General features: G+C 48.3%; 1 protein-coding gene and 1 pseudogene across 1 annotated transcript; both read left to right on the top strand.

The window, feature by feature from the left end:
* The first annotated feature begins 35,057 nt into the window (after window positions 1-35,057).
* Window positions 35,058-130,720, top strand: UBE2L6 (ubiquitin conjugating enzyme E2 L6). Its single transcript, XM_086953370.1, has 4 exons — window positions 35,058-35,292; window positions 75,484-75,579; window positions 111,513-111,699; window positions 128,503-130,720. Exons 1-4 carry the CDS (start codon window positions 35,266-35,268, stop codon window positions 128,655-128,657), a joined length of 465 nt encoding a protein of 154 aa, XP_086809496.1. The 5' UTR covers window positions 35,058-35,265; the 3' UTR covers window positions 128,658-130,720.
* Window positions 58,102-59,176, top strand: LOC147736616 (uncharacterized; annotated as a pseudogene).
* Window positions 130,721-130,970: the final 250 nt, after the last annotated feature.

The raw sequence follows: 130,970 nt of genomic DNA, 5'->3' as shown, positions 1-130,970 counted from the left end.
TTTTTCTGTGACCCAAATGCAGAGAAAGCGGTCAAATATCTGCTTTCTGGTGCAATGTTTTGACAAAAGAAACCATTAGGAATGTCTAATGTCGTTTTATATTTTTTCCTAACTATATTATTCATTAGGGCTGCACTATGCGAGTTTTGTACTGCAAAAGTTTTGCAACATGTATTAAGGTGTCTGTAGTCCAAAACTAGACGATATGAATCGTCTGGCTTGGAGACAGGAAACAGAGGATTGTTCATTTGAGAGGTGCATGTTTCAATCACCCCCTGGTACTCAAGTTGATCTAAGATCTCCCTGACTTGTTTTTTAGCTTCTTGCTTAATGGGATACTGCCGTTGGGCAGTTGGTTCACTTTTTAATTGGATTTTGTGAGGAGGTGAATCCTCATCCCATCCTACATGATTTTTATATAATGCAGGTGCCTGGGCCACTGCCCATTTCCTTGCATATGTGTATTTTTTGTGAATCGGAATGTGATTCGAGAAGGCAGGCATAATCACTTCTTCGCCACGAGGGCACTCCCTGACAAACTCTGGGGGCCAATCTTTTTCAGCTAACAGAATATCATAGCCTTTTGAGAGCTTATCCCAAAATAGACCCTTAATTTTCCTAGTCTTATCACCCTTCATACGCAATGTTATTTCGTATATTTTATGGGGCTCGCTAAGTCTGGCGTCGGCAGTTTCAACTTGAATGTATTCATTCGTGTCCACTGTCTCCAGATGACTCATCAAGTTCTTGCGCGCTATACTGATTTCTGCTGCACTGTCCAACATTGTCAATGCCCACTCCCCGTTTTTCAACTGTGTCCTCAGTATTCTCGGCATGGTTGATTACTCTAATACTGGCTACCTTCTTTTTCTGAAATTGAGATTTCTTATTTTGAGCAGGTTCCTTGTCTTTGGACTTGGTGTGCTCTCCTGGGTCTGACCGTCCTCTTCTTTCCGAATTCTGTGGAAGAGATCGAGAGGGACGTGTATCAATACTTTGATATCTATCAAGTTTTTTTCAGATTATCCCTATTTCTAAGGTTATATCTTTTCTCAGAGGGCTCCCTCTGGGGAGACTGGCGTTCTCGAGTCGGAGTTCTTTCCCTCCGTCGAGGAGACCTTCCTCTGGACTGGAAAACTTTTTCCTTGGGAGTGGATTGTTTATTTCCATCCCAGCTCTTTTTAGGAGTATTTGAATTATTTTTAATAAATAATTTTTCAGGATTTTCGAGCAGTTGGGGCTTTACCGGTTTCCCACCCAAGCTGTCTCTACCTAATTCTTCATAGCACTTTTCTATGATTTTTGCAAGCTCAACAGGATCTTTTATATCTGTTTCCTTCAACTTCTGGCGGATCGCCATAGATGCTGCTTCTCCCTTTATGTTGGCTAATAATGTAGCCGAGACCTGCTTGAAGTCTTTCAGTAATTTCATACCTAGATTTAAAGCGGGCTCTGGACCGAATTCATTTTGAATCTGTTTTAGCACTTCTGGTATTACCGCCATAGACGGAACACCGTGTGTTTTTGTGTAAATGGAAGCAAAGACTGTACCCCAAGTGTCACAGTCCTCCACGTGTGGTGCGATTCCCATAGGAAGGCAGATGGTCAAGATTCTGTGTTTCTCAATAGGGGTAGTATCAGGAAATACTGCCTCTATTTGAGTGATTTTCTGTGCTAACCAGAAAGGAATTTGTTCCCGTTTTACGGGTGTTTTACCAAGACATGACTGTGTGTTCTGTGGTGTGATTTTATTAGTGTTCCCCTGATGAGGGGTCAGCTGTGGTGTATTAACAGCTGGTTGGACTGTTGCAGTCCGCATTACATATTGGACTAATTGCCTATGTATTTTTATTAATGTGTTTAGCTGTACTAACAGCTCTTCTCTGGACATTTATACAATGTCAGGATGTGGTGTGTAGCTGGCTAGAACCGGCCACGTTGCTCCTGGTCTACCTAGTGGACCGAGCCTGGTTATGTGATCAGTATGTTTTAGGGCGCCATTAAACCAGAGCAGGTGCTCTTGAAATTTAAGTGGAATTTCAATCTCCTCGAAAGGAGCGTACTCTTCCGGAGGTTTCTCTATTTTGTAATAGTGAAACTCTTTTGTTCTAGCGTTTACCGCTGGAAAGTTTATCCATGAATAGAATACCTCTGTCTGCAGATACTCGTGAGCCTCTATCACGAAAATTACTGTACCACCTTGAGGTGTCAGTCCGTTTTCTATAAGTTTTAAAGTTATAGATCTTCTTAAGTGGACCGGGATGATAATAGCATCCGGGTCTGTGTGTTCGGGACCCTGCTGAGTCGCATCTACTGCGGCCCCAGGGGTTCTGTTTTCTGGCATTGTAAAAATGCGAGGTTTGCAGAGTAGGTCTCCAAGGAGACAAAGATTAGGTGCACAATATTTTGGAACACTGTATCCTTCAACGTTGAATAAACCAGAGCTTTACATAGGAATCTCTTCCTACTGAGTTCGGGCGGATTTTAACCTTTCACCCACTCCAGACGTCTATTGGAGTATTTACGGGAGAAAGTGGTTTGTGAAATATGCACGACTGAGTTACTCTAACTCTCTTGCGTTAGTTTATCGCCTTACCAAACGTTAGGGCGCCATGTAGTGTAGTTCCTAGTTTCCCTCTAGGCCCTGCGCATTGGAATAACATAAACAGTAGTATTGACGTGGAACTGCGGATATTCCAGGCCTCCACTGACTATGCTAAACTTAATTGGGTTGTGTTACCAACTAGCTCAGAGGTCACTGGAAACTTTCTTCTCTGCATAGGAAGTGATCAGCTTCCTTGGCACAGACAAGAAGGGATTCAGCTTTCCAACAACCGTGCAACATGACAACTTTGCTCCTCAGATCAAGAGTCAATCTCTAGGGTCGTGTGAAACAATAGACATGTATTTCACTCAGTCAGTCTAGTGCAGTTTACTTTCACGAGATGTAGAGAATAGAGAGACGGGCGTTTGTCAATAAAGGGTTAACATTTATTGAACAGTCTTTCTTCTCGTACAAGAGAAATGTATTGCCACAATTGCAATAATTGTTATTATAAAAAGTACGTACAGTAAGATAAGGATTGAGAAATAGAACTGTAAAAGCATTGATATGGTTTCTTAGCCATACAATGGTTTAAAAGTAATAAAACATATATACAGTCATATATACATTAGGCTAACATACTCAACTGGTGCTTCTAACTAAGCCTACCCCAGTGTGCCTGACCTAAGCCTAACACGTGGAAGGGGAGTAAGTAATTAGCTTTAAGTTAAGTTGGTTTTGCCAAGGTTTGTTTCAAGAATTCTCGTCTAAGGGTTTAGTCAACACCATACCTCTGAATAGAATGATGGAGGATTGGTATCTCCTTCAGGGGTCACTCTCGATATCCCAGTCACCCGCGAGGGTAGACCGGAAACGCCGGAGCTGGATTTCTCTGCACGAGAAAGGCAGCGGGTCTCTTCAGCGTGTCGAGGAAGGAGGGGGGACAGCGTCCGCCGGCAGCTGGAATCTGCTGGATGTCTTCGCAGGGGGACGGCTGTTCAGCTCCTAAGCGTACTGCACCATAGTTCGCGCTTTAGCAGCGATAATGGTATCAGCAGCTTCACCACCACAGGGACAGCAGGCTGCAGCGACAGAGTGCTAGCTTCACCAACACGGGGTCTTGCAGGCAGCTGGCATCAGCAACAGTAGCTCGCATTGCTTAAGGCAACGTTGGTAATATTTATACCTGACAGGTGCCGGGTTTGACGCAAGTTTGCTGGACATAAGACGTCAATTAAAGATGTCACTCGGAAGTGATAGTTATCAGTTGCTCATTAGAGTTCCATTACTAATCAAAACACAGCAAGCGGGGATTTCCAGGTTTGCTGAGTTTTTATCTTGTTGCAGAACTCGGAGTGCTAATCTAGGAATATCAGATAGTGACTTCTGCTATGTCATTGCACTAATTGGTCGCAAAGGAAGTGGCAGAGAGCTATGCTGGAATGTGACTCTGTTCGTGTGAGGCCAGAGATGACTTTTCTGAAAATCGCACTTGAACGGTTATGCCAATATAGGGAATAAATGGATTTATAGCCGAATAGGGGCATAAGGTCACAGTATCGATCAGGAACCTAGATAAACACGCGACATGACTAGATCCCCAATCTTTGGAATCCAGACAGCCCTTGCTGGGACAGGTGGTTTATCTTCAGTGGCTTCTGGCTGTTGCTTTAACTTTATGTTGCTTAGGGCTCTTCTTGTTTCATTTAAGTCCTGTAAAACAGCCAAACGGTCTTTGATATCAAAGCATTTTTTTTTACCACTGAAGTTTGACTATCTAAATCCTGAATATGCATTCTAGTACCGAACAATAGCTCCTACGGGCTGAAACCTTTTAGAGAATTTCTTGGCAGGTTATTAAGACTACGTTGGACACTTGTTAAATGTTGGACCCACCCATCACCCAAACCTAATACCCTCGCCGTTATAGATTGCTTTATGTCCCGGTTTTTTCTTTCCACAATCCCATTTCCCTCAGGATGGAAGGGACAAGAGTACCGCAATGCAATGCCCATGCTGGTCATGGCCTCCTTATAAGATCGAGAGCTAAAAGCAGGACCCTGGTCAGAATGCAGCATGCCAATTGCGTATGTGCCGATAAAGACTCGCAAATCTTTTATAACAGTTCTGGCGTCCGCCGAGCTCTGGGGTCTGTATTTTGAAGTGAATCTAGTCTTAAAAAGAAATTAATGGGACGCTGGATTTTACGTATAGTTAGCCTTATGCTAACTACAAGAAGGGCCATGGCAATACTCCGGTCGGTTCGCTACTGCGATCTCTGTTGCAGTTTGGACAGCTCTTTGCAAATTTGTAATGTTGCACGTTCATCCCCGGCCACCAGTATTCTGATTGTAATTCTTTCTGAGATTCCTTGATCTGTTTGTGCCTCGGACCTTCACCCATGTGCGCGTCTGCTATTAATAAGACTCTCCTGTTCGTGTTTGGAATTACTCTATCCCCCACTCCAGGCATTCGAGCAAAAGGAACGGAGTTTGCGTCAATTATGTATGTATAATTGAGTGGATAGTTCACGGGTAGTGCTGCACAGTCGCCTTTTGAAGACGTTTTTACTGTCAGCATAGTTTCCCCGTCTATGTATTTTTCTGAGCGCTTTTTTGTGGCTACCGAAGCCGGTTGAGCTGCTTCCGCTGTGGCTGTTTTAGCCAATGAATTCCCTGCAACGTGAACGCCATCATGTTGATGACTCAGTGTATGTATCACATGAGTCTTTCGTAGTTCTTTCTGCAAAAGAACTACCTGTTCCCAAAGCTTCTTATGCTTTATTGTGGCACCTGTGTCATCTTTGTAATAGTTTTGATCCCAGTTCTGCAAGTCATTATTGTAAGATTTGACGCAAAAATGCGAATCGCACACTATTAGTGTCGGGAATTCACGATCGGCATTTTCAAGCGCCATCTTTAAAGATCTAATTTCAGCTCGCAGAGCCGAACAGTTTCTCAGTGATTCAGTTTTTGTTATTTTTGGTCTGAATTTACCACAGAGCCAGCGACCTTTAACAATCGCGCATGCTGCATTGTAGGATTTATAATCCACATCGTAGTGTTGTGCAAATCTGTCCAGATAGATTACACAAGAGTACTGTTGGAGAGGCAGAATTTCGATTGGCAAAGGATATTCTTCTTCATATTTTAGATCTTTCAGTTTTTTCATGTTCGGGTCAAAATAGTATTTCACGTCTTCTGCAGCAAGAGCATTTTCCCACTGTATCCATTTTGGATCTAATGCCACCATTTTTAGATAGATTAACTGGGCTTAATAACGCCTCAAAGGCTGATCCTGCTGTATAAACAGTTATTCTTTTGCCTTGGGCTTGGGCTCTTTCTTTTGCTACAGCAGTTTGAACCGCATTTACAATATTTTCTGTAAGACTGAATGGTTTTTCAGCTTGTGTGTATAAATGTGATTTGTAAGCTATTGGTACCGTTTCTCCCTCATTAGAGGTCAGGTACGTGAATTCGCAACTTCCTGGGATGACTCGGATTACAAGGTTGCGTGTATTGTCACGAGTTTCTAATTTTGTTTTAGCTAACATGTCTGTTTGCAATGATCTCAAAATTTCTGTGTGTTTTTGAGTCCAATTGATTGGTTTAAAATCAGGTTTTATTAATTCATAGAGAGGTTTAACCCTCTCTGCATAATTTAGAATGTAAGTTCTTCCGAAATTCAGGAAACCTAGTATTGATTGTAAGTTCTTCAGCGTTTTTGGTGCTTGGAGTACAGCGCACTTCTCTAAGAAGTTGTCTGCTAGGCTTTTGCCTTCACTTGATAATTCATATCCTAAAAACAGGACAGTTAGATGGGCAATTCGTGACTTTTTAAAGTTGAATTTGTAACCCTCTGCTGCGAACCCAAGTATTATGGTGTTCACTCTTTTCAAGTGAGTATCCAGGTCATCATCTGTGAGATAGATGTCATCGACATAAGATAATGCCTCATCATCATATATTTGTAGTAACTCTGTTACCCTTGGTGAGAATAATCCTGGGCTATTCTTAAATCCCTGTGGGAGTCAACAGAAATTTTTCTGTGACCCCATTATTGAGAAAGCGGTCAAATACCTGCTTTCAGGTGCAATGTTTTGACAAAAGAATCCATTAGAGATGTCTAATGTTGTTTTGTATTTTTTGCGCACAATGTTATTCATTAGTGCCGAACTGTGTGAGTTTTGTACTGCAAATGTCTTGCAACATGAGTTAAAGTGTCTATAGTCCAAAACTAGACGATATGAATCGTCTGGTTTGGAGACAGGAAACAAAGGATTGTTCATTTGAGAGGTGCATGTTTCAATCACCCCTTGGTATTCAAGTTGATCTAAGATCTCCCTGACTTGTTTTTTAGCTTCTTGCTTAATTGGGTACTGCCTTTGTGCAGTGGGTTGACATTTTAACTGGATTTTGTGAGGTGGAGAGTCCTCATCCCATCCTACATGATTTTTATATAATGCAGGTGCTTGGGCTACTGCCCATTTTCTTGCATATGTGTATTTTCTATGAATTGGAATATGATTTGAGAAGGCAGGCATAATCATTTCTTCGCCATGAGGGCACTCCCTGACAAACTCTGGTGGCCAGTCTTTCTCAGCTAGAAGGGTGTCATAGCCTTTTGAAAGGTTGTCCCAAAACAGACCCCTTACTTTCCTAGTCTTATCTCCCTCTATACGCAATGTTATTTTGTATATTTTATGAGGTTTGCTAACTCTGGTATCTGCAGTTTCCACCTGAATGTATTCATTCGTGTCCACTGTCTCCAGATGATTCATCAGGATCTTGCGAGCTATTGTCACTTCTGCTGCGCTGTCTAGCATTGTCTGCGCCCACTCTCCGTTTTTCAGCTGTGTCCTCAGTATCCTCGGCATGTTTGATTATTTTAATACTGGCTACCTTCTTTCTCTGAAATTGTAATTTTTTACTTTGAGCAGGTTCCTTGTCTTTGGACTTGACGTGCTCTTCCCTGTGTTCTGACCGTCCTCTTCTTTCCGATTTCTGCGAGGAAGTCTGAAAAGATCGAGAAGGACGTGTATCAATATCTTGATATCTGTCAGGTTTTTTCAAATTATCCCTATTTCTAAGGTTGCATCTTTTCTCAGAGGGCTCCCTCTGGGGAGACTTTTGTCCTTGATCCGGAGATCTTTCTCTCCACCGAGGAGACGTTCCTCTGGACTGGAATCTTTTTTCTTTGGGAGTGGATTGTTTATTTCCATCCCAGTTCTTTTTTTTGAGTGTTTAGATTATTTGTAATAAATATCTTTTCAGGATTTTCAGTTAGTTGGGGTTTTACCGGTTTCCCACCCAAACCATCTCTACCTAGTTCTTTATAGGATTTTTCTATGATTCTGGCAAGTTTAATTGGTTGGTCTGCTATATCTGTTTCTTTCAATTTCTGTAGATTAGTTATATTCCCTATTGCCAATTGAACTAACTCTCTATATGCCTTTGTTAAATCTTTTATTTTAACTTAGAGTTCTTTGCTTGATAGGACCTGGGAGAGGCTATGAGAGTGGAAGAGACACTGGAGGTTTGGGGGGTGAGACCTGGCAGAGGCCATGAGAGTGGAAGAGACACTGGTGGTAGGAAGATAAGACCTGGGAGAGGACATGAGAGTGGAAGAGACACTGGTGGTGGAAGGATAGGACCTTGGAGAGGCTATGAGAGTGGAAGAGACACTGGTGGTGGAGGGATAGGACCTGGTAGAGGCCATGAGAAAGGAAGAGACACTGGTGGTAGGGAGGCTGGGACAAAAGAAAGACTAAGAGAGTGGAAGAAACTGGGAGTAACTGAGGCGGTCGGGAGGGTGGGAGTGGTCGCCATGTTTTGGGATGCTACATTTACAAAAGCTCTGTCCGTTCATTAACCCGTGCCTGTTACTTTGGAATCACATTTTGACTTACCTGAATATCCTATTTCCCCCCAGTTCACGTCTTGGGGGGCGGAGCTTCTTCTTCTGTAACTGCTGCCAAGGTTCATGCTTACCGCCTATTCCTTCCTGGACTACCGCCTGCATATAGTATATTCAGGGCCGCTGGAATTATGCGGCAGGAGAGGGCCAAATTATGCGTCAGGGTTGAGTAAATTATGTGGAAAGAAACGGCAAATTATGCAGCAAAATGCTGGTCATTTTGTAACAGTATTACCTCATTATGTTGTAATTTCTACACTTAGTAACACTGCCTGGGCATTGGTTGCAGCTCATTAGTACCAGTTTAACATTCTAATATAGCAATAAACATCAGAAACATGACCAGTCCAGCTTTGCAAATGGCCTTCCTCTGAGCAGCAACACGTGTCACTTTTTTTAGTATCGTTTGAAGCATTTGTGCTAGAAGCAATTTTTTTGATAAAATCTGCAGAGTATAGGATTCAGATTTGTATTACTTTACATTATTTCTTTCTCTTCTTCGGTATGTACCCATATGCATACCTTTGCTCGCATCCAGTAGGAAGAAGGTCTGAAGAGCATCGAAGATGTATATTCTTTTTCGTGAATCCCATTCCCCTTTCCCCTGAAGACTGATTCTATCTGGAGTGCAATCTGTGTCCACGCTGTTGTGTTTGGGTGGTGTTTGGGTCTGGCCTCTCTCTTTGCATCTCACTCCTACAGGATCACACACCTCAGCAGGTTGGTGCTCAGTTGTTACAGAATGACAGCTCATGTATACTATCCTGGCGAGCGAGAGCAAATCTTAGAACCCATCTTTAGTTGAAGAAATCAGTTTATTGGTAGCCTTACAGACTGATACCAGGGATTTACGTCAGTCTGTACAACTGTCTAATGCAGAAACACATCAACTTTCACAAAGGTTAGATGGATTACAGAATCCTCTCAGTGGTAGCAGTGTTCACCTAAGTGAAAAACAATCCATGGTCGGAGAAGCTAGACCAAACTTTACATTGAAACCGCCTACCTTTGTTCACACTCTTACACCTATAACATCAGAAGAAAGTGAGGGTGCCGGTGGGAGTGGGAGTTCAACCCCAGTAGTTCACGTAGGCACTCCTCACAGTCTCTTTAGCACCTCCAGAACACTTCTTCAGGGAGTCAGCTAAGTTAGCTACCGGAGTAAACCTCCTTATTTTCTAGACAATCAGTCCGGGGTTGCTTCTATACTCCCCTATCTGAGGGGCACCACTGCTCCATGGTCCATTCCATTAGTTGCAAGAGATGACCCCCTTTCCTATAATTATACAAAATGAATTGAAGAGAGGAAGAATCTCTTTGATAAACATATGTTTATGCAATCTGTAGATACAGAGTTGTTGAATCTAAAACAAGGCGTAAGGCCGTCATCAATTAGCTAACCACTTTTAATCAAGCAGGGGCGGCCTTAGGCATGTGCAAGCTGTGCACCTGCACAGGGCCACCAAACCCCAGGGGCCACCACTCCGATATATGTCCTTAATATAATAATCCTCTGAGGAGGGATACATATTTGTGTGGTGGCCCCTGGCAGGGATTTGGCGGCCTCCGGCTCTGTTCCAATTCCAAACACCCTGACTCCCCCTCTTCAGTGGCCTCCACACCTGCGTTCCTCCGGGGGCCTCCTACCTGTTCCTCCGGCGGCCCCCTATCTATGCTCCCTGCCCAGGGCCACCATGAGCCTAGAGCCGCCCCTGAATTAAGTGTTCATTGAATCTGGGTGGCCAGAAGAAACAAGAGCCTCGCTTTTTTAACAGGGTTAGGGGATGAATTGACTTATTGGGCCAAGTAGTCAGTGTTGGTGGTCGAATTGGATCACCGTTTATTGGAAAGAAAAAAAGATTGCGGTAGAACTGATCAGAGGAGAGCGCTCATTAGGGAAAAGAGATCCAAACCTAAAGTGGTGGAGGAAAGTGAACCTATCCAAAATGGGGCATTCCTGGGCCACGCCATAAGGAAGCGTGGGAGAGACATTGGGATCAAAAGCTCTGTGTCTAGTGTGGGAGGGCGGTCATGTTTTACAAGGCTGTAGTGACAAACCGAAAGTGAAACAAAAGATAGCCTCTGCCAACAATGAGGAAGAGAGAAATGCTGTAGCCCAGTAGTTACTGAGACCCAACGTGTAGGTGATCAGGGCTTAAGGGTCTTCAAAGAACTTGCCAATTATACGCTTGAGGACACTATATGTCATCTTCGTATACCTGTGCAACTAGAGTGGGTACCTTATAAAAATATCTCCATAGATACATTAATAGATGATGGGGCGACTAGAAACTGTATGGACCTTCTTTTACTAAATAATTAGCACCCCTATTTTTGAAAGGGCAAAGTGCAAACGATGCATGATATTGACTACGACAATTTTTCAAGAACACCAGGAACAACTGAGATGTGATTTCTGCACCCCAATTTCAAGCAATACTTGGAATCTCTTGGTTATACCAACATAATCCTGCTATAGATTGGACTTCAAGCATTTAACATTTTTGTCTCCCTGTTATCAGAAACATTGTTTTCAGGGGAAGAGGGGTGGCGCCGTGGCCAGGCGACTGACGCTGGAAAATGGGGGCCACGGTTCAATCCCCGGCGGCAGGTCAGCCCAGCACCGTGTGACTCTGAGCAATAGCTTGCTTAATCTTCCCGACGGTCCCCAGCACGGGAATGCCTCCGGGTGCGCTTTACAAATACTGGATTTACATTTACATTTTACAAGAACTTAGGGCCCGATTTATTTGTTGGTGATTATTTTAATTGCAGGCAGACCATAGGTTTAGCAACAGCAGTGACTACTCAATCACCGCCATAGCCAAATCTCTCCGACAGCCCGACGGAGTAAGGACCATTGGAGGGTAACTCTCAAACCTCTTCCGTCTCAAGCACTCTGCGACTCCCTCAACTGTTTCTTTATAGAAAAAATTATTAAAATCAAAAATAGCATCTCCTCCACTCCCCCAGCTACACCATTAACTGAGGTTGCACCCCCTGTCAACCCTCATTCTTTGACTCAGTTCCCCCCGATATCAGAAGAAGTCTTCATCAGTCTGCTTAATAAAGTCTCCTCTGGCTCCCCCACAGACTGCTGCCCCCCCGCAATTCTCCGGGCTGCCTTTTCAGCCTGCCCCACCCCTCCACTGGCCCTCCTGAACAACTCCCTTCTGCTCGGTGAGGTTCCCAGTCAGTTTAAGAACGCGGAAGTAGTACCCATCCTGAAGAAACCCAGCGCTGACCCTACGATCATGGCCAACTTCCGTCCCATTTCCCTCCTTCCCTACCTTAGTAAGGTACTTGAGTCATATGTCACCAGCATCCTCAGTTCCTTTGTTGAGGACTCCAACTTCCTGGACTCCCAACAGGCTGGGTTTAGACCAGCCCATTCAACTGAGGCCGTCATTCTCTCTGTTATGGAGGAACTCCGCAGAGGTGCTGACTCTAACGCCAGCCAAGCCTTAATCCTCCTGGACTTGTCGGCAGCCTTTGACACGGTCGACCACTCCATCTTGGTTGACCGTGTCAAGGAGGCTGGTATTGGAGGGACGGCCCTTGATTGGGTTTGTTCCTTTTTGACGAACCGCCACCAATCTGTTCGAATTTCCCAATTCTCGGCGGACAGGATGAAACTCACCTGCGGAGTCCCGCAGGGCTCGTCTTTGTCTCCACTCCTTTTTAATTTATACCTTACCCCCCTGATCCGCTCTCTCCGGGGCAGGAATGTCACTGCATTTAATTATGCAGATGACATTTAGCTCATCTTCAACCTTGACTCGCAGGAAGCGGCCCAGGATTTCCAGTCCACCCTTTGCCATATCAGCGACTGGATGGGCGCTCACCACCTTAAGCTTAACCCCGACAAGACGGAGCTCGTTCTTGTCGGAGGCCCAGCCAATCCATGGAACTCCACCTTCTGGCCCCTCTCCCTTGGCCCCCCTCCTAGTCCCGCTGAAAAAGTAAAAAGCCTAGGGGTCTACATCTCACAAGATCTTTCTATGAATCATCAGATCAGCGCTACAGTATCCTCCTGCTTCCACCAGCTCAGAAAAATCCGGAAAATAGCTCACTTCCTGACCACTGAAGCTCTCACCCTGGCGCTGTTGGCGCTAGTCATCTCTCGGATCGACTACGCCAACGCCCTATACGCAGGCATTCCACAATATCAAATAAAGAGACTTCAGTTAATCCAGAATCAGGCCGCCCGTCTTATCCATCGTCAGCCAAAACATCACCACGTTCGTCCCCTCCTCAAAGCCCTTCAATGGCTTCCTGTGTCGGAGCGCTGTAAGTTCAAACTTGGCTGCCTAACCCATAAATCCCTGGCCGGTATCGGCCCCTCTTTCATCTCCTCTCTTCTTCATCCGTACGCCCCCCCCAGATACCTCCGTTCCTCCCATCACGCCCTCCTCCAGACACCTAGGTACAGGCGTAAAAAGCACGGAGGTCTTAGATTCTCCTTCTTGGCCCCCTCACTCTGGAACTCCCTACCTTTAGACCTCAGACTCTCCTCTTCCTATCCTCACTTTCGCTCTCTCCTAAAAACTCACCTTTTCTGCGGTGTCTATACATAAAGTTCTTCTCTCTTCCCTCTTTGCCTCCTCCTGGGTTGGTGATCAGCGCCAAGAAACCGTCCGGTGAACGCAGCGCAATACAAATCCTTTTTACATTACATTACATTACAATTGGCATCCAATCAGGAAGGTTGGCCATGTAGACATTTTTTTACTGCCTGTCACCGCCAGCAAACCCTGGAGGTGAGGGGCAGTAAAAAACAGACAGCGGGCCCGATTCACAGAAGGAACTGAAGACTCAATCCTAAACTTACTACTTTTGGCATTCACAGAAGTTAGGATTTTGTCTTAAGTCTGTCTTAAGTTTGTCTTAAAGTAGTAAGTTCATCCTGTGAATACCAAAATAGTAGTAAATTTAGGATTGTGTCTTAAGTTCATTCCGTGAATCGGACCCAATGTTCTCTCCGTCATGGGAGAGGACTTCCATGGTGGGGCGAAGCTTTACTTTTTTAGTTCCAAAATGAAAAATCCAATTTCGGGATCTGTGTTGTGAAAATTATAAAAGAAAACTGTTTGGTGCAGGGTTGCATCAAACAGTGAGATACATGTAAATTAGACAGCACCACCATGTGGCAGACTGCCATAGGTGGTGGTGCTGACAATTGAGTATGGGTGCCAAGCATCCGAAGCCACAGGCTCAAATTAAGCCCTGGTTAGGCCTACATCTGCAGGAGCATAGGTACTTGCAAGCATTCTCCCAGGGGCCAAAATGTTTAGCCTGTGGTGTGACCGAGGGCCAGATTGATGCCAGTGGGGTTGCAGTCTGGAGGGATTGGGGGTTAGGTGGGCGTAGGGAAAGCGAAGCAAGTACATTTAGTGACTAAATTGCAAATGTGAAAGCAGAAAACCTGAGATCAATCCTGGCTTCCCCATCAGACCAAATTGTGTGACTCTAGGCAACTGTTTATTTCCCTATTCACTACTTTTTCTTCATTGTTACAAAAAAGAGGACCTCGAAATACATGGCTTTAGGATGTGCACTCTATGAAACCTCTTCTTGGGTTTGATTTAATAAAATATCATGTTGTCCGTGTATAGCGGCAACCCAGGACCCCCAAAGGGTGCACATAGCAAGCGACTTGCATCTTAATTCACTGTTGGCATTGCTGTCAGGGCGGGGGAGCATGAATGTTTCTATGCTAGTTTTTGAAAACTATCACTTTTACAAAAATATTACTCAATGAACAGATATAATCCGATGTTACTTGGGTGAAACGCTTTTCCATGTTCATGAAATACCCTTCTTTTAAGCCTTTTACACGTTTGTTGCAAGAGGTCTTTAAAAACAAGCATTTGCGATGCAATAGAATGAGCATTTACGCAAGACCTTTTGCATTGCAAACGGGACTGTGGGCGGGAAGGCAGGGGTGCGAGAAGGCACGGAAAAAATTGTGCTCTAAATACCACGCCTGTACAGTGTAACACTTGAAGTAAAGGGGCCAATAGCCATGGAAAAGTACAAATGACGACATGGCATAATAAGGCGGGCTGACAAGCCTCATAATCAATCAGAAGACAGAATTTACGAAGGACAAACACAGAAACCAATGAAAAATATGGGCGGAGAGTGAGAGCAGCTTGTCTCCCATACTCTACTACTGCATGCCTCGCAGAGCAAGCAGCGCATGCGGGCTGCCGCTAAAGCATGACCTAATGAGTGTGTTCTTAAAGTTAAGTGGTGCAGAACACCCAAGTTTCACTTTGTTTATCTTCCGTTAACTTGTAAATAAATGCTTGCCATTTTATTCGATTTTTTCTGACGGCAGTGCCCTCTCCAGTAAATAAGCTGCCCGGTGCTGCCGTTCACCAGGGTCAGGAGGGCAGTACTCCGAGTATCACTGTTTTAGAGTCTAGGACCCTAGTTTAGAGAGGGGCGCCATGGAATGCACCCCCAAAATGCTCTCAGCCACTCACAGTCACCTATCCCAAATACCCACCTTCTGTCCCTTCCAGCAGGCCGCTCTGGTGGGATGTAGCACGGCCACACACACCTAGACATGCAACCCCTGACACATACCAAAGCACTGACTGTAGGTTCAGCCCAGGTATAAGTCGCCCAGTGTCCCCCACCTGGCTGCTTGGGTAGCCCCGAGCCGTTTTCTGAGCCCCCACCGGCCCCCCAGCCGAGGCACGGGGGCAGCATGCATCACTCTCTCCATGCACCCCAGACGTTTACTTCAGCACTGTAAGTGTTAACTTCCCATATCTCGTGTAAGTTCATTAAAACGTCGTTTCACAATGCATTCTGGTACTTGTAGTCTTGCTATTTTTATTACAAACAGAAAACTACAGGTGGTGGAAGTTTGAGAAGGAAGAGGACTAGCGATCTCAGCACTGCACCTTTTCTTGATAAAGTGCTTGTGATAAAGTGTCACGAGAGGCTGGTAAACGTGGCACAGAGGCGCCCTGCATCTGGAGACGTCACACAGATGCCTCTGGACTTGGCAGCTCTACAGGGGCCTCTGCTGCCTGTGTGAGCAGACTGAGAAACCGAAAGTAGATGTAGGAAGGCCTCTGGGTCACTGCCCCTCTGCTGCCCTCCTGCCCACCTCTGGGTTTCCCCCTCTGTTGCAACACCAGCCGGGCCCCGCCCCGCCCTCCCACCTTCAGAGGGCCCGAGAGGAATGCACAGAGCCTTGGCACAGCCAGATGTTTACCAGAGACAAGCAAACATCCTCAGAGCCTGTCTCCAGGCCTCAGAGTCCATCCAGCGCGAGAGAACAGGGCATGAGAGCCAGGAGTGCTGTGAGCGTGGAAAGGCGAGGCAGGCCCTGTATTATAGAAAATTCTATTCTCCATGACTATGAAAGTGCCTTCCCAGTGTGATCTTGTGGTTTGAGAGTCTGCCATTTTTTGCAGTATTATCCTTGTACCTGTGTTTAGTACTTTTTGTAACTTGCACACGCCACTTTTCTCCTGTAACACACTGGTTGCTACCTCTTACACTTTGTTTGCTTTAGATACTTGCACAAGAGCCACTACTGCCTACGTAACGTTTGTCCTTGTGTTTGAGTGTCCTCCATTTATTGCAGTATTTTACCTTTACTTGTACTTTATACGCATTTGTAACCTGCACACATGTCACTTTTTCCTCCTGCAATGCACCATTTGCTACCGCGTGTATTTTGTCACTTTTACCTCATGTAACTTAGCGTTTGCTTTTGTAATTTGTTCACTTGTAATGTTCTCATGTATCAGTTCTGTTCCTATTGTGAAGCGCTCCGACACCTTCGGGTAAAGTCTGCGCTATATAAAAACGCATAAATAAAATAAAATAAATCAAATCAACTCTTTGGGGCATATTATCAAGGGCTGAATCGGCCCTTTAGCGGCACTTTTTGCCACTAAAGCGGCAATATTTTCATCGCACTATTAACAAGCTGTCGCTAACACCTGTTAGCGACAGTTTACTGGCAATAGCACCCGTTTTTTTGCCTCTTTGCATGTCAGCGATATTTATCGCTTATGACATGCAACGTAGGCGTTCCCCACTAAGAGTAAAGGGAAACAGTCGCAAACACAACTTCCAACTATTAACAATTCCCGCAAAGTGATAAAAAAAAGTCTCGCTAACCGAGATTATCGCTTGATTTTAACGCCTAATAAAAACTTGACTTAGCCATCTTGTCAATGTGGGGGTGGATTGTTAGGTTAAGTACACACTTGCCTATTAGCAAGATTTTCATTAGCGCAGTTAACCCTTTCGCTGCGGCAGCAATTCTGCCGCAGCGCTGGGAGGTGGGGGGCCGCGTGGCGCTCCCAAGCTGGTGACGGAACCGCTTCGTCACGATCCTCGGGTGGGCTGTGATTGTGACGGAGCGGGTCCGTCACGGCCCCGCCCGCTCAATAGAACGCTCAGCGCAGGTGCGAAATCACTGACGCGCAGGCGTTCCGAGTGGGCCGTGACGGAACCGCTCCGTCACCAGCACAGCCCACCCGAGGCTCGTGACGGAGCGGTTCCGTCTCCAGCGTGGGAGGGGTTAATTTAGCGCTGGTATTCTCACGCTATTTCTGGTTTTCGCCGCAATCACTGGATTTTTTATCGCCTTAGAGATAAGCGTTGCTAATAACGCGCTATCTCAGCGATGAAATCCAGTGATAGACGGCAATTAAAAAAATGCTGCAAACCTGGGTTAGCGATAATTATCGCCTCTTCTTGCTAATATTCCCCTTAGACACTTGCAGAAAAGCTTATTTACTTTCCTATGGAACTCTAAAATGGGGAAGGTAAAAAGAACCATTGTGTTTAGACACCCAGGAAATGTGGGCATAAGTATGCCAAATTTATACTTGTGTTTTTTTACGTCATATTTTTGCCTTCGCTTAAATGCAGTTCTTGAGGGAAGAAACTTTGCAGCCAATTTTGAGGCATATTAACAAGCGGCAGCGATCATTATCGCTGGCCGCGTTTAGCAAGAAAATAGTTATCACCGGCTATCGCAGAAAATTATCGCCATGCTAGCGCTGTATTAACAATGCATAGCGCAATGGCGATAATGTCCCAGCGATTGCATTGTTTTCCATGGAACATTGCTGGTTTTCCAGCGATGTTCCATGGAAAACGGCAATAACCTTGCTGATACGACCCTGTGGTCGTATCAGCATAATCCACCCCCAATGATAAGTATAGCTAAGTCTGCATTTTAGCAGACGTTAGTTTTTGGTGAAAACAGCGGTTTTCTCCAAAAACTAACGTCTGCTAAAATGCGTGGGCAGCCTTGTAAATATCGTGATGTGCACATCAGCGATATTTACAAGGTTGTACTGCCCAGTGACGCCCACTTTGCATCTCATTAGAGATGCAAAGGGAGGCGTCTGGTAAAAGGGTGCTAACATGCACTGATGCATGTTATCACCCTCTTGTAAATAGGGCAATATTTTTATCTCTGCTTTTTTGGCTTTAACCCCTTCAACGCTCATGACAAGGTCAGCTCATCATGGGCGTAACCTGCGCTACGCGGATGACGAGCTGACCTTGTCACGTAACGCGGGATTTTTAAAAGCGCAGAGGGAAAACCGCTAGCGCGCATGCGGTTAAAAGACAAAAAAGCAGAGATATGGCCCTTGTAAATATGCCCCTTTGTTTGTTATGGTGCTATGGATATCTTCTACCAATTTAAGATCTTGCAAAGGGATAATACATTCCAGTGGCCTTCTTTCCAAATAAACTTTACGCATGTTTACACCCTTTTCTGAAGATGCTGGAACGCCTAGACATTGACAGAGACTGCTTCAAAGTGAGATCCCTGCTCAAAAAAGAACTTGGGGCATATTAGCAATGCTTTGCAATAACTATCGCAAAGTGCGCTTAGCGCTAATTTTTTTAACACCGGCGATTGCAGGTTTTTATCGCGGAGATATCGCAGAGATATCGCGTTATTAGCAACGCGTATCTCCAAGGCGATAACAATGCCTGCGGTAGCGGGGTAATCGCTGTTTTGCATGGAACATCGCTGGTTTTCCAGCCATGTTCCCTGCAAAACAGCGGTAACCTTGCTGATACGACCCTGAGGTCGTATCTGCATAATCCACCCCCCATTGTTAGGGATAGCTAAGTCAGGATTTTTGCAGACATTAGATTTTAGCAAAAACCGCAGTTTTTGCCGAAATCTAACGTCTGCTAAAATCCTGTCGGCTGCCTTGTATATATTGCGATGTGAACATTAGCAATATTTTACAAGGTAGTCCATTGGGGTACGCCCAATCACGCCCACTTTGCATCTCATTGGAGCTGCAAAGGGAGGCGCTGGGAAAAAGGGTGCTAGCATGTGATTATGCATGTTAGCACCCTCTTGTAAATAGGGCTATAGTGAGTCTCACTCACTGCTGCAGCCCTGCTCCTCCTGCAGTGAGTCTCACTCACTGCTTCACCCCTGCTCCTCCTGCAGTGAGTCTCACTGGAGGTGGCACAGGCTGCAGCCCTGCTCCTCCTGTAGTGATTCTCTCTAACTGCTCCAACTCTGCTCCTCCTGTAGTGAGTCTCACTCACTGATGAAGACCAGCTCCTCCTGCAGTGAGTCTCACTCACTGCTCCTGCCCTGCTCCTCCTGTAGTGAGTCTCACTCACTGCTCCAGCTCTGCTCCTCCTGTAGTGAGTCTCACTCACTGGTGAAGCCCTGCTCCTACTGTAGTGAGTCTCACTCACTGCTGCAGCCCTGCTCCTCCTATAGTGAGACTCACTGCAGGTGGCACAGGCTGCAGCCCCGCTCCTCCTGTAGTGAGTCTCACACACTGCAGATGGCACAGGTCGCTGCCCTGCTCCTCCTATGGTGAGTTTCACTCACTGCAGGTAACACATGTAGCAGCCCTGCTCCTCCTATGGTGAGTCGAACTCACTGCTGAAGCCCTGCTCCTCCTGTAGTGGGTCTAACTCACTGCGGATGGCACAAGCTGCAGCCCTGCTCCTCCTGTAGTGAGTCTCAGTCACTGCTCCAGCCCTGCTTCTTCTGGAGTGAGTCTCACTCACGTCTGCAGCCCTGCTCCTCCTAGGGTGAGTCTCAATCACTACCGCAGCCCTGCTCCTCCTATAGTGAGTCTCACTCACTGCTCCAGACCTGCTCCTCCTTGAGTGAGTGTCACTCACTGCTCCAGCCCCGCTCCTCCTTGAGTGAGTCTCACTCACTGCTGCAGCCCTGCTCCTCCTCCTGTAGTGAGTCTCACTCACTGCTGCAGCCCTGCTCCTCCTGTAGTGAGTCTCACTCACTGCTCCAGCCCTGCTCCTCCTGTAGCGAGTCTCACTCACTGCTCCAGCCGTCTCCTCCTGCAGTGAGTGTCACTCACTGGCGCAGCCCTGCTCCTCCTATGGTGAATCTCACTCACTGCGAGTGGCACAGGCCGCAGCCCTGCTCCTCCAATAGTGAGTCTCACTCACTGCTGCAGCCCTGCTCCTCCTGTAGTGAGTCTCACTCACTGCTGCAGCCCTGCTCCTCCTATAGTGAGTCTCAATCCCTGCTGCAGCCCTGCTCCTCCTGTAGTGAGTCTCACTCACTACGGATGGCACAGGCCGCAGCCCTGCTTCTCGTATTGTGCGTCTCACTCACTGAGGATGGCACAGGCTGCACCCCTGCTTCTCCTATAGTGAGTCTCACTCACTGCGGTGACACAGGCTGCAGCCCTGCTCGTCCTGTAGTGAGTCTCACTCACTGCGGATGGCACAGGCCGCAGACCTGCTTCTCCTATAGTGAGTCTCACTCACTGCGGATGGCACAGGCTGCAGCCCCGCTGCTCCTATGGTGAGTCTCACTCACTGCACCAGCCCTGCTCATCCTATAGTGAGAGTGAGACTCACTCTCTGCTCCAGCCCTGCTCCTTCTATAGTGAGTTTCACTCACTGCCGAAGCCCTGCTCCTCCTGTAGTGAGTCTCACTCACTGCTTCAGCCGTCTCCTCCTGCAGTGAGTATCACACACTGCTGCAGCCCTGCTCCTCCTGCGGTGATTCTCACTCACTGCTGCAGCCCTGCTCCTCCTGGAGTGAGTCTCACTCACTACTCAAGCTGTCTCCTCCTGCAGTGAGTCTCACACAATGCTGCAGCCCTGCTCCTCCTGCAGTGAATCTCGCTCACTGATGCAGCCCTGCTCCTCCTATGGTGAGTCTCACTCACTGCGGATGGCACAGGCTGCAGTCCTGCTCCTCTTGTAATGAGTCTCACTCACTGCTGCAGCCCTACTCCTCCTGTAGTGAGTCTCACTCACTTCTGCAGCCCTGCTCCTCCTGTAGTGAGTCTCACTCACTACTAAAGACCTGCTCCTCCTGTAGTGAGTCTAACTCACTGCCGATGGCACAGGCTACAGCCCTGCTCCTCCTGTAGTGAGTCTCAGTCACTGCTGCAGCCCTGCTCCTCCTATAGTGAGACTCACTGCAGGTGGCACAGGCTGCAGCCCCGCTCCTCCTGTAGTGAGTCTCACACACTGCGGATGGCACAGGCCACAGCCCTGCTCCTCCTGTAGTGAATCCCACTCACTGCTGCAGCTCTGCTCCTCCTATAGTGAGTCTCACTCATTGCTCCAGCTCTGCTCCTCCTGTAGTGAGTCTCACTCACTGATGCAGCCCTGCTCCTCCTATGGTGAGTCTCACTCACTGTGGATGGCACAGGCTGCAGCCCTGCTCCGCCTGTAGTGAGTCTCACTCACTGCTCCAGCCCTGCTCCTCCTGTAGTGAGTCTCACTCACTGCTGCAGCTCTGCTCCTCCTGTAGTGAGTCTCACTCACTGCTGCAGCTCTGCTCCTCCTTTAGTGAGTCTCACTCACTGCTGCAGCTATGCTCCTCCTTTAGTGAGCCTCACTCACTGCTGCAGCTCTGCTCCTCCTGTAGTGAGTCTCACTCACTGCTGCAGCTCTGCTCCTCCTGTAGTGAGTCTCACTCACTGCTGCAGCTCTGCTCCTCCTTTAGTGAGTCTCACTCACTGCTGCAGCTCTGCACCTCCTGTAGTGAGTCTCATTCACTGCGGATGGCACAGGTCAAGTCAAGTCAAGTCATAACATTTATATAGCGCACTACATACCCAGAGGGTTTCAAGGCGCTTAGGAAGGGGAGTAGTATTATTTGTCAAATATCCACGTTTTAAGCTGCTTTCTGAACGCTAGGTGATTTTGGGTGAGGCGAAGGTAAGCGGGGAGTGAGTTCCATGTTTTTGCAGCCAGGTAAGAGAAGGATCTGCCTCCCATGGTGGTCTTGTTGATGCGAGGTACAGTGGCGAAGGCTTGGCTGGAAGAGCGAAGTTGGCGATGGGGGGTGTAAAAGGACAGTCGAGAGTTGAGGCACTCTGGTCCGATGTCGTAGAGTGATTTGTGTGCGTGGGTAAGCAGTCGGAAAGTAATCCTCTTATTGACGGGTAGCCAGTGGAGGTCTTTAAGGTGACCAGAGATGTGTTCGTTGCGTGGGATGTCTAATATGAGCCTGGCTGAGGCGTTTTGGATTCGTTGTAGTTTCTTCTGGAGTTTTGCGGCAGTACCTGCGTAGAGGGTGTTTCCGTAGTCCAGTCGGCTCGTGACCAGAGCGTGGGTGACTGTTTTCCTTGTTTCGGCGGGGATCCAGCGAAATGTTTTTCTGAGCATGCGAAGAATGTTAAAGCATGAAGAGGATACGGCGCTGACTTGTCTGTTCATTGAGAGTGAAGAGTCCAGGATGACGCCTAGGTTCCGTGCGTGGTCTGTCGGGATGGGTGCTTTTCCGAGGGCTTCCGGCCACCAAGAGTCGTCCCATGCAGAGGGGGATTTACCTAGGATGAGGACTTCTGTTTTGTCTGAGTTCAGTTTCAGACGGCTTTGTTTCATCCATTCGGCGACTTCTTTCATTCCCTCGTGTAGGTTAGTTTTGGCGGTGCTGGGGTCCTTGGTGAGAGATAGGATCAGTTGAGTGTCATCCGCGTAAGAGATGATGTTGAGGTTGTGTTGGCGGGCGATGGCCGCGAGGGGGCTCATGTATACGTTGAAGAGGGTGGGGCTGAGTGAGGATCCTTGTGGTACGCCGCAGATGATTTCTGAAGGCTCGGACTTGAATGGTGGGAGGCGGACTCTCTGCGTTCTTCCGGTGAGGAACGAGGTGATCCATTCCAGTGCCTTTCCTTGGATTCCGATGTTACTGAGGCGTTGTAAAAGGGTGCTGTGGCAGACTGTGTCGAAGGCTGCAGAGAGGTCGAGGAGGATGAGGGCGACTGTGTCTCCATTGTCCAGTAGAGTTCGAATGTCGTCTGTTGCTGCGATGAGGGCGGTCTCAGTGCTGTGTTTGGCTCGGAAGCCGGACTGTGAGGAGTCGAGTGATTTGTTGGCTTCGAGGAAGGCGGCTAGCTGGTTGTTGACAGCTTTCTCGATGACTTTGGCCGGGAATGGAAGAAGCGAGATGGGGCGGTAGTTTTTGAGTTCGGTGGGGTCTGCTGTTGGTTTTTTCAGAAGGGCGGTGAGTTCAGCGTGTTTCCAGCTTTCCGGGAAGGTGGCGGAGTTGAAGGAGCAGTTGATGACGTCTCGGAGGTGCGGAGCTATGACGGAGTCTGCTTTGTTGAAGATGTGGTGAGGGCATGGGTCTGTGGGGGATCCAGAGTGGATGGAGTTCATCAGGCGGATGGTGTCCTCAGTGGAGATTGGGTTCCAGGCGTTAAGGGTGTTAATGGGGGGAAGATGGTCAGCTGATGGTAGGGTGGGTTGGCTTCCGGGTTGGTTGTCAAAGCTGTTGTGGATGTCAGCAATCTTGTTGTGGAAAAAAGAGGCTAGGGAATCGCAGAGGGTTTGAGAGGGGGTGATGTCGTTGGAGTTGGCCGAGGGGTTGGAGAATTCCTTGACGATGTTGAGAAGTTCCTTGCTGTTGTGGGCGTTGTTGTCAAGTCGATCTTTGAATGCTGTTTTCTTGGCTTTTCGGATCAGTTGGTGGTGAGTACGGATGGCGCTTTTGAAGGCGTCCTTGTTGCTGGTGGATGGGTCTTTTTTCCAGGCCTTTTCAAGGGAGCGGCAGAGTTTCTTGGACTTCTTGAGGTCGTCGTTGAACCATGAGGCCTTCTTGATGCTAAGTTTGTGTTGACGTTTTTTCAGTGGTGCTAAGTTGTCGGCAGTGTTGGATAACCACAGGGTGAGGTTGGAGGCGGCTTCGTTGGCGTTAGAAGAGAGGGCTGGGGAGGTTTGAAGGAGCGATGTGGAGATCTGTTCTGTGGTGATTTTGTTCCAGTTTCTTTGTAGAGTTGGTTGGAGGTGGATGATGGGTTTCGGCTTGTTGTAGGTGAAGTGAACGCAGCTGTGGTCGGTCCAGAGGAGATCCGTAGTGTGGCTGAAGGAGACATGGTTGCTGGAGGTGAAGATGGGGTCGAGAGTGTGACCTGCGATGTGGGTGGGGGAAGTGACCAGTTGTTTAAGTCCGAGGTTGGCGAGGTTGTCCAAGAGGGTGGCCCTGCTCCTCCTATGGTGAGTCTCACTCAGTGTGGGTGGCACAGGTCGCAGCCCTGCTCCTCCTCTCCTCCTCCTTTAGTGAGTCTCACTCACTGCTGCAGCTATGCTCCTCCTTTAGTGAGCCTCACTCACTGCTGCAGCTCTGCTCCTCCTGTAGTGAGTCTCACTCACTGCTGCAGCTCTGCTCCGCCTGTAGTGAGTCTCACTCACTGCTCCAGCCCTGCTCCTCCTGTAGTGAGTCTCACTCACTGCTGCAGCTCTGCTCCTCCTGTAGTGAGTCTCACTCACTGCTGCAGCTCTGCTCCTCCTGTAGTGAGTCTCACTCACTGCTGCAGCTCTGCTCCTCCTTTAGTGAGTCTCACTCACTGCTGCAGCTATGCTCCTCCTTTAGTGAGCCTCACTCACTGCTGCAGCTCTGCTCCTCCTGTAGTGAGTCTCACTCACTGCTGCAGCTCTGCTCCTCCTGTAGTGAGTCTCACTCACTGCTGCAGCTCTGCTCCTCCTTTAGTGAGTCTCACTCACTGCTGCAGCTCTGCGCATATATCAATACAAGAATCACAATGGTTCAATAAGTATTGAAAACGCCCCTTTGTGTATTCCTTGTACATTTCTCCGAGAAGGTACAAGAGACTGGGCAAAATGGTTCTAGATCTGTTACCACCATCCCTGGCGGGGGTTGGGAGGTCAGGGTTGTCATGTTCTGTGGTTGCCAAAACCATTTGCTACATGTCTAGGTTCAGGGGGCCATATGGGGACAATGTGAGCTAGCTGGTCTCTAGGACAACATATCATGGGGGATGCTTGGAATCAGTCTGGCACCAGCCCTAAATTTATGTTGCCCAGCAAACTTGCAGTACCTACTGGAAGGTAGAAACTACACGACAAGAGATGCTCGAGTAATCCATAAGGCAACTTGTGCTAGGCAGAGATGGGGTTGACTGAGTAAAAGGATAATAAAGTGCAAAAATTGGAATTAGTAACATGAGTAGTAACAATTCACTCTTTTTAAAGGCAAGGATCCTGCCTATCTTTGAAGGAATATACCCCATAAAAGAGGAAGGAAATGGAAGAGCAATCAAGGCTTTCAACCTGAGCAGAAACTACACAATCCTCAAAATGCCCAGAATATACCTACTTCTGTCCCAAGGAAAGCACATTTTGGGCAGGGTTTCACGTCTCAGGCCCCTCTCTATCTCTCCAAGGCAGGTGAGCACCAGTTTAGTGAGCCCTAGCCAAGTCATGGCTGAGAACCTAGTGAGACTGGCATCCTGCACATGCAAGCGTGAGAGAAAAGGCACTTGGTCAGAGGCACAAGGGCAGATTAACCCGCCTCATTTTATCCTTCTGTCCTCACGCCACCAAACCTCATGCAAGCCCATCTCTTTTCTTAGATCCCAGAGACCATTTGTCTTTCTAGTTGAGGAGGCATCTTCTAGAATTTCCTCCAAGAAACCTCCACTTTAATTATTAGTAGTAAATAAAATTTCACTGTAATAATAGCGACAATATGGTTGGGTGTAAGGCCCTGAGGTGATGTGTGCACCTTATTAGTGTTACTGTGGTGCACAATTGATTTAGGAGGGACACTTTGATGTTTATACCTCATGATTCATGCCAAATGTGTTTATGCTAAGTGCCTCTTGCCAGTAGATACCGGTTGCTTCTATTTTCACTACATGTGTGTTCTAATGGTGATGACAGTGGCCCGATTGGCCCTGTAATGTATATAACCCCTGTAAGGTTATACCTAGTGCCAGGTGGCAGGCACAGTGTACATATGTAATTATGCTCTGATGTGTTTTATGGATAATACAAAGGCTATTTGTATATAACCTTGTGTGGAGTTTCTTTTATGGTGTGACTAGTGTGTTGCTGCTGTATGTGTGTTGCGCAAATGCTTTACACATTGCCTCTGGGATACGGCTGACTTTTCGTGCCAAGCTACCAATGCGGTGAGCAGGGGTTATCTTCAGCGTGTAACTCCCTTGCCCTGACCAGAGTTGTGGTTTCTGCCTGGCTTAGGCGCAAGCCCTAGCCAACCAGGAATCCCATTTCTGACAGTAGTAAATTACATTTCACTGTATTAATAGCGACATTGTGGTGACAGGACACATACCTTTATTTCATTGTTTCCGCTACGTCAGCAGCATAGCACAGAATTGATAGTTCTGATTTTATTGCGCTTTAGCCCACCTCGTCTCTGATCTGTGTATCTTGTGAAAAGCACCTTTTATATGTCTCCATGATTTAAGCTTGCTTCTGAACTCCTCTGCCCGGTCCCTCCAGTCTCCCACTCCATTAACTGTGCTCTCACCTCTAGCCAGGGTCCTTTGATCGGAAACAACAGTAGTCAGTAGGTGACATTCTTTGTCCTAGACAACTCCTAATTCAACTTCTCTGGGCCTGCTGATTAAGCCTGATGAATACTGCAGCTCAAGTCTGAAGTAGGAGAGCAGAGCCTTTGCTGGCCTTGTTGATGCAAGAACGTGGCCAGTGTAGACGCATTTTGGGGGAAACAATGAAAGTACCCCCTACTCCTTTATGGCTGGTTGTAATGTCCCAGGCTAGCCTTGTTGACTCATGGGTACTTGGTCCCATCCTGCTTACTGGTCCCATTGCAAAGATATGACTCATAATTTGTAATTTGTAATTTGTAATTTGTAACTGGGTTTTGTATCGCGCCAACTCACCGACAGGTCTCAAAGCGCTACTGACCAAGTACAGCAACAAGAAACAAGATGAGAGTATAGAAGTGTCTGAAGCTAGTAACCAACTACTGAAATATAAATGCGTCTTTGAAGAGTAAAGTCTTCAGGGACTTCCTAAAGTGGAGAAGGTTGGATTCTGTGCGAAGCGCCTCCGGTAGCTTATTCCAGATGATAGGAGCCTGAACTGAAAAGGATCTGCCTCCTTTTGTTGCCAGCTTAAAGCGTGGGCAGGATAGCAGAAAAGAGCCGGACGATCGCAGGGCGCGCTTAGGTTCATATATTTCAAGCCTATCTTTTATATAGGCTGGCGCCTGTCCGTGGATTGCTTTGTGGCAGATGCACATACTCTTGAATTCGACTCTTTGTACTATAGGCAGCCAATGTAGCCTATAAAGCAAGGGGGAGGCATGAGTCTGCCTCGGCACTCCAAATATCAGACGCGCTGCGTCATTCAGAATAACCTGAAGACGGTTAGTTAAATTTTTTGGGAGGCCAAGGTATAACGCATTGCCGTAGTCAATTCTAGACACTATTGTGGCTGAGACAATGGTTCAAAGCATATTCCTTGAGAGTAGGGGGACGAGCTTACGCAGTTGCCTGATCAAATTGGTACAAGAACCAACTACAGCGGACACTTGGTTAGCCATCGAGAGTTCCTGATCTATTTTCATACCGAGGCTCTTAACACTAGGGCACGGTTTTGGAGTAGGTCCAAGTTCTTGTGGCCAAAACAAATCATTCCAGGGGGAGGTAGAGGTTGAGACTACGAGAACTTCCGTTTTATCTGGATTTATTAGCATTAGAAGTTGAAATTATGCTGTGGAAATATTCAATTACTCCCTACCACTCAAGGCTGGTTGCACTGGGGTATTTGGACCCAGATGGTGCAGTCAGCCCTAACCCCTGGTCCTGTGTGCCGCTCCCCTCGCTGCTTCTGACCAGCTCCACAAGCTGGTCAGAAGCTCCATAACTGCATGAGGAACGTCTCAGCCTAGATGAAGTACAACTGCCTGAAGCTCAATACAGACAAAACTAAAGGTCTGCTCTTCGGTAGACACACTGCCCTCTGGAATGACTTCTGTTGGCCGTTGTAGCTCAGACCCACCCCCACGTCCAAAGACCACACCTACAACCTTGACATCATCCTGGACAGCAAACTCATCATGAAAACACAGGTCAACGCTGTCTCTTCTGCCTGCTTCCATACACCCTGGAAGGTCTGAAAAGTCTCCAAGTGGCGGCCCATCAGCACCATGAAAATGGTGGTGCAGGCCTTCATCCCCAGCCGATCAGATTAGGGCAAAGCACTCTATGTAGGCCCCACCACCAGACTCATGCAATGACTCCAGAAGATCAAGAACGCGTTTGCCAGACTGATGCTCAACCTACCCAAAAGGACTCACATCATCCAGCACCTGAAGGACCTCCACTGGCTCCCAGTCCAGAAGAGATGCCATTTCAAGCTTCTGACCCACGCCTACAAAGCCCTCCACGACCAAGGAGCCGCCTACCTGAACCACCACCTGCTTTTCCACCTACCTACCAGGAATCTCCACTCTGCACATCTCACCCTCGCACAGATACCACGTATCTGCCACTGTGGAAGAGGCTCCTTCTCCCATCTCACCACCAAAGCCTAGAACACCTCCTTCTCCTTCGCTCCCTCCCTGACCCACTTCAGGAAGGGACTGAAGACCTGGCTGTTCGACTGATACCTGCAGCCTGGATGCCTTTTTGAATCTTTATTTCTTTATTTAATGCATTTATATATAGCGCAGACTTTACCCGAAGGTGTCAAAGTGCTGTACAATAGAACCAGTTACGTTACATGAGAGAAATTTTACAAAATAGAACGTTACAAAAATAAACAGGAGAGGTAGGGTAAAACCATAGAAGGTAATAACACAATATCAAACACAGCAAGCAAGGGTGAGGATTGTACAAGAAAATATTACAAATTTACAATGATGAACGGACGTCCTAGAGGGGTATGATGATGAAGGTTTTAGTTCTGAAAGTGTCTTTGGAAGAGAAGAGATTTGAGGTCAGCTTTGAAGATCCGGATAGAGGTGGTGGCACGGAGCACTGGCGGAAGCGAGTTCCAGATTCTCACCGGATTACCTGAGAATGATTGAGCCATCGATCTTTCCCTTGAGGGGGGCTCAAGCAGAAACTTTTCCGCATTCCCAGTAAGGTCTCAAGCCTCCAGACATTTTCAGTTTATTCGCAAGGTAACAAGGGGAGGGAGTGTGCAAGGCTTTGTGGGTGATGCAGGCAGTTTTGTAAATAGATCTTGCCTCGATGGGAAGCCATTGAAGAGAAGGCAGGATATGAGTGATGTGATCACTTCGTTTGGACCATGAAATAAAGCGAGCTGCTGAATGGAGGACGAATTTGAGGGGAGAGAGGTGAGATTTGGGTAGGCCAGTCAGAAGAGAATTGCAGTAATCCAGTATAGAGAGAACTAGCGATTGAACCAATGTTTTAGGTCTTTCTTCTGAAAGAACCGACGAATCCCCCACGGAAGGCGCAGCTGGTAACGTGTGTTCTTAGCAATGGAGTTGATTTGGGAGATTAGGTTGAGTCTTTTGTCAAGTATGACACCTAGGGATGTAGAGCTGTTGACAATGATGGGTTTATTGTTGAGTAAATTCAGCTGATCCATCCAGGATTGAACAGGAGGAGGGCAGAGAGAGGTAGGTAGGAGGAGGAATTCAGTTTTGGAGGGATTGAGAATGAGTTGGTGAACTAACATCCAGTTGTGAATCGAGTTGAGAGTAGAGCTGAGTAGTGAGAGATCGTGTGCGCAAGACACCATTAGGTAGATTTGGGTGTCATCCGCATAGAGATGGTAGTGGATCCCAGATTTACTTAGGAGTTTCCCTAATGGTTCCAGATAGAGATTAAACAAAGTGGGTGAGATTGAAGGATAAGACACGCTATACAAATACGACACGATTGAGTCTCCAGCCTAGCACCATCCTTATAGAGTTTTATTCACAAAAGATGGCACTAGAATGTTAGAAATGGGATCTCTGCCTGGCTAAGGCTTGCGCCAAAGCCAGGCAGAGACCACCAAACTAGTCAGGGCAAGGGAGTTACACGCCAAAAATAACCCCTGCTCACCCCACTTGGTAGCTTGGCACAAGCAGTCAGGCCATGTGTAAATCATTTGAGCACGCACACAGCAACAACATCCCAGGCACACTATAAAAGGAACTCCACACAAGGTTATATCAACAATAGCCTTTGTATTCTCAAAACACATTAGAATAGTAAACACATAATATACATGGTGCCACTTGGCACTGGGTCATATCTACAAGGGGCCAGAACACATCGCCCTTCAGCAGGGAGGCAGCCCCCATAGTGGTCCCTCCTGGGCCCCACCTGCAGCAAGCCCCCCTCCGTCAGGAACACTGAACAGGACTGAACAATTTCATGGGGACACAGCCCCTATATTTATATTACATTTTCCCTTTGTGACACAGCACCGGGCTGGGGGAAAAACCAGATGCAACTGGTTTGGGGGACCTTTGGAGCACTTTGTTGTGCTCAGCTCCTCTCTCCATTGTCAGGTGGGGCTAGGTGCTCAGACGCACCACCGGGGGCGGAGCCAGCATTGTATAGGGAAGGCACAGCCCTATTCAGGTCCCAGGTGCACTCCTCCCTGCCATCTACATGCAGATCTCCCTATTCACCACCGGGCAGACCCATCCTGGCTCCTGGAGCCACCCACATCATCCAGCACCTGTCAATCACAAGCCAGACATGCAATTCACATCAGGCAGGCAGACTCACAGTACACAGAAATGCCAACTTCTAAAAGTGGCATTTCTCCACGGGTCACCATAAATCTGCGCACACCATTGCACAGCACTTATTCTTATGAGTTCGCACATACTAAACTCGCCCCTGCACTCCTCTCTTATCAGGAATTACCATGGACACACATAAGCCCCATGCATTCCTATGGGAGGGTAGACCAATCTCACCACACACACTCAGAAAGCGCACGCACTTTACACTGGGCCACTGTGCTAAAGTGCCCAGAGGCCAAAAATCACTACCACTCTGCCAGAGCTTAAGGCAAAAAGTTCAGGGGTGAACCTGCCAAAAGGGCCAAGTCCAACAGAGGAGGAATTCAGTTTTGGAGGGGTTGGTGAACTAACATCCAGTTGTGAATACAGTTGAGAGTAGAGTTGAGTAGTGAGAGATCGTGTGCGGAAGACACCTTGAGGTAGATTTGAGTGTCATCCGCATAGAGATGGTACTTAGGAGGTTCCCTAATGGTTCCAGAGAGATTAAACAAAGTGAGTGAGATTGAATGATAAGACGCGCTATACAAATACGACCTGATCGAGTCTCCAGCCTAGCACCATCCTTATAGAGTTTTATTCACAAAAGATGGCACTAGCACTGCGTTATTAAGCCTCAGTAACCACAAACTGCATCATCAGACCTCCTTTAGTCGCTGCCGCACAATATAGACTTCAGACTGTAGGCTCCCCCTCTCTATCAGGTCTCTCTCACTATACCTATCTAAACACTCAAGTGTCAACATCCCTGCACTGGACACTTTCTCACAAAGCATTGTTTGATGTGGCAAAGATAGAATGTCATTGTTAAAAAGAAAGCTTTTCAAAGCAGGTGGAGGCAGGCTTGCTTTATACCAAGTATACTGAGGTATTTGACCGGTTTCACAAGAAAAGGGCAGGGGGGTATAGGCTGCCCACAGTTAAGTGGTCATGTAATAGAGGACAATATTTTAATGGGATAATGCTCAAAGTCTGCTGTCTGCCACCGCACTCTACGCGCACGCCTCCACGCCGCAGGGATCCAAGACTAGACTCTGGAATGGACCACCTCCTTCCTCTTCGGCAGAACCCAGAGCGTCCGCCTCCCCCCATTCCGGTCCGAAGCCTCTGAGATCATCTGCGGCGTACCCCAGGGATCCTCCATCAGCCCGACACTGTTCAACATTTACATGGCCCCGCTCGCACACGTCGCCCGACAGCACGACCTCAACATAATCTCCTACACTGATGACACTCAACTGTTCCTCTCCCTCACCAAGGACCCCATCACTGCCAAAGCCAACCTCCACGAACGAATGAAGGCCGTCGCCGACTGGATGAAGACCAGCCATCTGAAGCTGAACTCGGACAAGACGGAGGTCCTCATCCTCGGCTCCAACCCTTCAGCCTGGGATGACTCCTGGTGGCCGACGGCACTGGGAGCAGCCCCGATACCCACCGACCACGCACGCAACCTGGGAATCATCCTCGACTCAATGCTCTCAATGACCAAGCAGGTCAACGCCGTCTCCTCCTCCTGCTTTAACACCCTCTGCATGCTCCACAAGATCTACAGATGGATCCCGACAGATACAAGAAAGACAGTCTCCCAGGCCCTCGTCAGCAGCAGACTCGACTACGGAAATGCTGTCTACGCAGGAGCCCCGACCAAGCTCATCAAATGACTACAACGCATCCAAAATGCCTCAGCATGACTGATCCTTGACGTACCACGTCACGGTCACATCACCCCCCACCTGAGAAACCTGCACTGGCTCCCCGTCAACAAGAGAATATCCTTCAAGCTCGTCACCCAAGCACACAAGGCACTCCACAAGACCGGCCCAGCCTCCCTCAACAGACGGCTCTCCTTCTACATCCCCAACCGCCAGCTATGCTCAGCCGCCCTCTCACTCGCCAACGTCCCGCGCATCCGAAGAACAACCACCGGTGGGAGATCTTTCCCCCACCTCGCCGCCAAGACATGGAACACCCTCGCACTGAGCGTACGACAGACCCAAGACCTGCTGACCTTCAGGAGGATACTTAAGACCTGGCTGTTCGATCAGTAGCGGCCCTTCCCCCAGCGCCTGCCCTTGAGACCCTCGCGGGTATGTAGTGCGCTTTACAAATGACTGATTGATTGAAAGGAAATTGCACAACGATCACCCTACATTGTCAGAGCAGTGTAAACAAGTCAACACTTTTACCAGAATGCAACATCAATCTCCTGAGCAATAGACACATGTCATTTTGACAATTCACGCAGTAGCCTTCTTTAGTATTTCTTCTTTGAGTTTTATTTCAAGTCTTGTATAAATGTCAAGTCAAGTCAAGTCAAGTCAATAAATTTATATAGCGCGCTACATACCCGGAGGGTCTCAAGGCGCTTGAAGAAGGGTGGGGAATTACTTGTCAAATATCCACGTTTTAAGTTGCTTTCTAAATGCTAGGTGGTTCTGAGTAAGGCGAAGGTGAGTGGGAAGTGAGTTCCAGGTTTTAGCTGCCAGGTAGGAGAAGGATCTACCTCCCATGGTGGTTTTGTTGATGCGAGGTACAGTGGCGAGGGCTTGGTTGGAGGATCGTAGCTGGCGGGAGGGGGTGTAGAAGGACAGTCGTGTGTTGAGGCATTCGGGTCCGATTTCGTAGAGTGCTTTGTGTGCGTGGGTTAGGAGCCGGAAAGTAATCCTCTTATTGACGGGGAGCCAGTGGAGGTTTTTCAGGTGACCAGAGATGTGTTCTTTACGCGGGATGTCTAATATGAGCCTGGCTGAAGCGTTCTGGATGCGTTGGAGTTTTTTCTGGAGTTTTGTGGTGGTACCGGCGTAGAGGGTGTTTCCGTAGTCCAGTCGGCTCGTGACCAGAGCGTGGGTGACCGTTTTTCTAGTTTCGGTAGGGATCCAACGAAATGTTTTTTTGAGCATGCGAAGAATGTTGAAGCAAGATGAAGAAACAGCGTTGACTTGTCTGTTCATCGAGAGTGAGGAATCCAGGATGACGCCCAGGTTCCGTGTGTGGTCCGTCGGGATGGGTGCTTTTCCGAGGGCCTCTGCCCACCAAGAGTCATCCCAGGCGGAGGGGGAGGTGCCTAGGATGAGGACTTCTGTTTTGTCTGAGTTCAGTTTCAGACGGCTGTGCTTCATCCAGTCGGCTACTTCTTTCATTCCTTCTTGCAGGTTGGTTTTGGCAGTGTTAGGGTCTCTGGTGAGAGATAGGAACAGTTGAGTGTCATCGGCGTAGGAGATGATGTTGAGGTTGTGTTGGCGTGCGATGGCCGCGAGGGGGCTCATGTATACGTTGAAGAGGGTGGGGCTGAGTGAAGATCCTTGTGGTACGCCGCAGATGACTTCAGTGGCCTCTGACTTGAATGGTGGAAGGCGGACTCTCTGGGTTCTTCCGGTGAGGAACGAGGTGATCCATTCCAGTGCTTTTCCTTGGATTCCGACGTTTTTGAGGCGTTGTAAAAGGGTGCTATGACAGACCGTGTCTAAGGCTGCAGAGAGGTCGAGGAGGATGAGGGCGACTGTGTCTCCATTGTCTAGTAGAGTTCGAATGTCGTCTGTTGCTGCGATGAGGGCGGTTTCAGTGCTGTGCTTGGAAGCCGGATTGTGAGGAATCAAGGGATTTGTTGGTTTCGAGGAATATTGCGAGCTGGTTGTTGACCGCTTTCTCGATGACTTTGGCTGGGAATGGAAGGAGTGAGATAGGGCTGTAGTTTTTGAGTTCGGTGGGGTCAGCTGTGGGTTTCTTCAGGAGGGCGCTGAGTTCGGCGTGTTTCCAGCTTTCCGGGAAGGTTGCGGAGTTGAGGGAGCAGTTGATGACGTCTCGGAGGTGCGGTGCTATAATGGAGTCTGCTTTGTTAAAGATGTGGTGAGGGCATGGGTCTGTGGGGGATCCTGAGTGGATAGAGTTCATCAGACGGATGGTGTCCTCAGTGGAGATTGGCTTCCAGTCATTGAGGATGTTCAAGGGGGGTGGGGGTTCTGCAGGGGGTTGGGTGGGTTGGTTTTCGGGTCGGTTGTCGAAGCTGTTGTGGATGTCTGCAATTTTGTTGTGGAAGAATGAGGCTAGGGAGTCGCAGAGGGCTTGAGAGGGGGCGATGTCGTTGGAGTTGGCTGAGGGGTTGGTAAATTCCTTGACGATGTTGAATAATTCCTTGCTGTTGTGGGCTTAAATTATGGCTTTCTGTGTTGTGTAGAGCTGAGAAGAGTGAACTGATTTATACAAGACTTGAAATAAAACACAAAGAAGAAACACTGAAGAAGACTACTGCGTGAATTGTCAAAATGACATGTGACTATTGCTCAGGAGATTGATGTTGCACTGAGTTATTTAACCGAACAGATACTGGGAGACAGACACCCTCAGGCGCAGGTGTGCGCGTGAACGGCACTTCCGGAGACGCCTCGACGGAAGTCCACAGCGTAACCCTGGCAACCTCAGTCAGAACTTCCGCCGGTCTCCCCAGGAGTAGATTGCTCGTGCTCGGCCGTTTGGTTGGCAACTGCCTTAGCCCTCGGCAGCCGCCCTATTGGGGTCAGGCGTAGCGTCGTTTTGTTTGGTCATTCATTGGTCTGTGATTGGATGGGGAGAGGTTGGATAACATCATCATATGGCAGTGACTTCCGGCCTGACCCCGACATGGCGGGTCGTCGAGACATGCTCATTGCAAGATCATCGTCTCTGTGGAGTTTGTTCCTAGCATCCGTACTGATCGATGAAATCGGCGCTCGGCTGTGCAGTCTAGCCTACTGCTGGAGCCCAATTACAAATACGCGCATGCGCACTCACATTTGATCGACGCCCTCTGTGCTCAGTTGTAGCTCCTTTGGCCGCTGTCATTAGCAAGATGGCGACCAGCCGGCGTCTCATGAAGGTAGGAGCTCCGGGCAGGGGGCTGGCAGGGGCGGCGAGGGGACAGCCCTAGACCGGGCGAGGGTCTGGGAGCGCTGGAGGGTGGGGTGCGGCCGCTCCTGTGCGCGGAGAGGGGCCCGAGCAGGGAGGCGGCTGTGGTTTCACTTTCAGTTCAGAGGGGAACCAGGAAACGAAACTCGGGGACCACCCTAAGCAAGGCAGGGGCCCCTGCCCTACGAGACGTCCTCATGGAGGACCCCTCCAGTCTCTTTGTAAGCTCAACCCCGGGTGCTCTGTTCTCCTAGTGCGAACCCCAGGGCACAAGTTCCAGTGAGGGCCCCCCTGGCTCAGCCTCTTCCATGACTACACCCGAGGTGCTGCGCCCTCACTGCCTCCACCCCAGGATGAGAGCCCCCCCCCACCAATGCCCCCAGTGAGGCTTCCCTCTGGGTCAGCCTCTTCTATGACTACACCCAAGGTGCTGTGCCCTGACAGTCTGCACCCCTGGATGAGACCCCCCCCCCCCCACTAATGCCCTCAGTGAGGCTCCCCCCTGGCTCAGCCTCTTCTATGACTACACCCAAGGTGCTGCTCCCTCACTGTCTGCACCCCAGGATTAGAGCCCCCACCCATGCCCCCAGTGAGGCTCCCCCTGGCTCAGCCTCTTCTATGACTACACCCAAGGTGCTGTGCCCTGACAGTCTGCACCACCCCAGGATGAGCCCCCCCACCAATGCCCCAGTGAGGCTGCTCCTGGCTCAGCCTCTTCTATGACTACACCCGAGGTGCTGCTCCCTCACTGTCTGCACCCCAGGATGAGCCCCCCCACCAATGCCCCAGTGAGGCTCCCTGATGGCTCAGCCTCTTCTATGACTGCACCCGAGGTGCTGTGCCCTCACTGCCTGCACCCCAGGATGAGCCCCCCACCAATGCCCCAGTGAGGCTCCCTGATGGCTTAGCCTCTTCTATGACTGCACCCGAGTTGCTGCGCCCCGACAGTCTGCACCCCTGGATGAGACCCCCCCCCCCACTAATACCCCCCGTGAGGCCCCCTAGCTCAGCCTCTTCTATGGCTACACCCAAGGTGCTGTGGCCTCACTGATTTCCCCTCACAGTCTGCACCCCAGGATGAGAGCTAACCCCCTCCCGCCACAGTGCCCCCCGTAAGACTGCTCCTGGCTCATCCTCTTCTGATTTCAACCCGAGCTTCTGTGCCCTCACTTGCTGCACCACAGGATTAGAGCCACCCGCCACCCCCCCCCCCCACCAACGCCCCCAGTGAGGCTGCTCCTAGGTCAGTCTATTCTATGACTACACCCAAGGTGTTGTCCTCGCAGTCTGCACCCCAGGATGAGATGAACCCCCCCGCCCCCAATGCCCCCAGCGAGGCTCCCTCCTGGCTCAACCTCTTCTATGACTACACCCAAGGTGCTGTGTCTTCACAGTCTGCACCCCAGAATGAGCGCCCCCAATGCCCCAGTGAGGCTGCTCCTGGCACAGCCTCTTCCATGACTACACCCCGAGCTTCTGTGCCCTCACTTGCTGCACCCCAGGATTACAGCCACGCCCCCAGTGAGGCTGCTCCTGGGTCAGTCTGCTCCCTGACTACACCCTGAGGTTCTGTGCCCTCAGTCTGCACCCCAGGATGCACCCCTCCACCAATGCCCCAGTGAGGCTGCTCCTGGCTCAGCCTTTTCCATAACCACACCCAAGGTGCTGTGTCCTTCACCTCTGGGTGAGGCCCCCCCCACCCCACCCCACCAATGCTCCCTGTGAGGCTACCTCCTGGCTCAGCCTCTTCCATGACTGCATCCAAGGTGCTGTCTTCACAGTCTGCATCCCTGGGTAAGAGCTACCCCTCTGCCCCCTTAGTGACTCCTGTGAGGCTCCCCCTGGCTCGGTCTCTTCCATGACTACACCCTGAGGTTCTGTGCCCTCAGTCTTAAACCCCTGGATGAGAGCCCCCCACCAATGCCCCCAGTGAGGCTGCTCCTGGCTCAGCATCTTCTATGACTACACTCGAGGTGCTGCTCCCTCACTGTCTGCACCATAGGATGAGATTCCCATGTGAGGCTCCCTGATGGCTCAGTCTCTTCCATGACTTTACCCTGAGGTTCTGTGCCCTCATTTCCTGCACCACAGGATGAGCCAGCCCCCTTGCCCCCAGCGAGGCTGCTCTTTCTCACTGCCCTGACTGTCTTCCATAACTTAACTAAACCCAAGGTTATGTCCCCTCACAGTCTGAACTGCAGGATGAGTGTCCCCCTACTGCTCCACCGGTGAGGATCTCTTCTTCCATAGCTACACCCCGAGGTTCTGTGCCCTCACAGGATGAGGGGCATTACGCATTCAGTGCGGCTCCATCCTGGGTCAGCTTCTAGGCTGGTATAGCCTGCACCCCAGGGGGAATGACTTCTCCCAATGCCTCCGTGCTCCATCCTCAATTTCTTCCTTGAGTACAACGCCTGGTTCCGTGCCTTCTTATCCTGCACCCCAGGAAAGGAGACCCTATACTCCAACGATGTTCCTCCTGTGTCAGACCCTTCATTTCTCCCATAAGTACAACCCTGGGTTCCGTGTTCTCCTAGCTTAAACCCCAGGATTTAAGCTCCCATGCTGCTTCCTCCTGTCTCAGACCCTCTGTGCGTTCCATAAATACTCTTCCAAATTCACTGCTCTCAAAGCCTGTAATGAATGAGCCGCATGCCCCAACGAGGCTTCGCCTTGGCCCGGACCCCCATCTCTTCTAGAACTAGAGTCCCCATATTCTGTGCCCTCCTTTCCTACACCTTAAGCAATGAACTGTCATATAATTGAGGCTCCCTTCTGGTTCAGACCACTTTTCCATAAGTATACACCCCCAGGTTCTCTGGCCTCATATTCTGGGCCCCAGGGAATGGCCCCATTATCCCAGTACCCTGAGCCCCAAAACAAATTATTCCCAGGCGACAGTGAGGCTTCTTCCTGGCTCGGAACACGCTCTCTTCTAGTACAGCGTCCAGGTTCTGCGCCCTGATAGGTATGCACCACAAGGCGTGAGCCACCATACCCTTCCTCTTGGCTCCTACTTCTTCATAATACAACCCCTAGGTTCTTTGCCCCGATGGGCTGCAGCACAAGGCATGAGCTGCTGTGCCCCAGTGAGGCTTTCTCTTGGACCATACCTCCCACCACTTCATAATACAGCCCCAGGCACATTGGGGCAGATTTACAAGCTCCTTGCGCAACTTTTGCGTCACTTTTAACATGGGGAAAAGTGACGCCAAAGTGGTGCAAGTGGCTTGTAAAACTGCCCCTTTGTATCTTGTTGCTCACCAGTTTAGAGCAAACGTATTGCCACCAACTGAATGTCTGTTAGGTGGCAGTCTTTTCCTTGGCCTGTGGAACATGCCTGAACTCTTCAAAGAAGCCTTACCGATGTCGGGACTATTAGAAGAGCTTGTTTGCTCTTCCTGACTTTTCAACTGAGACATGCACCCTCAGCACCCAGATACCTCTAGGGCTGAGAATGCTGTGCTATACAAATGCTGATTGATTTGCCACTGTATGGCCCAATCTTTTATTTTTGGGATAACTTTATTTTATTGATTTTAAAGCAGGCAAAGTTACAGTAAAAGAAATACACAATTACCCAGACATCTCCCAGCTGGCGCATTCGTTGCTATAAGAGTCTGAACTTAGCTTGCACAGTCGAAACCACTGCAAACGTCTACGTGGGGAGAAAAAGAAATGTCCGGCTGAAGGCCATGAGTCCATATCCTACGATGAAGAGCAATGTGTGAATCTTATTCTTAGCTATACCCGCCTGCAACCACCCCCTAACTTCAACTCTCCCTCCCACCCATCCAGGAACCGGTGTGCTTATGCGCTATGCAAGACCAGTGTTGTTGTGTCCTCTAGGACGAGTCTGCAGGATGCGGGTGACTGTGAGTCTGAGCAAACGGCGTTACTTGGGGCAGGTCACTTCATTGAATGTGTGCACCAACAACGAGAGGCTGGGGCACCAGATAGTGTGAAAAGAGGCCACTGAATTTGTGAGATTACCTTGTATTCGCTCCATGCCAATAATATACCACAGTTTGTGTAGCCACCCTGTATGCGTTGTGCAGGTCCATGCCCCCCAAAGTAATAAAATGTGGTGTACTGCTGCGCCTAGTGCTAGCCCCATTTGTTTCCCTCGTATGGATTTGAGTGGGAAGTTGAGCACGTTCGGCAAACCCAAGAGGGCGTATGCAGGAAAGCGGGCTAGCTCGGTTTCAAAGTAGGTGTTTGTCGTTAAGTACTTCTGACCAGAACCCTGTCACTTCCCTACAGTCCCAGAGTATGTTCGTCAGTGTGCCTACTTCTCCACAACCTCTCCAGCAATTGGAACTGCGGTCTGGGTGGATTTTGTGAAGTCGAGCCGGGGTCAGGTACCAGTAAATGGCTACTTTAACTGCCGCTTCCCTACATTCTTTGTGGTGTGCTTAGCCCTATAGTGGATCTGCTGCCATTCCTTCAGGGAGAGGCTCCGGCCTAGTTCTGCTTCCCAGCGGCGCTGAGCGTTCCTGGGATACAGGTGGGTGCAGCATAATATATAGTTCAGAGATCAACTTGTGGTCAGATTGCTTGGATAAGAGCCACTTCCCCTAAGGCTACGGCCCCAATCTTTTAAAGATCTGCTATTTGCCAAGCTGACTGAAGTATCTGTGTTTAGGGTTCCTCAAGGAACCGGGACAGCTGGCAGTCACTAGACTCACCCAGGAAAGCAGGGCTAGAGACCCAAGTGTAACGAAAAGCATTGTCTGAGTCGTGGAGTTGGTGAGATGTCATAACTGTGGTGCCTGTTCCGTTCCCCGAGGGTTCTGGGGCTTTTGTACTTTTCACACCCCCCGTGTGGGGAGCAGTTCTGTTAGGTGTGGGAGATATACATTATTCAGAAACCCTTTGATCAATCGCTCTAGCCCATATGGATCCCAAGCTATTATGTGACCCTGAAGTCCAGTTTTCAATGGGAAATTGTAAGTGTGCTTGATCATTAAACTTGAAGTCCTGTTTTCAGTTGGAACTGATGAAGCCCTGTGGGCCAGTGGGTGCTATTATCACGAGAAACGTTCAACCATGACCACAAGTTTGAGATACAACCCCGTAAGACATGTACACCTGGGTGTCTTCATAGTAAACGAAGTTCCATAATTATATCGGCTCCGCCTCCTATTTAAAAACGAAACCCCAGCTCGGGCCTTCACTAGTGTTCTGAAATAACAGGGCTGTCTTTTGCCTTCCCTGTTACCACTAATGTGGACATTCTCTGAAGAAACCCTAAATTGCACAATTTACTTTACTGTGTGGACTCTTTATTTGAGTGGTTTTGGGGGTTTAGAGACTATTCTCTTTGTTGTTGTTGTTTTTTGTCTAATATCTTTTATTCTGGAAACTCGGGATGCAATGGTGCAACCCAATGAGCTGTCCAGCCGGGCACCCCGAGATGGAGCCAATGAAACAGAGGTTGACTTTACAGCAAGATTTCTATATTCTGTTATTTTTGTCTGGCACCGTTGCAACATTGATGCGAACATCAGAGAACTTCTGTAGGTCTTGCAGTTAAGGACCCAACAATTCTTATGTTCCTATTGTCGACTGGCGCGCAGCTCTGTGGATAACGTTGACCAATGAGCCATTGTTATAAAAATCTGGCACTGAGTGGGTTGTAGGCCATACAATATTTGGGGTTGTCTCGGCCTCATGGATCTTAACTTCTTTATTTTCTTTTTCATTTTTCCTTTAAATAGGCCTCAATTATAAAAATGTCACCAGACTTTCAGGTGTAGTCACTTGAATAATCTACTCTACCTTACTGTAAAGCACTTCACCTATAAACTGGTCACAAATTGTGATTCTAGACTAATATTTTATTTCAGTTGTCTTTTTCTTCATTATCACATATGAGAGCACCTTCAAACATGTAGGTTCAGCATGTCTGTTGTAATAAAAAAACTCCTTTGATTAACTATGCTAAACGTTTGCTCCACCTATACTATGAGCCTAACCCACATATAGGGTACTCCTAGCCCCCGACTTGCCTCTTAGTTCACTTACAACATTGTCATCAGGGTGGGGTCGGGATGTTTCTCAGTTCATGCTTTAAAGCGCTCACTTTTAATAAACATTTGACTACATCATGATGTGGTACATCATTTACAGGCAGCTCATTTTCCTTTGAAATGGGTACAAACATTCCCACTGCCATACAGTTTTACTGATCCAACTATAAAGCGTAGAAATCGGGTTTCAACAAATATTTATTTTTGCACATCACCAAATAAAGTGTTCTGATTTGTTTTGATCCTCGTAAAACCGTTGTTTTCATCATACTTCAGTTACAAAACATGCTTTTCTAACTGCTTACATATTTTGAAATTTGTACAGTCCATTTGTAAGCTAATTAAATGTTGTTAGAAAAAATCGACATCCTACAGCCTTTATTTCCGCACTTCCTGAACCCCAGCACGATTGTCAGACTGTTCTCTTTACAGAATTCTCGAACTTTCCAGTCAGAGAAACAAAAGTAAACCCCAATCTCCAGGATAAAATAAGCAGCCATTTGTAAGAAGAAATAAGCTAACATTAGACCTGTTTTTGAACTCGCAGCAAATGTGCCAAGATAAAACCAAAACCAAAAGACCTCTTTATTGCACATTCACTTTCAGAATGAACAGAACACTTGTTCTTTGCCAACTCGACCTCGCTTACCAGAACAGTCGGCCCTACAAAGAGCTTGTCCTTATAAAATCTGACTCGCCAGCGTGTCTAGTTTTTTTAAAGCCTGATAAAGGTTAGTCTTTTTTGAAGATACAGAAGTAGAAGTTGCTTGATTCTCTCAGGTGTAGACGATCCAGGCTTGACCAGGTGAAGACATTGGAGGAAGGACAATAGACTGTAAGGGATCGATAATGTGTAGGGCACTGGATTCAGTTAAGCTTGGATCACGGAGGGCACCAGACCTGGTCAGCTGTGGAGGGCGGCCAGACCTGGTCAGCTGTGGAGGGCGGCCAGACCTGGTCAGCTGTGGAGGGCGGCCAGACCTGGTCAGCTGTGGAGGGCGGCCAGACCTGGTCAGCTGTGGAGGGCGGCCAGACCTGGTCAGCTGTGGAGGGCGGCCAGACCTGGTCAGCCGTGAACTGGGGGTGTGGGCATTGGCACAATCAGCTCTGGAGCGGGAAGAGCACCATACTCAGTGAAGCATGGACCACGGTGGGCAACGGACCCAGTCAGCCATGGGCAGGGGTGGGCACCTGACAAAGTCCGCCCTGGAGGGCTGCAGACCTGGTCAGCCGTGGACCGTAGACGGTGGCAGACTCGGACTGGCATAGACTAGAGAGGATGCAAGTTCACATGGAGCCAAGTGACGCTTAATGGATTAGAAACCAAATGTTTAAAGCAAGAGTCCGGGTGTTCTGGTATTCAGAAATGGTCTAAAATGCAGATCTGAGATCGTTTGCAGTGAGCAGTGGAGCGTTATTTGGAGCAGGGTTTAACTTTGAAGTGCAGCTGTGAACGTGTTGGTTCTTTTGTTTCCCCAGAGTTTGCAAAGTGGCTTCTTGTATGTCGGGTTTTACTTGTGGAACCACTGACGCTGTTAGTGATGTGGACGCTTATGTTTCCATTGAAGCATCAAGTTAAGTGAATGACACCCGCGTGGTGTTTGGAGCCTTAGGCTCGGACCCCTTACAATTCTGGTTCCACAGGTTCTTCAGACTGCGCCTTCTCCAGAGTGCAGCCTTTACATATAACGCTGCGGTTTGTGAAGCACTGCAGGCCGAGGGGGAGGGTCTGCCAGCATTAGCAGAAACGGAGTGCAATCCTGTTGGCTATACTAGTCTTTTTGCCAGGTATAATGTTCTCCAGTACAGTAGATGTAGGGAGAAGGACCTCCAACACCGCCCTCCAAGGTTCTGTAGTGGCGAAGGATTGTGCCCTGTTTCAAATCTCCTGGTTGCCTTCATAAGAAACCCCTAGATAATAGGCTGGGTTATAAAATGTGTGCAGTCTGCAGTGTCACCAGTCTGAAATACAACCCTGTGTGTTCCCTGTGGTGCCCCTCGGCCCTATGTCCTCCGGATTCTAGCGTGCCCGGGGGCAGCTCCTCAGCAGTGGTCCAGCCACTTGGCTTGTCCAGAATAGACCAGCATTTGACCAGTCCCATTGACTGAGTCAGAACTCGCTTTATTATAAGATGAAGTCTGCAGGCCTTTGAGGCTGCCCGTTCTGGACTGATTCCGGTAGTATGTTATGAATACCACAGACAGTCCTTTAAAGAAAGTGGAAACACCAGCTTTGGAGTAAATCCACTGGTGGCGGTAAACTAGCCACCAGGAGTAAAAGCATTAACATTGGCAATCCCATTACAGTTGCTGCTGTGCCTGGGTGAAATATCCTGCCCGAAGTGAGGTCTGCCGCTGAGCTGGTCTTCAGAGGGCTGGCACTGATCCTTGGCGCCCATGGCTGCGGCTCTGGTTGTGTCACTTCTTTATGCCCCTGAAATTGAAATGTGTATTTTACGTGGTGCCATTTTTGCCGCCCAGCAGTAAATATTTCCTCAATAGCATTTATCTGTGAAATGCATGGAAATGTCTTGCGATCACTGGAGGTTTAACTCCTGCGCGGATTAACTGCCACTTGTAGTTTTGAGTAGTAAGAGTCACGAGGAGTTTGCATTCCCGCATCATTGTTTAAAGTACATTAATGCTTTGATTTCAAATCACAGATGGGTCTGAAGTCAATGATTTAGCAAGTCCCACCTCTTCTAGTATTTTTGTGTGTTTGAGACAATTTTTTGTCCACATCGTGAAATGCAACAAAGATCAAAACCTAATCAGAGATCCCAAGAGGGCCAGCCTTCCATATCTGAGAATAGGGCCACCCACTTAAAGACTGCACTCGTATCTTTTAGATAAACCACCCTTCTCAGCTAGGACCCCATAGTCTTCAGCACATAGAGAGAAGCATTAGCTTTCAACTGTGAACAATGTTAATACTTAACCAAGTGAACAGCTTTAGGATTCTCTATAGAGTGGAGCGGGGATTGATGAGCTTTCTTCCTCCTGAGCATGTCTGGGTTCAAGTGCTCTTACAGTATACCTCTTCGTTGGTCTTCCCCACCCCACGTGGGACCTGACTGGTACTAGAACTCTTCATGGGGATTCTCTAGCAAGCTCCGAACCACAGCCTCCATCTCTATCTGCGAACCGCCTGCCGGGATCACATCTCAGACCCCTAAATGTCCTCAAGTGACTTCTCTCCAGATTATGTCCAGAGTTTCAACCCTGGTGTTCCTTCCGGTCTCATGGTCCTTGCAGTTTCTGAATTCATAAGGCTTTCCAGGAAGGAGTCCACTATGTAAAGCTTACACGTCTCTAGAGCCTTAGGACGAGACTCAAACTTGGTCGGTACCTTCTCAAAACCCACCATTCTAAGCGTGCTACTCTACAGTCTCCATCTCAGTCGCCATAATTGCTATACTTTCCGTCCTTGTCAAAATATTGGTCTGGCACACAGTTATCTCCAACAAAACTGTGATGTAAGCCGCACACCAGGAGGAGATCACCAGCAAGATATTTATTGTAGTATAGCAGTACATCGGAAAGGTCCCAGCCACTGACCTGGGACGCCTTGTGCCATGCATTCTACCCAAATGTTCAATACACTTAGGATTGGCATAACCTCTTAGTCACAACACCATGCACCCTTAGGATACTACGGAAAGACAATGAAATACATGTGGTAGTGATTCGGCGTACACCTGTGTTAAAGAAAAATATTTTGTATGTAGGACGAGAATCCTCGCCTACCCTCAGGTGGTATACTCCATCATTGGGTCCAAAACCCCGTAACAGGGTCATAGATGGCGCAGAGACACGTCGACCTTTTCTCACTTGGGAAAGTCTCTTTGACCCCCTTTTTATGGTTTTACTCTATCATTTGGAGGCAACAGAATAACACTTCGATTTTGCTTACCAAGAGGTAGTTTTAATTCACTTCCCTCATGGCATTGTGTTTTGTTGAAGTTAGGAGTGGTACTCGCTTGGTCACTTGCTCCCCACAGATCTTTCTGTTGTGGAATGACAGTTACCTCTCCCTGAACCTGTTTTACGAGTATTGTTTCTTGGCAAACACGCTGTATTTACTGTGATTCTAGGAATTGTTTTTTGATTCTCATCAAAGACATGTTCTCTCTCTACCTGAAATGTTAATGTATTTTATTTAGTGATTGATAGACTGCATAATGTGCCCTGAACTTGCCAGAGAAGTCAAGATCTCGCCCATTTGGGTGCATGCTTCCGCCTCCCTCAAATAATGATCACCCAGTTGAAGGTCCTTCTCCTTCTAAACCCAGGTGGTCTCTGGTAAGCTCTCGGTGCTGTCCTCCACACAGACTCGTAAGGATGTAATAATTTCAAGACTTCCCCTCCAAGTGCTTGGACAGAAAAGTACATAAAGTTCATAGACCATGAAAGTGCTTCTATGGTGGGACACACCATTATGCAGGAATCTGCCATATCTCCGAAAGGGTCCGTGTTTAACCTATTGCTTTCATGAAGATGGCTGGGACCAGTCTTCATTGCATCACCCTGTTCCATGTCACTTATACCAAGAGTTAAAATGGGCTGGGAGACCACCCACTGTGATCTGTTGTGGATAAACAGCATCCTAGTATGGAATGACTGCTCTGACCTGTGGGGTGTGTTGGGCTACGTGATAATGCTACTGATGCTGGCCCAGCACGTTAAACTAAATCAATCAATCAGTCATTCATTTATAGAGCGCGACAAACTACCAGTGAGGGTCTTGAGGTGCTTAAGATGTTGCCTGCTGCGTGGTGGTTTGATCATTCAAACAGCCAGGCCTTGAGTTCTTTCCTAAATTGCTGGAGCGACTGTGCAGTCCTTAGGTGAAGAGAAAGGTCGTTCCATTCCTTGGCCACCAGGGGCGAGCCAGATCGTCCACTGCTGTTGGTGCGGTGGATCCGTGGGGTGTCTGTGAGGGAGGGGGTTCGCAGGTGTCTGGTGGGTTGGTGGAAGGTCAGGTGCCTGTTGATGTATATTGGTCCTTTGTTGTGCAGGGCCTTGTAGGCATGGGTCAGAATCTTGAACTGGCATTACTTCTGAATTGGAAGCCAGTGCTTCTTGAGATGGGCTGTGTTGTGCGTCCCTGATTACTTATGTATTCTGTGTGCGTTCTGGACCACAGTGAGTGCCTTCGCTGTTATTGACAGACCATGTCACTTGTAACTATTACTAACCTGGCCCGTGAACTGAAATTCACTGTCTCGCTGGCCGCTTGAAGTTAAACCTGATTACTAGTGTAAATTAGTTTTTAACGATGTCTGGCTGGACAACTTAAAGCATCCGAGCTTTGGTCTTTCGTTTCGGGTTGCTAAAGGCTTCATTGTGGTTTGTTTTGAAGACAATCAAAAGGCAGCATCTTGCTCAACTCCTGGACACTTTCCCTCCTCTGATTGATCGGGCGGGCGGCAGATTAACACTAAGCTCAAGGTAGGAGAGTAGTGCTCGGCCCAACTGACCTCCCCATCTCATCCTATTTGGATCCAGCAATCCATCCTGTGGAGTTGCCCAGAACTGATGTAGACTCTTAGGAGCTGATGTAGACTCTTAGGAGCTGATGTATCTTTGGCTTGAGCCTGCACCTCCCCTACACGGTGATGCAGTAACTGCACTCTTCAACATAGCAGTGACTCTGAATGGAATGGGCTGTTGGCTGATGGAGTTTTATTGTAGTTTGGTATGTCTGCTGAGGGCTAGTAGGTGATATGAGCCTTAGTGTCCTGTACTCTCTGACTAGAGCCGGCCAGGGGTTGATCAGAATATTCATTTCTTGTACTCTTACTACAGCCAACTAGGTGTTGATTCGAGTATTGATGCCCGGTGCTCTCTCTGACTAGAGCCGGCTAGGGGTTTATCAGAGTATTAATGCCCTGTGCTCTCTCTGACTAGAGCCGGCTAGGGGTTGATATGAATATTTATGCCCGGTGCTGTCTCTGACCAGAGCCGGCTAGGGCTTGATCTGAGTATTAGTGCCCAGTTCCCTCTCTGAATAGAGCTGGCTAGGGGTTGATCAGAGTATCAATGCCTGGTGCTCGTCTGACAAGAGCTAGCTAGTTGCTCCGAGTATTAGTGCCCGGTGCTCTCTCCGACCAGAGCGTTGTTGATCTGAGTATTAATGCCTGGTGCTCTCTGACTTGAGCCGGCTAGGGGTTGATCTGAATATTTATGCCCGGTGCTTTCTCTGACCAGAGCCGGCTAGGGCTTGATCTGAGTATTAGTGCCCAGTTCCCTCTCTGACTAGAGCCGGCTAGGTATTGATCCGAGTATTAGTGCCCGGTACTCTCTCTGACTAGAGCTGGCTAGGAGTTGATCCGAGTATTGATGCCCGGTGCTTTCTCTGACCAGAGCCGGCTAGGGCTTGATCTGAGTATTAGTGCCCGGTGCTCCCTCTTACTCGAGCCAACTAGGTATTGCTCTGAGTATTGATGCCCCGTGCTCTCTTTGACCAGAGCCGGCTAGGTGTTGATCAGAATATTAATTTCCCATGCTTTTACTACAGCCAACTAAGTGTTGATCCGAGTATTCATGCCCAGTGCTCTCTCTGACTAGAGGCGGCTAGGAGTTGATCTGAGTATTAATGCCCGGTGCTCTGACTTGAGCCAGCTAGGTATTGATCAGAGTATTATGCCCAGTGCTTTATCTGACTAGAGCAGGCTAGGAGTTGATCCGAGTATTGATGCCCGGTGCTCTCTGACCAGAGCCGGCTAGGGGTTGATGCAAGTATTAATGCCCAGTGCTTGTCTGACAAGAGCTAGCTAGTTGTTGCTCCGAGTATTAGTATTTAGTGCTCTCTCTGACCAGAGCCGGCTAAGGGTTGATCTGAGTATTAGTGCCTGGTACTCTCACTGACTAGAGCTGGCTAGGGGTTGATCCGAGTATTAATGCCCAGTGCTCTCTCTGACTAGAGCCGGCTAGGAGTTGGTCAGAATACTAATTTCCTGTACTCTTACAACAGCCAACTAGGTGTTGATCCGAATATTAATGCCTGGTGCTCTCTCTGACTAGAGCAGGCTATGGGTTGATCCAAGTATTACCGTCCAGTTCTCTCTGATTAGAGCCAGGGTGGGGGCAATCCAAGTATTAGTGTCCTGTGCTCTTACTACAGCCAACTAGGAGTTGATCCCAGTATTGGTGTCTGGGACTCTCTTTGACTAGACAGCTAGATGTTCCGTGTATTAGTGTCTGGTGTTCGTCTGACAAGAGCTGGCTAGTGGTTAATCTGAGTATTATTGACCGGTGCTCCCTCTTACTTCAGCCAGCTAGGAGTTGATCAGAGTATTAATGCCCGGTGCTCTCTGACTAAAGCCGGCTAGGTATTGATCAGAGTATTAATGCCCGGGGCTCTCTCTGACCAGAGCCGGATAGGTATTGATCAGAGTATTAATGCCCAGTGCTCTCTCTGACTAGGATTTAGAAAAGGGGGTGGTGATGAACAGAGTGTCTGAGTTAAACAGACCACTCTTACCCAGTCCAAAGATCAGGGCTTGATCCATCACCGTTATTTATCTCACTGCCCCATCCCAGCTCAGAACCTGGCTATATGCAAATCAGTCTGTCCCTGGCCCAGTGCATCATGGGAACAGGGCAGACTAAACTACCAAGCCAATTCTTCACCAGAAAGGAGACAAGCTACCGGGGACCGGTTTCTGGCATTTCAGCCTTCTTCGGCCCGGCTTGCTTGAATCCTGATGGAGCAGTGAGAAAGGGACTCATGTCTGAGTATACCCTGCCACACCTATAGTGGCCAAAAACGATTTAGAAAAGGGGGTGGTGATGAACAGAGTGTCTGAGTTAAACAGACCACTCTTACCCAGTCCAAAGATCAGGGCTTGATCCATCACCGTTATTTATCTCACTGCCCCATCCCAGCTCAGAACCTGGCTATATGCAAATCAGTCTGTCCCTGGCCCAGTGCATCATGGGAACAGGGCAGACTAAACTACCAAGCCAATTCTTCACCGGAAAGGAGACAAGCTACCGGGGACCGGTTTCTGGCATTTCAGCCTTCTTTGGCCCGGCTTGCTTGAATCCTGACTAGAGCAGGCTAGGAGGTTGATCTGAGTATTAGTGCCCAGTTCCCTCTCTGACTAGAGCCGGCTAGGTATTGATCCGAGTATTAGTGCCCGGTACTCTCTCTGATCAGAGCAGGCTAGGGGATGATCCGAGTATTACTGCCCAGTGCTCTCTCTGACCAGAGCAGGCTAGTGGTTGATCTGAGTATTGATGCCCGGTGCTCTCTCTGACTAGAGCCGGCTAGGAGTTTATCAGAGTATTAATGCCCTGTGCTCTCTCTGACTAGAGCCGGCTAGGGGTTGATCTGAATATTTATGCCCGGTGCTGTCTCTGACCAGAGCCAGCTAGGGCTTGATCTGAGTATTAGTGCCCAGCTCCCTCTCTGAATAGAGCGGCTAGGGGTTGATCAGAGTATCGATGCCCGGTGCTCGTCTGACCAGAGCTAGCTAGTTGCTCCGAGTATTAGTGCCCGGTGCTCTCTCTGACCAGAGCGTTGTTGATCTGAGAAATTAATGCCCGGTGCTCTCTGACTTGAGCCGGCTAGGGGTTGATCTGAATATTTATGCCCGGTGCTTTCTCTGACCAGAGCCGGCTAGGGCTTGATCTGAGTATTAGTGCCCTGTTCCCTCTCTGACTAGAGCTGGCTAGGTATTGATCCGAGTATTAGTGCCCAGTACTTTCTCTGACAAGAGCTGGCAGAGTATCAATGCCCGGTGCTCGTCTGACAAGAGCTAGCTAGTTGCTCCGAGTATTAGTGCCCGGTGCTCTCTCTCTGACCAGAGCGTGGTTGATCCGAGTATTAATGCCCGGTGCTCTCTGGCTAGAGCTGGCTAGGGGTTGATCAGAGTATCAATGCCCGGTGCTCGTCTGACAAGAGCTAGCTAGTTGCTCCGAGTATTAGTGCCCGGTGCTCTCTCTCTCTGACCAGAGCGTGGTTGATCCGAGTATTAATGCCCGGTGCTCTCTGGCTAGAGCTGGCTAGGGGTTGATCTGAGTATTAATACCCGGTGTGGTCTTTGACTAGAGCAGGCTAGGGGTTGACCTGTCATTGGGCCGTAGGACCTGGAGCTGTGGGCTTCGGCTGAGATGGGGTGCTACTCTTGGAATGAACTGGGACTTGGAGAGGTTCTGGGAGGAAGGGGGCCGTCATCACGAGGAGTGGAGAGCAGGCTGGGCCCTGGGGAGGGAGTGGGGGAAAGGGGAGGCCTGAAGAAGAACCTATTTTGGGACCAGAGGAGAGGCGGGTTCTGCCTCTCTTGATGGGGAGAGTAGCAGCCACCCCCCTCCGCGCGGGGGTGAAAGGCGTGTCTGCCCTCCGTACTTTGCTCTGTGACTAACCCGGGCTCGTCCCACCGAGGCCTGTGCAGAATCCACGTGGTTTCTTGTCACCCGAGTGTTTGCAGAAATGCAAGCCGAGAGCTCGGAGTTTCGGTTTCTGCAGGAGCAGGAAACGAGTGATGAGAAAAGGGGGAGGAAGGCTGAGCTCTCTGGCGTGCTGGCTGTGTTCGAGGCTGAGCTTTGCCCGGGTACTGTTGACAGCACCGGCCCTTGAGCTGAACCTGGCCCTGGTACTGTTAGCAGCTCCGGCCTTGAGCTGAACCTGGTACTGTTGACAGCACCGGCCCTTGAGCTGGACCTGGCCCTGGTACTGTTGACAGCACCGGCCTTTATGAGCTGAACCTGGCCCGGGTACTGTTGACAGCACCAGCCTTTGAGCTGAACCTGGCCCTGGTACTGTTGACCCCACCGGCCTTGATGACCTGGACCTGGCCCTGGTACTGTTAGCAGCACCGGCATTTATGAGCTGAACCTGGCCCTGGTACTGTTAGCAGCTCCGGCCTTTATGAGCTGAACCTGGCCCGGGTACTGTTAGCAGCACCGGCCTTGATTACCTGGACCTGGCCCTGATACTGTTGACAGCTCCGGCCTTTATGACCTGAACCTGGCCCTGGTACTGTTGACAGCTCCGGCCTTTATGAGCTGAACCTGGCCCGGGTACTGTTAGCAGCTCCGGCCTTGATGACCTGAACCTGGCCCTGGTACTGTTGACAACACCGGCCTTTATGAGCTGAACCTGGCCCGGGTACTGTTGACAGCACCGGCCTTTATGAGCTGAACCTGGCCCTGGAACTGTTGACAGCATCGGCCTTTATGAGCTGAACCTGGCCCGGGTACTTTTGACAGAACCGGCCTTTGAGCTGAACCTGGCCCGGGTACTGTTGACAGCACCGGCCTTTATGAGCTGAACCTGGCCCGGGTACTTTTGACAGCACCGGCCTTTGAGCTGAACCTGGCCCGGGTACTTTTGACAGCACCGGCCTTTGAGCTGAACCTGGCCCGGGTACTGTTGACAGCACCGGCCTTTATGAGCTGAACCTGGCCCGGGTACTGTTGACAGCACCAGCCTTTATGAGCTGAACCTGGCCCTGGTACTGTTGACAGCACCGGCCTTGATGACCTGGACCTGGCCCTGGTACTGTTAGCAGCACCGGCCTTGATGACCTGGACCTGGCCCTGGTACTGTTAGCAGCACCGGCCTTGATGACCTGGACCTGGCCCTGGTACTGTTAGCAGCACCGGCCTTTATGAGCTGAACCTGGCCCTGGTACTGTTAGCAGCACCGGCCTTTATGAGCTGAACCTGGCCCGGGTACTGTTAGCAGCACCGGCCTTGATGACCTGGACCTGGCCCTGATACTGTTGACAGCTCCGGCCTTTATGACCTGAACCTGGCCCTGGTACTGTTGACAGCTCCGGCCTTTATGAGCTGAACCTGGCCCGGGTACTGTTAGCAGCTCCGGCCTTGATGACCTGAACCTGGCCCTGGTACTGTTAGCAGCACCGGCCTTTATGAGCTGAACCTGGCCCGGGTACTGTTAGCAGCACCGGCCTTGATGACCTGGACCTGGCCCTGATACTGTTGACAGCTCCGGCCTTTATGACCTGAACCTGGCCCTGGTACTGTTGACAGCTCCGGCCTTTATGAGCTGAACCTGGCCCGGGTACTGTTAGCAGCTCCGGCCTTGATGACCTGAACCTGGCCCTGGTACTGTTGACAGCACCGGCCTTTATGAGCTGAACCTGGCCCTGGTACTGTTAGCAGCTCCGGCCTTTATGACCTGAACCTGGCCCTGGTACTGTTGACAGCACCGGCCTTTATGAGCTGAACCTGGCCCGGGTACTGTTAGCAGCTCCGGCCTTTAAAAACCAGGCGTATCTGTGTTACTGTTAACAGCACTCGCCTTTAGAAGCCAAGACCTGCCCTTTTTCTGTTAACCGAAGTCTCTTTAGAAGCCAAACCGGCACCCATTACTACTAATGGGATCAGCCTTTAGAAACCAAACTTGACCCTGTTACTGTGAACCACACTAGCCTTATGTAGTTAAGCGGACCAACATAAGTACACACCATGCAAAAAGCACAGACGACACTATGGGTTTACCGGCCTTAAATTAAAAGCCCCAAAGGCTCTATTTGTGGTAGAGTGGACAAGCAGTTTTGGCTTATCAGAGGGTACTGCTAAGCGTTTGTTGCACTCCGAGCCAACAAATGAGGCACACACTCGAAGGAAATCCTAGACCAAGCTAGAAAAATAGCAGAGATTGTAATATAATTTCAGAGCTCAAGATCACTGGAATCGGGTAAGTCCTTTTGGAGTTATCGATTTTCGGAGAAATAGAAAATTCAGTCGAGCAACACTTGAGGTATGAGCCTCTAATGTGGTAATGTTACCTTATGGCAGAAATATACGCTCCATAGATATATTTGCAGATTTTTTTGGAGGGTGCCTTCTGGAACTTAAGGTGCTCTTTGGAGCTCCAAAAAACCACCAGCAGTTCGGTTGTGTTGGTTGCCTCGAGAGCTCCACATTGAAGAAGTACCTGCCAATAAAAGGTTTCAATTGAGGACTTGGGGACCAGTTCGGCGGGCTCTTGAGGGTCTCTAGAGTACAGGGATACAGCTGGTTTACATGAACCTTGGCCCGGGGGTTGGGTGCAGAGGTGTTTTGTCCGGCGGGTTGCTGAAGTTAGAGGCTGTCACTTGGCTTTTGTGACCTGGAGAGGGAAAGAAAACAGGGCACCAGGATCACTCTCATCAATGGCTTTGTGGGGGAGGAGCTACGCTAGCAAGCAAGATGGCCGCTTAAGCTCCCGGCTCCACCGACCTCCGCCAGCAGCTCGTATATCCTGCAAGTCATCCTGATTTCACACCGAACCCCCGTATGTGTGGGGAGTAGCTGACTCTGAAGGCGCAATCCCGAACTCTTTATCATACCGGGTGACAGAGATATGCCGTGTTTCATTCTTGGCCTACCCCGGAGCTGAAGCCCGGGCCTCGATTTCCAACCCATCCGGGCTGGAGTTGAACAACATCGGCTGGAATCTTGGGCTTTGTCTGGTCTTCCAAACGGAGATATAATCTTCCCGGTTTTTGACGGCGACTTAGTATCCTGCCTGCAACACACACGCTACGGCGTGTCACATCGTTTGCTGGCCCCGTATCCGATGCCTGGAGACACAGTAAGCTTGCCGTGGGGGTGTAGACGGGAGCCTTGATCAGTGGCGAAGGAGTAACATCGTGCGTGAGAGTGCCTATTGTTGGTGCCCGCTCCAGATTTGCCTGCTACCCCGGAGAAGCCGGCCTCCGAGGGTCTGCATCCTGATCTGTTGCTTGTGCGAGGGGATGGAGGGGACAAAAGACACGCCACCGCTGCACGCCGTAATGGCGGCCATTAGAGCGCTCCACTCACAGATCATCGTCAACTACCGGGCACTTTTGGAAACGCTGGACGATCTTTGCCGGAGACCGGACAGTGGCTTTTTGCCATCATCGCAGCCAGCGGTGCTACCAACGGAACATCGAATATCCGACCTCGAGGTCCCTGTGCAGGAGCCTGACTTCTTTGGCGCTGCGGATTCCTATAATACAGATCGCGCGCCCGTGAACATTGTCAGCGTTCCCTGCTTGAGCCCTATCTCGCTGAACATCATTATGAACAACCTTGACTGCCTCAACAAGATCACCTGTGACTATTGGAGAGTTTTATCATCCTGCCACGCTTTTCCTCGCTTGCTTTGTGTAGTCTGTGAACTTTTATCCTTTAATTGGCTTGCTCGTACTGACTTGAATTTCCATGAAAGCTTTACTGCTCTTATTGCTGCTGTGGCCTGGGTTACAATTGCTCCAGTGAACACTCGTACTGGCCAGGGTTAACTTGTGGGGCTTTTCAAGACACAGGACAATAATGTAATCGGTTGCTGGTATTGTGACCTGTGAACTGCGGGAGTTGGGTGGTATGTTTGGTACTTCCCCGGATTGTTTGTGTATTTCTCTGCCCTTTCTTTTGCATTTGATTCCGAGGGGGTCGCATCTGGTGGGGGGAGGGGAGTCTGGGAGTGTGTGTTTTTGTTTCTCCTCTTCTGCTGCTTCCTACTTTTAGGGACGCTTCTGGGCGACGGGCACGCTGCTAGTGGGTTAGGCCGTAGCCATTGCAGGGGTGCAGGGTGGTTTGTTATTTTGCCTTTGTTTTGTTCTATGGCCCTTTTTTCTTCTCTTTCGGCTATTCCTCTGGACGACAGGCGCGCTGAGTGGAGTAGGCCGTAGCCATTGCGGGGCAACAGGGTGGGGGTTTGTTATTTTGCCTTTGTTGTGTTCTATGGCCCCTTTTCTTTTTCCTTTCTCGCAGGGTCCGGTCGCGATAACTTTCGGTTTCATCCTGATGTATATGAGTGGGCGGGGTATGGAGTGGGTGGCTGTGATGATAGATAGGTAGCTTAGTTCTTTACCCTTAGTGACCTTCCTGGCGCTTGCGTTTCTACTGTTGGCCTATTTTGATCCACGACTGCTTTTACCACCTACCTGCATATTTTATACTTCCGAATGTGTAGCTCCGGCTATCCTGTATCTTCTTCTTTATCTCGTTCTGGGGGGGGGGGGTTAAATATAAAATGAAACCTTACTCATATCCTTGATTCGCAATGTTTCCGATATATCGTCTGTCCTTTACCGCTGCCGGACCCATGGGTTGTCGGCTGAAGAGCTGTGTGATTGGCATTACTGATCCGTGTTACATGCATGTGGTACCGGCCCCTGCCGCTACAGAGTTACTTTTGTATCTTGTGTTGAACGATATAATAAAGGTTTTCAAAAAAAAAAAAAAAATGGCTTTGTGGATCCTGAAGTCCCTCGACCGCAGGCCAGTGTGGGTGTTGCAAGGACTGGACACACAACAAGCCTGGGCTGTGGCAACTGCTCAGGATTCAAGGGTATTGCTGTAGGGTTGCTCCTGAAGGGCCTGGTGTCCTCGCCCTCTGCAGGGAGAAGGATTTGGCTTCCTAGAGCCACAAATCCCTCTTCATGACCTGATGGCCAGCAACACAGTGAGCTGGGAAGATGCGGTTGGTGCCTGTAGATGTAGGGCTCCTCCACCCCAAGCAAGATGCTGCTTGGTTGTTGAAGGGGCGAACAGTCTTCTTAAGGTTTGAAAAAGCTGTTCAGCTTCTGGTCGTGTCTGTCTGTGTGATTGTCATGGTGCAAGCAGCCAGATAGGGTTTGGAGCCAATTTCAGTGCGGAACCTCTGTTCTTAAGCCTTCGACTCTTCTTTGTTGTCACAAATCTGCGTTCCTAGTGCCAGAGGGGCCTCTAAATACAGAATTGAGGTGCTTTTAAGGGACTGGAGGGTAGTAACAATGGGCTACTTACCATTGGGGTGACTATACCCTCTGTATGACACTTCTGTGGAGAGTGGGCATAATCCTGATCCAGAGTTCCTAGTTTCACCAAATCCAAAATGGTGAAATCCTTCTTCGAATGTCCACCTTAGGGGTGTGCGTAACCTGAAAGTTTGTAGCTTGAAAGTGTGACACGTCTGACTAATTTCCTGTCTGCTGGGGTGCCAGTTCGGCCTCAGAGCTGGGCGTAGCATTCCCTAGGTCTGGGGGGAATCCAGGGTCGCATATGCAAGGCAGCAGTGGCTTTGATGTATCTGTCCTTGATGTGCCGATTTCACTAGCCATCCTGCTGAAGCAGTTGGGAACACCTTCCTTCGGAGCAGGAATTGTTTCTGGCCTCTTGAGTGTGTGGGCTCTTTCCTACAGGGGGTCAGAAACTTGTCTGTGTTGCAGGCTGGACAATACCAGTCGGCCAGAACACTGGAGGACTAGTAGGTTTTCAGGGGGCACCTTTAAGGTGCTCTCTGGATGCATTTCCCAATAAATCTGATGATATCCGTATAGATTTGAGACGAGGTATTTGATACCAAACACCACTATTTTCAGTGCACCCGTTATGTAGCTGGGTAACTCGTAATGACCAGTGCCCAGTACATATCTTTAACTGGCTGCCTGATCACTTGCAATGCCTTACTAATGGAACTAGGTATCACAGGGACACATCTGCTTGTGCATATATGCCCTCCCATGATTTATAATGCACTCTGCCCTAGGGCTCCAGGGCCTGCGGTAGGAGTAACTTGCGTATAAGTCATGCAGTGTATATGGGCATTGCACACAGGGAGTGGGCAATGCTGTGTTTTGAGAAGGGCTTGTTCCCTTTTTTCTGTCCTTCAGTGGCAGGAGTACATGCTCTGTTACGATGAACAGCGTGGTCTACTCGAAACAGAGCCTCACACTGGAGCACAGCCTGGCCCTTTTACTATCGGCAACTCCGTTTTGGACATCCAGAGCCTTGCTCTGTTACTATCTACAGCGATGCCCATTCGAATCCTAGTCTCCCACTGTTAATATCAGCAACACTATCCCTTCTATCCAGAGCCTCACGCTGCTAGTTTCGACAGCTTTGTCCAGTAGAAGCCGAGCCTCGCACTGTTCCTATCAGCAGCACTGGTGTTTATATCAAGAGTCTTGCGCTGTTGCGATCAGCAGTGGTGTCTTGCAGACTCTGTTATTATCAACAGCTGTCATTTATAAGCAAACTCGGTTACTATCAACAGCTCTGTCTTTTATAAGCAGACTCTGTCTCTGATACTATTACCAGCGCTGCGTTTTATACTCTGAGCCTTGTCCTATGAAGATTGGCCATGTGTCTGTCAGCACCCCTGTGTTTTAGTTGCAGAGCTACAGGTCATTAGGTCTCACCTACTGACAGCTGTAGCTATCTGGGGTTGAAGACTTATTTTAAAATAGAGAAAAATATTGGGGTTCAGGTCCGCCCCTTGCTGTTGATTGGACGCGCCTTCCTGCCTCATTTCCCCCACTTCTTATTCTAGTGACTTACTTCCCTACTATTCTGTTTGTCATGCCCATGGAGCATTTCTTTTTGATTGACTTACGTCGGAGCATGCGCTGCATAGGAAGAGGACCTTTTAGCCATCCGCACAGCTTTGCGGGCAAAAACGCGCACGCGTTGCATTGCTTCTAATGGCAATGCTTGCACCTCTGGCAATACCCTTGCGTGAGAGAGCTTGACACCACATGTTTGTAATTAACTCGCTTGCTTCCGCAAGGGAAACAGGCCCCCTCCTGCCACGCGAGGCGCTTGCTTACATTAACTGTTACCATTCCCATTAAAGGCTCATAAGCTGGCAACCCTGCTGCATTCGATTGGCCAGCTGTCATCTTGGCTATTCCACAAGTGGCTAGCTGTCACCTTTGTACTATTGTGATAGGATATCTGTGAAAGTTACTGTTCTTCCATAGGTTGTCGTGGAAACGGCAGTACTTCGTGATTGGCTCCTCCCTCCTCCGCCGGTGTTCATGATGGCGGCTCCCGGGCCGCTGCAGCTACTTCTTCCTCCCCACCTTTCACCGGCGTGGGCCCATTAGATGCTGGGGTGGGGGGGGGGGGACAGGGGGGACGAGCACTGTGCTCTTCGATTGTGACGGGTTGCTGTGGGAGGGCGAGCACGCGCTGCAGGGGGCGCGAGAGGTGGTGAAGGTCGGACCCAGTGATGCCATCTTTGTGTCAAACTGCAGTCGTAGTCGTGTTGAGCAAAACCAGCACTTTTGTGAGCTGGGCTTCTGTGGTGTGTGAGGGCTGGAGGTCTATACTTCGGGCCACTGTGTCGCCCGCTACCTGCGTGCTCGGAGGTGGCGTAAGTGCAGAGGAGGGGTTGAGGAGAGGCAGCCAGAGCATTGAGGGGAACAAGCAGGGCCCCTTAGACTCCAAAGGACACTCCCTTGGAGCCATAGGAGGATGGACAGGGGTCCAGAGACACTGATCAGGTGGTACAAGCCCAAAGTTCCTTTACAGTCGACTGAGAGCAGAGGGCACATTTAACTAGCCAGTCGAGCCAGCAAGCGGGGGCGCTGGACAACAAGGTGGTCCATTGGGCCCATGATCTGCAAAGGATGCCGAGTAAAGACGAGCAGTACTCTGCAAGGGGGTCACGGGCTTCTCACATCACAGGTCCGCGGCAGCCCCAACAGCAGCAAAGACCATTCATCTTGCAAGGAGGGGATGGAACAAATGCAGCGGCCATAGGCTCTTCTTTCTTTGGAGAGAGTGGCATTGAAGAAGACCTTCATGAAGTCCCTGCGCCAGACGCCCCTCTGGTCTTCATGATTGAGGTCCTGGGCTACTCTGGGAGCTGCGGAATGCTGGCCTGAGAGTGGTGGGCGAGGAGGACAGCGACCCCACGGTCAGTGCAGTGCAGTGCAGTGCTGAGGGGGCTACGCCGAAGAGTTCACTTTCTGCAAACTGAGCCGCGCCTGTGCCTACCTAAGGGACCCCAACTGCCTGCTGGTGGCCACTGACCGTGACCCATGGCACCTGTTGAGGGGAGGACGGTGCACCCCCGGTAAGAATGCCCCGCTGGATGCCTCTGTTTGACAGTTTTAAATTATACAAAGTGTGGATTACGGGAAGGGTTCATTACATTTCTACCTAGCCTTAGACGGGTCCATGGGGTTTACACCCTTTTCTGGTAATCGGATGTTATGAAACTAAAAATGTGAGTTTAACAAAAGGGTTATTAGGAGTGTTGTTTCTATGTCCCAAAGATCCGTTTTCGTAGATTACGTCCTTGTCAGTAGAAAGGAAAAGGAAGCAATCCTTATTGTCATAAGTAAACCCTGCTTCCTGTCAAGGATGGCCTGTCCGGTGGGGATGCTTAAATGGCACTCGGAAGTACCGCTGCCATCTCGTGCATTTTTGGGATGAAAGGGTTATGAAAATCAGGGCCAGCAACGGATGCCAGGTGCTACCCCTGGCTGACCCGTTGTACCAAAAGCACTGCTTCTGCTGCCTGCAGTCTTCGGGGCAGCGCAATCGGACTGAGGGCCAGAAAGTGAATGTAGCTCTAAGAGCCCGGATTATTTAGTTTCCATTGTGTTAACAGCTTCTTGTGTGTATCAGCAGCAAATAAGATGACGGGATAACGTGTGCCTAGGTTTCACTCTCTGATGTCAAAGGGCACGGAATATCACTACTGTTGCAGCTAGCATTTTTGCAAATAAACATGCATCGACATTTTCTATGAGGCCCTTATGCCAGGGTGTAGGTATCCATGAGATAACTCTCCAGGTTGGCTAGCCTTCGTATTTTGTAAGTTATCTTCTCTGAGTGGTATGTCCACTCATCTGGTATAGCCTTTCAAAGAGGTCTTTCAAGGAGAGGTACTCCTGATGTAGTTGCACCACATGTATTCCTGATCACTAAATGTTTGAAATGTGTCCCCCTTATAATATATTTGGTCAGTGTCCATGCCAGGAGTAAAGCTCCTAGCAAGAGAGACCCTGCCAGCAGGCAAAGCACGAAGCATGGAGTGGGTGCGCTTATACTCCGTCACTTTGATTCCACACAAAATTCAAAATTATATATTAATCCAGTTGCAATAATACATATGCCTGATCATCATAAAACCTAAAACAATTTAGTTGTTAACTTTGTTCAGCCCAGACTAAGTGATCCATCCACTCACCAGCTGCTAATATTTTTATTCTAGAATGTGTTATTTTCATGTGTTATTGATGGGGGGTTAATTTTGCCAAACCGTTTTACTTGCCCATTGGAAGAATCCCACAATTTGGGGTAAATCGGAGTACCTCAGCCATATTGGTGTCTGGTTGCATTTCATTGGCATCATGTTTATGCTTTAGCATTACATTAACTTCATGCCTTGTAGATCGGCATGAAGCAATACATTCGGACATGAAGACGACAGTTTAGGTGATTTTCCCGTCTGCCTACTTTCAAGGCACACTTTTGGCTAGCAAACTAGAAGGTTCCATATATGAATACTCGCTGAAATACATTGAGACTTAATGCCAGATCATCAGCTATTACTACTTAACATCAATTGAGTAACTCTAAAATTTATGGGGAAACCATCAACTGGTCATCTCATTTTTACATGTACAACTTATACGACATGATTCGGATCATGGCTTAATGAGGTGCTCTGAACCTCTGACTTTTAGCTTTTAAATCAGCTCAAGTAATATTACAGGTTAAAGCAGTGGAACAACTAATGAAGTATCCATTTGTAATCAGTTACGATGCACATGTTTGTGTGTAGTACGCATGGTCAATTAAAGAACGTAAGTTGCATGGTTCTGCCCTTCCCTTCTTCGGACAAAGGAGGGATGTTTGCTGGGGGATAAAGTAAAACATCTAGAGACACTTCATGATGAGCGTTCAACCATCAAGGCACTGGTGTCTTGAATGGCAAAGCATATTTCTTCTGCTTGGCACAATTGCAATCAGTTTGTCACGCTCGCAAACAACTTTCTATGGTTTTCATTCCCTTGGTCAGTGATACTAATTGTATATACTTGCAGAAACTGCAGATTGCCCAAAATGTCGGCGTCAAGTTAATTTCTGCCCTATATAGGTGAGATCTTTTTTTAATGGCAGATGTGATTTGCATTGTTTAAAGTTAGAGGACCAGGTTGTATTAAAGTGCATGTTCCTATTGAATGAATGAAAAGGGGGATTTGTACCATGGTGATTAATACTGCAGAGTCTGGGCGCTAGGCAGACAGCAGGGGGACCAGCTCAGTCATGGGGACCAGCTCAGTCATTGAACAGATGGGTTTTCAAACATTTACAGAATGTCTTAGTGTCGCGGATGCTTCTCGGAGCAACCAGAAGGGCATAGCCAATGGGTCTCTCCTTTGGGACCTTATAAGTGTTAAGTTATCCAGCACACTATCCTTGGGGCAACAACATCAAGTGTTGCATGGCTAAACACTTATAAGGTCCCAAAGGCGAGACCTATTGGCTATGCCAATGCTTGTTCTTTTAGCTCCATGGGATTGCCTGTGTATTCTTGCTCTCGCCCCTTCTCCTCTGTGTTGCTTGCCATTTCACACTTCTGCTGTCTTCATGTTGCTCTCCCACCAGAGCTTCCCTTGCTGCCCCATTTCTCCTTCTTCCACTCTGCTTTTCTTACCCCCCCTCCCCCCCCTCTATTAGCTGCCACATGCATTGTTCCACCGCTCCTCCATTGCTCTCCTGCCCATCATCTTAATTTAATTTTGAAAACTTTTTTAGGTGGGCTTAGCCTCAGTAATTTGCTGCCATGCAGCCGCTTTCTAAAAGCACACTTTTGTGCACCTTTATTTTTTCTTTAGCATGTCACTTGCATGTGATCTTAGGACAAACCATTTAAATTGCTACCACACGCGGATTTTCATTCATGTGTTATGAGATGCTTGCAGGCATATACATCATTGCACTTTCCATTCCTTTTTTTATGCCCGTGCTTTTCAGCATTGGCTCTAACTTTTTTTTTTTTTTTTTTAAGCGAGCCCAGGTATCGAATGCGCTGCCTCTTCACGCCATGCTGGATTCAATCTGTGGGCTTATTGCCTGCCCACTGCTTTTATTTTAAATGTGTTGCTTGTAATGGTGTTTCGGCTGCATGCTCAAGTTTACGGTGGCAGCATCCATTTTGTTACCTTTGTTCTATATTTTATCATCTGCTGTATTATATTTTTGTATTTGCTTGTTTGCTGTGCCCTCGTCGCTTCATGAGGGCTGTGGTGAGTTTACAGGGCCAACTCCTTCACTTCTAGGAGATGCGGCCTCTCCTGTTAAACTCTTCATCCTAGGTAGAAATGCTCTTTTTATTACCTGTCAGGAGCCTGATCTGTTAAAGTTAGTTTTCCTTTCCACCCCTGTGACGGCTTCTGGTGTCGCCTGGGGGATTTCAATTGAATTAGAGTTGTCCGTAAGCACTCCTTATTTATTAGTAGGCCAACTGAACGGTTATATCTGAACTGTACAGTCGCTGTTTGCTTATTTGGCTGTGGGCGCTACTTGTTTATTATTTTTGTGGCTACAGGGATGCTGTTTCCTGCTGCCTCCTACCATGGATGCTTCAGTGCTGCTTTTATCCGCAGCTGCACAGGCACCCCTTGGTTTCCTCTAACTGGGGCTGCACAGGCGCCGCTTGGTTTCTTCTAACTGGGGCTGCACAGGCGCCGCTTGGTTTCTTCTTACTGGGGCTGCACAGGCGCCGCTTGGTTTCTTCTTACTGGGGCTGCACAGGCGCCGCTTGGTTTCTTCTAACTGGGGCTGCACAGGCGCCGCTTGGTTTCTTCTAACTGGGGCTGCACAGGCGCCGCTTGGTTTCTTCTAACTGGGGCTGCACAGGCGCCGCTTGGTTTCTTCTAACTGGGGCTGCACAGGCGCCGCTTGGTTTCTTCTAACTGGGGCTGCACAGGCGCCGCTTGGTTTCTTCTAACTGGGGCTGCGCAGGCGCCGCTTGGTTTCTTCTAACTGGGGCTGCGCAGGCGCCGCTTGGTTTCTTCTAACTGGGGCTGCGCAGGCGCAGCTTGGTTTCTTCTAACTGGGGCTGCGCAGGCGACGCTTGGTTTCTTCTAACTGGGGCTGCGCAGGCGACGCTTGGTTTCTTCTAACTGGGGCTGCGCAGGCGACGCTTGGTTTCTTCTAACTGGGGCTGCGCAGGCGACGCTTGGTTTCTTCTAACTGGGGCTGCGCAGGCGACGCTTGGTGTCTTCTAACTGGGGCTGCACACGCGCCCCTTGGTGTCTTCTAACTGGGGCTGCACAGGCGCCGATTGGTTTCTTCTAACTGGGGCTGCACAGGCGCCGCTTGGTTTCTTCTAACTGGGGCTGCACAGGCACCCCTTGGTTTCTTCTAACTGGGGCTGCACACGCGCCCCTTGGTGTCTTCTAACTGGGGCTGCACAGGCGCCCCTTGGTGTCTTCTAACTGGGGCTGCACAGGCGCCCCTTGGTGTCTTCTAACTGGGGCTGCACAGGCGCCGCTTGGTGTCTTCTAACTGGGGCTGCGCAGGCGACGCTTGGTTTCTTCTAACTGGGGCTGCGCAGGCGACGCTTGGTTTCTTCTAACTGGGGCTGCGCAGGCGACGCTTGGTTTCTTCTAACTGGGGCTGCGCAGGCGACGCTTGGTTTCTTCTAACTGGGGCTGCGCAGGCGACGCTTGGTTTCTTCTAACTGGGGCTGCGCAGGCGACGCTTGGTTTCTTCTAACTGGGGCTGCACAGGCGCCGCTTGGTTTCTTCTAACTGGGGCTGCGCAGGCGCCGCTTGGTTTCTTCTTACTGGGGCTGCACAGGCGCCGCTTGGTTTCTTCTAACTGGGGCTGCACTGCAAGGGCGCCTCTTGGTATCTCTCATTTTGTACATGTACTGCCTACTACCATGACTGCACGGGCGCCACATATTTAATATTACTGTGGTTGCACTTTTTCCTCCATGAACAGTGTTTAAGTCTTGGGAACATTTGGAAGAGCACCTGCAGAAGGAACCACATCTAATGTACATCTATGGCTGCATGCATGCCATTTGTTTATTTTATCGTGACTACCAATCCAAAAGTTCTTTATTTCGGCCATCAAGGCCATAAAAAATGCAATAAAAACATTAAAATCACCCAATCATTACAATATTACAAGGAGATTTTAAGGAGATGTGCAGCCCGTAAAAACAGTAAATTGCATTATGTATGTAAGATGTGTATAATCAATATACCATGCACTGGTAATTCATCCTCCAGTTAAAAATTAACTAAGCAATCGTTTTTGCCTTGTCATCCACATAGCTAGCAAATACTTAGACTGCAAATACAATACAGCTTGAAGTGCTGGTCTTTAGGATTCTGAAAGAGTGTAAACAATTTCTGAAGCCTGAATTCCTACAGAGTGGTACCAGCCAGTGCTTCCTTGATCTGCTTTAAGCGGGGAAAAGAAAAGCACGTGAATTTCATCCTCCGCACTATCGCTGCATCCTGGACAAGATTTATCATCTGTAGCTCACCATTTACTTGTGAAGACTTTAAGAGGCAGGGTACCATACCTCCATTGAATAAAAAGTTTCCTTGCATTAATAGGAAAAACAATGTCCATAAAGTCTTCAAACTTAGAAGAACTTTTGGAAACCAAAAATTGTTCAGTTAGGGTGCCGGCCTTTGGAGCACACACAGCCAGTCTTAGACTTTTCTCCCTAAAAATCCTGGTCAGGGTTTTGCGGGAGACCTCGGAACAACCCCGTTCGGGGTCCTCCCACAGAACAACCAGGCCCAATCGTAAGAGTTCTCGCTTAACAAAGGCCAGCCAAGGTATTTTGTCAGAGCAGTTAAAGCTCAGCACATGTTTCAGCTCTTGCCTATAGTATGACAGTTCTGTGGTGGACCATAGGCTATGCCAAAACCTCAGTGGTTTCAGTGCTAGCTCATCTCCTATAGATGGGAGGCCCAGATCTAATCTTAAGGGTAAGAGTGGGGTACCTTGTGGTAACGACAGTAACCGTCTAATGAAATTTGTTTCTACCTTGATAAATTCAGTGCTACCGTTGTACCCCCACAGCTCTCCACCATAGAGAGCTGTAGCTCTGGCTTGGGTTTTATACATCTCCAGTGCTGGACTTACTCGCTTGAAGGTTGAGGAGTTTGAAACCTTCGGAATGCCCCCCACCGGTTGCGATAGCTTTAGACAGGATTTTACTTGCTGTGGTCCCCAAGATACATTTTTGTGCAAAGTTACCCCAAGATATTGAAACGTCACAACCCTTTCCAACCTGTCCGACCCTAGAGTCTGATTTGGTCGGGTAGCTGCTGAGGGATTAAATATCATAAACTTTGTTTTCTCTGCATTTATCTCAAGGCCATGGGTTCTACAGAAGTCCCCAAACCCGTCCAGTATCCGTTGGATCTCCCTTGGGGATTTGGAAAGCAGAAGGGTGTCATCTGCAAATATGATTGCCGGAACCCTCCTGCCTGCCAACCTTGGGGCATCATTGTTGGGGACACTGTCGAGGTATGATATTCCACTGTTGATGTAGAGGCAAAACAGGGTTGGTGCTAAGACGCAACCCTGTCTCACCCCCCTGCCAACTGGAAACCTGGGTGACAATGCCCCGTCCCTACCACATCTGACCTGAGCGAAGTTCCCTTCGTGGAGCCTGATCAATACGTACAAAAGCTGGGGTCCAATTCCCTGAAAACCGCCCAAAATTTCTCTTGCAGCACCAAGTCCAATGCGGACCTGAGGTCCACAAACACCATGTAGAGGCTGCCACCCTCAATCTTTGCCGTTTTCCAGTAAAGGAGAACGAGACTAAAGATCTGGTCCATGGTGGATGTGTTCCTCCTAAATCCTGCCTGAAGGGGACTTAGGATCTCATTATCCTCCATCCATCCCTGGAGGTGATCCAACACAAGACTAGCGAAAAGTTTTTGGGAGATATCTATGTGGCTGATCGGCCTGTAATTAGCTGGGAGCAGAGGGGAGCCCTTTTTAAAGATCTGAACTATCTCTGCGCCCAGCCAAGTACAAGGGATCTCCATGCCCCTTAAAATTTAATTAAAAATAATGAGCAGATAGGGGGCCCAGATCTCAGGTTGGTGCCTGAATAATTCTCCTGGAAGTTTATCAAGACCTGGAGCCTTCCCCAATGCGAGTCTCCCTATTGCATTGTGGACTTCCCCCAGTGTGAACTCCAGTGGATCATATTGTTCAGATGGAATTGGGGAGTTGGCCTCAATAAGCGCAGTGGGTCCAACGCAGTATAATGCACTAAAATGGGATTCCCATACTGAGGCAGCGATATTTGGTTCTACAGCCGCTCTCGGATCCCCTGATCCTGTATTTACTAGTGACCAGAATTTTCGTGCATCCCTTGTTTCTAGGGCCATTATTAGATAATGCCATCTGTCCCAGTCACTCTTTGCATGGGCCATTACCTCTTTATACTGCCGTCTAAGTTCATGCATTTTGTGTTTATTAGTGCCAGACTTAACCGCTGAGATCAACTCAGCCTTGGCCTTTCTGCATGTAGAGTTATACCAGGCTGAAGTTGGTGTCCTCTTCTTCCTTCGAGTGGACACAGGGTAAAAGACAACTCCCAGCCCGTCAACCAGGTCTGCATAAATATGCCCTAGTTTCTCGTTAAAATCTGCAGCTATGGGTTGATTTATCAAAATGTCCACCTCAATGAATCGTGGAAGGACCAAATCATACATTTTCGCTACATTCTCTTGGGAGTCTGCTAGTTCCCCCATTTCACCCTTCGCCTATTATTTGATAGTATTAACGCCCCTGTGGCCAAGTAATTTGTTTCAGGAATGGAACTTTCATTGGGCCCTGGAAAGACCATTTCCAGACAAAGGGCATTATGAAAACTATCAGCCCTTGCCTTTACACTAAAATCTAGAACCTTGGACCACATGCTTGTTTCCACTAAGATGTAATCTAGGCGTGATTCATGACCCTTCCTATTGAAGGTACACATTGAAGGGCTGTCGGACGGAGTACGCCCGTTACAGGCCCTCATGGCGTTGTTCAGGGTCAAAGACATGATCTGAATGGCCAGGGGAGACCAAGATTTTGGACTTGGCGATTGACATGGGGGAATACCCCAGTAGTCGTCCTCGCCCATAAGAGTACCCTCCTTTAATCCCGGAAGTGGCTCGAACTGACAGTTGACATCCCCTCCCACCAGAAGCTTGCAGTCACCTGGCAATGACCCTAGAAAATGAGAATTCATCTATGGTGGGTGATTCCATCGCCAGACTGACTGGGCGTGAATACACGTTCACAACAGCTAGTTTGTAAGCATTTGGCCATTTGAGGAGTACGCACTGGACATCTTCTGAGTGCGTTAACATATTCTCCGCAGTAAAACCCAAATGGGTGGCAACCCAGATTGCAAGGCTGCCTGACGGCCTCACTTGTCCACCCCACCTGGCAGGAACATAGAAAGTTGCAAAGCCCTCCCTGGTGTGAACCCCCCCACCCCCCCTAGCCCATGTCTCCTGAAAAAGACAAATGTCGTTATCCACTAGGGAACCCCAGTCTATGGAGTCGAATTTATTTGCTAGGCCTGCAAGATTCCATGATAGTATAGTCCTCCTCTTTCGATCCGGAGTGGCTGTACTCCCCACCTGGGATTCCTCCTCTCGTTCTAACTGAGTGGAGAGCGCCCCATCTGGAGAGGCTGGCCCAACCAGATCCTCAGAGTCCGCTACCTGGTCAGATCCCGTAATGGCTGCATAAATATCTATCAGAGAACTTAGGGAATCACTCTTTAACCTCTTAACTCTTAAATGCTCTGCCTTCCCCCGTTATGTTGCCAACTTTGGTACTCATTTCTTCGACCCGCTCATTGCGGTCCAGGCAGTCTACCGCATCCAGGCAAGTGAACCCGTTCTGCAGGGCTGGGTAGCTCTGTGCGTGCATCTGATCGTACCTAGCCCCTTCTAGTCTAACCCCATGATGGTTTTGCACTAAGGACCATCCGCCTGCCCTATCTTGGGAATTGGCTGGTGGGTAAAAAAAGGATAGCGGGTAAGGCCCAAGCAAGGTCTTAAGCAGATCTCCTAGTATAGTTATTATATGATCATTGGAACCTACAGCCTGCTGAACCGCATCCATAGCACTTTGACCAGAACCCTGTTGGTGCAATGTCTCGGTCCCCTGAGCAGCCAGAGCATTTCCAGCACAGCCTCCCTCATCCACAGGAAATATAACACTTTCAGTCACAGCTTTAGTACGCTTCGATCTCCTTCTGCCGGCCGCATAATTTAATGCACGCTTTCTTTTTGGATTTCCCCCCTTCTTGCTGCCCTGAACATGTGTAGTTAATGATTCTTCGGAGAGGTCGGCCCGGTTTAAAGTATTCACAGTCAATGGGGGGTCCACAACTTGATGACATCTGAATGATGAAGTATGCTCCTCCACGTGAAGAGCATGTAAATGTAAATGTGTTTCAATTTATATAGCGCAGCACTTTAACCCAGGGGTCTCAAGGCGCTTGCTTAGGGAACCCATCCTGGTATTCCCCTGTGAGATACCCCGGCCGGGTATCCACAAGGTGAAAGCCAGGCATCCCGCCGCGAGGGGCCGTAGTGGAGATTAAGCAAGCTATTGCCCAGAGCCGCAGAGTGTGACCCCGTGAGTCGAGTAGGCACCGGAGCGAGAATTGTCGACTCCGTGGAATTTTGAGCCCGAGACCCGCCGAGGCGGGGATTCGAACCCTGGTCCACAGCCGATCTCAGTTTCCGGGTCTGCCGCCTCTAACCACTGAGCCACGCTTCTCCAAGAGCAGGCGGAGTGTGGACAATGGCTGAAACTAACATCGTGCCTGGTAGTCGCTCGCGTTCTGGTGTGCGAGCAGTAGCAATTTGGCCCATCGAGGAGCGTTTTGCCATGGCAAGGTCCTACGATACGCGTCGCTCCATCAGAGTTATCCCCTGGTCAATCACCGAATTAGCCCTCATAATAAAGTTATCCAGGGTACCTGTAAGCTGGCCCCTGGAGGCCATGGTTTTATTTCTCAATTCCCGTGCAGTCATTCCTTAATAATTTTACAATGCCCAGCACCCAAATAAATGCTTGTACAAGCCCTCTTGAGTTGTGAGTCTTACCAGAGTTGAGGCATAAGTGGGGTGACCTGGTCCGGTCTCTTGCGGTCTCAAACGGGCTAAAACGGGCCCGCCCTTGTCCCGGGCTTCGCCCGGCGCCCACCCGCGCGCGTCCAGTGTCGCAGTTCGATGACGTCGGCGTTATCCTTCCAGGCGTGGGCGCTGAGGGAAGAGGCTGCAGCTGCGAGGGAAATTGCCAGCTGGTCCTCGCAGTCCCTCCGTTAAAGGCTCCAGTCCCGGTAAAGCACACACCTCTGTGAGCGGCACAGTGGCTACCATTTTTCGTTTTTTATTTTATGTGCAATTTTATATAGTGCAAACTAGACCCGGTCGTATCGGAGCTCTTTACATGAGCATCAGTCACATTCCACAAGGACACGTTCGTTTTTTGTAGGCACAGGGATCTGGAGTGATTTGCCCAGAATGTTAAGCTGACGCTGTCATGTACAAAAACTACAAAGCTGAGCGGGACTTTCAGTTTAGCCACTTTACACGTAATCAATTGTTTACTTGAGGAAAACCTTCTACAGTGCAACATCAACAACTCATGATTGTTGCTGCACTCTCATTGACTCGGCGGAAGCAAGCGCACTACAATTCCCAGCCTGCATTAGGTTTTCCTTCAAAGCTTCGGGCTTGTTTTATGTGCACCCTCAAATGTCCAGTAAGACTCTCTCTTAAGGTAGTAAGTGGGTGATCAACAAATTGTACGTGCTTTCTGTCGTTCAAAGTTCCCTATCGTCGTTTTACGGTTTGATTCTCATTCATTTTTAGGGCTCGTAGCAAACACAGCGCGTCAGCGCTGTGTCTCGCTAGAGATCTATTGTTGCCGACTGTGCTTCCCAGGAGACAGTGCCGGCCGCGCGCATCGCCTTGGAGGCGAGTTGAAACTGGAACGCGCGCTGTGGCCAGGCGCCATCTCCTGGGACGCTCAAGCACCACACACGCATGCGCATACACACAGACACACACACAAGCGCCCACGCACGCACATACATACATACAGAGACACCCCCCCTCACATACACGCGCGCACACACACAAGTGCACCGAGGCCCCCCTCCCCCGCCGTCATCGTCGCACACACACATACATACATACACACACACGAGCATACACACACACAAGTGCACCAAGCCCCCCCAGCCTTTTGGAACTTACCTGGCCAATGTCGGGGACTCTGCTCTCAGCACGCGGCGCCCAACATCCTGCTGGCGCGGCCCCGGGGCTCTACACCGCTCACGGGGCAGGAGCCCCGGGCTGCGAGACTCATCGACTCCGCCTGCCTACTCTTCCGGTCTGGATGTGGCCCCGCCCCCGTCACAGGCGACCGTGCCTGACTTCCGGGGCGGCCGCGGCAGGCTTCCGGGGGCATTTAGGATGCTGCTGCTTTAAATTTGCCCTGCACCAAGCTTGCTCAGGTTTTCACCACTAAGTAACGGCTGGCTTGAAGTCATCAACACCAGCAGAGCCGGCAGGGATTGCAACATGGCCGAAGTGGGGTGGTGAGCCACCAGGCGCCTCGCTAAGGTAAGGAAAACCTTCTGTATTTAGGAGCCGACACAGTGAGCCTGTCCCTCCCAGTTGAGGGTCCCTGTTTAGGCCCCCCCCCCCTTTCCTATGTCCTCTACATTCCATGAGCTAAAATAACTTGAGTTCCTGGACCAGTGAGGAGGATAAAAAACAGCCATGTGAGAGGAGTGTGCGGCTGATGCAATTAAGGGGAGCAGGTGCTCCATTTACGGGTACCACGTCGCTCAATCAAAAAGCTAGAAGGCACGCTGCATAAACCGCGTACCATCACCTGCACCCCCAATCTCACTTCTTCACCCGTCAACAAAGTATGTACTATGTGGGCTACTGCCTGATTGCAGTACGAACAGAAAAGACATCCTCACACAGAGGTCATGCACCAGCTAGCAGTATGGAGTCCATGTCCCTGGTGTCCCCAATTACTTTGAACAATAGTGTCATCTATTACTGTGCCTTCAAATAAAAGTATTCCCGCTGACAACACTGAGACAGTTAATCTCCCTCGGTTGATGCTAGAGAAGGGGGTGCATGATGCATCGAGTACTTTGTTAAAACCCACACTAGTCTGTGACCAGTCAGGACAAGAGGTAACTAGTTTTTGTGTGATATCACAGACTGAGAGCAATTCAAGCACTACATTGGTTCAAGTGCCATGGCAAGGTGTTGCTCCATCCGATCGGAGTCTGCACCAGTTCCAGCACCTGCCTACCACCATTTGACCCAAGGAACTTATTGCTCTTCAACTACATCATGAGGAGTCAGAAACCTGGTGGTAACTATGGATTCCGACCTATCATTGAGACCACAAAGAGCACCTTCTGCACACTGAAAACACTGCAATGCATCTTCCCATACCTTGGATACCAGCAAAAGTTCTAATCTATACTCACACTCTTGATCTCCAAGCTCAAAGATATCAAAATCCTTTACCTTGGCACCTAACCTCCATCATATGACAACTACTATTAATACCAAACACTGCTGCAAGGCTCTATCTACAATTCAACCCACAGAACGCATGACCCCAGTCCTGTAAGCACTCTACTGGCTACCTATAGCTAGAGGAGCAATATTCAAGGCACTTTGCCTCATCCACAGAGCCTTCTGAGGAAAGCCACAACTATCCCTACAAGTTAGATTCGAGAAATACAAGTAAAATAGGACAATGTGCTCCAGACTTGCATCACTGTTCAGACGCACAAAAGGCGATGGGAGGATGCTTGCAATAAGTCTAACCATTGGCAATTGCTCAGGGTAGCATTCCACCCCATTGTTCTTTTGACCACTATGCCATCTCAGTTTGGACCCAGACATATGCAAATCAGTCTTGACCCTATTCCAATAGGAACAGTCCAGACTGAACTGCCGGGCCAGGTCCTCTCAGAACCGCAACCCAAGACCTATTTTACCCTGATTGGGTCTCTTCAGTCTGGGTAGCTTGGTTCCAGAGGCACAGTAAGCAAGGCACCCACATATGGGCACATCCTTGGTGACTGCCAATGATTAGACTTACTGCAAGCATCCTTCCATCACCTTTTGTGTGTTTGTTGCACTGCAGATCATCATGCCACTTTATTATAATAAATCCAAAGGAGGCACCGCTTTCTCAGTACAAGCCGCCAAACGCTGGCACTAACTACCAGCCGGGATTCAAAGAATCCAGGAGTTCTTACAGAGCAGAAGAGAGGTGAACACACTGCTGTTTCCAATATAACTACACGATCCCATAAACTAGAGCTAGAACCTGGAACATGAATCGCTCCTACAAGTACAACGAACAGTCCACAAATGCAACAGCCCAGCCAGCACACTCTCTTCATGTTAACAAACATGCTATTAACTCCCTATATCCAGATAAGTTATGAAAGGATGACATGTGTCTAGCGTTGGTATGATATAGTAATGTGAATTCATACTCACTCTTCCTGATCCTCACTAATACTATTAGTATAATTCTATAACAGTCAGCATTCGTGTAGCCGATAGAAGTTGAAACAGGCTGCATAATTACCCTGTACCACTGCCCCACATAAGACAGCACCACTACAGGTCATTTCTATCACCCTGTACTGTACCAGTCCACAGCAACAAACACACTCATCGTAATTTAAAACAAGCATTTGCAATGCAATAGGTCTCGCAGCATTAAATTTTGAGTTACTGGCATTGTCACTGACAATGCTTTGCATAACTTTTTTGTTAATTTACAATTGGTATATAAACATTGTTTATGAGTGGTTAGCTGTTGCTAACAGACACCCTCACAGACCTAGAGCACTGCACGGCTCATATACTCGAATTTGCACTGAAATCGGAAGGCTGCAATGTTGATTGAATGCATAGGGCCCAGGACCCATGCACTCCTGATGTGCAGTTGAGGCCTACATTACAAAGGGCCCCACCAATTGTAAATTAAAAAAAAAGTTATGCAAAGCATTGTCAGAGACAATGCCAGTAACTCAAACTTTAATGCTGTGAGACCTATTGCATTGCAAATGCTTGTTAATTAATGCTGTAAATATAGACCATTTCATCCCACTGCTGTTCTGAGCTCAAAAGCAGCATTCAGACTCTTTGCCACAGATTATGACTTGTACCTATTCATTGCAATTCCTGCCCCAGGGTTAGCTTGCCAGTTATGTAATATATCAGTGTTCAGAGCTAAAGATTGTTGGCATAATTCAAATTCCAGGTGACTTTGGGCGTGTGAAGCAAAGTTCGAAACCTTCAATTGCTTCCTGAATAGGTATCCAAGAAGAGATGCTTCGGGGGCCTCCTGAACTCACATATAGCACGGTTCATGCACTGCTCAAGCAGTTTGGCTTTTGTAAATCCAGTGCACAGTTTACAGCAGGAGGTGTGTTCCATATGCCATCGTATTGTGTGAAGCATAAGTTGCCCCTGACGCCGGTTCTTAAGGCTGTTCAATACTCTAGTGATGCGGTCACACTCAGAATGTTATAGTGCTGATGACTTTCATCGAGGCACTTATCTTTGTCTGTGCGCTAAAAGCCTTGTAGTGTGCGCATAACTGTTTTCTGAGGCAAGCATGTATTTCTGAATAAGAAGACTGCATGGCCCGGTGTGTACTAATTGTATAACTCTTCACTCCCTGGCTGCACAACACCCAGGATAAAGTGAAGCCTGCATGGCTTCACCGTTATGAGGTCCATAAGGCGAGACCCATTGGTTTCTGTTTTTGCTGGTACTGAAAACACGCTGGCAATAGTTGAGAATCATTTGCTTTGTCATTGCGTATCTGATTATTGGCTTTGCTTCCTTTGAGAAACCAAGTGCGGCCCTATTACTGTATGCTTTGAAGTGTAACTGCAGAGGTGTGCTGTCTGGTGTGGTCTCTGGTGTGTGTTGTGCTCTCTGTTGTAGTCTTTGCTGTGCTCTCTGGTGTCTGCTGTGTCATGCTCGGTGTTGTGCTCTCTGCTGTGTGTTGTGCTCTCGGCTGTGTGTTGTGCTCTCGGCTGTGTGTTGTGCTCTCTGCAGTGTGTTGTGCTCTCTGCGGTGTGTTGTGCTCTCTGCGGTGTGTTGTGCTCTCTGCGGTGTGTTGTGCTCTCTGCGGTGTGTCTGCGGTGTGCTGTGCTCTCTGCGGTGTGCTGTGCTCTCTGCGGTGTGCTGTGCTCTCTGCGGTGTGCTGTGCTCTCTGCGGTGTGCTGTGCTCTCTGCGGTGTGCTGTGCTCTCTGCGGTGTGCTGTGCTCTCTGCGGTGTGCTGTGCTCTCTGCGGTGTGCTGTGCTCTCTGCGGTGTGCTGTGCTCTCTGCGGTGTGCTGTGTTGTGCTCTCTGCGGTGTGTTGTGCTGTGCTCTCTGCGGTGTGTTGTGCTGTGCTCTCTGCGGTGTGTTGTGCTGTGCTGTGCTCTCTGCGGTGTGTTGTGCTGTGCTGTGCTCTCTGCGGTGTGTTGTGGACTGTTGCGTTCTCTGCTGTGTGTCGTGGACTGTTGCGTTCTCTGCTGTGTGTCGTGGACTGTGTTGTGCTCTCCGGTGTGTGTTGTTAATGGTCTTGTGCTTTCTGCTGTGTGTTCTCACTGCTGTGTGTCGTGGACTGTGTTGTGCTCTCTGGTGTGTGTTGGGGATGGTGTTGTCCCCTCCACTGTGTGTTGGAATGGTGTTGTGCTTTCTGCTGTGTGCTATTCTCACTGCTGTGTTTTGTGGACTGTGTTGTGCTCTAAGGTGTGTGTTGGGGATGGTGTTGTGCTCTCTGGTGTGTGTTGGGGATGGTGTTGTGCTCTCTGGTGTGTGTTGTTAATGGTCTTGTGCTTTCTGCTGTGTGTTGTTCTCACTGCTGTGTCGTGGACTGTGTTGTGCTCCAAGGTGTGTGTTGGGGATGGTGTTGTGCTCTCTGGTGTGTGTTGTGCTCTCTGGTGTGTGTTGTGCTCTCTGCTGTGTGTGGTTGTCTGATTTGTACTGCGCTGCCCTCGCCTCTCTGCCTGCTGGGCCGTGCTCCCCTCCCAGTGCACACCCCACTCCAGGAGCTCTGCCAGCCTGCTAGCAGTGGTGTTGTCAGTTGAGCTCAGAGGTGCTGACAACTGTGCCAAGGGAGTCATAAGGGTGCTGCCTGGGTTCCAGGAGCTCTGCCAGTAATAGGGTTGTCAGTGGAGCTGCAGGGCACCTTGTATGGGGCCCAGTGGCGTCAGAAGGGGGTCACCGGATGCCAGGGGTGCAGCAGGTTCCAAAAGTACTGGTTGTGTCCTATGAGTGTGATGCCTTGCCTGCCTCTCTTTACCTCACCCTGTTGTCTCTCCCCACAGGAGCTGGACGAGATCAGGAAGTCGGGGTCTCGCTGCTTTCAGTCTGTGCAGGCCAATGACACCAATGTGCTACTGTGGCAAGGCTTGCTGGTGCCGGTGAGTCCAGGGGTAAAAGAGGGGGTGTGTGGCTGAGCTTGTGGCTTTAGGTCTGGCATTAGCCAAGGCTTGTTTGGTGTGATGATATATACACACACACATATTGAGGAACTTTCAGCTAAATCTCTTCATCCAATATTTTGTTGTCATCTACATTTCGTATCTGCCCATCAAGTGTGTGGTATAGAATGAGCCCGCTTCATCCATTGCCTGTCTTTATTGTATATCAAAGGGGACGATGGACGGAGCGTTTGAGCAAATCAAACACTCACCCCTAGTCAACTGATATGAGTTTAATCCATCATCATTCTTTAACTCACTCCACCACCCCAGTTCAGACATGGCCATATGCAAATCAGTCTGACCCTGTGCCTCATGGGAACAGTCCAGCCCGAACTGCCAAACCATGTCTTCCCTGGACGGGAAACAAGCATATTGGGACCGGTTTCGGGTTCATAACCCTCATCAGCCAGGCTATCCGCTTTGTTCGCCCTAAGTTGGCAGGGTATGCCCAGACGTGAGTCCCTTGCTCACTCTACCACTGGATTCAAGATAGATCTTAACTGAATTCTCTTTATGATGCTTGGCGCCACCTTCGCCCTGACACCCGTGAGGAACATGTGTCACCGACGTGAGGGGCTGTTGGTTGTGCAAAGATTTCTGGCTCACCTCCCCAGATGTCCTGACCTGGCTAACCGACGCAGCACACATGGCGAGCACCTTTTCTGACCATGCGCCTGCCCAGATTTGCCTCTGTTCCCCCCCCTCACTCCTCGCAACGTGCATTCACTTGGCGTCTCCCCCAACCGGGACACTGTCTTTTGTGCTGACATTCAAATTGCTATTACCAATTACTTTGACCTAAACGCTGGATCCGTGGGCTCTGCTTCGGTGCTTTGGGAAGGGTTTAAGGACATCATCCGGGGTGAATGTATTTCCAAACAGGCCGGTATTCTTCGCTCCATCTGCAAATCCCTGACTAAGCTTGAGGTGGACATTAAACATCTGAATGACGCCCAGGCGATAAACCCCAGCCCTGAGACGCTGGCATCAATACGCCCAAAACACACTGAATTCTCTGAGGAGGCCGCCCGCAAACTTTCGTCTTGGGTAGGGAGGGCCGGGCTTCGTCGCTTCGGTGAAGGCGACTGACCAGGACGTACCCTTGCCAATCTCCTCCGCCCGCCACCTGCTGCTTCCTATATCACGGCCCTCAGCGATGGGGGTTCGGCTAGGACCACTTCCCCATTGGAAATCAAGTCCCGCTTCCTAGATTTCTATTCACAGCTATACTTCACCGGCACCCCTCCGTCAGAGGAGGCCTTTGATCAATATTTCGAGTCTGTAGGGCTGGTCTGGCTTGAGGCCCACCACCGGGAATTCTTAGATGAACCATTCTCCAGGGAAGAAATACTTGCAGACATTAGTGGACTTCCCGGGGGAAAGGGCCCCGGCCTGGATGGCCTTCCGCCCTCATTTTACAAAATGTATGGTGATCTCCTGGAACCACACTTGGCGGCTATGTACAACGAATCCTTTGATTCTGGCCTCTTTCCTCAGTCGCTCCGTGAGTCCATGATCACTCTGCTTCTCAAACCAGACAAGCCTGCTGACCGTCGTGATTCCTACTGCCCTATTTCCCTAATAAACATGGACAACAAAATCTTCGCCAGGCTGATTGCCTCCCGCCTGCTGTTACTCATGCCCCTCATTGCCCTTCCAGATCAATCTGGTTTCTTTCCTGATAGGGCTACCTCGCATGACCTCCGTACAGTGTTACATCAAATCAATCCTAGTCTTCCCGCGGTGGCTGCCCTGCTGGACGCTCCAAAGCCGTTCGACATGCTTGAGTGGCCCCTTTTATTTTACCTTTTACCACGCATGGGTTTCAGCGAAATGTTTATTCGCAAGATCAAGCTCCTATACACCAACCCCTTGGCACGTCTACGTATCAACGGCCAGATCTCTGACCCCATTAGTATTGACCGTGGTACCGGGCAGGGGTGTCCCTTATCGCCCATGCTTTTTGCCATTGCAACGGAGCCCTTAGCTTCCAGGCTCTGGCAGCACCACACTCACAGGGGCATTGGTTTTTCGGCCTGCTCCCTTCTCGTCTCTATGTATGCAGACGACTTAACCTTATACGTCCGTCATCCTCAGGAAAATCTCAGCCCCCTGGTCTGGGAAATCACACGATTCGGCGGACTTTCTGGCATTCAAGTAAATTGGTGCAAGTCAGTGTTCTCCAGTATTAGGGTGTCTTTCATAGATTCACATGCATGAATATTCCCCGTCGTAGAAGTGGGAGTCCCACAGTAAATAAAATAGCAATAACGTACCAATAACATATGTATGTCAATACATAACGCATGAAATAATAATAGTAAATACATAATAAAGACTCAAAAACAATTCCTACATAGGAATACCTGATAGAGAGAAAAAACGCTTGTAACATATTCCTGTCATTATGTTAGTCCAAACTACAGCCAATCAGGGGCCAGCACCCTTCCAGAACCTTCTCCTCAGAGCTCAGACCCTCAGATTTTCATTGCACAAGAGTGACAAAAGAGTTGATGAGGAGAAACGAACCTCTGAGGGGAGGAGGGTGGGTCGCATGTGAATCTATGAAAGACACCAATACTGGAGAACCACCGGTTTACAGGTAAGTAACAATTGTTCTTCTCCAGTATTAGGGTGTCTTTCATAGATTCACATGCTTGAATAGAATAGAGAGCAGTAACATCCGAAGAGGTCCGATTGCTATGGAACAGCATGGAGAAAAACCAGAGAGACAGCAATAATACAGTCATGCAAGTACTGCTAGCAATCATATAAAACCATAGCGGAGGAGGGAAGACAGAGGCTCACCTTAGTTAAAAAGATGACGAAGTACTGCCTGTCCCACTGCGGTATCCACCTCGTTGATGGCATCCAAGCAGTAGTGCTTCGTGAATGTGTGCCTGCTGGACCACGTGGCTGCTCGGCAGCTCTGATGAAGCGGCACACCAGCAAACAGGGCGGTAGAGGATGACATCGCCCTGGTGGAATGCGCCCTCACTGTAGATCGTAGAGGCTTGCCGGCCTGCTGATGGCAGAAGACAATGGCTGAAGAAATCCAACGTGCAATAGTTGGCTTGGTAACAGGGAGCCCTTTACGCGTTCGTCCGTAGGCAATGAACAGTTGATCGGACCTGCGAAAAGGGGCAGTCCTGCTGATTCCTCGAGCCCCCTGGACACTTATATTCTACCAGCTGTGTGATCTCTGCCGGAAACTATTCTCTACATTTCCTCAGCCCCCACCCACTATGCTGGCCCTCGTTTCATGTATACTTCCCCGTCCCCACACAAATTAGTCACCAAACTATACACTCTTACGCTAACGTCTACCTCTACTGACCGGGCGCAGGAGGCGCCGATCTTGGTACTGACATTGCGCAGGCTGGCTGGCTATACTGCTGCAACCAGACGAAGCTGTCGCCATTATCGACTCAGTCTGATACATTTGAAGTTTTTGCACAGGCTGTACCGCACCCCTGCTCAACTACATAAGCTCGGACTCATAACAAGTAACGCTTGCATGCGCTGCGCTGCCTCTGCCGCGGACTTCGCACACTTAGCGTGGTTATGCCCCAAAGTCTCCAAATTCTGGCAGGCGGTGTGCTCCACGATTTCTGGCATCACTAGTACTACGATGCATCCTGACCCTCCCCTGTGTCTTCTTGGTTTTGTAAAATTCTGCCCAGAAGCCTCTCGACGCCTGATCGCAATGCTGCTAGTACTGGCCAGGCAGGCATAGGGTGGCCATGTGTTGGGGTCGCAGACCTGCTCCTAGAGTCGAGAGCTGGCTGGAGGATGCCTCTCTATGTCAGACTCTGTTATCTGAGTTCTGGGACTTGCTAGCCGCCAAGTACTGACCGGTTGACATCTGGGGCCCTTTGGTAACTTTCCTCCTCTCCCTTACCAGTGGTGCTGCCTCTCCTGTGATCCCCGTCGGACCTGGGTCCGCGGCGGCCGCCGGCGTTGGTCGGTGACTGCCTCTCACCTCCACATAGATTCCCCCGCCCTGTGGCACCCATTACTGTTGTCCTGGCAGAGTGTGTGACCCCCATGAGGGGAGGGATTCCTGTGAAATAATGCTGTGATTTCTGCCTTAATGTATTTGTTTCTTGCATTGTGTAGCCAACTTGTTTCCGAACGCCTGCCTTGGTTTGTATTGTGTCAATTTGAGCTGCTATGTAGCACAGTGTAATGTGTCTGACTTGAATTTCATCAATAAAGGTTTTGAAAAATTGGTAAAAAAAAAAATAGGGACAACGTTCACGCCATAGAAGATTGCAAGTCCTGGAGCTTCACAGTGAAAGGGGGAGACATTAGTTAGAATAATCTGAGAATTCCAGTTTGGACGCCTTCCAGCTTCACCTGGGACATGCAAGAGAGGTAGCTGATGGGTGTTAGTGCATGGATTTATTTATAGATTCATTCTGGTACCATCTTAAATCTTGGGTATATGTTTGTGAGGTCATGTACAGAGTTCTCTCTGTGTGCCCTGTTAGTATTCATAGGCATACCAAATTTGTTACACGTTTTGGGTGAAGCAGAGAAGCAAAAGTGAAGCCACGGAGGAGCCGAGCTGGTGCGGAACCGCAACTACCCCAGCTCCCAGGACCAGCTCCGGCACTGGCAAGGAAGGCAGGCACTGTCAAAATTGCATGCATTGCCCAGAGTGGAAAGGGGCATAAACGCAGAAGTTCTGGAGGGGGCCACGAACGGGTGCGTCTGCGAGCTGCTGTGAGTTGATGAGGTACCCCTGTGGTAAAGTAAGTTTTCATTTTTCACAGATTTCTGACCGGCAGAGTGACACACGTATAATGGTGGAGGAGGGAGTTCCTAAATCTATGTTTGAAGGAGGGATTCCTATGAAGGCCCCACACTGCACCTGGTGTTAGATAGGAGATTGGGGTGTTATGGAGCGGCAGCTTCTTCTCCAAATTTGATGCCGTAGTCCTCCCAAGAAGTCCAACTCCCCTTGCTTAATGAGCTGGTTGACCCCTGGGTGGGGAAACGGGAATGGGACGTGGGGTTTTCATGCCTCAGACAGGGTCCGGAATTGGGGTGATCGGAAATTTAGAGGGGTGGGTTCAAGGGCAGAGTGTCATTCAAGATGGGCCCAATAGAGCTCTCACAGGGACCAATCCATTGTCTAATAGAAACACGAAGGGCGCTCCATCCGACGCTTCTGTCCCGCACTAGAATACTCCGACTCATGGTGGTGCACAAGTTTCTAGCCACAGGGATTGGGTCCCTTTATGATCCCCTTGAGGGACGCCATTTAAAAAAAAAAGCAGTGTGGTGCAGAATGTTTCATCCTCTATTCTGGACTTCACTTGGGTATTTGACAACAAATCCTTTCCGGTAAAGAGGATTTATTCGCAGATTTTTTTCCTGAGGTTGAGGCCTTAAAGTTGATATCCACTAGAGATATCCTAAACGTGAAGATTAACTCATTTGATACTTTTCCCTACTCTAGAGTCACTTTCTGCACACCGATTGTTGCTAATTTGGTAATGCAGAACTGTGAGCATTTTCTTCAGCGAGGGATTGACATTACATCTGTTTTAGAATATGAAGAATGCCCCCATGCGTCTCTTAATTTAGTGCCCGAAAGGTCTAAGGGCCATTAAAACAGTGGTGTCAGATGTGATGGGTCGCGACTGAGTATTTACTTGGTAATCCCAAAAATATTGTGGTCTCTTTGGGCAAGAGCGGACGATTAATAAATATGTTGACTAGCTCAGCAGCTGATCCTCTGGTTCCGGACATGTAAGACGAATTGGCCCAGTGGAGCTGGGCCGCGAGAGCCTTGAACAGTTCCCGCCCTCCAGCAGAAAGGAGTGATCCTGTGAGGTAGCCTGGGGGAGGTTTACTATCGTCATGGAACATGTCTGGTTTGGGTCACAACCCTGAACCCTTTAATTAAATGTGTTCGAGGCATGTGGGCTGCTGAATTCATATCTGTGCATAGTCCGCCACCTAGTGTTGGGTCCGGATGATTGCACATTGTTGTCCTGGAAGAGTCTTCGAAGTATCACGAGATAGGTGGCTCCTCCCCTGGACTACAGTGCGCATGGGCATCGCCTCCATCCCCAGATTGTTTTTTTCCGCCATTGGGTTCGGATGTGTTTCGGTTCCCTCTGTCGGAACCGATAGTTGTTCTACTTTTTACTTGAGACCAAAAGGTCTTTAGGCTGGGCGTCGGTATAGTTGCGTTCGGGTTTCTTACTGACTCTCAGCTCCTATCTCTTGCTGCCCTTCCACGTGCTTTCGACGCGGACGGGCCTACACTACACCCTTTGCTATGGAGCGGACTCCATTCAAGAAGTGTCCGCTGTGTCATTCTAAATATTCGCACCTCGACGTGCACCCAGTGTGCAATACATGCTTGTCACCGGATCACCGTGAAGACACCTGCATGGCGTGTTCGAAATTTAGAAGTAAGAAGACTTTAAAGATTCGCCGGGCTAATCGGCTCCAGGCTCAATTGTCGGCTTCGGCACCCCCACCCGATGACATCTTCCAGGAATCGGTCGAGGGAGAAGACGACGTACAAGGGTCGGACCCTGGCCCCGCGTCCGAGGAAGAGACCTACGACGCGGATGAGGAGGCCTGCGACGAAGCCTCCGACGAGGTAGGGGACGACGATCTGGCTTGTGCCACGATGGGTGATAGCTCGGAGGAAGAGCATCCCCAACCAGACTCTGGGGTTACTCCCCATCATACGGCCCAGGTCGAGGGATCGCCTTCGGGCCTTACCCAAGATCTAACTATGAGTCCTACGTCCCCGCCTCCGGGCCCGGTCACGGACATTTCTAAGAAGAAACCGAAAGTGAAGCCAACTGGTCTCGCACCCTCGGATGCGAAACCGAAACCGAAAGTGGCGTTGGTGAAGAAGGTTCTGGAGGCGTCAACTTCCACGAAACCCAAAATGGCCGACTTGAAGAGCCACGCCAAAATGCCGACCAGAAGAGCCGCGCCAAAATGGCCGACCCGAAGCCCTCTGGGTCGGTGCCGAAGGTGAAGGCATCCGACGCGGCTGCGTCGGCACCGAAAGGGGTCGCGGACCCGAAGACGGTTTCGAAGAAGCGTCACGCCGACGGTGCGCCAGGCCATGGGGCGTCGGCACCGAAGAAGAGGCCTACCGGCGACCGGGCTCTCGGAGACGAAGAGTCGCTCGAGACAGTTCAGCCCTCGGCATCCCTTACAAAGAAGGTGGGAGAATCCTTAAAGCGGATCCAACAGCCCACTGTGGTTCCCAGCCAGGACACTGTAGTGCCTAGGCCCACGCCGAAGCCTGCCAAGGAACAAACGCCCATTCGTTTTACCCTTCCTCCCAAGTCGGCGCCGAAGGCCTTCGCGCCTAAGCAGAACAGACACTCTCAGGAAGTATTGACGCCGAAGGCTGCCTTGGTGGTGTCGAAGCTTCGGCTCCAGCCGCTTGCGGTGGAGGAACGTCGTGAGGTGATCATCGACGCCAACACCGGAAAATTGTCGCTCCTCAAACGAAAGATTACGTCGGAGCCGGCCTTGGAACCTTTTAGGATTCCACTCAAGAACAAAAGGTACTCTGCGGACTCTTCGGCTCTGATGGAACCTCTGTCTCCACAAGCCCTGGAACACTCGCCGGCCCATTCCCCCGTGCCTGATGTGGACGAGGAAGAGGCCGAGTACGACTATCCTGCGTACTCGGATCCGGAGGAGGAGCAGGTGCCCTGGACAGCAGGAGGCGACACGGACGACCCGCAGTCGGGGCAGGACACTCAGCTTTTCGCCGCAAAGACGTCCCCGACAGAGGACTCTGCGGCATTCAATGCATTAATAGAGAGAGCTGCAGCGAACCATGACGTCGAACTGCACTCAGACCCCGTGGATGCAGACTTCTTGGTCGACACCTTCTCGGTAGCCGAAAAACAAGTCAAGACACTACCGATGCTGAAAGGGGTGCTGAAGCATGCACAGGAGGTATTCAAGGAGCCCACCCGGGCGCGGGTGGTCAATCCTCGCATCGACAGGAAATATAAAGCGGCGCCCACGGATCCCACGTATATTAAGGGACACTTGCCATTGGACTCCCTGGTGGTTTCCAACGCTCGAAAGAGGGCGAATTCGCAGACTACTGGTGACGCTCCTCCCCCGGACAAAGAGTCCAAGATCTTTGAGGCATCAGGCAAACGCATTGCTGCACAGGCAGCGAACATCTGGAGGATCTCTAACACTCAAGCCCTGCTTGCACGTTATGATAGGGCCCATTATGACACATTAGAGGCCATCCTACAACACTTGCCTGACCAATATAAGGAGGCGGGGGAGATGCTCATTCAGGAGGGTAAACTCATTACAAATGCATCCATCAAATGTGCCCTAGATGTGGCAGACACTGCCTCCAGGGCTATCAATACAAGTGTGTTACTTAGACGTCATGCCTGGCTTCGAATTTCGGGGTTCAAACCCGACATACAAACCACAATATTGGGTCAAACAGTGAATCCTGACCATCTGTTCGGCCCTGAGGTGGATGCCTCCCTAGAAAAGATGAAAAAAGAGACTGAAACTGCCAAATCTATGGGGGCTTTACAAAGTCAGCAGTTTCGGGGTAGTTCCTTTCGCCGCTCCAATTCAAGAGGCACCTCGAGGGGACAGGCATCCCAATCCACACAATACTACAAGGGTAACACCCAGTCCTCGTATAACAACAACAAGGGCAGGGGTGGCTACAGAGGCAACAATATCAAAGGCAGGGGACGTGGAAACAATGCATCCAGGTCCACCACCACCAACAAGCAGTGACGTCTTGTCACTTCCCCCCGATCACACGACACCTGTCGGGGGGAGACTCCAGCAGTTCCTGCCGACGTGGAGGTCCATCACCACGGACAGGTGGGTGAAGTCTCTTATCCAGTACGGGTACTGTCTAGAACTTACGTCCATTCCACCGGACATACCGCCAAGAAGCCGTGCTATGTCCGACGAGCACTTGACCTTGTTGCAGCAAGAAGTTCTGGTCATACTGCAAAAAGGGGCAATAGAGCTCGTTCCATTGCAAGAACGGGGAACGGGGGTTTACTCCCTGTATTTTCTGATCCCCAAAAAGGACGGATCACTCAGGCCGATCCTGGACCTCAGGCCCCTGAACTGGTACATCAACTCAGAGCACTTCCATATGCTCACATTGCAGCAGGTGCTTCCCCTGCTTCAACGGGGGGACTTCCTAGCAACGCTGGATCTGAAGGATGCCTATTTTCATATTCCCCTGCATCCTTCCCACAGAAAGTATCTCAGACTCAAGATCTTAGACCAGCATTACCAGTCCAGAGTCCTGCCGTTCGGGGTCACCACGGCACCGAGAGTATTTACAAAGTGCCTAGCGACTGTGGCGGCGCATCTCCGTCGCCAGCACGTCCATGTCTTTCCATACCTAGACGACTGGCTTATTCAGGCAAAGACGGAACAGCAGTGCGTAGACCACGTGTCACGCACCATTCACCTCCTGCACGATCTGGGATTCTCTCTGAACTACCCAAAGTCCCATCTCCAGCCCGCCCACGTGCGACAGTATCTGGGCGCAACAATCGACACTCTGGCAGCCACTGCGCAGCCGAATTCAGTGAGAATCGCCAGTATCCAGGCGCTGATCCTACGATTCAGACCCCAACACTCGCTTCCAGCGAGGGTGTTCATGCAGTTGATAGGCATGATGGCCTCCTGCATCTCCATTGTCCCGCACGCGAGACTACATATGCGTCCGCTTCAGGAGTGCCTTGCACGTCAGTGGACTCAGGCTCATGGGCAACTGACAGACCTAGTGTTGGTGAGCGGTCGGGCGTACAACTCTCTGCATTGGTGGAATCCACAAAACCTTTGCAAGGGCCGACCATTCCAAGAGCCTGTCCCACAGATCATCCTGACGACGGACGCCTCTCTCCAGGGATGGGGAGCGGATGTACTCCACTACACTGTGCAGGGACTATGGACACTTCAGCAAAGGAAGATGCACAGCAATGTGTTGGAACTGATGGCAATCTTCATGGCCTTAAAGGCGTTCAAAGTACATTTGTGCAACAAGGTCGTGTTGATCCGGACGGACAACATGACGGCAATGTACTACATCCAGAAGCAGGGAGGTACACACTCTCCACAGCTGTCTCATCTGGCTCAGAGCATGTGGAAGTGGGCCATTCAGAGGAACATCTTCCTCATGGCAGAGCATCTCCCGGGCAAGGACAATCAAATGGCGGATCTGCTCAGCAGACACAGCCATCAGATGCACGAGTGGGAGATACATCCATCAGTACTCCAACCGTACTTCCAAAAGTGGGGTCATCCAGAGATAGACCTGTTCGCCACAAAGGAGAACGCAAAATGCCAAAGCTTCGCCGCCAGGTTCCCACACCCCCAATCACAGGGCAATGCGATGTGGATGAACTGGTCAGGCAGATTTGCGTACGCTTTTCCCCCAGCACCTCTGATACCGCTGGTGGCACGCAAGCTCAGGCAACACTCGATGACGCTCATCCTGGTTGCTCCAACGTGGGCTCGCCAACCATGGTACACCACGTTTCTGGAACTCTCCGTGGTACCGCATCAAAGGCTTCATCTCACTCCCAGCCTTCTGACGCAGAGCCATGGCGACATTCAGCACCCAGATCCGCAACAGCTCAACCTGGCGATCTGGCTCCTGAAGTCCTAGAGTTTGGCTACCTCAATCTTCCTCCCGATTGCATGAACATCATTCGGGAGGCAAGGAAGCCCACTACTAGAGCTTGTTATGCGGCTAAATGGAAGAGGTTTGTCATCTACTGTGTGGACCACAGCATTGACCCGCTAGATGCTTCCATTCAGAACATCATATGTTACCTCTTTCACCTGTATCGATGTAATCTAGCGTACTCTTCCATCCGCATTCACCTGTCTGCTATGGCAGCATACCTCCAGAATAGGCAGCACCTGTCTCTCTTTAAGGTCCCTGCTATCAAGGCTTTTCTGGAAGGACTCAAAAGGGTCATTCCACCAAGGACTCCACCAGCTCCAGAATGGAACCTCAATGTGGTTCTTACAAGGCTGATGGGTCCTCCCTTTGAGCCACTGCACTCTTGTGAACTCCAGTTTTTGACTTGGAAGGTTGCGTTCTTAGTAGCAATTACATCGCTACGGAGGGTAAGCGAGCTGCAGGCGCTCACCATCCAAGAACCTTTCTTCCAAGTACATGCTAACAGGGTGGTGCTCCGCACTAACCCTAAATTCTTACCCAAAGTGGTCTCACAGTTCCACATGAACCAAACAATTGAATTGCCGGGGTTTTTCCAAAACCCAGAGACGCTGGCGGAGCGTATGCTCCACACTCTTGATGTGAAAAGGGCCTTGATGTACTATGTGGACAGGACAAAAGATTTCCGCAAAACCAAACAACTCTTTGTTGCTTTTGCCACACAACACAAGGGAAATGCAATCTCCAAAGCGGGGATTGCTAGGTGGATAGTAAAGTGCATTCAGATCTGTTATGCTAAAGCTAAGCGCACTCTCACTATCCCACCAAGGGCCCACTCCACTAGGAAGTTGGGGGCCTCTATGGCCTTCCTAGGTAACATTCCCTTAGAAGACATCTGTAGAGCAGCCACATGGTCTACCACACATACTTTCACTAAGCACTACTGTGTAGACGTGCATTCCAAACAGCAGGCAGCTGTTGGTCAGGCTGTTCTAAAAACGCTTTTTCAAACTGCTGCAGCTGGCACGGGCGGCCGCCGCTAATGGAGGGACTGCTATGTATTCTATGCACAGATATGAATTCAGCAGCCCACATGCCTCGAACTGCAAATGCTACTTACCAGTATGCATCTGTTCTTGGCATGTAGGGCTGCTGACATTCATATCGCCCACCCTCCTCCCCGGCGCCTGTAGCAGCTGCAGTATTTATTCATTTACACATATGCTCATAGCATGGTCATCACTCACTTTCTTCACTCCATCTCTGCCAATGGCTAAAAACAATCTGGGGATGGAGGCGATGCCCATGCGCACTGTAGTCCAGGGGAGGAGCCACCTATCTCGTGATACTTCGAAGACTCTTCCAGGACAACAATGTGCAATCATCCGGACCCAACACTAGGTGGCGGACTATGCACAGATATGAATGTCAGCAGCCCTACATGCCAAGAACAGATGCATACTGGTAAGTAGCATTTGCATTACAAGACACCTGTTCTTGTGAATAGTTTGACTGTGATGGCTATTTTGTGTTTTCCAGTTCTGCTTAAGAATTCGATTAATTGGAATCAGATAGTATTTGGTCATCCCTCAAGTCTTTTCATATGCTTGAGGTTGGCATTTATTTATTTATTTTATTTGCTTGTATAGCGCAGGACTCGACCCCCGTAGGGGTATCCACGCGCTTGGTTCGCCATATGCATCTAAAACAGAGCTTATGGGGTGTGGTAAAGGTTTATGCTGTCAGAAACAGATGTGTTTTTAATGTCTTCCTGAAGATAAGATAATTCGAGTTTTGTCTCAGATTGAGGGGAAGTTTGTTCCAGAGGGTAGGGCCTATGTACGAGAGTGCTCGGCCACCTTGCCTTGCTCTTCTGATAGATGGAATTTTTAACGGAGATTGATTGCTTGAGCGCAGAGAGCGCTCAGGTTTATATAGCTTACATTTTTCAGTCGGGGAATTGGGGCCCTGAGCCAAAAAGGCTTTTGTGTATAGTGCAACAAATCTTGAACTTAATCCGCTGACGAATAGGCAGCCAGTGAAGTTTCTCCAGAAGAGGACGGGAGGGTGTTCCGGGCGGGACATTTAGGACCAGTCTTGCTGCGGTGTTTTGAGCCACTTGTAGTCTGCTAAGCACGTCTTCATTAGCAGATATGAAAAGGCCGTTACAGTAATCCAGCCTGCTGACTACAAGGGCCTGGACAAGGGCCTTTCTATGGACGTCCGACAGGAATAGAAACCCACGTCTCAGAACTCCAATTATCCGAAAGCAAGAACCAGTCACCAGGTTTGTATGTTCTTTTAGTAGCAATCCCTGGTCCATTCGTACGCCCAAGTTCTTCACTGTCTGTTTGTTTGGGAATAGGGACGGGTCCCAAATCCAGAGGCCACCAGTCCGGTGACCATAGGAGGGGGGCCTCCAAAAAGCATGACCTCGGTCTTGCCTACATTGCATTGTAGGCAGTTGGAGGCCATCCAGCTGGATACCGCTCTCATACCCTCAGCAAAAGAATGTTTAGTTGCTGGAGTGAGGGTCTGGAATGGAAACAGGAGCGGAGTGTTGTCAGCATACGACACTGGCGTAAATCCATATGCTTTCACAGTGTCGGCAAGGGGGGCCACATACACATTAAATAATGTGGGGCTTAGACATGAGCCCTGTGGAACCCCCTTAGTGAGCTCCCTAGATGTAGAACGATAAGAGCCCAAACTGACGCTTTGTGAGCGGCCGGAGAGAAAGCTCTCAAGTCAGGGCAGCGCCAATACTCCTATCCCCACCTTCTGCAGACGACCCAGTAGAATATCATGTGACACCGTGTAAAAGGCTGCGGACAGGTCCAACAGCACCGGAATCATAGAGCTCCCTCTGTCCTGTGCCATCCTGATGTGATCTGTCACAGAGAGGAGCCCTGATTCGGTGCTGTAGTTGGGTCTGAACCCAGATTGGGTGTAATCAAGACCTCCCGATGCCTCAATGAATTTAGACAAGTGGGTGTTCACATGTTTCTCGGTCAGTTAACTCCAATACGGCAGAAGAGAGGACGGAGGTTAGATAGGTCTGTCCATGGCATGGCCGAGTTTTTACGAATGGGATTTACTATCGCTCTTTTCCATTCTTGGGGTACCCGTCCTTCCTTAAGGGAGAGGTTCACGATTGTTTGAATTATAGGGCAAAGTAGGTTGCCTAAAGAGGCAGCCATTTTGGCCGGACGAAGATCCAGAGGGGACCCTGTTTTAATGTGATACATTAGGGAATTGATATCCCCCCTGACTGGCCTCTGGAAAAGCAGTCGATGTACCATTGTTGCAAGCAACCGGGCTTAGGGGAGGGCTAGCAGCACTACCCTTTAGATTAATAGCTTTAGTAATTTTTCCGTAAAAAGCCTCTATTTTATTTTTAATTAATAGGGAGATGTCATTACACAGGGATTGGGAAAAACCATCAGGGCTTTCGCAAGCAATTGGTTTCACAAAAGTCTGCAGGATTCTGTATAGTTCCTTGGAAGAATTGCCTGCCTCAGTTAGCTGTAAAGCGAGACAGTTTCTCCTGGCCAGCCTAATGCTTTTATGATAAGAGGACAAGGCACCATGATATTCTTTCCTACTTTCCTCCGTGTGGTTTTTCCTCCAGGTTTTTTCCAGTTTCCTGCATCTCTGTTTTTCCAGTCTAAGTTGTTCAGTGTACCAAACTTCCTGCTTGGATGTGGGGTACTGTTTAAGGAGTTTCATGGGGGCCAGCAGATCAACCGCCTCCAAGAGGGCAGTGTTAAACTTGAATAGGGCGGACTCCACATTATCTGTGGCTAGAATGGAGGGTTCTCTCCATACTTTCTGTAGTTCATCCAATGTTCCCTTGTGTCATTGTCTGCGCCACAGGGAGGGAAGGGAGGGCCGTTTAGCAGGTCTATCCAGGCCAAGGAAGGAGAATTCAATCATAAAATGGTCTGACCAACTTATTCGGGTCGACAAACGACACAGTATCTAGGGGAAATTAGAAAAGATTAAATCCAGGGTGTGACCTCCTGTATGTGTGGGGCCACTATTCTGTAACTCCAGCCCTAATGAAGAGAGGTCGTAAAGCAGGGACACCGTCTCGGGCTGATTTGGGGTGTCTACATGAAAGTTAAAATCTCCTAAGAGAAGGACATTTTCCTTAGCTTTAAAATGTTATGCCAGTAGCTCAGATATAAAGTGAAGCCTATATTTTGACCCCGGCAGACGATAGAGCTCCCTTCCAATGGTCTTTGGAGCCTGCGCTAATCCTGAAAATCATGGCTTCCATTGGGGGGCTACTTCTTTCTTCTAGTATGGACACCTTCAGTCCTTCTTCATAGACTATGGCAATGCCCCCTCCGATTTTAATCGGACGGTCAAGCCTTAAGATTTTATATCCTGCAGGGACCCCTAAGGATAGTTGGGATGGTGTGTGGTTTTAACCAAGTTTCGGTTAAGAAACATATATCAGGATCAGGTTTGACTGTGTTAATGAGATTCCAGAGTTCAAAATGGTGCTTTGGTAGGGAACGGATGTTAAGGAGAAAACATTTCAGGCCCTTTGGTACCAGGGTCCCCCCCCATATTGTATCCACTTGATATAACGGTATGGGAGGCCTGGAATCTACAATGAATGCATGAGAAAGGGCCTTTTGGACAAGGCCAGGAGTCGCGGGCATAACCCACTAGTGACTTTGGTTGTAAACTTTTTAAAGTCTGGGCTGAGTACCTGATGCGGCAGTCCCTCATTGTGTCCATGTTAAATCGGGCAGAGTCTATAGCCCCTAGCCCCGTCCGGTCGCGGACGGGCGCAGACTGGCTACTCTTTGGCTGCTCTTCGGCGTGTCTTCGGCTCCCCTGCGCGCGATCGCTGCGCGCTCAGGATGGGGCGAGGGCTAATAGCCCAGAAAAAGCAACCACTAGAGCGCTAACCGCTACAGTGATCAACAGGAAGTGCCTGGCTCTCCCTGACCTGCCCTCGGCACAACGGTACTAGCTACCTCGTCGGACCGGGGCGGGCAGGAGTGGAAATGGAGCCCAGGCTTCCCCAACTTCCCAAAGGTACCGTCCTCCCCCTATTAAATCAGGTGAAAGGAAAAAAGGAAGCACAAGGTATTTACTGGCACAGAAGGGCTTGTGGTTCTAAAATTTTACAATTCCATGATTCGGTTCAATTCTTAAATCAATTTTTAAAATCATCAGCAGTCAGCAGTAAATTAAAAGAAGCTTTGTAGATTCTGAGCACAGCGTTTAAACACAGCGCAAAGGGCGATTCAGGCACCTCTGGCGAGCAAGTGGCTCGGGACGACTCTGCCACAGTCACCCTACCACAGCTCGCAGATTAAAAGGCTCAGCCTAAATAGCCCAGAAAAAGCAACCACTAGAGCGCTAACCGCTCCAGCGACCAACAGGAAGTGCATGGCTCTCCCTGACCCGCCCTCCGCACAACGGTACTAGCTACCTCGTCGGACCGGGGAGGGCTGGTGTGGAAATCGAGCCGGGGCTTCCCCAACTTCCCAAAGGTACCGTCCTCCCCCCTATTAAATCAGGTGAAAGGAAAAAAAGGATGCGCAAGGTATTCACCTGCACAGAAGGGCTTGGGGTTCTTGGAGTTAATGGAAGTTCCTCTTTCTTCCTCTTGGCAAATTTGTTTATTCCTCCTGGGATACACTTTGACCACCTGCTAAGTGTACTTTTTTCATTCGTTCATGATATAGCTTTTAGGGAGATTAAAATACCAAAGTCTATGATTCGGCCTCTGAGATCTACGCCAACCCTGATCAAGATGAAATCTGGCATATACCCGAGATTTTATTACCGGAAAATATAAAAACTCATAAATGAGGTTCTCCTTGCTTGATACCCTCAGAAGTATAGATCTGATTATTTTAAGTGGAAGAGTGCCCGCAGATAAAGCAGCTCTTTTAACTTTTCATTCCACCCCTTACCCAGAGTCTTTTAGACTGTGGTTGTCTCTTAACAAATGTTCTGGGCTTGTGAAAATTCTTCGTTCTCTCGACAGCTTTGAGTGACCATTGTATAGTGGGTATGACAGTGGCTTTTGATTTAGCTGCATTGGATCCGGCAAACTCCGGCCTGGGTATGGTTGATTTTAACAAAGCAAATGGACGTTCCTTTTGGATTTAAAAAAAATATGGCTGAGGTCAGTTTGATAATTAAGAGGGCTTATGCAGTGCAGACGGGGTGTGTTCCGACATTACCGTTCAGTGTTTTCAGGGCCAAATGGAAGAGATGCATAATTTAAGCTCAAACTCTGTTTGCCCTGGCATGTCTAAACCGGGCACATTCTCTTTGGAAATATTAAATCAAGAAATTAATCGATTAGTTTGAAAATAGCCTTTACAGTTCTCTATGGGTTATCAACGGGAAATTAATCACCTGAAACGAGCAAGAAGTTGCCGTAAACTCAGTGATAGAAGGGATTATGATTTTAAGTGGATAGGCTTGAGGGAAGTTGCAAGGGCCAAAGCCTCTAGAAAGTACTGGCACCTGATAGCTGAATGTTGCGATTCACGGCAGAAGGCCCTGCCTATTCTGATCCCAGAGAAGGACTGGGTGGATTATGTCTCCCTATTATATAAGAACAATAGTCCAGTCGTTCCTGTGATGATTGGAGTGGACGAGTCCTCTTTTTTTGGAATTTGGTCCTCCTTCAGGGGAGGATTTAGTAGGGTTTATGAAGAACGCAATCGTCTGGCGCACAAGGTCCTGATGGAATTCTGATTGCGTTACTTAAAAAGGAGGCTGTTTCCGGGGCAGCCCTTCTTGCCCCGATGTTTAATTGTTGCTTTCGAACTGGGAAAATTCCCCTTTCCAGGAAGGGGAGTGTTGTTGACCCTTTGTTTAAAAAGGGTCCAAAAACGTTTCCATCCAGCTTCAGATAATTACTTTGCTGAATGCTTCGAGCCAAATATTTGCTAAAAGCATCCTCTGTCATCTGCAACAATGGGCCCAGGACCAAAATATTATACCTACCGAACAAGCCGGGTTCAGAAAGAAACCTAGTATTCTGGATAACATTGCGGTCCTCCACACCGTTGCAGAGAAATGTTTTTTCACAGGGCATGCCAGTCTATACTGCATTTATTGATTCCTCCATGGCGTTTGATAAAGTGGACCGTCAAACGCTGTGGAGAAAGTTAATTCGGCTGGGTATCCCACAGCATCTTCTGGGTCTAATCCTGGAATTACACTCAGATACCTGGTGTCAAGTTTTGATGGGAGAATCGCAGGGATTATACCGTAAGATTAGAACACACAATGGGCTCCAGCAGGGTTACCTGCTGGACCCTCGCTTGTGTTCTTTATATATATCTCTGATCTTCCCGGCACCTTTCATTTGGTGAGGAAGGGGGGTGCCAACAGAACTGGTACAATGTCCGTCGGTTCTTTATATTATACGGATGATGTGGCCATCCTTGATTTAATGCCTATTAGCTCGCAATGTCATCTGGAAGCCTTGACCAAATTTTCAGAAGCCCATTTCTTGAAAATTAACATTGGCCAAAGTAAGATCTAAGTCTTCTGTAAGAAAGGGCTCGAATAAAGATGTGTTATCAGTGGATGTTGGGGTCCGAAAAACTATAATTGGTTGATTCCGATTTATATCCTGGAAAGCTCTTTTGAAAAACTGGGCGAGATATAGAGCATATTAAACTGTGTGAGCAGGGCTGTTTCCCAGGCTAACCCGCTAAATAGATTCTACAGAATCTGCAGGAGACGCCACTATGGCCATGTTTTGTCAGTGTTCAGGGTTAATATTCCCCCTTCTCTGTCCTATGCTGCTGAGGTGCTGGATTTGAACCATTGGCTTTCCTTCGATAAGGGCGAATATTGCGCCAAATCTGTAACCTAAAATCTCTGGCTGCCCCCCATGCTTTACGTTTTGATTTCAATCTCCTTATATATTTTATCCTTGCCAGCGGTTTTGAGGTGGGGTAATTCCCTATTTTGGGGGGGGGGGGGGGGGGAGGGGGAGAGGGTACACTTAGGGCTACCTTGAAAGTGGAAATTTTTGTTAAGCTGAAAGAACAATCCACATTTTTTTAGGTCCTTCGAGTGCCCAAATGATTAATTTGGGCTTAGCTGGAACATTGACTCCCCATGCCAAAGTCTGTATTGAAGCTATTTTATAAGAATTCTTCGACCTCCATTCGTTTAGCCAGAGAGATTGCTTTAAGCCAGCCCAAGTCGTGCAATGAGGTAGTTTGTGGGAGCGCATTGGGGAACAAACCGAATCCTGATTTAACTTGGAACCGACCTCCTGGGATTAGAACATTGATGCTCTTGTTGAAACTCTATTTCTTGTTTTTAACCTCTTCGACGCTGATGACTAGCTCAGCTCGTCATGAAGTACACCTCTCGTACGCTCATGACGAGCTGAGCTCGTCATGAACCGCAGGATTTTCGAATCTTCAGCGCACAGCGGGAAAATGCGCCGCACCGATGGTGTTAAGAGAAATTAACAGTATTTGGGATAAAACACTGAAAGAGAACATAATTTGCTAAATTTCTTGGCTACAAGTTCAAGATTTTAATCATGTGTTATTTGTGTGTCCGGAGTTGCAAAAGGCTAGGCGTATTTTCTTAAGACCTTCATACATCAAATTCAACATTCATTCTGTCCATGAGGCCTGGTTATTTGCCTTGTCCCCACCAAATGAAATGGTTTGTCATAGGAATCGTCACTTTTTTATTTAAAAAAAAACTTTCTTGGCTGTTTACTAGGAAATTGTAATGTCATTTCTTATGTAGTAATATTTAGATTTTTGTTTATTCGGCTGTACATGAGTAGTCATATTTTTACTCTTGCTTTTTAGGAATGCTTTGTTCCATTTCGCTCGTTGTACTTTGCGCTTAGCTGTTTTACATGACTGTTTTATTTTCCCCGCATTCTGTACAATGTGTATTAAAATAGATTTTTAGGAGGCAGTCTCGTACAAAGAAAGAACCCTTTAGGAAGGAAATGCATGTCTTTTATTTGTAGTGTGTAATTTTGTGGACCTCCGCTGGAGTTCCATATCATAATAAACTTGAACTGTTTTCATTGTGTGTTTAGATACAGTTCGAAGGATCTGATTGTTGGAGAGTTTAGATCATACTAGGTCAAAGTTTTTGGGATGATGGCCCTTATAAGTTGGTTACCACAGATGGGCATGGTGATGCTCAGGAGTGTAAGGTGAGAGGGCTGTGCCTGGCGGGTGGAGTTGGGGGTACGTAACACTTAAAAGAACTTGTGCTGTGAATTACTGCAGTGGAGCTTCAGCATCCGACCCTTCTGTACTGTTGTGTGGGTTTCATTGTACGTCTGTAATCCTCACGAGCTCTCTTCTCTCACCTTGGAATTCAATAATGGTGCCAGTGAAACCAATTGTATGAAGACAGTTGTGATCTTCCGATGGATCACATCTACATGTGGACCATTTTTTTTGGAGCGGCCATTGTGGATGACAATTGTTTAACCCTGAATGTAGCAAAAACTGAAATACTGCTGGTTCTCCTTGATAGAGACTTACAAACATATGGTGTGGCAGGAAATTTCACTGAAGGGCTAATTCTCTTGGTGTTAGTTTTGCTTCTCGTTTATAACAGGAGCACAACTTAAATGCCAGGAATTCTGTTAAGCAATTATCATGTCCCTTTGTTATGACTGACCAGTCATTTTCTCCAAGAATAGAAGTGTGCTGCATTTTATTGTAAAGTGTCCTGAAAAGGCTACCTAGTTAGTTCCATGTTGTGCAGAATTTGATGTAGGGTTGAAAGTCCCTGGAACACACTGTATTACGTCTCCTCATTTCATCATCCATCTTGATGACTAAGTATGTTTTCCTGGTACTTTTTCCCGTGAAGCACGCTCATGTCACGAGTACCCTGACGTCTGCTGTTTTTGTTCTGCATGTTGCTCACAGGCTGTTAGACCTGGCATCTTGCGTGGTTTTCCCCTAACTTTTTTCCTTCAGACCTCCAGTTATTGCTGACTGTGTTTTTGCTGGTCTTAGGACTCTGCACAATGTTCTACTGCTACGAGTGCTAAAGTGCTTGTGTTCTTGCCTTGAAAAACTTGGTAACATTGACTTATACCCAATTGGCATATTTAACTTGTAAGTCCCTTGTAAAGTTGCACTATATGTACCCTGGCAAAATCAACCTTTTGCCAGGTCCAAACCTTTCTTTTTAATACATATGTCATCCCTAGGGTAGGCCCTGAACAGAGCAGAGGGCAGTGTATTTAGAAAGGTAGAGCATGAACTTTTAACTTTTGCATGTCCTGGTAGTGAGAAACTCTTACATTAGTTTTTCACTACTGCAAGGCCTAGCTCTCCTATAGGATAACATTTGAATTGGCGTATTACATTTTTATAAGTGCAATTTGCAAAAGGGATTGATAATCAGTTCAAGTTTGATGTCCCTGGAATCACAATTATAAAACTAGGTTATGGTGAAGTTTTAATTTAAATTGCTGTTCTGAAAATTCCACTTTTAGAAAGTTGGCATTTTATTGCCTTAGCCAGTGGGTGTCTGCAGCCTGTCTCTGGGTCACATGACTGGGTGTGGGTGACAGTTGGGCCTTGTGTTTTCCTCCTATACAGCTACACATAATGGGAGCTTAGGTATGACTGGACAGGCCATCACAGGACGGCAGGGAGGAGCCTGGCACAGATCCACTTACACTTGAATAGGCTGTGTCCTGCCCCCACCCAAAGGGCTGCATACCCCCTGTAGTAAGTCTGCGGCCAGGACCAGGAAGGCCGGCTTTCTGTGCACGGCAAAGGCATGCCTCTAGAAGCTTCTCCCCACTTCAAAGGCACAACTTGATAAAAATACTGGACCTCGGACCCCAACTACTCAGGTACACTTCAGGACCTGTGGATACTCTTCCAGGAAGGCGGACTGCTGTTCTGCTAGTGCTGCCACTCTGCTGGACGGCTACTGTAAAGGAACTGCTGTCCCTCTGTTCTGACCTGCTGCACTCTTTTCTTTTATTCTCTGCAGTAGGCTCAGAGTCCATGGCATGCCACTACGCGTTTCCAACTTCCGCCATGGACTCTGAGCCTACTGCAGAGAATAAAAGACACAATTTGAAACGCTTCTGGGTGTTCGGCGTATTCTCATTGTTCACATGTAATCACAGGGTTGTGGTCACTCCCCTGAAAGCCGAACCAGCAGTGAGCGCGCCTTTGGTGACCCTTTGTGAGGAACTAAATGTGTACAGGCAGCGCCCGGAGTCTTTCCACACTTGCGGAGCAGGCGGGGAGATACGAATCTCCTGTGGGAAGCATCAAGCGTATTGAAGACAAAGGAAACCGGAGGGCTCCAACTTCAATCCCGCAAATACGAAGCTCGAAGTGAAGGACTACTACATGTCCGCATGAGAAAGAAACTCTGATGCGGCCCTTGATACAAAATGCCAGGAGGGCGCAGAAGTATTTTAATATGAACACAAAAAGCCGAGATTCCACATGACTTGGAAAAGGGACTACAATTCCCAACATGCCCAGCATCAATCTAGAGGTACGGCGGAAACAAGGCAAGTGAGGAGTCATTGCCACCTGATAAACGGAAGTTGGAAACGCGTAGTGGCATGCCATGGACTCTGAGCCTACTGCAGAGAATAAAAGACACAATTTGAAACGCTTCTGGGTGTTCGGCGTATTCTCATTGTTTATATATATATATATATATATATATATATATATATACACACACACACACACACACACCCTGTTACTCATCCCTGTTTCAATCTGTGTAGCTAATCACAAACTACACCCCAGTGTTCCAGAGCGTGGAAGCTGCTGTTCTGCCCAATAATGAGGACCCAATACCCTTGCTTACTGAGGGGCTGTCTGCTTGGAATACACATAATAGTGAACATTATGGGGGCCTTACACCCCCAAGTAAATCTGTGCCACAGGGTACATTTTGGTAGCTGTACAAAAGCAGCAGGAAAGACGGACATTGTCGTGGGTGAGCACGATCAACAGATTGGGGTGACTGTCAACTTGAGTCCACTAGTCCTGTGCCTCAGGGCTTCTGTGTTTGAATACACAGTGGTACTGTAAACAAATTCAAGAGATCTTTCCCTTCCTCACTTGGCAAAGATTCATGTGCAAGCACATGAAGTTACTGGGTAAGAGGATGACCAACCTGAATGTCTCCTCCAAAGGGAGATTGAGGAAAAAACATGGTGCTGCTGTGGTCAAGCGGGTTTATAGCTTGTTTTACACATCTTTACATACTTCTGGGAAGAACTATTTGAATATAAACATTTTGCTGGTGCACCATTCAATTTGAAATATTAGTTTCTATCTGCGGAGTAGCGCTACCAATAAACGGCAGGTACAGGAATTGCACTGTTCAGGACCATGATTTGTTTTAACGTGGAATGAGGTGCAGGATCTAAGGTCCGCCGTTATTTCTTAGAAGTACCTGAATTGGCTGTGCACTGTCTCCAAACAAAGGGCAGCATGCCCCCTGTAGTTTGTCTGGAGATAGTACCAGGAATGCAGGACATCTGTGCACTGCAAAGGCATGCCTTTCAGAAGCTTCTCCCCACATCAAAAAGCACAACTGAGTGTAGTGTAGTTCCTATATTCCCAATAGGCTCTGCGCATTGGAATAATATGTTCGAGGCATATGAGCTGCAGATTGCACTCTATGCATAGATCGCCACCTAGTGTTGGACCCGGATGTTTGCAGTTTGTTGTTGTCCTGAAAAGTTCTTTGGAAGTCATGAGGTAGGTGACTCCTCCTTTGGACTACATTACACATGGGCATCGGCTCCATCCCCAGATTGTTTTTTTCCGCCATCGGGCTCGGATGTGTTTCCTGCGCTCCGGTTTGGAACCGAATTTCCTTCGGCGCGCAATCCTCACCCCGTTCGACTGTATTGTTTCGATCGCGCTTTCCATTGACGCAATTCTCTACCACTTCGAAGGCTTCGATTCTGGTCATCGACAAATGCCTTCGGGCCTACCTAGGCCTTACTTTCTGGCTCCTGGAAAGGACACCATTCAAGAAGTGTCCTCAATATGGGTCGAAGTTTCCCCACACCGACCTACATGAGGTGTGCAACCTTTGCCTTTCACCAGAGCACTAGGCCAAAGACTGTTCGGCGTGTGCCTCATTCCGCCCCAAGAAGACGATTCGGGACAGACTAGCTCAAAGAACAATGGCTCGCTCGTCCGCTTCGATACCCGACGACATCTTCAAAGAGGGTGTCGGCGTGCCAGAACACCAGCACGCCGAGGAGAGTATCGGATCCTCAGATGCCGAAGACTTAGATGTCGAGGACATCACTCCAGCTCAACGGGTCGTAAGTAAGACCGTCGACCCCAACCCTTCCTCGACACCCTGGAAAAAGGCTTTGGTCACACCCTCACCTTAGGGCCCTGGTGTACACAGAGTCGGATTCCCACGCCCCGCCTTCGGGCCCGGCAAAGAAGCCCATTAAGCCTTCAGGCGGCTCGGGCTCGAGCCAGCCTATTCCTGGTGCCAATCCGATACCGACACCGAAGAGAAAGCCATCTTCCTCTACCACGCCGACCGTTGCTTCGGCACCTAAGCACACAGCGCCGAAGACTGGCAGTGGTTCATCGATGCCGAAACCGCACTCAGACCAGAGTAAAAAAGCAACCAAAGCTCCAGATTTGCATGCATCGGAGCCGAAAAAACACTCGGAACCGAAAAAACAGGTTCCCGTAAAAGACATTTCAAAAGGGCACACTCCTAAGCCTGCTACCGACTCTGTGCCCAAAAAACCTACGGAGCCAAAAACTTCTCGGCCGAAGGATCTGCCCTCCTCACCGGATCCACAGCAAAAAAAGTCTTCTAAAGGATCCTAAAAATGGACAATTGACTTTCCGCTCCAAGAAGAGACCACTTGAGGCACCAGCACCTCCTCCCCCTGCAAAGAGAGACATTGCAACCTCTCCATTAAGGGTCCCTTCTCCACCACCTCCCCATACTGTTCCTCCTCCTACACCTCCTCTACCACATCATTCTCCTACACCATCTACTAATCCAGACGATGACGTAGACACAGATTCTGATTATGCAGATGGGGGTGCACATGACCCAGCAGGGACCAATAGTACCCCACCGTTAACTAATCCGTGGGATGATTACAACAACCCTAATGTGTCTTACGTCCCACAAGATGATCTATACCCTACCAGACCTTGCCTACTAGTCCAAAGGGCTGCACAATATCATGGGGTGGACTTACACACCGATGCAGTGAGGAAGACTTCCTATTAGACACTTTTGACAACGCACAACAGTCTACTGCCATTTTGCCAATGCTTAAGGGTGTTATCAAGCACGTAACCGAGGTTTTCAAGGACCCTATCAGAGCTAGGGTCCTCAATCCTCGCATTGAGAGAAAATATAAAGCTGCCCCTGCAGATCCAGTTTATATTAAAGGTCCAGCACAATTGGGTTCTTTAGTGGTGTCCAATGCACGTAAACGTGCTAATTCCCAGACATGAGGTGAGGCCTCACCACCAGACAAAGAATCTAAGCTCCTTGACGCCTCCGGCAAGGGAACAGCAGCACAAGCAGCTAACATATGGCACTTTGGCAGCACCCAAGCGTTGCTGGCAAGATGTGACCGGGCACCTTATAATGAACTAGAGTCCATAATGCAGCACCTACCAGACAAATACAAAAACAGGGCTAATGAACTTATACAAGAAGGTAAAAATATTACTAATACCTCCATCCGTTGGGCCCTAGACGCCGCAGATACTGCCTCAAGGGTGATCAATACCAGCACCTTACTACGTAGACATGCCTGGCTACGTATTTCAGGTTTTAAACCTGAGGTACAAAACTCCATCCTTAATCAGCCATTTGATGAGACACATTTATTTGGCCCAAATGTTGACGTGTCTTTTAGAAAAAATGAAAAAAGACACCGATACGGCAAAATCTTTGGAGCTTTGCAGCAACAAGCTCCCAGATGTTCTTTTCGTTGCTCATCATACAGAGGCAACACAAGAGGCTACTCCTCAGAAAGTCCCTCTACTTCCTACAAAACCCCTAGCCAATCCACATTCACTAAGGGCTACCAGAGAGGGGGTTACAGGGGTAACCACAACAAAGGCAGAGGGAAAAACACCTCCCGCTCTGCCTCTGCCCCTACCCAATGACTTTCCTCCCCCCATCCCCCCCCAACATTCCACTCCTGTGGGGGGGAAGACTTCAACAATTCCTGCCTGGATCAACATCACGTCAGACAGGTGGGTGTGACAAATTATTCAGTCAGGTTACTGTCTAGAACTAACATCCACCCCCCCCAAACATACCGCCCAAATAGCGTCCAATGTCACAAGAACATCTGTCACTGTTGAAGCAAGACGTAGTATCTCTGCTAGAAAAAAGTGCAGTAGAACTAGTTCCTCTGTACCAACAAAACAAGGGGGTTAACTCTCTATTTTCTGATTCCAAAGAAGGACATCTCTCTAAGGCCTATTTTAGACCTCAGACCGCTAAACATATACATACAGTCAGACCATTTTCACATGGTCACACTCCAACAAGTCCTTCCGCTCTTGCTGCAAAACTACTTCCTTGCTACTCTACATCTCGAGGACGCATACTTCCACATTCCCATTCACAAAGCTCACAGGAAGTATCTCAGATTTGTAATAGACGAGCAGCACTACCAATTCAAAGTACTCCCATTCGGAGTCACAACAGCACCAAGAGTATTCACCAAGTGCATAGAAGTAGTGGCAGCACATCTACGAAGACAGCACATCCATGTCTTCCCGTACCTCGACGACTGGCTCATAAAAGCCGGCTCACACAATCAATGCGTAAAACACACTCATGCCCACCATCCAGCTGCTCCACAACTTGGGGTTCACAATAAACCACACCAAGTCCAATCTACAGCCATCCAAAGTACAACAGTACCTAGGTGCCACAATAAACACCTCAACAGCGCTAGCTTATCCCACTCCAGCAAGGATAGCCAGCATGCGAACTCTCGTAACAAAGTTTCAGCTACAACACTCCCTCCCAGCACGAGCGTTTATGCAACTCATAGGGATGATGGCCTCTTGCATCTTCATAGTGCCCCATGCAAGACTTCAAATGCGTCCGCTACAAGAGTGCTTATCACGTCAATGGAACCAGGCTCAAGGTCACTTAACAGACCTGGTGTTGGTAGACGGTCGAAGTTAACGCTCTCTGCAGTGGTGGAACACCAAAAACCTTGCCAAGGGAAAACCGTTCCTAGAGCCAGTTCCCCAGATAATCTTAACTGCGGACGCATCGCTCAGCGGATGGGGAGTCCACCTGCTGCAACACACCGTGCAAGGCAGGTGGACACCGCAACAAAAATTACTCCACATCAATCATCTCGAGTTACTGGCTATATTCCTAGAACTAAAAGCTTTCCAGAAGCAAGTATCAAACAAAGCTGTGTTTGTCCGCACAGACAACATGACAGCAATGTATTACATACAGAAGCAAGCAAGCGGGCACACACTCCCTGCAACGATCTCAACTAGCACAGGAAATATGGAGGTGGGCCATACCTCAGAAAATATTCCTTCTAGCCCAACATGTCCCAGGAGTACAAAATACTATAGCGGATCTGTTAAGTCGTCAAACACCACAGACACATGAGTGGGAACTTCATATGCAAGTTCTTCAGCCATTCTCTCAGATGTGGGGACAACCTCAGATAGACCTATTTGCCACCCACGAAAACGCAAAATGCCCAAGCTTCGCCGCCAGATATCCACACCCACTGTCCAAAGGCAATGCAATATGGATGAATTGGTGAAACAGATTTGCATGAGCTTTTCCACCTCTACCACTCATGCCACTATTAGTACGCAAACTACAGCAGCATTCTCTGACCCACATCTTAGTTGCTCCGTGGGCCAGACAACTGTGGTACACCACACTGCTAGAACAGTCAGTAGTACCACACCAAAAATTGCACCTGTCTCCACACCTTCTAACACAGAACTGTGGAGAAATCAGACTCGCGGACTCAGCTCAACCTTGCGATCTGGCTCCTGAAATCTTAGAATTTGGGTATCTAAACCTTCCTCCAGACTGCATGAATGTCCTTAAAGAAGCTAGACTTCCTACTACTAGAGCATGTTATGCAGCCAAGGAGAAACGATTTGTAATATATTGTCATAACCATATTAATCCCCTAGATGTGTCTATTCAACACATCATAGGATACTTACTGCATCTCTAAAGATGTAACTTTATCTGCAAAACAGACAATCTATCTCGGTTCAGAGTGCCTGCCATTAAAGCCTTTATGAAAGGCCTTAAAAGAATATTTCCTACCCAGAGTACCACCTTCGCATGTGTGGAATTTAAACGTTGTTCTCACACGGCTAATGGGACCTCCCTTCGAACCCCTACACAGATGTGAATTACTATTTTTAACATGGAAAGTTGCGTTCCTAGTAGCTATCACTTCTCTACGCAGAGTTAGTGAAGTACAAGCACTAACCATTCAAGAACCCTTCTTGCAAATGCATCAAAATAAGTTAGTTCTGCGTACTAATCCGAAATTCCTGCCTAAAGTAATTTCTCCATTCCACCTCCATCAATCTGTGGAACTGCCAGTTTTCTTCTCGCAGCCAGTGTCAGTAGCCGAAAGAGCTCTTCACACTTTAGATGTCAAAAGAGCGTTGCTATACTACATAGAAAGGCACAACCCTTTCGTAAGACATAACAACTTTTTGTGTCTTTCTCACCACCACAAAAGGGTAATCCCATTTCAAAATCTGGGATAGCTAAACGTACGCTATCTGTTCCTCCTAAAGCCCACTCTACCAGAAAGATAGGGGCTTCAATGGCATTTTTAGGGAACGTTCCCCTAGATGACATCTGCAGAGCAGCTACGGTGAGCAGCCTTTATAACGTGGGTATTTCCAGGCGCTGCCATTACTACGCTGCTTTTACAACGCAAGTCCTTACAACGACTTGCGCTGGAGGGCGCTGTTGGATAGGGAATAGTTTAATTTTCTATTCCAACACCTTCCCTACTGTAAAGTGGGCTGGAGTAGGAATAGAAAATTAAACTATTCCACTATCCAGCACTTACAGCGCAAGTCGTTGTAACGACTTGCATTGTAAAAACAGCGTTGTAATGGCACGCGTGGTAATAGCCCGCGTTGTAGTGACATACAACCGCAGCTACATGGTCTACACCGCACACATTCACAAAACACTATTGTTTAGATGTGCAAACAAAACAATAAGCTAATGTGGGCCAGGCTGTTCTCAAAACATTATTCCAAACTACTGCAACAGATAGGGGTGGTCGCCGCTAAAGAGTGGGTACTGCTATACAATCTATGTATGGTGTGCATACTGCAGCTCATATGCCTTGAACGGAAAATGCCACCTACCTTGTGACTTCCAAAGAACTTTTCAGGACAACAACAAACTGCAAAAATCCGGGCCCAACACTAGGTGGCGATCTACGCATAGTGTGCAACTCTGCAGCTCTACATGCCAAGAACCGATGCATACTGGTAAGTAGCATTTTCCATCCTATAGATATGACGTAGGACTGAGGTCAACTAGGTCTCTGTCGAATATACTAAACTTAATTGTGAGTGCCGGCTAGCTCAGAGGTCACTAGAAACTTTCTCAAATTCACAAGCAGGGATTAGTTTCTGACAACCGCATAAACATGACTACTTTGTTTCCCAAGAATAAGAAGATATCTCTCAGAGTCGCGGAAACAATAGATAAGTATTTCACTCAGTCAATCGTGCATGCTTTGTTTCTACAGAGTTGAAGAGAAATAGTGAGACGGGCGTTTTCAATAAAAAGGGTTTATTGAACAGTCTTTTCTCATGCAAGAGAGGTGAACTGCTACAATCGTAAAACAGAAGGCAAAGTATAATGCGTACAGCGAGAATAGTATTATAAAATAATTCTGTAACAGCATTGTATGGTTTCTAAGCCATATAAAAACACATACATAAATGCACAGGCTAAAATACTCAACTGGTGCTTCTAAAATACGCCTACCCCAAGGTACCTAACCTAAGTCTAGTACGAGGGAGGAGTAAGGATTGTCTTTAGCATAGGTTTAGTATTGCCAAGAATCTACCAAAGGTGTCTCTAGGTTCTAATCAGCTCCGTACCTTGGAATGAAGGCGGTCTGGTATCTCTGTCTCGGGTCTCGATTTCCCAACACCCCGCAAGGGGAGTCGGAAACACTTGAGCTGGATTTCTCCGCAGAATAGGGCAGCTTCCTGATCAGTGCGTCAGCTGGAGAGTCAGCTTCCTTCGGCACTTGCTGTAGCGAGCTACGTCGGGCAAGTAGGTCGTTGAACTGCACCGAACCACCGTACTTTGCTACAGCAAGTGAAAGTATATTTATACCTTGAAGGTGTTTAGGAATTCCATGTCTGACGTAAAGTCGGGCATATGAATGTTATGAGTGAACCCCTGGGGAATAGTTGTTCATTGTATAACTAACAGTTCTTAGAGAAATCCATATTCAAGCAAGGGGAAGTCCCTTACGGCTTAAGCTGGTTTTCCAAGAAATCGTTGTGACGTTTGGTGAACGGATGGAAGAGCCATGCCTGTATTTCGGTTGCATGGGCTATGCCTACATAAGGGCTTGATTTCTATGCCTATAGAGAAGTTTGGCTGCTGCATCCAACAAATATAGCCATTGTGCTCACAGTGGAACAGATTGAGCGATCAAGTCCATATAATTGGCCTTAAACATTCGAGGCTCACCGATTCCGGTTCAACTCAGCGCGTCAGAAGGCTTATTTAAGCGTTGCGTACCGTAAGGAACTGTTTATTCATGATCATACGGACACCATGCACAAAATGTAACCAAAAGGCATAGTGCTTATAATTTTTGCTCAAGACAACAATGTTGATATTCCTTGTCCTGATGATGATGCCCCAAATGTAAAAAGGCAGCGAAACGTCGTCGACCAAAACAAACCCCATATGCAAAATATTTATGTAATAATGAGTAAAATGCAATGGTGTGGTTTTTTAACAATTTAAGTCTGCTATACTGAGTACAAGTACACAGACATATTCTTTGCTTTTCCCTTTTTGGCCACCTGCTTCGTTGTTCTGTCTTGTATGTTGAGGGTCACGGCTGTGCCCGCTTGACATCCAATTGTTCTTAAAAAGTTTTGAAATTGAACTTAATGGAAAATAAAATTCTTGTCTAGACGGACCAAAGACATACCACTTATCAAGTGTATGATTAATGATCGTGTATATATTAACATATAGGGACCACTATTTTGTAGAATATGATCATGCCCAAGGTCCCTATGCTATACCTTCAGGGTTCCCTTGTTTTGTTGTAAAAGTATAGAGAAGTGTGGCTTAATGGTGAAGTGTGGCTCAATGGTGAGAGCGGCAGACCCTGATGCAGAGGTCTAGCCCGGGACCAGGGTTCAATTCCCCGCCGTGGCAGGGTCTTGGGCTCAAAATTCCACGGACCTGATAATTCTCGCCTCAGTGCCTATTCCAACCATGGAGTCCCACTCTGCAACTCTGGGCAATAGCTTACTTAATCTCCACAACGTCCCCCACAATGCTAAGGATGCCTGGCCTCCACCTTGAGGGTGCCCAGGAGTGGACGCCTCACAGGGAAAGCCAGGATGAGTTCCACAGCGGTATTCGTACAAGCGCCTTGAGACCCTTGCGGGTGAGTAGTGCGCTATACAAGTATCAATTTACAATTTACATATAAGGACAACGTGAATTGTACCTATATAAGGGCATGAATCGGGGAAAATCCATTCAGAATCTAAAACGGTATACAACATGGGTATAAATACTGGACCTCGGACACAAACACTTTAGTACACCTCCGGACTTGTGGATACTCTGCTGGGACGAAGGACTGCTGTGCCGCTAGGACTGCCATTTTGATGGACTGCTGCCGTGCTAAGCTGACCTACTGCCTACTGCACTCTTGCTTGAGGACTAAGACCTGGTCCTGCAACTTCTTCTTGAACCCCAGGAGCCCAGAGTTTCTCAAAGGGCTATTCTGGTGGCCCCCTGATCTGAGCCTCAGGGACATAAAAGGTTTCCCAACAAACTCCTGGAAAAAGTTGATCTTCTATCAAACCTTATGTTTGCTCTGGTCTGTAAATAAAATTCCACTTTATGCTCCTGAAGTGAAAAGAAACTGAGCAGGAAGTGAAGCTTTTGACTCCAGCTGTAAAGGTTTGAAAATCCCTTGCAGAAAGTCTCACAACCTAACTTTTAGACTTCACATGAAAATAATAGCATTCAATAGTATTCAATAGTATATCTTGGTGTTTCTCTGCTTTAGCTCTTGGATACCCTATCGGGTTTGAAAACTGAAAAAGGACAACTAATAATGGATGCATGCACAATCCTAATGGGACGATCAACATGTAGTCACAAGTCGAGGCCTCGAACCACAGAGGAGGTGCTGTATCCAATAAGCATCCCTTCTACCTTAGCGGCAGAAAGATGCATCTCTCTAGTTAACCTCCTTGTTAAAAGATTGCCATGTGGGGTCATTAAAGGGAGCGGAATGAGGGGAGCTGCTGACCGTCTCCACAGTGTGCTGGGCTATCAAGCTGCAAAGGATTAGCAACAATCTTTCTATCAGTAAAACTTTAGTTGGGGCACATGTGCTTGAAAGACATAAAGACTATAATTTCAGGTTTACAGAATGTACAGCAATAAAGGTAACTAGTCAAAAACAGATTAACATGTGTAGAAAGGGAGAACCTGATATACAGTGCGTACAGCAAAAAAGGTAACCAGGCACTTTTGGCAGACACTGTAGGTGGATGGTTACCATTATCACAACAGAGAGTAAGAATGCAAAGCGAGACCGATCCCAGCTTGGTTGATTGATTGCAGCTGTAGCAGTCAACTTGTTTGAGAATACTCCTAAACCGCTGACAGATTGGAGTCGGTCTACTGGCTGCCTCAAGCTGGAAGTGCTTTGGAAGAAGTAGATTCATTTTGCAAAACCGGACGTTGTGACTCTGATTGACATCTATTTTGTTGTGGTGACATGAACTTGAACAGTTTTCTGTTTTTGCCACACAATGTAGTATACCCTGTGATGGTACTGAGCCAGACTGTTTGTCACGAGGAGACCCTGTAACTCTTAAGGGGTTTGAACTTGGACGTATATCTCTCTTGGTTTCCTGATTATTTACGATAAACACTGGCTGTTATATGTGCATGTCTGTCTAAACATTTGTGGGGAACCAGTGAGAACTGTTTGTCTTTTGTATATATTTAATGCATTTACACACACACACACTTAAGCATTGCGTTGTCTGCACGAATTGTACTGTTATTTGCATATATATTGGAGGATAATATATATCCGCAACCAAAACCCTTCTAGTTTTGTTTTGGTTAGTTGCAACCCAAGTGAGAACTAACTACTAGGCATCAAGAATAATATATTGGTTGTTGGCCTCCCCTGATGTATGCAAGAGGGTGGTCCACTTTATGAAAAGAATGATAGCGGTCACGGTAGACCGACACAGACACAATTTGAGGCTGGCTGTGATAGAACTCCGGACGAGTACTTCAAGCAGGCTTGTCCTAGTCAAAGAGTTTACCTTCTGACTTATTCTTTTAAGCCCCAATCAACCTCAGGAGTACACGTCTAAAACCCCATATGACCTCCGGGGAGGCACGTAGAGACTCGCATGGTGTTACTCAAAGGCCAGCTGCAGGGTCCAGTCCAGGCCCAGTTACCTCTGGCCGGCTGGGCAGTTGCAGGAAAAGGCCTTGTGTAGCTTGTTGTGTCCCTGTTGTTTTAACAGGAGGTCTGCATTATGACCCTTTTAGACCACTTCTTCGTCCTGAGTAGAAGAGCGAGCACAAACAGTCCTTAAGTGCTCCTCCCAGGGCAAAGATGAAATGTTCAGTCTTCCTCTATTTTTTTTCTCAGTGTTCTGAAGTGGATGTCTGGAGATGTCACATTTATGACTGACACAAAATAGTGGGTGAGTGACTCCTGGACATGCCCTAACCAATGGGGGGGAAGTTTCCTGGGCAAATCCTACCCACTTAGGGCATTTTCAAAATGGCAAAAGTCTTCAGCCACACTCAACTTGGGTTTTGAGGCCTATGTGGTGGTTGTGGGGGCATGTACTTTGGTAATCCTCGTGTCCTCCCGCATCTCACACTAAAATGCAGGCAGACACTGTATCCGCAATAAACCCAGAGAAGAAGTCTGGTAGAACAAAAGTAGGGTTTTTCAGCAACCATACAGTGGATACACAGGAATTGTCTTGGTATATGGTTTCCCTTCCTTTCAAATGCGCCCCCAGTGTTTTATGTAAAACCCAGATACAGAAGACTTCTAAGACAAAGCAGGGCTTATCAGCAACCAGACAGTGGATACACAAGAATTGTTTTGTTATCCTGTTCTCTGCTTTTCTGGTGCTCCCCATAGTTTTACAGGTAAACCCAGTAGACCGATCAAGCAGGATTTGACACTGTAATGTCAATAACAATGCTCACAGACCCTCCTTGCTTATTCGATGAGGTTTGGAGGAGGCATCTGCCCATTTAGGTCAGCCTATTGTGAAATGGTTCCCCAAAGCAAATCTCTTTTTCACACCTATTCAAATGTTAATCCCTGGCTGGGAGAAGCTTGATAGCAAATGCAAATTCACCCCCAGGAACTTCAGGCAGGGAAAAGGTAACTTTCAAAAAGTGTACTTTTCCTTAATATTTATTAAAAATCTGACTTCACAATTGAATTGGATTCTTAATACGTATTAAAATAGTTGTTTTAAATATTTTTCTAGCTAACCCCATTTCTGTCAAACAGTTTTGGGATTTTAATCTGTACTCTGATTTTCTACTAAGGACAGATAGGACTACCCATAGAAAAACATTGATTGGGTGCTAATCTCTGTAAGGACTTGTTACCATTAAATGTCTACATGTCCTACTTTTAAATACCATGTACCTGGTGGGCTCCAAGGCCTACATTAGGGTGACTTGAATATTTAGAAGGGAAGGATTTCCTGTCAAAAGAGTTTATTTTGACCGGTCGAATTGCAGTTTTCACACTTTTAAAGTCCGGTTGCACGGTTAGGCCTGAAGCCTTGTTGACACTCTCACTCTAGTGGTGGCATGATAGGTGCTTTGGTCCACCATTTTAGTTTTAACTTCCAAGCCCTAGTTACATCTTGGTACCATATACCATTGACATATGAGTAAGTGAAATATATTAATTAGGAATATGGCAGTTCAACCATGTTTAAAGGCACTTTATCCATGTTTAGCAGGGTTAAGGTGCACAGTGTAACACCAGCAAAAAATGTAGGGTCCATGAAAAGGTGGAAAATAAGGGGTAACTACGCAACAAAGGCATATTTCCTACACTCGTGCCAATGTTTTTAAAAAAAGTCCATTAAATGACTCGCTCAAGAACGCAGCTGATAACATCTTGCATTCCCTCTCTAATAGAATAAATCTTTGTCATCATGTAGCTTCACTTGGCTCCATCAATTAAAATGTATACTAGCTCACAAGCAGCCTTTACATATGGTGATGAACCCATTGCACACATTTACATTTCATTCAGGTGTTAGAATGCAGACAAGGTCTTTAACCTGGAATGTCCAACTTGAAGCATGGTCGTTTCTTTTCAATATAAGTATGTAAGATTGTTTCTGTAGCATGAATGACGCAGCGGAAATGACCCTGTAAAAATGAACGCTTCCTACTTCCATGGACGACTCCTGTTTGTGACTTTATGGAAGGAGAAGAGTCTGCTTGTTCTTCAGCTGCCGTTCCCCTCCAAATACCATGTGTGTCTCATTTGTTTGCTACATCATCTTTTAGGCTTTGATAGAAATCTTATATGGGTAAAAGGTAATCTCCACCCCCCTGCCATCACTTGCTGGTTCTTGTACTCCATGCGTCATCAGCTGCTCCAGTTGGGCTCTTCTAGGGTTCCTGTGTCTGGGATTGTGTGTCTGTGTGGTCCTGTTTGTAAACTGTCTGCATTGGATCGAGCTGTGGGGTTATTGGCAGTGTATCAAATCCTATCACAATTTATTCATAATTTTTATTAGCTAAAAGCCACAGTTGCTAATCTTCACTTCTAAATATGCAGATCTAATCCCCCCCATTTGTGTATCTGTTTACCCAGGATCATCCACCCTATGACAAGGGGGCCTTCCTCATTGAAATCAGCTTCCCGGCCGAGTACCCATTCAAGCCTCCCAAGGTGACCTTCAAAACCAAAATCTACCACCCCAACGTTGACGAAAAGGGCCAGGTGTGCTTGCCGATAATCAGCGCAGAGAACTGGAAACCAGCTACGAAGACCATCCAAGGTAGGGGTGGTGGGAGGAGTGAATCATTGAATCATTGTCTTTAGGGTCAAGGGACACACCAACCCTGCAAGAGGAGCGGGCTCATGGCTGTCACAGGATAGGGCCTGACGTTTATCGTCTTACGACTAACGTGACTGGCCCTGAGCCTGTGCGAAGTCCTTCACAGCTCAAAAGTGGAACGATTCACCCCTGATCAGGGTTGATGGAGCATCTCTGGATTGCCTTTTAGGGCCTAACGCGGTGCTTGAAATGGGCCGGTACCGTCCGGTACAGAGTACCGGCGCTGTTTTATTTCGAGAGGGATAGAAATGCTATACTTATAATTGGATTTTACCAGCACTTCTCAGAAACAAGCGGGTACTCTGCTACAGAGTACTTGCACTTCTATTTTTCCATTTCAAGCACTGGGCCTAAGGAACTCTGTGCCACTTGACAATCATTGTACCAAGGCTTGCCTGTGGGTCCCTGAAACCACAGAACCCCCAAACTACTGCGGTTTCACTGATTACCCCCTCCTACAGGCGGGTTTAATTTTCAAAGGTTGGAAAAGTTGGAACAATTGTGGCTGACTCTTGGGGAGTTGTGTGTTAGTAACACAGAGCGCATTTGAAAATAACGCACACCTGGATTTTCAAGCGTGTTTTGGGGGTAGTGTCACCACCCTGCTCTTGTTCATCAGTGTGATCGACGTGGTGGAGTTCCTAGGCTAAATTGATACATAGTTCTTAGCTGGTGCAGACTTCATGTCTGTCTAGCAATTGACTGGACAATCAGCCTGTGAAGTTGAATGCTAGTGGTTGATCTGACAGGGGAGCATAGAAAAGCAGCTGTTTCCCGCTTCCTGCCTACCCCAGCTCATAACATTTACCCAGTGAACTTACGGTTCCTTAAGCCTCAACAGCGGATCTGTGGGTGCGAGTCCAGCGTGGAGGCAGAGTCCTATTTACTTGTAATGGAATGTCTTGAAGTCGGTGAATCCACCCAGGTATGTGCAGCTACTGTAGTCTGGCAGGGACCTCGAAAAGATGGCGGTTCTCTGACACCGGGCATTGTGGTAAACGTATGTGCTCATAGGCCTTGCACTAATCAGCCTTAACCACACATACGGTTTTACTCTACATAGTTACTGTACAGACCACCTGCACCAAGACAGGAGCAGGCTCTGCATTGACTTATTTGGACTCCTAGCGAGGTGGGCTTCATGGAAACCTCTTTCTAACCAAAGGACCATGTGCTAGTTGTCTGCTGCAGTAGGTCTACAGGTTGGGGCACCAAGACCCTCCTGTCCCGAGTCCATGGTGGAGTTGTGGATAGAAACATAGTTTACTCTTGAGCGATGCAGGCGGCTCTCCGAGTCCATGGTGGAGTTGTGGATAGAAGCATGGTTTACTCTTGAGCGATGCAGGCGGCTGTGTGAGCCCATGGTGGAGTTGTGGATAGAAACATGGTTTACTCTTGAGCGATGCAGGCGGCTCTCCAAGTCCATGGTGGAGTTTTGGATACAAACATGGTTTACTCGTGGGCGATGCAGGCGGCTGTGTGAGCCCATGGTGGAGTTGTGGATAGAAGCATGGTTTACTCTTGAGCGATGTGTCCCCAGCTGTACAATCTTGCTTATGATTGCCATCTGAGTCGCTGGTGGTGTTGAAAATAGAGGTAAGGCAGTGCTATCCACTGCTGTGTTCACTCGCGCTCCAGGTAGAGTTCTCCAGCTGAACCCTAAGATTCATTGTATATAGACAGACAAGAAGTGAGGTGTCTAGTGCGTTGCTGCTTTTTAGTTCTGTTGTATTTTGCTGGTATTATCCACCCACTAACAAGGATGCAGATGGCCAGGCAGGTTATGAGGCACTGAGTAAACCATTGGGAAGAGAGAAACACAAGGGAATTGCGTTATATTGCAAGAAATAAACGTAACAACTAACTAAGCTAACAAAAAGAGGCACGTTTTTTTTGCTCTTCTAAAAGACAGTAAAGCGCCTTAAAAGAAACTTGTTAAGCCACAGGTAACAGGTGCGGGGTTGTCAGAGCAGAAGATGTGAAGGAAGGCGAAATGCAAGCCTAGTAGTGAAGTTTTAAATCCACTGATCTCTAGCCAGGTAGGAGAGCCCACCAACCAAGAATTTCAGTATTCCATGTGGCTAAGTATAATGGTCTGTTTCACCAAGTTGTGTTAATACAGAAGAATAAGATTTCTATGCAAAAGTCTCAAGAATAGAAAGCGGGTGGAAGATAATTTATTGACAAGTGCAGTCACAAACAAGTCTGAGTCAAAGAGAGTCAAGATTTTAGAATGTTGCCATGGGTACCAGAGCAGAACCCAATTGCTGCTGCCAAAAGTTATCAAAACTAATAGCTTGGATGAGTTGCAGCCAGAGATGAGAAGAACTTTTGTCTTGTCTGTGGCAAATTTGAGTTGGTTACATTGGCCATGCAATCTTAGACCACAAGCATGTCAAGTCAAGTCAAGTCAGAGAATTTATATAGCGCACTACATACCCAGAGGGTCTCAAGGCGCTTAGGGAGGGGAGGAGGATTACTTGTCAAATATCCACGTTTTAAGTTGCTTTCTAAATGCTAGATGGTTCTGGGTAAGGCGAAGGTAGGTGGGGAGTGAGTTCCATGTTTTAGCTGCCAGGTATGAGAAGGATCTGCCTCCCATGGTGGTCTTGTTGATGCGGGGTACAGTGGCGAGGGCTTGGCTGGAAGAGCGTAGTTGGCGGGAGGGGGTGTAGAAGGACAGTCGTGAGTTGAGGCATTCTGGTCCGATGTCGTAGAGTGATTTGTGTGCGTGGGTTAGCAGTCGGAAAGTGATCCTCTTATTGACGGGTAGCCAGTGGAGGTCTTTCAGGTGGCCAGAGATGTGTTCGTTCCGCGGGATGTCTAATATGATCCTGGCTGAGGCGTTTTGGATTCGCTGGAGTTTCCTCTGGAGTTTAGCGGTAGTGCCTGCGTAGAGGGTATTTCCGTAGTCCAGTCGGCTCGTGACCAGAGCATGGGTGACCGTCCTTCTGGTCTCGGTGGGGATCCAGCGAAATGTTTTTTTGAGCATGCGAATAATGTTGAAGCAGGATGAGGATACGGCGTTGACTTGTCTGTTCATTGAGAGTGAAGAATCCAGGATAACGCCTAGGTTCCGTGCGTGGTCTGTCGGGATGGGTGCTTTTCCAAGGGCTTCCGGCCACCAGGAGTCGTCCCATGCAGAAGGGGATGTACCTAAGATGAGGACTTCTGTTTTATCTGAGTTCAGTTTCTGTCGGCTTTGTTTCATCCATTCGGCTACTTCTTTCATTCCTTCGTGTAGGTTAGTTTTGGCGGTGCTAGGGTCATTGGTGAGTGATAGGATCAGTTGAGTGTCGTCCGCGGTGAGGAACGAGGTGATCCATTCAAGTGCTTTTCCTTGTATTCCGATGTTTCTGAGGCGTTGTAAAAGGGTGCTGTGGCAGACTGTGTCGAAGGCTGCAGAGAGGTCGAGGAGGATGAGGGCGACTGTGTCTCCATTGTCCAGTAGAGTTCGAATGTCGTCAGTTGCTGCGATGAGGGCGGTCTCAGTGCTGTGTTTTGCTTGGAAGCCAGATTGTGAGGAGTCGAGGGATTTGTTGGCTTCGAGGAAAGCGGAGAGTTGGTTGTTGACCGCTTTCTCGATGACTTTGGCTGGGAAAGGAAGGAGCGATATGGGGCGATAATTTTTGAGTTCGGTGGGGTCCGCTGTGGATTTTTTCAGAAGGGCGGTGAGTTCAGCGTGTTTCCAGCTTTCTGGGAAGGTGGCGGAATTGAAGGAGCAGTTGATGACTTCTCGGAGGTGCGGTGCTATGACAGAGACTGCTTTGTTGAAGATGTGGTGAGGACATGGGTCTGTGGGGGATCCTGAGTGAATGGAGTTCATCAGGCGGATGGTGTCCTCAGTGGAGATTGGGTTCCAGTTGTTAAGGGTGTTCAAGGGGGAATAGTGTTCGGTATATGGTCGGGTGGGTTGGTCTCCGGGTTGGTTATCGAAGCTGTTGTGGATGTCTGCAATTTTGTTGTGGAAGAATAAAGCCAGGGATTCGCAGAGGGCTTGAGAAGGGGTGATGTCGTTGGAGTTGGCCGAGGGGTTGGTAAATTCCTTGACGATGTTGAAAAGTTCCTTGCTGTTGTGGGCGTTGTTGTCTAGTCGATCCTTGAATGCTGTTTTTTTGGCCTTACGGATTAGTTGGTGGTGTGTGCGGGTGGCGTTTTTTAAGGCGTCCTTGGTGCTAGTGGTTGGGTCTTTTTTCCAGGCCTTTTCAAGGGAGCGGCAAAGTTTCTTGGACTTCTTAAGATCATCGTTGAACCATGAGGCCTTCTTGCTGCCAGGTTTGCAATGACGTTTTTTCAGTGGTGCTAGGATGTCGGCGGTGTTGGATAACCATAGGGTGAAGTTGGCGGCGGCTTGGTCTGGGTTAGAAGAGTGGGCTGGGGTGTTTAGAAGGAGCGATGAGGAGATCTGGTCGATGGTGATTTTGTTCCAGTTTCTTTGCAGAGTTGGTTGGAGGTGGTTGGTGGGTTTCGGCTTGTTGTAGGTGAAGTGAACGCAGCTGTGGTCAGTCCAGAGGAGATCCGTAGTGTGGCTGAAGGAGACATGATTGCTGGAGGTGAAGATGGGGTCGAGTGTGTGACCTGCGATGTGGGTGGGGGAAGTGACCAGTTGTTTAAGTCCGAGGTTGGAGAGGTTGTCCAAGAGGGTGGTGGTGTTGCGGTCGTTGTTCTTTTCAAGGTGAAAGTTGAGGTCTCCCAGAAGGATGTAATCTTTGGAGGGGAGCGCGTGTGGAGTGATGAAGTCCGTGATGTCTTCACAGAATTTTGAGCGGGGTCCTGGTGGTCTGTAAAGGAGGGTGCCTCTGAGTGTGGTCTTGGGGTCGATGTGGATCTGGAAGTGAAGGTGTTCAGAGTTGGCGAGGTTGACGTCAGAGCTGGTAGAGATGTGGATTGATTTTTTTATGGACGATAGCGATTCCTCCTCCTGTGTGGCCGGTACGGTCCTTGCGTGTGATCTTATAGTCTTCAGGGATGGCAATGGTGATGTCTGGGGCTGAGGAGGTGTTCATCCATGTTTCTGTTAGGAAGGCGACGTCCGGAGAGATGGTGTCTAGTAGATTCCATAGGTCAATGGCGTGCCTGTGGACCGATCAGGTGTTGAGCAGGATGCATTGTAGGTGGTTGGGGTCGGGACTCTGTGGTGTGGTTGTAGCGGAGATGTTGTCGGTGCCGATGAATTTGCAGGAGTAGCATGAGAAAGGTCCATGGGTGTGTCCAGGAGCGGCTTGGACGCAGTTGGGGGCGCGACCGGGGTTAAGTGCTAGGAGGGTGGCGGCATCGTAAGTAATGCGGGAGGGGTGGGCATGACGGGGACCAGGGGCTCTGGCGCTGGGCGCGGTCCAGGCGCGGACGGGCGTAGACGGGCTTACCTTTGGCGCACCTTCGGCGCGGATTGGGCGCGGTCGCTGCGCGTGGACGCTGCACGCATGGGCTACTGTCATATATGGATGGTGGGGAGGGGGAGGGGCGAGGGCGGCTCAGCTGGGAGGCGGGGCGGGCTCACGAGCACAACAACAACACCCAAAATGGCAGCGGAGGGGAGGGCGGAGAACAGCGCCGGGAGTTATCGCGCTAAATGTGTAACGTTTTGCGCAGGTAGAGAGGAGCAGCGAGCAGGGTAGCACAGGCTAAAGACTTACTGGCCAATGAAAGTTAACGTAGAAGCGGGGCAGCGAGCAAGGCAGCGCAATGATAATAGGCAAATCACAATAATTAACCAGAGCGGAGCAGCGAGCAGGGCAGCACAATGATAATAAGCAAATCACAATAATTAATCAGAGCGGAGCAGCGAGCAGGGCAGCACCATGATAATAGGCAAATCACAATAATTAATCAGAGCGGAGCAGCGAGCAGGGCAGCACAATGATAATAGGCAAATCACAATAATTAATCAGAGCGGAGCAGCGAGCAAGGCAGCACCATGATAATAGGCAAATCACAATAATTCATCAGAGCGGAGCAGCGAGCAGGGCAGCACCATGATAATAGGCAAATCACAATAATTAATCAGAGCGGAGCAGCGAGCAAGGCAGCACCATGATAATAGGCAAATCACAATAATTAACCAGAGCGGAGCAGCGAGCAGGGCAGCACAATGATAATAAGCAAATCACAATAATTAATCAGAGCGGAGCAGCGAGCAGGGCAGCACAATGATAATAGGCAAATCACAATAATTAATCAGAGCGGAGCAACGAGCAAGGCAGCACAATGATAATAGGCAAATCACAATAATTAATCAGAGCGGAGCAGCGAGCAGGGCAGCACAATGATAATAGGCAAATCACAATAATTAATCAGAGCGGAGCAGCGAGCAGGGCAGCACAATGATAATAGGCAAATCACAATAATTAATCAGAGCGGAGCAGCGAGCAGGGCAGCACAATGATAATAGGCAAATCACAATAATTAATCAGAGCGGAGCAGCGAGCAGGGCAGCACCATGATAATAGGCAAATCACAATAATTAATCAGAGCGGAGCACCGAGCAGGGCAGCACCATGATAATAGGCAAATCACAATAATTAACCAGAGCGGAGCAGCGAGCAGGGCAGCACAATGATAATAGGCAAATCACAATAATTAACCAGAGCGGAGCAGCGAGCAGGGCAGCACAATGATAATAAGCAAATCACAATAATTAACCAGAGCGGAGCAGCGAGCAGGGCAGCACCATGATAATAGGCAAATCACAATAATTAATCAGAGCGGAGCAGCGAGCAGGGCAGCACCATGATAATAGGCAAATCACAATAATTAATCAGAGCGGAGCAGCGAGCAGGGCAGCACAATGATAATAGGCAAATCACAATAATTAATCAGAGCGGAGCAGCGAGCAGGGCAGCACCATGATAATAGGCAAATCACAATAATTAATCAGAGCGGAGCAGCGAGCAGGGCAGCACCATGATAATAGGCAAATCACAATAATTAATCAAAGCGGAGCAGCGAGCAGGGCAGCACAATGATAATAGGCAAATCACAATAATTAATCAGAGCGGAGCAGCGAGCAGGGCAGCACCATGATAATAGGCAAATCACAATAATTAATCAGAGCGGAGCAGCGAGCAGGGCAGCACCATGATAATAAGCAAATCACAATAATTAATCAGAGCGGAGCAGCGAGCAGGGCAGCACAATGATAATAAGCAAATCACAATAATTCATCAGAGCGGAGCAGCGAGCAGGGCAGCACAATGATAATAAGCAAATCACAATAATTCATCAGAGCGGAGCAGCGAGCAGGGCAGCACCATGATAATAGGCAAATCACAATAATTAATCAGAGCGGAGCAGCGAGCAGGGCAGCACCATGATAATAGGCAAATCACAATAATTATTCAGAGCGGAGCAGCGAGCAGGGCAGCACCATGATAATAAGCAAATCACAATAATTCATCAGAGCGGAGCAGCGAGCAGGGCAGCACCATGATAATAGGCAAATCACAATTAATCAGAGCGGAGCAGCGAGCAGAGCAGCACCATGATAATAGGCAAATCACAATAATTAATCAGAGCGGAGCAGCGAGCAGGGCAGCACCATGATAATAGGCAAATCACAATAATTATTCAGAGCGGAGCAGCGAGCAGGGCAGCACCATGATAATAAGCAAATCACAATAATTCATCAGAGCGGAGCAGCGAGCAGGGCAGCACCATGATAATAGGCAAATCACAATTAATCAGAGCGGAGCAGCGAGCAGGGCAGCACAATGATAATGGGCAAATCACAATAATTAATCAGAGCGGAGCAGCGAGCAGGGCAGCACCATGATAATAGGCAAATCACAATAATTAATCAGAGCGGAGCAGCGAGCAGGGCAGCACCATGATAATGGGCAAATCACAATAATTCTTCAGAGCGGAGCAGCGAGCAGGGCAGCACAATGATAATGGGCAAATCACAATAATTCTTCAGAGCGGAGCAGCGAGCAGGGCAGCACAATGATAATAGGCAAATCACAATAATTCATCAGAGCGGAGCAGCGAGCAGGGCAGCACAATGATAATAGGCAAATCACAATAATTAATCAGAGCGGAGCAGCGAGCAGGGCAGCACCATGATAATAAGCAAATCACAATAATTCATCAGAGCGGAGCAGCGAGCAGGGCAGCACAATGATAATAGGCAAATCACAATAATTATTCAGAGCGGAGCAGCGAGCAGGGCAGCACCATGATAATAGGCAAATCACAATAATTAACCAGAGCGGAGCAGCGAGCAGGGCAGCACAATGATAATAGGCAAATCACAATAATTAACCAGAGCGGAGCAGCGAGCAGGGCAGCACAATGATAATAGGCAAATCACAATAATTAACCAGAGCGGAGCAGCGAGCAGGGCAGCACCATGATAATAAGCAAATCACAATAATTAACCAGAGCGGAGCAGCGAGCAGGGCAGCACAATGATAATAGGCAAATCACAATAATTATTCAGAGCGGAGCAGCGAGCAGGGCAGCACCATGATAATAGGCAAATCACAATAATTAACCAGAGCGGAGCAGCGAGCAGGGCAGCACCATGATAATAGGCAAATCACAATAATTAATCAGAGCGGAGCAGCGAGCAGGGCAGCACCATGATAATAGGCAAATCACAATAATTAATCAGAGCGGAGCAGCGAGCAGGGCAGCACCATGATAATAGGCAAATCACAATAATTCATCAGAGCGGAGCAGCGAGCAGGGCAGCACCATGATAATAGGCAAATCACAATAATTCATCAGAGCGGAGCAGCGAGCAGGGCAGCACCATGATAATAGGCAAATCACAATAATTAATCAGAGCGGAGCAGCGAGCAGGGCAGCACCATGATAATAGGCAAATCACAATAATTAATCAGAGCGGAGCAGCGAGCAGGGCAGCACCATGATAATAGGCAAATCACAATAATTAATCAGAGCGGAGCAGCGAGCAGGGCAGCACCATGATAATAGGCAAATCACAATAATTAATCAGAGCGGAGCAGCGAGCAGGGCAGCACAATGATAATAGGCAAATCACAATAATTAATCAGAGCGGAGCAGCGAGCAGGGCAGCACCATGATAATAGGCAAATCACAATAATTAATCAGAGCGGAGCAGCGAGCAGGGCAGCACCATGATAATAGGCAAATCACAATAATTAATCAGAGCGGAGCAGCGAGCAGGGCAGCACCATGATAATAGGCAAATCACAATAATTAATCAGAGCGGAGCAGCGAGCAGGGCAGCACAATGATAATAGGCAAATCACAATAATTAACCAGAGCGGAGCAGCGAGCAGGGCAGCACCATGATAATAGGCAAATCACAATAATTAATCAGAGCGGAGCAGCGAGCAAGGCAGCACCATGATAATAGGCAAATCACAATAATTAACCAGAGCGGAGCAGCGAGCAGGGCAGCACCATGATAATAGGCAAATCACAATAATTAATCAGAGCGGAGCAGCGAGCAGGGCAGCACCATGATAATAAGCAAATCACAATAATTAATCAGAGCGGAGCAGCGAGCAGGGCAGCACCATGATAATAGGCAAATCACAATAATTAATCAGAGCGGAGCAGCGAGCAGGGCAGCACCATGATAATAGGCAAATCACAATAATTAATCAGAGCGGAGCAGCGAGCAGGGCAGCACCATGATAATAGGCTAATCACAATAATTAATCAGAGCGGAGCAGCGAGCAGGGCAGCACCATGATAATAGGCAAATCACAATAATTAATCAGAGCGGAGCAGCGAGCAGGGCAGCACCATGATAATAGGCAAATCACAATAATTAATCAGAGCGGAGCAGCGAGCAGGGCAGCACCATGATAATAGGCAAATCACAATAATTAATCAGAGCGGAGCAGCGAGCAGGGCAGCACAATGATAATAGGCAAATCACAATAATTAATCAGAGCGGAGCAGCGAGCAGGGCAGCACCATGATAATAGGCAAATCACAATAATTAATCAGAGCGGAGCAGCGAGCAGGGCAGCACCATGATAATAGGCAAATCACAATAATTAATCAGAGCGGAGCAGCGAGCAGGGCAGCACAATGATAATAGGCAAATCACAATAATTAACCAGAGCGGAGCAGCGAGCAGGGCAGCACCATGATAATAGGCAAATCACAATAATTAACCAGAGCGGAGCAGCGAGCAGGGCAGCACCATGATAATAGGCAAATCACAATAATTAATCAGAGCGGAGCAGCGAGCAGGGCAGCACCATGATAATAGGCAAATCACAATAATTAATCAGAGCGGAGCAGCGAGCAGGGCAGCACCATGATAATAGGCAAATCACAATAATTAATCAGAGCGGAGCAGCGAGCAGGGCAGCACCATGATAATAGGCAAATCACAATAATTAATCAGAGCGGAGCAGCGAGCAGGGCAGCACCATGATAATAGGCAAATCACAATAATTAATCAGAGCGGAGCAACGAGCAGGGCAGCACAATGATAATAAGCAAATCACAATAATTCATCAGAGCGGAGCAGCGAGCAGGGCAGCACCATGATAATAGGCAAATCACAATAATTAACCAGAGCGGAGCAGCGAGCAGGGCAGCACCATGATAATAGGCAAATCACAATAATTCATCAGAGCGGAGCAGCGAGCAAGGCAGCACCATGATAATAGGCAAATCACAATAATTCATCAGAGCGGAGCAGCGAGCAGGGCAGCACAATGATAATAGGCAAATCACAATAATTATTCAGAGCGGAGCAGCGAGCAGGGCAGCACCATGATAATAAGCAAATCACAATAATTAATCAGAGCGGAGCAGCGAGCAGGGCAGCACCATGATAATAGGCAAATCACAATAATTAATCAGAGCGGAGCAGCGAGCAGGGCAGCACAATGATAATAGGCAAATCACAATAATTAATCAGAGCGGAGCAGCGAGCAGGGCAGCACAATGATAATAAGCAAATCACAATAATTAATCCGAGCGGAGCAGCGAGCAGGGCAGCACCATGATAATAGGCAAATCACAATAATTAATCAGAGCGGAGCAGCGAGCAGGGCAGCACCATGATAATAGGCAAATCACAATAATTAATCAGAGCGGAGCAGCGAGCAGGGCAGCACAATGATAATAGGCAAATCACAATAATTAATCAGAGCGGAGCAGCGAGCAGGGCAGCACAATGATAATAGGCAAATCACAATAATTAATCAGAGCGGAGCAGCGAGCAGGGCAGCACCATGATAATAGGCAAATCACAATAATTAATCAGAGCGGAGCAGCGAGCAGGGCAGCACAATGATAGGCAAATCACAATAATTAATCAGAGCGGAGCAGCGAGCAGGGCAGCACAATGATAATAAGCAAATCACAATAATTAATCCGAGCGGAGCAGCGAGCAGGGCAGCACCATGATAATAGGCAAATCACAATAATTAATCAGAGCGGAGCAGCGAGCAGGGCAGCACCATGATAATAGGCAAATCACAATAATTAATCCGAGCGGAGCAGCGAGCAGGGCAGCACAATGATAATAGGCAAATCACAATAATTAATCAGAGCGGAGCAGCGAGCAGGGCAGCACAATGATAATAGGCAAATCACAATAATTAATCAGAGCGGAGCAGCGAGCAGGGCAGCACCATGATAATAGGCAAATCACAATAATTAATCAGAGCGGAGCAGCGAGCAGGGCAGCACAATGATAGGCAAATCACAATAATTAATCAGAGCGGAGCAGCGAGCAGGGCAGCACCATGATAATAGGCAAATCACAATAATTAATCAGAGCGGAGCAGGGCAGCACCATGATAATAGGCAAATCACAATAATTAATCCGAGCGGAGCAGCGAGCAGGGCAGCACAATGATAATAAGCAAATCACAATAATTAATCAGAGCGGAGCAGGGCAGCACCATGATAATAGGCAAATCACAATAATTAACCAGAGCGGAGCAGCGAGCAGGGCAGCACAATGATAATAGGCAAATCACAATAATTATTCAGAGCGGAGCAGCGAGCAGGGCAGCACCATGATAATAGGCAAATCACAATAATTAACCAGAGCGGAGCAGCGAGCAGGGCAGCACCATGATAATAGGCAAATCACAATAATTAACCAGAGCGGAGCAGCGAGCAGGGCAGCACAATGATAATAGGCAAATCACAATAATTAACCAGAGCGGAGCAGCGAGCAGGGCAGCACAATGATAATAGGCAAATCACAATAATTAATCAGAGCGGAGCAGCGAGCAGGGCAGCACCATGATAATAAGCAAATCACAATAATTAACCAGAGCGGAGCAGCGAGCAGGGCAGCACAATGATAATAAGCAAATCACAATAATTAATCAGAGCGGAGCAGCGAGCAGGGCAGCACCATGATAATAAGCAAATCACAATAATTAATCAGAGCGGAGCAGCGAGCAGGGCAGCACCATGATAATGGGCAAATCACAATAATTAATCAGAGCGGAGCAACGAGCAAGGCAGCACAATGATAATAAGCAAATCACAATAATTAATCAGAGCGGAGCAGCGAGCAGGGCAGCACCATGATAGGCAAATCACAATAATTAATCAGAGCGGAGCAGCGAGCAGGGCAGCACAATGATAGGCAAATCACAATAATTAATCAGAGCGGAGCAGCGAGCAGGGCAGCACAATGATAATAGGCAAATCACAATAATTATTCAGAGCGGAGCAGCGAGCAGGGCCGCACAATGCAGATGAAAGGCAGTGCAACGATACCAGGTCTCGTCAAGGAGACTGGGGAGCGACCACTCAGCACGACGGTGGAGAGGGGATCGCAGCGCTTTCAGGTATGGAAGCGCTGTATATCGTCAGTGGGAGGGCGGCTCAGCTGGGAGGCGGGGCGGGCTCACGAGCACAACAACAACACCCAAAATGGCAGCGGAGGGGAGGGCGGAGAACAGCGCCGGGAGTTATCGCGCTAAATGTGTAACGTTTTGCGCAGGTAGAGAGGAGCAGCGAGCAGGGTAGCACAGGCTAAAGACTTACTGGCCAATGAAAGTTAACGTAGAAGCGGGGCAGCGAGCAAGGCAGCGCAATGATAATAGGCAAATCACAATAATTAACCAGAGCGGAGCAGCGAGCAGGGCAGCACAATGATAATAGGCAAATCACAATAATTAATCAGAGCGGAGCAGCGAGCAAGGCAGCACCATGATAATAGGCAAATCACAAAAATAATCAGAGCGGAGCAGCGAGCAGGGCAGCACAATGATAATAAGCAAATCACAATAATTAATCAGAGCGGAGCAGCGAGCAGGGCAGCACAATGATAATAAGCAAATCACAATAATTAATCAGAGCGGAGCAGCGAGCAGGGCAGCACCATGATAATAGGCAAATCACAATAATTAATCAGAGCGGAGCAGCGAGCAGGGCAGCACAATGATAATAAGCAAATCACAATAATTAATCAGAGCGGAGCAGCGAGCAGGGCAGCACCATGATAATAAGCAAATCACAATAATTAATCAGAGCGGAGCAGCGAGCAGGGCAGCACAATGATAATAGGCAAATCACAATAATTAATCAGAGCGGAGCAGCGAGCAGGGCAGCACAATGATAATAGGCAAATCACAATAATTAATCAGAGCGGAGCAGCGAGCAGGGCAGCACCATGATAATAGGCAAATCACAATAATTAATCAGAGCGGAGCAGCGAGCAGGGCAGCACAATGCAGATGAAAGGCAGTGCAACGATACCAGGTCTCGTCAGGGAGACTGGGGAGCGACCACTCAGCACGACAACCAAGAGTGGATCAGTTGGGAGAAAAGTCACACGAGTATTAGAAAGGATGAGATTCAATAAAGAACCCTGGAGAAAGCACTTCAAAATCTCAACAGCGAGGAGAGCAGTAAATTGCCTGAACTCTGGCTGACGAATAAGATTGAATCCAATCCAGATTCCTTAAGTCTTTGCAGCAACTGCTCATGGGAGACCATGTCAAATGTGGCCGATGGTTCTGGCAATAGCAAGGCTGAAGATTGGCCCAGTGTGCTGGTATTCATGGGCCATCCAGACTCCAAGCCAAAGCAGATTCCGTACCATGAGACGCTGAAAACCAGATGAACCGCATCCAACATGTTCCATTCCAAGAAGGACGAGAGATTGTTAAAGATGGCCTTTTCCAAGGTTCTTGTTTCAAATGTTCAAAAGAAACTGTAAAATTAAGGACCTCCGGTGCATGATTGATGGAGGACAAGGGTTCGATAGCCAGACTAGTCTGGAGACGTTGAATCCACAATATCGAAAGATAATTCAGGTGCATAATAGTATTAGCGAGATGATCGATTGCAGTCCCGGGCAGATTCTGCGAGTTGGATCATCTATCGCAGAGCTTCTGGGAATACTCTGCAATAGGCGCCTTATGAGCAGGAGTTGCCAATGAATTAACAATGGAAAGCGGTTCCTTAGAAGCGTTGCATGCGTTCAGGATCCTATTGGGATAATGATTCTCCTTTCTGGAGAGAAATCACTCTCTGTAGGCCTGGAGTGTAATCTTCAGCTCAATCCTGTGTGGCAGGGACAGAATGGCGTCTAGCCATCTACAAGCTATTTTAGCTTATTTCAGAGCAGAAAGAGGAGAACGTTGTGCTGGGGAGACGGAAGCATGTAGGACCAGGTTTAATGCAGAATGGATCAAGTTGGAAAATGTTGCATATTCAGCAGTTAAGGACAGGAGTACCCAACTCGCGTAAGGTTTTAGATAAAGCATCTTATTGGAGTTTAGACTAGGACCATTAAAATGAATTGCCATTGTCTTGCAGAGGTAAAATGTTTCAGGAAGTCAAAATGTTTCGGGAAGCCAGTGGAGGTCTTTAAGGTGACGAACACATCTCTGGTCACCTTAAAGACCTCCACTGGCTTCCCGTCAATAAGAGGATCACTTTCCGACTGCTTACCCACGCACACAAATCACTCTACGACATCGGACCAGACTGCCTCAACTCTCGACTATCCTTCTACACCCCCTCCCGCCAACTTCGCTCTTCCAGCCAAGCCTTCGCCACTGTACCTCGCATCAACAAGACCACCATGGGAGGCAGATCCTTTTCATACCTGGCTGCCAAAACATGGAACTCACTCCCCGCCTACCTTCGCCTAACCCAGAATCACCTAGCCTTCAGAAAGCAGCTTAAAACGTGGATATTTGACAAATAATCCTCCTCCCCTTCCTAAGCGCCTTGAAACCCTCTGGGTATGTAGTGCGCTATACAAATTTTTTGACTTGACTTGACTAGTTGAACAGATGTATTACATTCAATAACAAAGAATCCGAACAGGCTAGAGGTAATGTTGTACCGCAGAATACAAGAGGCAAAAATTAAGTCACGGCAATGTTCCCTCGCTGTGGGTCACTCCAGTGACCTGTTGTTCTGACTCAAGGGCAGTTAAAGAATGTATTAAGAAGAACACAGCTGAATTACTAGGTAACTCTGGTCACGCATTATTGTCACCCAAATCCATCATAGACGAATGACCTGAAATGAGGAGTAAATAAAATCAGCTAGCATATCTGCAAAGCTGGGGCAAGAAGCAGGAGGGCAATAGCAGAGAATTCCATAGAGGGTAGCTGTGGGAGAGGGTGAGACCCTGAAACCCTGACCATTCAACGTCGACAAAGTGTTCAAGTCAATCCTGTAAAATAATAACTAAAACACCCCTGGCTGTTGAGTCATGGTTAGTGAAACATTTCCTAGTCCGAGGGGGCAGGCGGAGAGCAGATCAGGGGAGAAGCTTCCACAGTTCTGTGATGAAGAACACTTTACGTACTAATGGAGTTAACAGCTCAAATGTCGCACGGGAGACAAACACCCCTCAACTGCAGTGCTTCGTCAGAAGCTGTGATATCCCCAGCATGCATCGACCCAGGCCTCGGATACCTGGCAGGAAGTGGAATACTCATAGAGGCAGCTCGGGCTGGATTTGGAGATGTTGAGACCATAAGGGGAAAACTTTTAGAGTAGACCTGAATCCTCAAAAAAGAGGCATGATGTCAGCTGTCATTTAATGTGGGAGATGTTCCCATAAGCAGTGTTAGGTTGAGCCTGTTATGGAGAGTTGTTATTCATGTGTGATGGTCAGTCCCGCTCTTTTTGCAGCCAACCAGTTTGACTTTGTGACTTGACGTGTTCTAAAATAACCTCTTCCACAAACCATGCCATAGCAGACTCTTGGATATTGTTTGTTTCTTCATGACTTTGCCATAACAACTGCACAGGTTTTCTTGATGCTTCCATGCTACATTTTCCCATTTCACATCCACCCTCTAAGGTTTTTTAAATTGCTTACTTGATCAATGTAGAAACCACCCTCCCCTATTGGGCACCTGGTTGTGCAGTTCTAATTTCATTAAACGTGTGACAATTAAAATGATTTGCGTGTATTTCCATGAAGTACTCTTTGCGGCTTTATCAGATGTGACCGGAGGACATCTGGTTGGCTCCTACCTTGAGCGATCTTCGTGGGCGCAGGAGTATTATCATGTAAGCATCCACTGGTCTTGCAGACCTCACTCCTGTCCGCAGCCTCATCAGTGCTGCTCTCTTTATCGCTCTGCCCTGTCCTGTGTGCACCGTCTCAGGGTCAGGGTCTTGCGTACTCCACTGATTGACCACCTTCAAAGCTAGGCGTTGAATGGCTCCACTCAATCCCATGATGAGCTTCCTGCTTCTAGCAGGTCATTCCTTTCTACTGCTGATCCTTGTGTTTGTTTCCCTGCCCCTCCTTCGTGCTAACTCCAGTTTTCTCTTCCTCTGCAGTGATCCAATCTCTCATCTCGTTGGTTCGGGAACCAGAGCCTGAGCACCCCCTGCGGGCTGACCTAGCCGAGGAATACTCCAAGGACCACAAGAAGTTCCTGAGGAATGCTGAAGAGCACACTCGGAAATTCAGTGAGACGCGGCCTGTGGACTGACCGTGGCCTTGGTTCGCCTATCCGGATATGCATATTTCTCTGATCCCTCGCCCACTGCACCTTCACCCTTCATCAGGGGTTCTCTGTTCCCCCCCTTAGACTCTTCGACTGAACATGCATCTTCCTTCAGATCCAGGATTTGTGCAGTCAATGAGGATGAAGAGGAGTTCTTCTTGTGGGATCCCGCTAGCATGATTGGATCTCAACACTTGAGCATTTGCCCCAGTCTTTAGTTTGTTCCTCATCACTGTTCTGTTCTTTGCATGCTATCCGTCAGTCAATTCCTCTACACGTCAATGTTCCCTTCTACTTTCGTCTTCTTTCGCTTGATCTATCATTAAATGCTCTTGACCTCTCGTGTCCCTGTTTCTCTAATACTTTCTCCCAGTGCCTTCTGTTTTTGTATTTGTCTTTCCTCTCATCTTTATTGTATGATGTTTCTTTTCTGCATCTTTCATCTGGTGTGCATTTCCTCCTCTCTCCTTTTCCACTCTATTTCACCTTTGCATCCTCTTCCTCCTAATTTCCCACATGACTACTCTTCTCCTTCCTCATCTTACTTTCCTCTACCTTGTGTTTTCTTTTCCGGTTTCCTTCTCCTGCTTTTTCACTCCCATTCTCGTCCTCATTAATACATTGCCTTTTCTGTGCTTTCCTTCTCCTTCAGCCTTTCTCTCACGTTCCCACTCACCATCCCATTTTTTCGCTTTCCTTTCTGTTCCTCTTTCATTCTTTCTGACCTTTCCTTCCTTCCGTACAGTGCTTGGGTAGTCACCTCTTCAGGATGTGGGGTGTCTGCAGGATAGAGGGGGCGGCGGCACTGTGGGCGGGGACAATCTTGGGCACCTCCCTAATATTCAGCACTGTGTGGTTGAAGACAACAGTGAGACTCCTTTATACCGATGTACATTTTATGTTTGTTAATTTCCAAGATGTGTCCATCTCCTTTGCGAAGACATTTCTGGTTGTTTAGGGGATATATGAACATTTCCTTTGGGAGCGATTGACACATTTCTCTCCATGCAGCCACCGGCCTTTCCTTCGGTTTTACCACTGGCCCTACCCCCAACCTCTTCTGGTCTTATATTATGGCATCCCGCGGACAGTGGGGCAGGCCACTGGTTTGAGACTTTAGCTGACCCCCTTTTGTCACCCATGCTCCTGTTCGGCGAGCCTTTCCCCAGCCCCCATGGCTTGCTCGGTTTCACCCTCTGCTTGGCAGGCTCCACGCTTTAGCTAGTGCACTCCAAAGCCCCCTCCTCCTGCTGCACAGAAGCTGCCTCCCTTCCCAACCTCCATCTCCAAACCCTGTACAATGCCAGCCTTCCAACAAGCAGATTATATTTCCAGATCAAGACTATTGTGCAAAGGGCATTTGAAATTCAGAATTTAGGCCCTTACCATCCCAAATGCACATCAATATTAGAAATGTGGATTTCAGATTTGACATTAACAATTGTCATGCTAATGCAGTTTTAAACTTTGATTGTGTTCAATTTAAGTTGTAAATTTATATTTTGTTTTAAGCAATCCTCATCATTCCAAATTTAGAAATATGATTTTCGAATTTAGATTTTCACACATTGAGCACGTGTCAGAAGTTCCTGTGGATTTCAGCCGCACAGCTTGACGTTGATCTATAGGGGGTACAAGGCTCTCATTGCTTTTTTACCTTTGGGTTTTGTTCCTGAGCTGCTGTCTGCCTCATCAGCCCAAGTTTTCACGCTCATCTTTTTTTTTTTTTAATCTCAGTAGCTATCTGTGACTGGGGAGACGTCTAGTGTCGAGGTGGTGCCCTGGTCTGTGAAGCATTCACTTTGAGAGTAGGATGACAGCTCAATTTAAGGAAGGGCAGACCTATGATTGAATGCTGCCTGGGCCTGCCCTGTGTCTCTATCTCCCTGCCTCCTTCTCCCCCCACTCCTCCAAACTACTGCCCCATGCTTGGGTTCATGATACAAGTAGGTTTAGGAATGACTGGGGACTACACAAAAGAAAAGATTATTTTGTAAATTTGTTTGTTTATTAGAATTTGTCAATAAAATGGAACTGGCTGCATTCCAGCATAGTGTCTGTCTGGTGTGCATGAGATATGCAATAACAAACAGTTACTCTTAGTATAACTGCTGCAACTGAGTGTTTATTCTCCAGCTCTTTTAAAAAATATTCCCAGGTACATTTTTGGGCCTTCTGCCAAGATTGCCTCATGAACGGAAAACATATTGCTTGGTGAGGTATGCTTTTCATACCCTGTGTACTGCCATGTCGTGCTATAATCTAAAACACTGTGAGGCCTCTTCACAGATGTCAAGT

This window comes from Lissotriton vulgaris, chromosome 1_2, assembly GCF_964263255.1.
Source record: "Lissotriton vulgaris chromosome 1_2, aLisVul1.2, whole genome shotgun sequence".
Taxonomy (NCBI): Eukaryota; Metazoa; Chordata; class Amphibia; order Caudata; family Salamandridae; genus Lissotriton; species Lissotriton vulgaris.
Note: the sequence above shows the minus strand (reverse complement) of the source record. Positions and strands in the feature narration are given on the sequence as shown.

Excerpts from the sequence above, each read along its gene's own strand:
- UBE2L6 (XM_086953370.1), top strand. The coding sequence starts at position 35,266 with ATGGCGACCAGCCGGCGTCTCATGAAG. Across the intron at positions 35,293-75,483 it reads CCAGCCGGCGTCTCATGAAG|GAGCTGGACGAGATCAGGAA; the intron begins GTAGGAGCTCCG and ends CTCTCCCCACAG. Across the intron at positions 75,580-111,512 it reads GGCAAGGCTTGCTGGTGCCG|GATCATCCACCCTATGACAA; the intron begins GTGAGTCCAGGG and ends CTGTTTACCCAG.